We start from the raw sequence: 144,179 nt of genomic DNA, 5'->3' as shown, positions 1-144,179 counted from the left end.
GGTAGAACTCAGAGAGTCAGCCTCCCGCCGTTTCTGTCGAAAGCCACCAAGACCATCTGCGGAGTCCCCCAAGGATCCTCTCTCAGCCCAACCCTTTTTAACATCTACATGGCGCCGCTCGCCAACATCGTCCGGTCTCAAAGCGTCAACATCGTCTCCTACGTGGACGACACCCAACTGATCCTCTCACTCACCAAAGACCCCGCCACCGCTAAGATCAATCTCCACAATGGACTGCATGCCATCGCCAACTCAATGGAGATAAGCCGCATCAAAGTGAACTCGGATGAGACTGAGATCCTCATCCTCGGCTCCAACCGCTCTTCATGGACGACTCCTGGTGGCCAGCCACCCTAGGAACCGCACCAACTCCCATCACCCATGCTCGCTACCTTGGCTTCATCCTAGACTCATCGCTCACCATGACCCAGCAAGTCAACGCCGTCTCATCCTCATGTTTCAACACCTTCCGCATGTTTCGCAAGACCTTCAAATGGATCCCCTTCGAAACCAGAAGAGCAGTCACCCACGCCCTCGTCAGCAGTAGACTGGACTACAGCAACGCGATCTATGCGGGAACAACGGCCAAGCTCCAGAGGAAACTTCAACGTATTCAGAACGCCTCCGCATGCCTCATCCTCAACATTCCCATGCCACTAACACATCTCAGCCCACCTCAGTGACCTACACTGGCTCCCCGTCAACAAGAGGGTCATCTTCAAACTCCTCATCTATACTCACAAGGCTCTCCACGACGCAGGCCCTGCCTACCTCAATGAGCGTCTCAGCTTCCACGTACCCACCCGCCAGCTCCACTCTGCCAACCTCGCCCTCGCCACCGTCCCCCGCATCCATCGTACCACAGCCGCAGATCCTTCTCCCACCTCGCCGCCAAAACCTGGAACTCCCTCCCCGTCAACCTACATCTGACCCAGGACCTCCTGACCTTCAGGAAACGACTCGTGACCTGGCAATTCAGGTAGTGGCAACCCTCCCCCCACCAGCACCTTGAGACCCTAACGGTGAGTAGTGCACTTAACAAGTGAATGATTGATTGAGTGGGTACCCAAGGTACTTACACCTTATACCAGGCCCAGTTAAGCCAGGCTCTCTAGGGGTAGTGTGGATGAGCAGCCAAGGCCTAACTAGGAGACATGCAAAGCTCATGCAATACCACTGTAGTCACACAGTACTCACACACATGAAAGAAAATACTCAGTGTTACAAAAATAAATGTACTTTATTTTAGTGACACAAATTCGAAAAATACCATAGAGACTATACTCTCTTAGGAGGTAAGTAATTCACAAATTATATACACTAGTATGCAGAAATGTGCATAAAACCAGTTAGAAAACAGTGCAATTAGTGAAAATCACAATAGTTAGAAATGGGCCTAGGGGGAACACAAACCATATACTAAGAAAGTGGAACGCGAAAGTCAGTTTCCTGCCTAGGCAAGTGTAGTGTGTAGAGGGGTGCTGGGAGTATTAGAAAACACCAAAGGTAAGTAATAGAACCCACCCCAGAGCCCAGGAAAGCAGGAGTAAGTCACAGTAACTTTCTTAGAACACACAAGAACACTAGAAAGAAGATTATGCAAGAACCAGAAGACACTGCAATACACCTATGATGGATTTCTGGACCTGAAGACCTGTGGAAGAAGGGGACCAAGTCCAAAAAGCACTGAAGAGTCCAGGGAGAACAGGAGCCCCTGCTAACCCGGATGAAGGTGCAAAAGAAGAACCACCGGTGAAGAGCAACAGTCAGTACTGCATCCAAGAAGGCTGATGTGGATTCTTGGTTGGTACAGATGATGTCCCATACTGGATGGATGATTGCAGTCTGGTTTGCATTGCTGGATTCCACCAACAAGCCTTGGCAAATGCTAAGCTCGGAAAATGAAGCTGCCAGGACCAGGAGGGACCTTGTGGACTCTACCCAGAAGGAGGAGTCAGAGAGGGCTCTCAGAAACTCAGAGAGCCCTCAGAAGCCCAGACAGCATGCACAGGAGTCCCACAGCACGGGGACAAAGAAGGTGCAAAAGAAGGCCCACACAGCACTACAACAAGGGGTCCCACGCCGCTGGAGAAACACGCAGGAAGCTGTGCATCACAGGAAGGAGTGCTGGGGGCTGGAGCACCACGGTAGATGAAGAAGTTTGTGGAAGGATGCCAACAAGCCTTAGCAACTGCAAACCACACGGTGCATGGGGGAACTGTCTTGTGTGGGGAAGCAAGCTCTTACCTCCACCAAATTTGGACAGTAGGAAGTCAGGACCGTCAGGGCCACTTCAGTCCACCATCCATGATGCTAGATCCACGCATTTCATCAGGAGAGGGGACCCAAGCCACCAATCATCAATGCAGAGGGGTGCCTGCTGAAGCAGAGAAGTGACTCCTTCACTTCAAGGGAGATTTCTTCGTTCTTCTGGTGCAGGCTGAAGACTGGCTGTCCTCTGAGGATGCACGATCAGGAAACAGTTGCAGTTGCTGGCAGTAGCTAAAGATACAATGTTGCAGAAGTTGTCTTTGCTTCTTTGTTGCAGTTGTAGAATTCCTGCAGGGTCCAGATTCAGTTTCTTCTATAAGAAGGTGAAGTAAAGGATGCAGAGGATTCCTGCTGGAGTCTTGCAATCTGAATCTGAAGAACCACCCAAGAGAGAGTCCCTAAATAGCCCTGTGTTAGAAATGGGGTCTTTGGTTGGCAGTCAGGTTACCCCCTGTCCAAGCAAGGACCCTCACTTTCGTCAGGTAAAGGAGAATCACCCTCCGTTAACCCCTTTCACCCCCTTGGTAGCTTGCCACGAGCAGGGAGGCTTAACTTCAGAAGCAATGGGTAAAGTATTTGTACCAACACACACAGTAACTCTGTGAAAACACTACACAATGACACAACACAGGTTTAGAAAAATAGGAAATATTTATCTAAACAAAACAAGACCAAAATGACAATAATCCAAAATACACAAGTCAAGTAAGGAGTTTAAAAAGCAAAAGTGTATTAAATCATTTTAGACAACAGTGATAACATTGTCAGCGCGCAAAAGTACTTTGGTAGCGCCAAAATAAAGCCGCACGGGTTAACGTGCATCGGAAATTCCAGCGATGTGTTGATTTCTCACCCGCAAGCGAGAACGTGCGTTGTTCCTCCTCCGGTCGGGTTGGCGTGCATCATTTCTTCTCTTCCGCAAGAGAGCGATGCATCGATCTGGACAGGCGCCTCTGGTACTGGCAGACTTTGCTTTGATTTTCCGTGCACAGCGATGTTGCGTCGAAATCCGGTCGCATGGTGTCAAGAAACCCCGCTGCATGGGCGCTTGCGTCATTAACAGCAGCCGCTGCGGGTGTTGCGTGCCATTTCTCCAGCTGCGTTGCATCGATCTTCCAGCCACGATGCAGGTGGAGCGTCGGTGTTAGCTGCGTGGCCAGCAGCATGTCGTTTTTCAGCTGAGAGGCGGGTGGTGCGTCAAAGGTTTCTCGGCACAGTGGTCTTTGTGTGGATTTCGGTCCTTTTCAACCAGCTGCACCTTTCAAGGGACAGAGGCAGGTTAGGGCATCACTTGGCAGACAGGACTCAGTAGAAAGCCCAAGTGCTGGCAGAGAGAAGTCTTTATTGTCTCTGAGACTTCAACAACAGGGGGCAAGCTCAATTTCAAGCCCTTGAAGATTCTTCACCAGTGAGAAGTCACACAAAAGTCAGTCTTTGTCCTCTCTCAGGTAGAAGCAGCTACTGCAGGCCAACCCAGCAAATCACAGTCACAGGCTCCTCCTTCAGCTTCCAGCTCTTCTCCTCGGCAGAGGTTCCTCTTGGCTCCAGAAGTAATCTGATTTTCAGGGGGTTTGGGTGCCCTTGTTATACTCCTTTCTGCCCTTGAAGTAGTCCTACTTCAAAGAGAAGTCTCTGTTGTTTTCAAGATCCTGCCTTGCCCAGGCCAGGCCCTTACAGGTGTAAGTGACCACTTCTCCCCTCCCCGCAGCCCAGATGGCTCATCAGGATATGCAGGCTACACCCCAGCTCCCTTTCTGTCACTGTCTAGAGGAGAGGTGCAAACAGCCCATCTGTCAAACTGACCCAGACAGGGAATCTACAAACAAGGAGAGTCACAGAATGGTTTAAGCAAGAAAATGCCTACTTTCTAAAAGTGGCATGTAGGAGGCTGGCCTGGCTTATTGTGCCAGGTCCAGTTATTCCTTATTAGTAGTGTTCTAGCAGCTTAGGCTGATAGAGGTAGCTATAGCAGAGCAGCTTAGGCTGAACTAGATACATGCAAAGCTCCTACTATACCACTTACGTCATATAGCACTATATCATAAGAAACACAATACTCAGAGTTACTAAAAATAAAGGTACTTTATTTTAGTGACAATATGCCAAAAGTATCTCAGAGGATATACTCCCTTAGGAGGTAAGTAAAATACACACAATATACACACTAACTAAAATCAGGTAAGTAAAACACTTAGAAAAGTAGTGCAAACACTGTAAAACACAATAGGAAACAATAGGCCTAGGGGCAACACAAACCATATACTCCAAAAGTGGAATGCGAACCACGAATGGACCCCAGGCCTAGTGTAGTGTGTAGAGGGTCGCTGGGAGTGTAAGAAAACACTAAGGCCCATATTTATACCTTTTTAGCGCCGCATTTGCACCACTTTTTGACGCAAAAGGGGCGCAAATTTACAAAATCCAATTGTATTTTGTAAGTGTGCTTTTTGCGTCAAAAAGCGGCGCACATGCGGCGGTAAAAATGTATAAATATGGGCCCAAGAGTGTCCAAGATACCGAACCCCAAGACCCTGAAAGGTAGGAGTAAATTTACCCTACTACCCCAGAAAGACAGTAAAGTCGAGATAGGGGACTCTGCAAAGACAACAACTGACTGCAAAGCACTGAAGACGGATTCCTGGACCTGAGGACCTGCAAAGGAAGGGGACCAAGTCCAAGAGTCTCGCAAGTGTCCGGGGGAGGGCAGGAGCCCACTAAAGCCCGGATGAAGGTGCAAAAGGGTTGCATCCGGGAGGAAGAAGCCAAAGATTCTGCAACAACAGAAGGTGCCAGGAACTTCTCCTTTGGTCAGAGGAGGATTGGCCACTTAGCCAGGTAAGAACCTATCAGGAGGGGTCTCTGACGTCACCTGCTGGCACTGGCCACTCAGAGGCCTCCATTGTGCCCTCACACCTCTGCATTCAAGATGGCAGAGGTCTGGGACATACTGGAGGAGCTCTGGGCACCACCCCTGGGGTGGTGATGGACAGGGGAGTGGTCACTCCCCTTTCCTTTGTCCAGTTGCATGCCAGAGCAGGGACTGGGGGATCCCTGAACCGGTGTAGAGTGGCCTATGCAAGGAGGGCACCATCTGTGCCCTTCAAAACATTTCCAGAGGCTGGGGGAGGCTACTACTCCCCAGCCCTTAACACCTATTTCCAAAGGGAGAGGGTGTAACACCCTCTCCCAGAGGAAATCCTTTGTTCTGCCTTCCTGGGACTGGGCTGCCCAGACCCCAGGAGGGCAGAAACCTGTCTGAGGGTTGGCAGTAGTGGTAGCTGCAGAGAAAACCCTTGAGAGATAGTTTGGCAGTACCCGGGGTCCATGCTGGAGCGATGCATGGGATTGGCACCCCAATACCATATTTGGCTTGGGGGGTCAATTCCATGATCTTAGACATGTTACATGGCCATGTTCGGAGTTACCATTGTGAAGCTACATATAGGTACTGACCTATATGTGGTTCACACGTGTAATGGTGTCCCCGCACTCACAAAGTCCGGGGAAATTGCCCTGAACAATGTGGGGTCACCTTGGCTAGTGCCAGGGTGCCCTCACACTTAGTAACTTTGCACCTAACCTTCACTAAGTGAGTGTTAGACATATAGGTGACTGTTAGACTTTTCATCCTTGGCGTGGTCTCCCTTAACGTTTTGCCTCTGTTCCTCAGGTTGTTGATGTGTGCTGGACTCTGATTTTGCTGTTTTTATTACTCTGGGCACTTTACCACTGCTTACCAGTGCTAAAGTGGCAGTGCTCCTGTTTAAAATGTGTACGTAATTGGTTCTCCATGATTGGCATATTTGTTTTACTGTTAAGTCCCTAGTAAAGTGCACTAGAGGTGCCCAGGGCCTGTAAATCAAATGTTACTAGTGGGCCTGCAGCACTGATTGTGCAACCCACACAAGTAACCCTGTAATCATGTCTCAGACCTGCCACTGCAGTATCTGTGTGTGTATTTTTACACTGTAAATTCGACTTGGCAAGTGTACCCACTTGCCAGGCCTAAACCTTCCCTTTTCTTACATGTAAGGCACCCCTCAGGTAGGCCCTAGGTAGCCCCAAGGGCAGGGTGCAGTGTATGGAGAAGGTAGGATATATAGTAATGTGGTTTATATGTCCTGACAGTGAAATACTGCCAACTTAGTTTTCACTGTTGCATGGCCTGTCTCCCTCATAGGATAACATGGGGGCTACCTTTAAATATGATTAAAGTGTAGATTCCCCTAGAGAGTAGATGGACATGTGGAGTTTGGGGTCCCTGAACTCACAAATTAAAAATACATCTTTTAGTAAAGTTGATTTTAAGATTGTGCGTTTGAAAATGCCACTTTTAGAAAGTGAGCATTTTCTTGCTTAAACCATTCTGTGACTCTGCCTTGTTTGTGGATTCCCTGTCTGGGTCAGTTTGACAGTTGGGTTGTTTTTCACCTCGCACTAGACAGTGACACAAAGGGATCTGGGGTGTAACCTGCAATTCCTGATTAGCCATCTCTGCTAGGAGGGAGGGGTGGAGTGGTCACTCTCATCTGAAAGGACTGTGCCTGCCTCTGACAATGCAGGCTCCAACCCCCTGGTGTGTGTCTGAGGCCTTGCCTGGGCAAGGCAGGATTTCACAAGTAGGCGTGAGTCCCCTTTGAAGAAAGGTGACTTCAAAGACTAAAATGGGTATAAGAAGGGCACCCAAATCTACAGACTGAAGAAACACTTCTGGAACCAAGAGGAACCTCTGCCTGGAGAAGAGCTAGCTGATAGCTGAGGAAGAAGTGCTGCCCTGCCTGTGACTGTGCTTTGTGGAGCTTTCCTGCAGTGCTGCTTCTGCCAGAGTAAGAGGGCAAAGACTGGACTTTGTGTGCCTTCCATCTTGTGAAGAAATCTCCAAGGGCTTGAGTTAGAGCTTGCCTCCTGTTGTTTGAAGTCTCAGGGACAGCAAAGACTTCTCTCTGCCAGCACCTGGAGTCTCTGGAGAGACTCCTGCTCTGACAAGTGGTGCCCTATCCAGTCCCTGGGCCCTTGAAAAGAAAGCTGGTGGAAATTCAAGGAAATCGACTTCGGACGACTCCGGACCGACGCCGCTGCTGAATCCGGTGACGCCGCCTGCACCCGACACCGTAACCTTCGCTGGAACGCGATGCTCTTCGCAGGCCCGATGCCGCTGCAGCCCCGCTGAAGTCTGCGACTCCGTGGAAGTTGCCGCATCACGTCGTGACCGACGCCGCTCGAAGTGCACGGATTCAACGTTTCGCACAGACGCCGCAATCCCCGACTTCACGCATTGGCTTGTTTTCACTCTTCACCAAAGGTACTGTACTTGGGGGTCTACATGGCTCCGTGTCCGGCGCCGCTGGTGTCGGCTTGTTGGGAACGACTCCGTCACGACGCCGTGTTAACATCTCATCAAAGCATTTTTGTTTCTAAGCGCTATTTTTGAGTTTAATCTTTAAAAATTCATAACTTGACTTGTGTATGTTGGATTTTTGTCGTTTTGGTTTTGTTTTGTTTAGATAAATACCTCCTATTTTTCTAAACCGTGTTGTGTCATTTTGTAGTGTTTTCATTAAGTTACTGTGTGTGTTGGTACAAATACTTTACACCTAGCGCTCTGAAGTTAAGCCTGCTGCTCTGCCAAGCTACCAAGGGGGTAAGCAGGGGTTAGCTGAGGGTGATTCTCTTTTACCCTGACTAGAGTGAGGGTCCTTGCTTGAACAGGGGGTAACCTGGCTGTCAACCAAAGACCCCATTTCTAGCAGTGACTTATAAGTTACTTAAGTGCAGTGAAAAATGGCTGTGAAATAACGTGGACGTTATTTCACTCAGGCTGCAGTGGCAGTCCTGTGTAAGAATTGTCTGAGCTCCCTATGGGTTGCAAAAGAAATGCTGCAGCCCATAGGGACCTCCTGGAACCCCAATACCCTGGGTACCTAGGTACCAAATACTAGGGAATTATAAGGGTGTTCCAGTGTACCAATCAGAATTGGTGAAAATAGTCACTAGCCTGCAGTGACAATTTTAAAAGCAGAGAGAGCATAAACACTGAGATTCTGGTTAGCAGAGTCTCAGTGATACAGTTAGGCACCACACAGGGAACACATATAGGCCACAAACTATGAGCACTGGGGTCCTGGCTAGCAGGATCCTAGTGACACAGGCAAAAACAAACAGACACACAAGTAAAAATGGGAGTAACATGCCAGGCAAGATGGTACTCTCCTACACAACACCCCCCCCAAACGAGGGACAATAAGGCTAACCTTGCCCAGATGAGTCTTCATTGTCTAAGTGGACAAATCTGGAGAGCCCATCTGCATTGGAGTGGGTACTCCCAGGTCTATGTTCCACTGCATAGTCCATTCCCTGTAGGGAGATGGGCCACCTCAACAATTTAGGGTTTTCACCTTTCATTTGTTTTAGCCAAAGTAGAGGTTTGTGGTTTGTCTGAACAATAAAGTGAGTACCAAACAGGTATGGTCTTAACTTTTTCAGTGCCCAGACCACAGCAAAGACCTCCCTCTCTATGGCAGACCAACACTTTTCTCTAGGGGTCAACCTCCTGCTGATAAAAGCAACAGGTTGATCCTGGCCCTCAGTATTAAGCTGTGATAGCACTGCCTCAACCCCCAATTCAAAAGCATCAGTCTGGACTATGAACATTTTGGAGTAGTGAGGGATTTTTAGGACAGGTGCAGAGCACATGGCCTGTTTTAGCTCATCAAAAGCTTTTTGACAGCTAGCTGTCCACAATACCTTTTTAGGCATCTTCTTACTAGTGAGGTCATTAAGAGGACCTGCAATGGAGCCATAATTCTTAATGAACCTCCTATAGTACCATGTGAGGCCTAGAAAGGCTCTCACCTGGGTTTGAGTTGTAAGGGGAGCCCATTCCATAATGGTGTGGATCTTCCCCTGCAGTGGTGCAATCTGTTCCCCACCTACAAGGTGGCCCAGATAAACCACTTTCCCCTGCCCTATCTGGCACTTTTAGGCCTTGATAGTGAGGCCTGCCTTTTGTAGGGCCTCCTAAACTTTCCACAGGTGGACCAGGTGATCATCCCAGGTGGAGCTAAAGACAGCTATATCATCCAGATATGCTGCACTAAAAGCTTCCAACCCTTGCAGGACTGTGTTCACCAACCTTTGAAAAGTGCATTCTTCAGACCAAAGGGAATCACAGTGAATTGATAGTGCCCTCCAGTGGTTGAAAATCCAGTCTTGGGTTTTGCATCTTCTGATAACTTAATCTGCCAATGCCCTGCAGTTAAGTCGAAAGTGCTCAGATACTTGGCAGAAGCCAGTGTATCAATCAGCTCATCTGCCCTGGGTATAGGGTGAGCATCTGTCTTGGTTACTTGGTTGAGCCCTCTATAGTCAACACAAAACCTAATCTCTCTTTTTCTATCCTTACTGTGAGGTTTTGGAACCAGCACCATTGGGCTAGCCCATGGGCTTTCTGAAGGCTCAATCACTCCCAAGTCTAACATTTTCTGAACCTCTTGTTTTATGCAGTCCCTGACAAGGTCAGGCTGTCTATAAATCTTACTTTTGACAGGTAAACTGTCTCCAGTATTGATTATATGCTCACACCAAGTAGTGGTACCTGGTATCAGTGAGGAGAGTTCAGAAAACTGACTTAAGAGATTTACACAGTTGTCCTTCTGCTCAGCAGTAAGGCAATCTGCAAGTACTACTCGCTCCACTAAGCCATCAGCTTCAATGGTGGAGAAGAGATCAAGGAGAGGGTCACTCTCTTCTTCCTGTCCCTCATCAGTTGCCATGAGCAGGGTGAGATCATAGTAGGGTTTTAGGCAGTTGACATGGAGCACCCTAAGGGGACTCCTGGCAGTGCTCAGGTCTACCAAGTAGGTAACCTCACCCTTTTTCTCAACCATTAAATGGGGTCCACTCCATTTTTCCTGGAGTGCTCTTGGTGCCACAGACTCCAATACCCACACCTTCTGTCCTGGGTGGTACTGGGTCAGGACAGCTTTCTGGTCATGCCATTGCTTTTGCAGCTCCTGGCTGGCCTGAAGGTTTTTACTGGCCTTTTTCATGTACTCAGCCATTCTTGATTTTAGGCCAAGTACATAGTCCACAATGTCCTGTTTAGGAGCTTTTAAAGGTTGTTCCCAACCCTCCTTAACAAGTGCAAGGGGACCTCTCACAGGGTGCCCAAAGAGGAGTTCAAAGGGGCTAAAGCCCACTCCTTTTTGGGGTACCTCCCTGTAAGCAAAAAAGAGGCAAGGTAACAGGATATCCCATCTCCTTCTGAGTTTTTCAGGGAGTCCCATTATCATACCTTTGAGAGTTTTATTAAACCTCTCAACCAGACCATTTGTTTGTGGACGATAAGGAGTAGTGAACTTGTATGTTACTCCACACTCCTTCCACATTGCTGTCAGGCATGCAGACATAAAGTTACTACCTCTGTCTGACACCACTTCCTTAGGGAAGCCCACCCTGGAAAAGATTCCCAGGAGGGTCTTTGCCACTGCAGGAGCTGTAGTGGCCCTTAAGGGGATTGCTTCAGGGTACCTAGTGGCATGGTCCACTACCACAAGGATAAACCTATTGCCTGAAGCTGTTGGAGGATCAAGGGGGCCAACTATGTCAACCCCTACCCTTTCAAAGGGCACCCCAACCACAGGTAGTGGAATTAAGGGGGCCTTTGGAGTGCCACCGGTCTTGCCACTGGCTTGGCAGGTCACACAAGAGCAACAAAATTCTTTGGTGTCCTCTGACATATGAGGCCAGTGAAACAAGGGAACAAGCCTGTCCCAAGTTTTACCCTGGCCCAAATGCCCAGCCAAAGGAATGTCATGTGCCAAGATAAGGAGAAACTCTCTGTATTGCAAAAGGATGACCAATCTCCTGGCAGCTCCAGATTTAGGGTCCCTTGATTCAGTATACAGGAGGTTGTTTTCCCAATACACCTTATGGCTATCACTGACATCCCCATTCTGCTGTTTGACAGCTTGCTGTCTCAAACCCTCTAGTGTGAGACAGATCTGCTGTGCCAAACTCAGCTCTTCCCTAGCAGGCCCCGCTGCACCCAAAAGCTCAGCAGTGTCTGCTGCCAGCTCCTCTGGTGTAGGTTCTGCACAGGGAAAGGATTTCTCTTCCTCAAAAGGGGAATCTTCTGGTGAGGGAGGGATAGTGGGCAAGGATTTACCCTTTCTACCCCTAGCTTTTGGGAGCACTTGGTCCATTGTTCCAGGATCCAGGTTTCCCTGTCCCTTTTGCTTTTTGGCCTGAGCCCTTGTCAAAGGAAAAATATGCCCAGGAATGCCCAGCATTGCTGCATGAGCCTCCAACTCCACTTCAGCCCAAGCTGATGTCTCCAAATCATTGCCTAGTAATCAATCTACAGGTAATTCAGTGGCTACCACAACTTTCTTTGGACCAGTAACCCCCTCCCCCGTTGAGATATACAACAGCCATGGGGTGGCTAAGTGTGTTATTGTGAGCATCAGTCACTTGGTACTGCTGACCAAGTAGGTGTTGATCAGGGTGAACCAGTTTCTCTAAACCATAGTTACACTGGCTCCTGTGTCCCTGTAGTCCTCAACCTCAACACCGTTGATTAGGGGTAGTTGCTTGTACTTACCCATATTAAGGGGACAAGCAACCAAGGTGGTAAAGTCAATGCCACCATGAGAGACTAAAACAGCCTCTGTGGTCTCCCTAACAAGACCAATCCCAACTACACTGCCAATAGTGAGCCCAGCTACACCCTTGGATTGGCTATTTGTAGTATACTTCCCACTACCACTGCTATTACTAGGGGCACTAGAGGTTGCAGTTGGGGTTGTGGTAGTGGGAGCCTTGGTGTTTTTCTTTGGACAAGTGGCATCACTTGCCCACAGGCCTTTCACTTTACATAAATAACACCATGGCCTTTTCTGATTGTGAGAAGAGGATGTGGACCCACCACATCCAGAAGATTTTTGTGGGCCTGATGAAGACTCAGAATGTTTTTTATCTTTGTCCCCACCCTTGTCAGAAGACTTGCCATCCTTCTTCGTGCCATCCTTGTCACCCCCTGTATGAACTTTTCTGTTCACTCTTGTTCTGACCCATTTGTCCGCCTTCTTTCCCAATTCTTGGGGAGAGGTCAGATCTGAGTCTACCAAGTACTGGTGCAACAAATCAGACACACAATTGTTCAAAATATGCTCTCTCAGGATTAGATTATACAGGCTTTCATAGTCAGTCACCTTACTGCCATGTAACCAACCACCCAAGGCCTTCACTGAACAGTCTACAAAGTCTTTCCAGTCTTGAGAGGACTCTTTTCTGGTGTCCCTGAACTTAATCCTGTATTGTTCAGTGCTTAAGCCACATCCATCAAAGAGTGCATCCTTCAAAACTTTGTAAGTGTTAGCATCACTTTCTCTGACAGTAAGTAGCCTATCACCAACCCTTACCAGTGAAAGATAGTCACAAGATAGCAGCCCACTTCCTTTGAGGGACCGACTGTACCATACAGGCCCTCTCAAGTGTAGCAAACCACTTGTTAATGTCATCCCCCTCCTTGTAAAGGGGGACTATGTTATGCAGGTTTCTGGAATCTTGCTCTCTAACAGGATTGCTATCAAAAACACTGCTGCTGCCACCATGGGGAATTAACCCCAACCTCTGCCTTTCCCTTTCCACATCCAGAGATTCCCTGTCTAAGGACAGCTGTTGCTGTTTAAGCTTCAGCCTGGCCTCTTCCAAACTCAGCTTTCTGAGTTCCCTTTCCATTAAGTTATCCTCAGGGTGGGAGGCTTGGGAATTGTGAGACACAGAAGAAATGTAGGAATTGGCAGAGTTGGACCTGTCCGGAACTGACTGGACTCTACTGTAGTAACCTGGCCTTTAGGAGTGAAAGGTGCCCTATTAGTGTGTGACCCCCTCCCACTACCAGTGTCACTAGATGGCCTGTTAGCTGACAGGTCCTTGGAAGAACCCTCCTCAGCATCCCCAGGGGACTTCTCAGAGTCTTGCTGGGTACCCCCCTCCTGTACCTCCTGATCCTGCGATGGGCCAGACTGGTTCTGGTCACTTTCTAGGAGAAGGCTAAGGAGAAGGTCTTTTGTAGGATTCCTACCAATGGCTAAACCTCTTTCAATGCAGAGACCCCTCAAACTTTTAAACTCTAAATTCCCATATGTTGCCTGGACAACTGTGGGAGTAAGCTCTACTGCAGACATGACAGAAAGGGTTTAGGACAGAGAGAGAAAAACGTTTTTAGAACTTTTTAAAGAACAGAGAAAAACTTTTTCAAACTTTTGAAAGTTTTCAGAAACGTTTTAGAAAGTTTTAGAGAAGGAAAGTTCAACTGTTTAGATTACTGTGTATATTCTGAAGTATTTGGTATATGTTTTTCTTATGAACAGCACCAATGACCAAGTGGTAAAGCAGTTACAAGTACTTATCCCACCGCTGCACCACCAATGTAGGAGGCTGGCCTTGCTTATAGTGGGTACCTGATGGTACTTAAACCTTGTGCCAGGTCCAGGTAGCCCTTATTAGTAGATTAGTAATGTTCTAGCCGCTTAGGCTGATAGAGGTAGCTATAGCAGAGTAGCTTAGGCTGAACTAGGAGACATGCAAAGCTCCTACAATACCACTTATATCATATAGCACTATATCATAAGAAACACAATACTCAGAGTTAGTAAAAATAAAGGTACTTTATTTTAGTGACAATATGCCAAAAGTATCTCAGAGGATATACTCCCTTAGGAGGTAAGTAAAATACACAAAATATACACACAAACCAAAATCAGGTAAGTAAAACACTTAGAAAAGTAGTGCAAACACTGTAGAACACAATAGAAGGCAATAGGAGACAATAGGCCTAGGGGCAACACAAACCATGTACTCCAAAAGTGGAATGCGAACCACGAATGGACCCCAGGCCTAGTGTAGTGTGTAGAGGGTCGCTGGGAGTATAAGAAAACACCAGGGGTGTCCCAGATACCCCACCCCAAGACCCTGAAAAGTAGGAGTAAAATTACCCTACCACGACAGAAAGACAGTAAAGTCGAGATAGGGGATTCTGCAAAGACAACAACTGACTGCAAAGCACTGCAGACAGATTCCTGGACCTGAGGACCTCCAAAGGAAGGGTACCAAGTCCAAGAGTCACACAAGTGTCCGGGGGGGGGGGCAGGAGCCCACTAAACCCCGGATGAAGGTGCAAAAGGGCTGCCTCTGGGTGGAAGAAGCCAAACATTCTGCAACAACGGAAGGTGCCAGGAACTTCTCCTTTAACCAAAGGATGTCCCACGGCGTGCTGGAGGATGCAGAGTTGTTTCCATGCAGAAAGACTGTAAACAAGCCTTGCTAGCTGCAAGAGTCACAGTTGAAGATTATGGGTGCTGCCAGGGCCCAGGAAGGGCCAGGAGGTCGCCCCTTGGAGGAGGAGACAGAGGGGGTGCTCAGCAACAGAGAGAGCCCATGCAGAAGCAGGCAGCACCTTCAGAAGCACTTGAACAGGCATTAAAGAAATCTGAGCACAGCAGTCTTCTCAACACAACAACAGAGGGTCCCACGAAGCCGAAGGTCAACTCAGCGAGTTGGGCAATTCAGGACAGAGTGCTGGGGACCTGGGCTGTGCTGTGGACAAAGGAAGTCTTGCAACAATGCACAGAAGCCCTAGCAGCTGCAGATCATGCAGTACACAGGATTACTGTCTGGTGTGGGGAGGCAAGGACTTACCTCCACCAGATTTGGACAGAAGGACCACTGGACTGTCGGGGTCACTTGAAACCAGCTCTTGTGTTCAAGGGACCACGCTCGTCAAGATGAGAGGGGACCCAGAGGACCGGTGATGCAGAAGTTTGGTGCCTGCATTAGCAGGGAGAAGATTCCGTCGACCCACGGGAGATTTCTTCTTGGCTTCCAGTGCAGGGTGAAGGCAGACAGCCCTCAGAGCATGCACCACCAGGAAACAGTTGAGAAAGCCGGCAGGATTAGGCACTACTATGTTGCTGGTAGTCTTCTTGCTACTTTGTTGCAGTTTTGCAGGCGTCCTGGAGCAATCAGCGGTCGATCCTTGGCAGAAGTCAAAGAAAGAAGTGCTGAGGAACTCTGGTGAGCTCTTGCATTCGTTATCTGAAGAGAAGCCCACAGGAAAGACCCTAAATAGACCTCAGAGGAGGATTGGCTACCTAACCAGGTAAGAGCCTATCAGGCAGGGTCTCTGACTTCACCTGTTGGCACTGGCCACTCAGAGGCCTCCATTGTGCCCTCACACCTCTGCATTCAATATGGCAGAGGTCTGGGACACACTGGAGGAGCTCTGGGGACCACCCCTGGGGTGGTGATGGACAGGGGAGTGGGCACTCCCCTTTCCTTTGTCCAGTTTTACGCCAGAGCAGGGGCTGGGGGATCCCTGAACCGGTGTAGACTGGCTTATGCAAGGAGAGCACCATCTGTGCCATTCAAAGCATTTCCAGAGGCTGGGGGAGGCTACTTCTCCCCAGCCTGTAACACCTATTTCCAAAGGGAGAGGGTGTAACACCCTCTCTCAGAGGATATCCTTTGTTCTGCCTTCCTGGGACTGGGCTGCCCAGACCCCAGGAGGACAGAAACCTATCTGAGGGTTGGCAGCAGCGGTAGCTGCAGAGAATACCCTAGAGAGCTAGTTTGGCAGTACCCGGGGTCTATTCTGGAGCCCTGGGGATGCATGGGATTGGCACCCCAATACCATATTTGGCTTAGGGGGTCAATTCCATGATCTTAGACATGTTACATGGCCAGGTTCGGAGTTACCATTGTGAAGCTACATATAGGTATTGACCTATATGTAGTTCACGTGTGTAATAGTGTCCCACACTCACAGAGTCCGGGGAAATTGCCCTGAACAATGTGGGAGCACCTTGGCTAGAGCAGGGTGCCCTCACACTTAGTAACTTTAGACCTAACCTTCACTAAGTGAGGGTTAGACATATAGGTGACTTATAAGTTACTTAAGTGCAGTGTAAAATGCCTGTGAAATAACGTGGACATTATTTCACTCATGCTGCAGTGGCAGTCCTGTGTAAGGATTGTCCGAGCTCCCTATGGGTGGCAAAATAAATGCTGCAGCCCATAAGGATCTCCTGGACCCCAATACCCTGGGAACCTTGGTGCCATATACTAGGGAATTATAATGGTGTTCCAGTGTGCCAATCAGAAGTGGTGAAAATAGTCACTAGTCTGCAGTGACAATTTTAAAAGCAGAGAGAGCATAAACACTGAGATTCTGGTTAGCAGAGTCTCAGTGATACAGTTAGGCACCACACAGGGAATACATATAGGCCACAAACTATGAGCACTGGGGACCTGGCTAGCAGGATCCTAGTAGACACAGGCAAAAACAGACAGACACACAAGTAAAAATGGGGGTAACATGCCAGGCAAGATGGTACTTTCCTACATGGCATTTTCAAACACAATCGAAAAACCAACTTCACTACAAGATATATTTTTTAAATTGTGAGTTCAGAGACCCCAAATTCCTTATGTCTATCTGCTCCCAAAGGGAATCTATGCTTTAAGAATATTTAAAAGCAGCCCCTATGTTGACCTATGAGAGAGATAGGCCTTGCAACAATTTGGCGGTATTTCACTGTCAGGACATGTAAAACACATAAGTACATGTCCCACCTTTAACATACACTGCACCCTGCCCATGGGGCTACCTAGGACCTGCCTTAGGGGTGCCTTACATATACAAAAAGCGAAGGTTTAGGCCTGGCAAGTGGGTACACTTGCCAAGTCGAAATGGCAGCTTAAAACTGCACTCACAGACACTGCAGTGGCAGGTCTGAGCCATGTTTACAGGGCTACTAAGGTGGGTGGCACAACCAGTGCTGCAGGCCCACTAGTAGCATTTGAGTTACAGGTAAAGTGTCCAGAGCAAACAAAAACAGCAAAAAAGGAGTCCAGCATACAGAAGAAACCTGGGAAGTAGAGGCAAAAAGTTAGGGGAGACCATGCCCAGGATGCCAAGTCTAACACCCTGAAAGGGGGATTGGTCAGCTAATAGGTAAGCACCTATCAGGGGAGGAGTCTGATGTCACCTCTAGACACTGGCCACTCAGATGCCCCCAGAGTTCCCTGCCACCTTGGAATCCAAGATGGCAAAACTCAGGGACCCTCTGGAGGAGCTCTGAGCAGCACCCCTGGGGTGGTGATTGACAGGGGAGTGGTCACTCCCCTTTCCTTTGTCCAGTTTTGCGCCAGAGCAGGGACAGGGGGTCCCTTAACCAATTTAGACTGGATTATGCAAGGAAGGCACCATCTGTGCCCTTCAAAGCATTTCCAGAGGCTCTGGGAGGGTACCCCTCCAATGCCTGTAACACCTATTTCCACAGGGATAGGGTGTAGCACCCCTCTCCCAAAAGAAATGCTTTGTTCTGCCTTCCTGGGCTTGAGCTGCTTACGCAACAGGAGGACAGAAACCTGCCTGACAGGTAGCAGTAGCTGGGACTGCCTGGAAAACCTCAGAAGGCTGTAATGTCAGTATTGGGGGTCCTCTAAGGAGCCCCCAGAGTGCATGGAATCATACAAGCAATGCTCGCAAAAGCCTTGGGGTATGATTCCAACATGTTTGATACCAAACATGGCTATATTCAAAGTTACCATTGTGAAGCTGGACATCGGTGGTGACCTATGTCCAGTGCATGAGTAAAATAGCGTATCTGCACTGATGAATTACGGGAAAATGGACCTAGAGGTTGTGGGGGCACCTTTGCTAGTGCAGGGGTTCCCTCACACACAGGTACTCTTGACCCAGCCTTTAGGGTTGGAAGGCATGTAATAAGGGTGACTTATTAGTGACCTGGTGCAGTGTAAATGGCAGTGAAAGGGTGTAATGCTCCTTTTCACACAGGCTGTAACGGCAGTCCCTTATAAGCCTTTGCATCGTCTCCCTATGGGTGGCAAAAGAAATGCTGCAGCCCATAGGGATCCCCTGGAATCCCAATGCCCCTGGTACCTAGGTACCATATACTAGGGACTAATAAGGGTGCACCAGTATGCCATTAGGCGATGAAATACTGAGTTACCAGTATGCAGTAACAACATTTGGAGGAGAGAGAGCATAATCACTGGGTTCCTGGTTAGCTGGATCCCAGTGAACACAGTCAAACACACTGATATCAGGCAGAAAATGGGGGGATCACGCCAAAAAGAGAGTACTTTCCTACAGCTCTGTACACTACCCATGACCTAGGTACCACAGGTACCATTTACTAGGGACTTACAAAGGTGGCTGAGGTGCCAAACATAGTACAGTTTTGGGGATAGAGGTCTGGCCCTGGGAATCTGTTTAGCAGGGGCCAAGGCACTTATAGTTAAAAACTAAATCAGGTTCCAGGCAAAAAGTGTGGGGGGCAATGCAACTAAAATCCAGCTACCCACACAGGCCTCCCCAGCAAACAGGCCAGGAGACTCAGCCAAATCTGGGAGAGTCTTCCAAGTCTGTCAGGCGAGGAAGAGTAGGGGAGCAGGCTGCATGGTTGTAGGGCTTACTCTGCCTTGAATCCAATTGTCCAGGTCACGTTTTCTGAGAAGGTGACCCACCTCAACAGTTTTAGGATGCCAGTTGGTGGATTCAAGTTTTGTTTTCCCTCTTGCCTTGGGATGAGAGATGTCCACCTCTACTAACCCTATTTTAGCCAGGTTCAACCCTAGCTTAATCTAAGTGGTTGCACACAAGTGTAGTGGTGGCCCCATCATGTCTGAAAGGGTCAGGGGGCGTATATTGCTATTTACATGGGTTTGATCTAATATACCAAGAACAGTGCAGCCATAAAGGCTAACACCCAGCAGAGGCCACTGACAGCTGTCAGTGCCCAGAACCACACTTTAAGCTTTCACTGACAGGTGAAGGGGCTAAGTTGCAAGCTTCTTTGGGTTCAGGGTGCCTGTCTGGTGTTTTAGAGTGGGGGGTTTCTACATCTTACAGAAAACACCTTTCTTCCATTCTCTGGTATGTCAGCTGAGGAGCCACCAACACAGGATCAAAAGGCTCTGTATATCTTGCCTTGGGTTCAGGTCTTCTCAGTTTGTATATCAGAGGTCTGTATCCTTATCCCTGGGACCAGGCCTCCACAGTGTGTATACCATTTGTCTGTATCCCTCTTCTTGGGGCCAGGCCTCTTCGATGTGTTGCAAGAGCACTGGATCTCCCTCATTGGGGCCAGGCCTCCTCGGTGTGTACATCAGAGCTCCGCATCCATTGGGGCCAGGCTTCCTCAGTTTGTATACCAGACCTCTGTATTTCTCTCCTTTCTAGCCAGGTCTCCGGGGTGTGTATCCCAGAGCTCTGCATGTTTCTCCTTGGAGCCAGGCCTCCTTAGTGTATGTACTAGAGCTCTGTATCTTTCTGCTTGAGGCCAGGTTTCCTCTTGTGTATTCAACAGCTCTTTATCTCTCTCCGTGGTGCCAGTCCTCTATGGTGTGTATACCAGATCTCTGTATCTCTCTCCTTGGGGCCAGACCTCCTCTGTGTGTATCCCAGAGCTTTGCAACTCTCTCCTTGGGTCTAAGCGTCCTCAGCATGTATTCAAGAGCTCTGTATCTCTCTCCTTGGGGACAGGCCTCCTCGGTGTGCATACCATAGTTCAGTATCTCTCAGCTTGGGGCCAGGCCTTCTCAGTATGTATACCAGAGCTCTGTATCCCTCTCCTTGGGGCCAGGCCTCCTCAGTGTGTATTCCAGAGATCTGTATCTCTTCCCTTGGGGCCAGGCCCCCTCACTGTGTGTTCTAGAGCTCTGCATCTCTTCCCTTGGGGCCAGGCCTCCTCTGTGTGTATCCCAGAGCTTTGTAACTCTCTCCTTGGGGTTAAGCTCCCTCAGCATTTATCCAAGAGCTCTGTATCTCTCTCCTTGGGGACATGCCTTTTCGGTGTGCATACCACAGCTCAGAATTTCTCTGCTTGGGGCAAGGCCTCCTCTGTGTGTATATCAGAGCTCTGTCTCTCTTCCCTTGGGGCCAGGCTTCCTCATTGTGTATACCAGAGCCCTGTATCTCTTCCCTTGGGGCCAGGCCTACTTGGTGTATATACCAGAACTCTGTAACTCTCTCCTTAGGACCAGACCTCCTCAGTGTGTTTATCAGAGCTCTGTATCTCTGTCTTGGGGGCCAGGCCTCCTCTGTGTGTATTCCAGAGCTCTGTACCTCTGTCCTTGGGACCAGGCCTCCTCAGTGTGTATACCAGAGCTCTGTAACTCTCTTCTTGGGACCAGGCCTCCTCAGTGTGTATTCCAGAGCTCTATATTTCTTCTCTTGGGGCCAGGCCTCCTCAGTGTGTATACCAGAGCGCTGTGGGGCATATTTATACTCCGTTTGCGCCGAATTTGCGTCGTTTTTTCCGACGCAAATTCGACGCAAAACTAACTCCATATTTATACTTTGGCGTTAGACGCGTCTAGCGCCAAAGTTCATGGAGTTAGCGTCATTTTTTTGCATGAACACCTTCCTTGCGTTAATGATATGCAAGGTAGGCGTTCCCGTCTTAAAAAATGACTCCGATGCTATTGCGTCGGATTTATACTCCCGGGCAAAAATGACGCCCGGGAGTGGGCGGGACTAAAAAACCCGCATTTGCGCCGGATTTTAGCGCCTGGGTCAGGGCAGGCGTTAAGGGACCTGTGGGCTCAGAATGAGCCCAGAGGTGCCGTCCCAAGCCCCCAAGGACACCCCCTGCCACCCTTGTCCACCCCAGGAGGACACCCAAGGCTGGAGGGACCCATCCCAGGGAAGAAAAGGTAAGTTGTGGTAAGTTTAAAAAAAAAAAAATGTTGTGGCATAGGGGGGCCTGATTTGTGCCCCCCTACATGCCACTATGCCCAATGACCATGCCCAGGGGACAGAAGTCCCCTGGGCATGGCCATTGGGCAAGGGGGCATGACTCCTGTCTTTGCTAAGACAGGAGTCATGTTAATGGCGTCTGGGCGCCAAAAACAAATGGAGCAAATCGGGTTAAGACGATTTTTTTGCCTCAGCCTGACTTGCCCCATTTTTGGACGCCCAAACGCCATTTTTCCCTACGCCGGCGCTGCCTGGTGTACGTGGTTTTTTTTCACACACACCAGGCAGCGCCGGTCGACTAACGCCGGCTAACGCCATTCAATAAATACGGCACCCGCATGGCGCTTCAGAATGGCGTTAGCCGGCGCTAATTTTTTTGGCGCAAAACTGCGTTAGCGCAGTTTTGCGTCAAAAAGTATAAATATGGCCCTGTATCTCTCTCTTCTTTGGAGCTGTTTCCTCTGTTGGAGTCATGCCTCTTTTTGTTCTGGGTCTCCTTTCTTGCAGTTGGTGCTCTCCTGTGCATACTGCAGAGGTTTTGTTCTCCTATCTTGGGCCTATGCCTCCCTGAGCTCTGGATTGTTTGTCTCAGTACTGTGTCTCCTCCAAGCGCACCCAAAAACCCCAGATCTTTCCTCTTGTAGAGAACACATAACCTATGTCAGATGGAAGGCATCTGGAGTATTTCCCAAGAAGAACGTGCCCCTGCCTCTGGGTCACCCCTATGGGTTCTCCAGCAGTAAAATGTGGGAAATGAGATCGAAGACGGCCCTGCCTCTGGGTCTCCCACATGGGTCCTCCTCCAGCAGCGACAAGTGGGGGATGAGATAGAAGATGGCCCGTCCTCTGGGTCACCCCATGGGTCCTCCTCCAGCGGCAACATGTGGGGGATGAGATAGAAGGTGGCCCTGCCTCTGGGTCACCCCCATGGGTTCTCCTCCAGCACTGACATGTGGGTGATGAGATAGCACCTTCACACACATATGTGTATGGAAAGAAGAGCCAAGCTTTCATTCACATCTCAAGAATGAACTGATGTTTATAACTTTCTTTTAGCCTTTAGCTGTTCATTCCTGACCTTTGCAAACTTTAGAATATTACTGGTTCTCAATCTTCATTTAATGGCATGAACAAAATATTGACCTTCATTACCGGAAACTCGTACCACCATCTGACCACCAGTGAGGCCAGAACACTACTGGCCCTATTACGAGTTAACCAAAGGGCCGGTGGGCAGAAACACTGTTTCCACCCATCGGCCCTGCAGTGAACAGGGCCTTAACATTGACGCCGGATCATAATGGAGCCGGTGGCAATGTGGCGGTGTGGCGGGTGCAGCAGCACCTGCCGCGATTTCCACTGCCCGTAAAGTCAAGTGCATGGTCAGTGCAGGGCCCCCCATAGGGCACCCGGCACCCCCTTTCCACCAGCCTTTGCATGGTGGGGCTACCGCCATGAAAAGGCTGACGGAAAGGAGACTTGAAATCCCCAGGGATAGGGACCGCCGCGACCTCCATGCTGTTGGTGTTGGCGGTCTGACTGTGGCAGCTCCACCACAGTTGTAATGTGGTGGCCAGACCGTGGTACTCAAACCTATCTGGAAGTTCACCTCTATTGTATTTATTCGTTGCCAACAGTAGCGGTGTATGCCAGCAGCCCAGGGTGACCCCTTGATGAGTTCCACCTCACCTCATACATATCCCTGGTGTCAAGGTGGTCTCCTGAGACCCCAGCCCCTCTAACACATCTTTACATGGCAGAAGAGTTCCACCCATACCTAAGAGCAGTGGACGAAGTGGGTGGGAACTGAGAGGTAATAATGTGTCCAAACTTTTTTTAGTTTAAGAAAAACAGTTCCATTAGTAGTTGTGAAAAGATAACCCTCCCAGGGTGGTTAATTCCGAGAGTTTAAATGCTTCAGCTGCAGTGTAAGGCAGGGAGTCTCCTGTGGTGTCAAACCGAGGAAGGGGCAGAAAGCTAAACAAGCCTCCTTGCCAAGGTGCTGCTGCTTGAAAGAAATGCAAATGTGCACAACTTGTCAGTCTGCAAATGTACCAGGTGCTTGTAAGCAGGTATTGGCTTTAAGTGATGGAGGCACTTGAAGTTACTGATGACACTGCTTTATTCTTTTTGAGGGATAGTACAACAGAGTTGCCAGCTGAGCTGTGAAGTGCGTGCTTTTGAAGGACAGTTATTAAAAGAATTGCACTTTTTTATCTTAAACCTTTTTGTGCATTTTGTAACACACTATCTTATACTGTGTGTAATGGAAGTTTAAAATAATTACTTAAATATCCACTGTGTTTTCTGTCACAGACTCTGACCCCTAGCACTAAACATACACAAGTCACTATTCTCCACTGCACCAATCAGGATTCAGTTCTGTGGCTCTCTGGTTACACACAGACCTCTGCAGTGCATTAACTAATAGAGGATTAATAATCTAATAATGCATCTCCTGCTGATTATCTTAACTTGGATTTATTTTTCATTTAAATTCTCTGTTATTTTATATGTAGTTACCTGAAGGTTAAAAACTGGACAAAGTTACTGAATATTTGTTTTTTTTAAGTCACACGTTTCACTCTGCCCCCACGCTCACTGACCCCAGCCCCATTGCTTGTAGCATCACAGTTCCTATACTTTTTTAATGCACTTTGACTGCTGCCAAAGAGTCTCCTTAGACTCCAAAGGACGAGGTCTTTGAGGCGACCACTGTTCATTTGTACCATTTGGCGAGGCTCGGGATTGTCTTGTAATTCGGCTGTTGCCGTAGGGCTTGACAGGCATTACAGTAGTGTTTGGTCCAATATGTGTAAGCTATGGGCTGCAGCCTCTTGCGCCACTCAAAGTAGCGCCGGTAGTGCTCGTCATTGGCGTCCAGAAAGTGCAAGTAAGCGGCCAGCTCCTTAGCGCTTGGGAAGTCGTTGACGTGGATGAAGGCATCTGAGGGAAGGAAGAGCTCATAGTCCTCCCTGGGTGGACCGAGAACAACGGGCAACGTCCCGGAGAGCAGCGAGTTGTGCCAGAGCTTCTCAGAGATGTAGTCTTGGTTTAGAGAGTTCTCGAAGGCTAGGTAGAACTTGTACTGGGAAATAGTGGAGATGGTATTGCCTGGGGATAGTGGTCGGTTCCTACCTCCATACATATCAATGTTGAGGTGCTTCTTCAGCTGATTGTAATATGCCACCCTCACCAAGGAGGGGTCCCAGTTACTGACTGCCCAGGCCACCAGTTTGGTCTTGTTTGGGATTCTGAAGTCCTGAGGGCTGTTTGCTCTTTTTACAAAGCCATAGGGCGAGAAGATGTCTGCGTCTCTCCTATAATTCAGCGTCAGGTTGATAAGATTGTCCATGAAATGAAGGTTGGGACTGTGCCTCGGTGACTCCAGGTTGAACCAGACCCAGCGCTGGTTGTATGGCCTTGGCTCCTGGGGCAGCTGGGTTTTAGAGTGGCAGACATCACGGTGATGAAGGATCACGGCATCCGCACGGCTGTACCAGCTCCGATCCACAGTAAAGTTGCAACCAGAGATCCCATAGAGGCTTGCACACTGGTCCAGTGGGAATTTTTGTCCATAGGGCCAAGTCCAGACCAGAATGACCAGGTCCCCCTCTGTGGTACTCGTTGTGCCCCTGGTTGTTTTCTTGCTGTCACTCTCGCCTGTGTAGTACATGGTTGGCATCTCCACTTTTCTGCAGATCTTATCTACCTTTGCATTGGCGGCATATCGGAGCATGGCAAATACTGAGAAGCTGGTTAGGAATGAGATGAGGATGTAGAATATGAAGGTCTTCAAAGGTGGTGCCGTTGGTGCCTTGGACGCCATGTCAGCTGCTGGAAAGGAGAGAGAACAAATCATTGGCTGACCTTGTAGAGAGTGAACTTAGAAGAAGACATTTTATATAATATCATGTGGTAATATACTACAGCAAATTCCATCACAATGAAACATCTGAAATTAGGTCAATGGAAGAAAATATTATGAATTGCAAAATTAGTGCATTTTACAAGTGCTCCAATATATATGTAAAACAATGTTACTAAGATGTATGCCTTTACAGATGCATGACCCCTCAAACAGTGCACTCCTGCTTTTCTAAATACTCCATCATAGTGCCCTTTGAATCTGGCTGATATCAGTTCATTATACAGCACGGACTCTTTCTATGCCCATTGAAGAAGCCTCGCCTCTCTCTAACAGCACATATGACTCAGTCCAGAAAGGCAAGCATTGGACTTTCACTCAACCAGTCACCAGTCTTTGCAAACCTTGGCAAGTCTACCTGTGCCTCTGAGATTGTCTTCTTCATGTTCTGATCTGTCAGTGTTTAGATCCTTCAATCAACAAATACTTATCTACTGTTTGTACTGAAACACAACCAGACTCACAACATAACATAGAGACTGAGCAAACACCTGCATTCCCTTTAAATACTCTACTGGTGGTATGATGTGTCCCACCTCCTTGTAGATCAAACCAAGATAAAGCATAGTCATTGTGTTGCTGTAAGATATTATAAAGTAACTCCATTACCAAATTATCTGCCCAGGGCACATTTTACTATCACTCTTTCATTCTGGATTATTGCAGATTGGTGAGTAATCGTATTTCCTCAGCATTCTTCCACGCTGAAGATTCAAACTGTAGAAACTCTTTCTTGGTGACATTTTGCTAGGTAAATTCACCCTGGCAGATCCCACTAGTTTCCCTAAGAAAATAAACTCTAAAGTAACCATCACTAGAAAGTGTCTCTTTGCAGTAACTGAGCATCCTGACAGCTGGATGAAACATTCCCAATTTTTTCATGACACTTGGTAAGTCTTTTGACACTGATGTTTGAAGATGGTGAAGTGAGAACCGTGTTTTTACCCTTTCAAACTAAGGCGGTCATTATGAACATAGGCGGTCTGCACTGCCATGCCGGCAGTGGCGGAAATTACCACCACTAGTATGGCCACCAGTATGGTCTGGACTGCCATATAATGTTCATGGCATGACTGCCACAGGCGGAACTTCACCACCACCAGGCAGCCTGATGATGGCGGAGTTCCTTATCCGACAGGGCAGCGATGCAAGCAGCACTGCCCGCCAGATAAAGAACCTGTTTCCACCAGCCTTTCCCCGGCGGTGTCCCCCGCCAGGAAAAGTCTGGCGGAAGGGCGGCCCCTGCACTGCCCCGTCGCGCATGTCACTGCCCGATTTACTTTTGGAGACATTGGCAATGTCCAGGCCCATCATTCCGCTGGGCCAGCTGCCAGAAACAATGTTTCCGGCACAGCGGAGTGTTCTTTATTGGGCCGGCGGGGTCCTCAACGGGCTGGCGGTCTGTGTTTAGACCGCCAGCCTGAACACGGCGGAAATCCCACGGTGTTCATAATGAGGGCCTAAGTCTTAAAAGGTTTGTTTCAAAGTTGCTGAGTCCACAAGTTGTTAGACATATGTGATATTTTGGGGAGAAGTATTATTTTAAGAACCTGGCTCTCCCTGTGATGATCAGGAGAGGTATCACTAAGCGCCCTTTTAACGTTCATATACATCAAGTTGTTTTATGAGCCCCAAGTCTGGTCTTTTTAAATAAAATATTGCCCCCCCCTTAACTGACAAACTCATTTTCATTGCAGAGGGAGAGGCAGTGAATTTGTTGTTGCCTGGTTCCTTCTAGGACCCAGCAGACTGCAGAATGGGATGGCCAGTGCTGATTTCCAGCCTGCCTCACTGATATGCATGTGACATCACACATACATTGGAGGGGGTGGGAGGGGTTTACTCACCTCTCCCAAGTTCACCCAAGGATCACGCTTGAGTGTGGGGTCTCTGGAGGGACAGCTGCTGCCCCACAACCACCCTAGGCGAGGACTCAATCCACTTTTTGCTACTGGGGGTGGGTGGGATGTGGGAGGGAGGACAGGCTGAGTCCCCACCACAGCAGAGGCAGAAGAGATGAAGTGGGGCCTGTAAGGGGGAGCCTAGGGTTGTTCCTACGCCTTTGCCTACAGACCCCACTATCTGATTTGGGGACACACAGCTTCTTCGTCTCTCAGTGCTTATCTGTCCAAAACAAGCATTGTGAATCAAGTGAGGCATGAACACGCACTACAGAAAAAAGCCAGACACTTTTAAAAAGATTTCTTAAGGTAAGAAAAAATCCAAACAGCACAAGATTTCTTGTTAGAGCAAAGACGTGTGTGCTAGTGCCCCAGCAAGGAGTCGGATGCATTTTTGATTTTTTCTAAGTGGCACCTTGGCATGGCCTCTCATTCTCCTTTAAAAACAAATTTTTATGTACAACACATCAATCAATAAATCAATCACTAGATTTGTAGAGTGCTTCTTATCAGCCGTAAGGTATTGAGGCACTGGTTGGTCCAGTTAAATAGCTGACTAGCCAGGTCTTCAGGAACTTTCGGAGTGCTGGTAGAGATGGGGAGGTCCAGAGATACTGTTAGAAATGGGGTCTTTGGTTGACAGTCAGGTTACCCCCTGTTCAAGCAAGGACCCTCACTCTAGTTAGGATAAAAGAGAATCACCCTCAGCTAACCCCTGCTTACCCCCTTGGTAGCTTGGCAGAGCAGTAGGCTTAACCTCAGAGTGCTGGGCGTAAAGTATTTGTACCAACACACACAGTAACTTAATGAAAACACTACAAAATGACACAACACCAGTTTAGAAAAATAGGAAATATTTATCTAGACAAAACAAGACCAAAACGACAAAAATCCAACATACACAAGTCAAGTTATGATTTTTAAAAGGTTTAAAATAAAAAGAGTCTTTAGGTAGTTGTAACAACACACTAGCGCTGCTAGCGTGTAAATGTACCTGGTTTGCGTCAAAAATAACCCCGCACGGGCTGTGCGCGTCGAAAATAACCCTGCACGGTTATATGCGTCGAAAACAACTCGGCACGGCGATGCGTGTCGAAACAGCCAGCCACGCGACGGTCCGAAAGTCCCGCGGCGCAGGTTGCGATCTCTCAGCCTTCGTCAGCGATGCTGCGCGTCGTTTCTCCTGCTCCGGGCGTCGATTCTTCGGTCGCGTTTCCTGCGGCGTCGTTTCTCAGCTGCGGAACCGGCGTCGCGTCGTTTTCTCAGCCGCGATCGGATTCGCGTCGATCTTTTCTCCGCACGGCGCTCGGTGCGTGTATTTTTGTCCTTAGGCTGCCAGCCTCTCCTTTCAGGGTCCCAGGAACTGGAAGGGCACCACAGAGCAGAGTAGGGGTCTCTCCAGAGACTCCAGGTGCTGGCAGGAAGAAGTCTTTGCTATCCCTGAGACTTCAACAACAGGAGGCAAGCTCTACATCAAGCCCTTGGAGATTTCTTCTTCAAGATGGAAGGCACACAAAGTCCAGTCTTTGCCCTCTTACTCTGGCAGAAGCAGCACTGCAGGAAAGCTCCACAAAGCACAGTCACAGGCAGGGCAGCACTTGTTCCTCAGCGATCAGCTCTTCTCCAGGCAGAGGTTCCTCTTGATTCCAGAAGTGTTTCTAAAGTTTGTAAGTTTGGGTGCCCTTCTTATACCCATTTTAGTCTTTGAAGTCACCTTCCTTCAAAGGGGACTCACACCTGCTTGTGAAATCCTGCCTTGCCCAGGCAAGGCCTCAGACACACACCAGGGGGCTGGAGACAGCATTGTCAGAGGCAGGCACAGTCCTTTCAGATGAGAGTGACCACTCCACCCCTCCCTCCTAGCAGAGATGGCTAATCAGGAAATGCAGATCACACCCCAGCTCCCTTTGTGTCACTGTCTGGTGTGAGGTGAAAAACAACCCAACTGTCAAACTGACCCAGACAGGGAATCCACAAACAAGGCAGAGTCACAGAATGGTTTAAGCAAGAAAATGCTCACTTTCTAAAAGTGGCATTTCCAAACTCACAATCTCAAAATCAACTTTACTAAAAGATGCATTTTTAAATTGTGAGTTCAGGGATCCCAAACTCCACCTGTCCATCTCTTCTCTAGGGGAATCTACACTTTAATCATATTTAAAGGTAGCCCCCATATTATCCTATGAGAGAGAGACAGACCTTGCAACAGTGAAAACGAAATTGGCAGTATTTCACTGTCAGGACATATAAACCACATTACTATATGTCCCACCTTATCCATACACTGCACCCTGCCCTTGGGGCTACCTAGGGCATACCTTAGGGGTGCCTTACATGTAAGGAAAGGGAAGGTTTAGGCCTGGCAAGTGGGTACACTTGCCAAGTCGACTTTACAGTGTAAAAATACACACACAGACACTGCAGTGGCAGGTCTGAGACATGATTACAGAGCTACTTATGTGGGTGGCACAACCAGTGCTGCAGGCCCACTAGTAGCATTTGATTTACAGGCCCTGGCACCTCTAGTGCCCCTTACTAGGGACTTACTGGTAAATCAAATATGCCAATCATGGATAAACCACTTACATACAATTTAAACAGGAGAGCATATGCACTTTAGCACTGGTTAGCAGTGGTAAAGTGCTCAGAGTTGAAAAGCCAACAGCAACATGTCAGAAAAATATAGGAGGCAGGAGGCAAAAAAGTCTGGGGATGACCCTGCAAAAGCAAAAGTCCAACACGACCCCCTACCAGCCTAAAGCCAGGGGAGAACAATCAATACCTTGATGTACTTCCCTGATTGGGGCGATAGAACAGGGACCCAGGCCCACAACAGCAGGGGCATGCTCCAGTTCTACGCCTTCCTGACTCCAGTTGGATCCCTCTGTCCATACTCTCAGGGCCCACTAAGCTAACCCATGGGGAACCCTTCTCCACATCTACAGACACCATCTGTGCAACACCTAACTTTACTTTGCTCACAGATGTATTGCAATGGGCAGATAGTACCACCAGGGCCAACACAATGGTGTTGCCCACTCCACCCCTGGGGTGTGACTCTCGTCCTTCCCCCCCCAGGGGCAACTCTGTCCACCAGGACAGCAAGCCACAGTGGCCCCAGACAACTGTCAGGGATGAGAGCCCGACCTCAGGCCTCTCTAACCACTGTGACTGTGGAGAGTGGGGGGTGGTAGCCCCAGGTGCCTGGCACCCTTTGACCACTCTCTCTTCCACCAGGTCAGGGATGACAACCTGACCCTGGTCCTCCCCTCTGGGGCTCTGTACCCTCCCTGCAGAAGCGGCACCCCCAGAGTCAAAAACTGTCAGGGTGCTTGTAGAAGCAGTCCTGCACAATTCTTCCATCAGTGCAGGGATGTTAACCTGCAACTGATCCTCCAACCTGGGGTCTGTACCTTCAGGTTGGACCAGGGCCAGGGGTGAGGCTTCCCTCCCCCTGCCCTCTCTTCTGGGGTCCTGAACCACCCAACTAGGAGCGACCCCCCCAGAAGACAACATGGTAGGGGCACTGTTAGCAGTAGCCCCTTCCTCCAGGTCAGGGGGGACACCCTTAACCTGGCCTCCCAATCCAGGGTCTGTACCCACAGACTGGATCACTGCCTGGCAAACCAGGACTTCTTGGGGGGCATACCTACCCCCTACCAGGTCAGAGTTTACCCTCGGAACCTGGTCATCCAACCCAGGGTCACCACCCTGCGGTTGAACCACTGCCTGGCACACCAGGACTTCCTGGGGAGCCCACTTACCCCCCATCAGGTCAGAGTTTCCCCCCTGAACCTGATTATTCAACCCAGAGTCACCACCCTGCGGTTGAACCACTGCCTGGCACACCAGGACTTCCTTGGGAGCACACTTACCCCCCATCAGGTCAGAGTTTACCCCCTGAACCTGATCATTCAACCCAGAGTCACCACCCTGCGGTTGAACCATTGCCTGGCACACCAGGACTTCCAGGGGGGCACACTTACCCCCCTCAAGGGACACACTGTCCCGAAGGGCCACACAAGAGTCTGGCTGGCGCAGGTCTCCTGACCTCTGCCCATCTGACAGAGTCTGGATTCCCCCCAACCCAGAAATGGTCTCACCAAGGTCACTCATGGGGGGCTCTGCTCTCAGAGCTGACCCCTGACCCTCCAGGTTCTCCACTGGGGTCCGCAACCCCCTCTCAACCCTCTGTCTGGACTTCTGCACCCCCTCACTAGGAGTGGTACTGCCAGACACCAGGACTGGTGGGACGCTGGCTACAGCCGCCCCCCCAAGTTCTCCTGACACTGTGGGGTCTCCCTCAACAGATGGCCCTATGGTACAGGCTAGGCTCCCCTCCTGGTGTTCCCGCAGGGAACCCTCCAGGACCTGGGACCGGATCTCGGGCACCTTGGGCCTCAACCCATCCCCATTCCCTCTCCTCTGAGACTGGACATGGGGTCCCTCACCCATCCCACTACACTGGGACCTACCTGGGACACTACAATCCTTCCCTACCTCACCTGGTTGGGAACTACCTAGACCACTCCTCTCAGGAGCACCCCCAAATGCCTCTTCAGACTCTCTGGTACTCACCCAGAAGTCTGCCTCCATGGTAAGCTCCCTGGGGTCAGAGAACTCACACTCCACCTGGTGTTGGCATAGCTCTGGAAAATAAGGACTAGACATATGCTCTCCAGCAATTACATCACTCAGCCCCTCACATGAATTAACCAAAGTACCCTTCACCCAACCATCCAGTGACTCTGCTTTGAAAAAGCACCCCACATCACCCTCCTGAGACTGGTGAGACAGTACCTGACTGTCCCTGACACTCAACCCACACTCTTCTGGGATGTTTTCACACTCCATAACCAGGACTTCTACCTGGGGGGAACCCCTCTCCCTGTCACTCTCACCTAGAGTCAGTAGAGTGTCCCTCCCACCAGTAGGAATATGACTCCCCATGCCAGTTCCCCAATCCACCTCAGGGACCCTGTGCATCACTGGAGCTACCTCATACCCCTGAACCTCCTGGCGTGTGTTAACTCCCTCCTTCAAGTAGGGCACCACCTCTCTGGGCATGTGCACTTCTGCAGCATCACTGGATATACAATTGTTGCTGCCACCATTCCAGCTGGACTCAGCCCTCATGACTTCCAGCTCTTTCAATTTAAGCTCGTAAGCATAAATCATTTTTTTAATCTCTAAGTCCCTCCTCCTTTCTGCCAGGACTAAGGCTCTCTTCTCCTCGGCCCTCTTAAGCTCTTCCAGACTCCGGATTCGAGCTAGGAGCCTATCATCTCTTTCTGTTCCCTCCTCAGGGCCACTGCCCTCCTCTTTGGAGTAGTCCTCCTCCTCAGAGTAGTTATCCTCCTCAGACTCATTTGGTGGTGTTGCCTGACAACGTTTCAATTCATCCTGAAACAGGGCTGACTCAAGATCCTCCCTTCTGGATTCCTTGTTCACAGCCAGTCCCCTTTCCATGCAGAATGCTTTAAGCTGCCACTTTTTATACATAGATAGGTGCCAGAAATTGACTTCCATTTCTGCAAAGGCTTCACAACCAAAAACCAAAGTCCAAAAATATCATCAATACTTCCAGGAGGACATCAGAGAACAAAAAGCAGAATCACAAGACAAGTAGTATGTGGTCACGTAGTGGTCTGAGATCAAAACAGTAGTGTACACTTAATTACTGTATGTCAAGTACAAATACAAGTCCAATCCCGACCGCTGGTCACCAATGTTAGAAATGGGGTCTTTGGTTGACAGTCAGGTTACCCCCTGTTCAAGCAAGGACCCTCACTCTAGTTAGGATAAAAGAGAATCACCCTCAGCTAACCCCTGCTTACCCCCTTGGTAGCTTGGCAGAGCAGTAGGCTTAACCTCAGAGTGCTGGGCGTAAAGTATTTGTACCAACACACACAGTAACTTAATGAAAACACTACAAAATGACACAACACCAGTTTAGAAAAATAGGAAATATTTATCTAGACAAAACAAGACCAAAACGACAAAAATCCAACATACACAAGTCAAGTTATGATTTTTAAAAGGTTTAAAATAAAAAGAGTCTTTAGGTAGTTGTAACAACACACTAGCGCTGCTAGCGTGTAAATGTTCCTGGTTTGCGTCAAAAATAACCCCGCACGGGCTGTGCGCGTCGAAAATAACCCTGCACGGTTATATGCGTCGAAAACAACTCGGCACGGCGATGCGCGTCGAAACAGCCAGCCACGCGACGGTCCGAAAGTCCCGCGGCGCAGGTTGCGATCTCTCAGCCTTCGTCAGCGATGCTGCGCGTCGTTTCTCCTGCTCCGGGCGTCGATTCTTCGGTCGCGTTTCCTGCGGCGTCGTTTCTCAGCTGCGGAACCGGCGTCGCGTCGTTTTCTCAGCCGCGATCGGATTCGCGTCGATCTTTTCTCCGCACGGCGCTCGGTGCGTGTATTTTTGTCCTTAGGCTGCCAGCCTCTCCTTTCAGGGTCCCAGGAACTGGAAGGGCACCACAGAGCAGAGTAGGGGTCTCTCCAGAGACTCCAGGTGCTGGCAGGAAGAAGTCTTTGCTATCCCTGAGACTTCAACAACAGGAGGCAAGCTCTACATCAAGCCCTTGGAGATTTCTTCTTCAAGATGGAAGGCACACAAAGTCCAGTCTTTGCCCTCTTACTCTGGCAGAAGCAGCACTGCAGGAAAGCTCCACAAAGCACAGTCACAGGCAGGGCAGCACTTGTTCCTCAGCGATCAGCTCTTCTCCAGGCAGAGGTTCCTCTTGATTCCAGAAGTGCTTCTAAAGTTTGTAAGTTTGGGTGCCCTTCTTATACCCATTTTAGTCTTTGAAGTCACCTTCCTTCAAAGGGGACTCACACCTGCTTGTGAAATCCTGCCTTGCCCAGGCAAGGCCTCAGACACACACCAGGGGGCTGGAGACAGCATTGTCAGAGGCAGGCACAGTCCTTTCAGATGAGAGTGACCACTCCACCCCTCCCTCCTAGCAGAGATGGCTAATCAGGAAATGCAGATCACACCCCAGCTCCCTTTGTGTCACTGTCTGGTGTGAGGTGAAAAACAACCCAACTGTCAAACTGACCCAGACAGGGAATCCACAAACAAGGCAGAGTCACAGAATGGTTTAAGCAAGAAAATGCTCACTTTCTAAAAGTGGCATTTCCAAACTCACAATCTCAAAATCAACTTTACTAAAAGATGCATTTTTAAATTGTGAGTTCAGGGATCCCAAACTCCACCTGTCCATCTCTTCTCTAGGGGAATCTACACTTTAATCATATTTAAAGGTAGCCCCCATATTATCCTATGAGAGAGAGACAGACCTTGCAACAGTGAAAACGAAATTGGCAGTATTTCACTGTCAGGACATATAAACCACATTACTATATGTCCCACCTTATCCATACACTGCACCCTGCCCTTGGGGCTACCTAGGGCATACCTTAGGGGTGCCTTACATGTAAGGAAAGGGAAGGTTTAGGCCTGGCAAGTGGGTACACTTGCCAAGTCGACTTTACAGTGTAAAAATACACACACAGACACTGCAGTGGCAGGTCTGAGACATGATTACAGAGCTACTTATGTGGGTGGCACAACCAGTGCTGCAGGCCCACTAGTAGCATTTGATTTACAGGCCCTGGCACCTCTAGTGCCCCTTACTAGGGACTTACTGGTAAATCAAATATGCCAATCATGGATAAACCACTTACATACAATTTAAACAGGAGAGCATATGCACTTTAGCACTGGTTAGCAGTGGTAAAGTGCTCAGAGTTGAAAAGCCAACAGCAACATGTCAGAAAAATATAGGAGGCAGGAGGCAAAAAAGTCTGGGGATGACCCTGCAAAAGCAAAAGTCCAACAGATACCAATGCAGATAGCATGGTACCATCTTGTGCTCATAAACTGATTGAAACCCTACCAGCTGAACCCTCAGATCAGAACCACAGTCTGTGCCCCTGTACCTAGTATGTGCCAACACCCTCCTGCGTGGCCACCCAACACTACACAGCCTCTACAGAAAGGCATCCTACATGCACCAGCACGTATTATCCAAGACCTGCTCTGAGCCCACATTATCTTTAAGACACGCTGTATCACATGCAAGGCAGAAGACCTGCCACTGGTCTCTACCTGGCAGAGAAATCAACTGCCTCAGGTGAACAGTGCAAAACAAGAAGCCAGGACATTGTCAGGCATCAAACAAAATTCTTCAGATCCATCCATCTATGCTCATAGAATCTGGAACAGCAACCCCACCAACATAGCTGTCCCAACCTTGCTGCAGAACTGTCTCAAAGTGTTGAATTGGGATTTCGTTCCGGCACAAAACTTGTTTTGCAGGGAAAGGTAACCATAAAATATCCCAATGTAGAGGTATCTGCTTTATATTTCATTACGGAGACATCCCACAGGTGATGCATAGGTGTAATTCAACTATCTATGGTTTGTGACCCAAACCATATCTTTTAAAAAGTTAGTGTTGCACTAAAAATTTTAGCTACACTTTTTCAGCTTTGCATGTGTGCTGTACAGTACAGTGCACATACAAACTTAGAAAAATTGTAAACTATGTGTGAGAACAGTTGTTTTTATAGAACAGGTATCTTTCCATGTACAAACCAATGCTAGATAACATGCACACACGCTTGCACTAAAATGCAAGGGGGTGTGCATGATGCACAACACCACACTATCTTGGTAACCTAGGCACTGTTTTGCTCTTGCCCTTTCACACTATACAGCGCAGTGACCTTGGTCCTGCTCCGTGTGCAAAATGTGAAAATTTGTTAATTTAGCCCACTTTCTCCTACCTCACAGGTGTGTCACCAGCAGGGCTCCAGACTGCTCTACTACCTCACAGGTGTGTCACAAGCAGGGCTCCGGACTGAGCTCCTACCTCACAGGTGTGTCAAAAGCAGGGCTCCGGACTGAACTCCTACCTCAGAGGTGTGTCATAAGCAGGGCTCCGTAATAAGCTTCTACTTCACAGGTGTGTCACAAGCAGGGCTCTGGCATGCGCTACTACCCCACATGTGTCTCACAAGCAGCGCTCTAAACTGAGCTCCTACCTCATAGGTATGTCACCAGCAGGGCTCAAGACTGAGCTCCTACCTAACAGGTCTGTCACACGCAGGGCTCTTGACTGCGCTCCGACCTCACAGGTGTATCACCAGCAGGGCTCCAGACTGAGCTACCTCACAGGAGTGTCACAAGCAGTGCTCCGGAATGAGCTTCTACCTCAAAGGAGTCACACAAGCAGGGCTCTAGACTGAGCTACCTCACAGGTGTGTCACAAGCAGGGCTCTGGACTGTGCTCCTACCTCACAGGTGTGTCACAAGCAGGGATCTAGACTGCACTCTTACCTCACAGGTGTGTCAAAAGCAGGGCTTCGGACTGTTATCCTACCTCACAGGTGTTTCACCAGCAGGGCTTCGGACTACGTTCCTAATGCATAGGTATGTCACAAGCCAGGCTCTTGACTGAGCTCCTACAACACAGGTGTGTTACAAACCAGGCTCTGGACTGAGCTCCAACCTCACAGGTATGTCACAAGCAGGGCTCAAGACTGGGTTCCTCCCTCACAGGTGTGCCACCAGCAGGGCTCCAGACTGTGCTCCAACCTCACAGGTGTGTCACGAGCAGTGCTCAGGACTGAGCTTCTACCTCACAGGTGTGTCACAAGCAGAGCTCCAGACTGCGCTCCTACCTCACAGGTGTCATAAGCAGGGCTCCAGACTGCTCTCCTACATCACAGGTGTATCACAAGCAGGGCTCCAAATTGTGCATCTACTTCACAGATGGGTCACAAGGAGGGCTCCAGACTGAGCTCCTATATCACAGGTGTGTAGGAAGCAGGGCTCAAGACTGAGCTCCTACCTCACATGTGTGTCACAAGCAGGTCTTTGGACTGTCCTTCTACCTCACAGGTGTGTCACAAGCAGGGCTCCAGACTGAGCTTCTACCTTACCGGTGTGTCACATGCAAGACACCAGACTGTGTTCCTACCTCACAAGCAGGGCTCTGGACTGAACTCCTACCTCACATGTGTACCACAAGCAGGGCTCCGGACAGTGCTACTACCTCACAGGTGTACCACAAGCAGGGCTCTGGACTGCACTCTTACCTCACAGGTGTGTCAATAGCAGGGCTCCAGACTAATTCCTACCCAATAGATATGTCACAAGCCAGGCTCCCGACTGCGCTCCTATTTCACAGGTGTGTCACAAAAAGGGCTCAAGACAGAGCTCCTACCTCACAGGGGTGTCACCAGCAGGGCTCCAGACTATGTGCCTACCTCACAGGTGTTTCACAAGCAGTGCCCTAGACTCAGCTCCTTCCTCACAGGTGTATCACAAGCAGGGCTCCAGACTGAGCTCCTACCTCACAGGTGTGTCACCAGCAGGGCTCCCAACTGTGCTATTACCTCAAAGGTGTGTCACAAGCAGGGCTCCGGACTGCATTCCTACCTGACAGATGTGTCACATGCAAGACACCAGACTGTGTTCCTACCTCACAGATGTGTCACCATCAGGGCTCTGGACTGAGATCCTACCTCAGAGATGTGTCACAAGCAGGGCTTTGTACTGGTGCTCCTACCTCACAGGTGTGTCACAAGCAGAACACTGTCCTGAGCTTCTACCTCACAGGTGTGTCACAAGCAGGGCTCCAGACTGTGCTACTACCTCACAGGTGTGTCACAAGAAGGGCTCTGGACTGCATTACTACCTCATGGGTGAGTCAAAAGCAGGGCTCCAGACTGAGCTCCTACCTCACAGGTGTGTCACCAGCAGGGCTCCAGACTGAGCTCCTGTACGAGGCTGGCCTGGCTTGTAGTGGGTACCAAGGGGTACTTACACTCTGTACCAGGACCAGTTATCCCTTATTAGTGTAGAAGAGGTGTTTCTAGCAGCTTAGGCTGATAGAAGGTAGCTATGGAGAGCAGCTTAGGCTGAACTAGGAGACATGCAAAGCTCCTACTATACCACTGGTGTCATATGCACAATATCATAAGAAAACACAATACACAGATATACTAAAAATAAAGGTACTTAATTTTTACGACAATATGCCAAAAGTATCTCAGGGAGTACCCTCAGTATAGAGGATGCCAAATATAAACAAGTTATATGTACACAATACCAAAAATATGCAGTAATAGCAAAAGTAAGTAATGCAAGCAATGTAGTTACAGTAGATTGCAAGAGGAGCACATAGGTACAGGTGCAACACAAACCATATACTCTAGAAGTGGAATGCGAACCACAAATGGACCCCAAACCTATGTGAGCTTGTAGAGAGTCGCTGGGACTGTAAGAAAACAGCGAGGGTTAGAAAAATAGCCCACCCCAAGACCCTGAAAAGTAGGTGTAAAGTGCACCTATTTTCCCTAGAGAGCACAGAAGTCGTGATAGGGAAATTCTGCAAGGAAGACCAAAACCAGCAATGCAACCAAAGTGGATTTCCAGACGAGAGTACCTGTGGAACAAGGGGACCAAGTCCAAGAGTCGCGACAAAGTCGAGATTGGGCAGATGCCCAGGAAATGCCAGCTGAGGGTGCAAAGAAGCTGCCACCGGATGGTAAAAGCTGTGGTTTCTGCAAGAACGAAGAGGACTAGGAACTTCCCCTTTGGAGGATGGATGTCCCACGTCGTGAAGAAGCTTGCAGAGGTGTTCCCACGCAGAAAGACCGCAAACAAGCCTTGCTAGCTGCAAGGGTCGCCGTTAGGGTTTTTGGATGCTGCTGTGGCCCAGGAGGGACCAGGATGTCGGGACCAGGATGTCGCCACTTGCGTGAGGAGACAGAGGGGGCGCCCAGCAAGACAGGGAACCCTCACAGAAGCAGGCAGCACCCGCAGAAGTGCCGAACAGGCACTACAAAGAGGAGTGAACCGGAGCTCACCCGAAGTCACAAAAGGAGATCCCACGTCGCCGGAGGACAACTCAGGAGGTTGTGCACTGCAGGTTAGAGACCTGGCTTGGCTGTGCACAAAGGAAATCCTGGAAGAGTGCACAGGAGCTGGAGCAGCTGCAAATCACGCGATACCCAGCAATGCAGTCTTGCGTGGTGAGGCAAGGACTTACCTCCACCAAACCTGGACTGAAGAGTCACTGGACTATGAGAGTCACTTGGACAGAGTTGCTGAGTTCCAGGGACCACGCTCGTCGTGCTGGGAGGGGACCCAGAGGACCGGTGATGCAGTTCTTTTGGTGCCTGCGGTTGCAAGGGGAAGAATCCGTCGACCCACGGGAGATTTCTTCGAAGCTTTAGTGCAGAGAGGAGGCAGACTACCCCCACAGCATGCACCACCAGGAAAACAGTCGAGAAGGCGGCAGGATCAGCGTTACAGAGTTGCAGTAGTCGTCTTTGCTACTATGTTGCAGGTTTGCAGGCTTCCAGCACGGTCAGCAGTCGATTCCTTGGCAGAAGGTGAAGAGAGAGATGCAGAGGAACTCTGATGAGCTCTTGCATTCATTATCTAAAGAATTCCCCAAAGCAGAGACCCTAAATAGCCAGAAAAGAGGGTTTGGCTACCTAGGAGAGAGGATGGGCTACTAACACCTGAAGGAGCCTATCAGAAGGAGTCTCTGACGTCACCTGGTGGCACTGGCCACTCAGAGCACTCCAGTGTGCCAGCAGCACCTCTGTTTCCAAGATGGCAGAGGTCTGGAGCACACTGGAGGAGCTCTGGACACCTCCCAGGGGAGGTGCAGGTCAGGGGAGTGGTCACTCCCCTTTCCTTTGTCCAGTTTCGTGCCAGAGCAGGGCTAAGGGGTCCCCTGAACCGGTGTAGACTGGCTTATGCAGAATTGGGCACATCTGTGCCCAACACAGCATTTCCAGAGGCTGGGGGAGGCTACTCCTCCCCTGCCTTCACACCATTTTCCAAAGGGAGAGGGTGTAACACCCTCTCTCAGAGGAAGTTCTTTGTTCTGCCATCCTGGGCCAGGCCTGGCTGGACCCCAGGAGGGCAGATGCCTGTCTGAGGGGTTGGCAGCAGCAGCAGCTGCAGTGAAACCCCAGGAAGGGCAGTTTGGCAGAACCAGGGTCTGTGCTACAGACCACTGGGATCATGGGATTGTGCCAACTATGCCAGGATGGCCTAGAGGGGGCAATTCCATGATCATAGACATGTTACATGGCCATATTCGGAGTTACCATTGTGAAGCTACATATAGGTAGTGACCTATATGTAGTGCACGCGTGTAATGGTGTCCCCGCACTCACAAAGTTCAGGGAATTGGCTCTGAACAATGTGGGGGCACCTTGGCTAGTGCCAGGGTGCCCTCATACTAAGTAACTTTGCACCTAACCTTTACCAGGTAAAGGTTAGACATATAGGTGACTTATAAGTTACTTATGTGCAGTGTAAAATGGCTGTGAAATAACGTGGACGTTATTTCACTCAGGCTGCAGTGGCTGGCCTGTGTAAGAATTGTCAGAGCTCCCTATGGGTGGCAAAAGAAATGCTGCAGCCCATAGGGATCTCCTGGAACCCCAATACCCTGGGTACCTCAGTACCATATACTAGGGAATTATAAGGGGGTTCCAGTAAGCCAATGTAAATTGGTAAAAATGGTCACTAGCCTGTTAGTGACAATTTGGAAAGAAATGAGAGAGCATAACCACTGAGGTTCTGGTTAGCAGAGCCTCAGTGAGACAGTTAGTCACTACACAGGTAACACATTCAGGCACACTTATGAGCACTGGGGCCCTGGGTTACCAGGGTCCCAGTGACACATACAACTAAAACAACATATATACAGTGAAAAATGGGGGTAACATGCCAGGCAAGATGGTACTTTCCTACACAACCCCCCCCCAAACGAAGGACAATAAGACTAGCCATGACCTGATGAGGCTTCATTGTCTAAGTGGAAATATCTGGAGAGTCCATCTGCATTGGAGTGGCTACTCCCAGGTCTATGTTCCACTGTATAGTCCATTCCCTGTAGGGATATGGACCACCTCAACAATTTAGGATTTTCACCTTTCATTTGTTTTAGCCAAAGTAGAGGTTTGTGGTCTGTCTGAACAATGAAGTGAGTGCCAACCAGGTATGGCCTCAACTTCTTCAGAGCCCAGACCACAGCAAAGGCCTCCCTCTCAATTGCAGACCAACGCTTTTCTCTAGGGGTCAACCTCCTACTAATAAAAGCAACAGGTTGATCCTGGCCCTCAGAATTAAGTTGTGATAGGACTGCCCCTACTCCTAATTCAGATGCATCAGTTTGGACATAGAATTTTTTAGAGTAACAAGGGCTTTTCAGGACAGGTGCAGAGCACATGGCCTGTTTCAGCTCCTCAAAAGCTTTCTGACAGTTTGCTGTCCATAATACCTTTTTAGGCATTTTCTTGGATGTGAGGTCATTAAGAGGGGCTGCAATGGAGCCATAGTTCTTAATGAACCTCCTGTAATACCCAGTGAGGCCTAGGAAGGCTCTCACCTGAGTCTGTGTAGTAGGGGGAACCCAATCAATAATTGTTTGGATTTTCCCCTGTAGTGGTGCAATCTGTTCCTCACCAACAAGGTGTCCCAGATAAACCACCTTACCCTGCCCTATCTGGCACTTTGAAGCCTTGATAGTGAGGCCTGCCTTTTGCCGGGCCTCCAACATTTTCCATAGGTGGACCAGGTGATCATCCCAGCTGGAGCTAAAGACAGCTATATCGTCCAAATATGCTGCACTGAAAGCTTCTAGCCCTTGCAGGACTGTGTTCACCAACCTCTGAAAAGTGGCAGGTGCATTTTTTAAACCAAAAGGCATTACAGTAAACTGGTAATGTCCTCCAATGGTAGAAAATGCAGTCTTAGGTTTAGCATCTTCTGACAATTTGATCTGCCAATACCCTGCAGTCAAGTCAAAAGTGCTTAGATACTTGGCAGATGCCAGTGTATCTATGAGCTCATCTGCCCTGGGTATAGGGTGAGCATCAGTTTTGGTTACCAAGTTGAGACCTCTATAGTCTACACAAAACCGCATTTCCTTCTTTCCATCTTTGGAATGGGGTTTTGGTACCAGTACCACAGGAGAAGCCCATGGACTGTCAGAGTGCTCAACCACTCCTAGTTCTAACATTTTCTGGACCTCTTGCTTTATGCAGTCCCTGACATGGTCAGGCTGCCTATAGATCTTACTTTTGACAGGTAAACTGTCTCCAGTATCTATAGTGTGCTCACACCAAGATTGGTACCTGGCACAGTAGAGAAGAGTTCAGAGAATTGATCTAGGAGATTTATGCAATTGTCTTTCTGCTCAGCAGTAAGACAATCAGCCAAAACTACACCTTCCACAAGAGCATCTTGTTCTGTGGAAGAGAAGAGATCAGGTAGAGGATCACTGTCTTCTTCCTGTCCCTCATCAGTTGCCATGAGCAGGGTGAGATCAGCCCTGTCATAGTAGGGTTTCAGGCGGTTGACATGGAGCACCCTAAGGGGACTCCTGGCAGTGCCTAAGTCAACTAAATAGGTGACTTCTCCCTTCTTTTCAACAATTGTGTGAGGTCCACTCCATTTATCTTGGAGTGCTCTTGGGGCCACAGGCTCCAAGACCCACACTTTCTGCCCTGGTTGGTACTGAACCAAAACAGCCTTCTGATCATGCCATTGCTTCTGGAGCTCTTGGCTGGCCTGAAGGTTTTTACTGGCCTTTTTCATGTACTCAGCCATCCTTGATCTGAGGCCAAGTACATAGTCCACAATATCCTGTTTAGGAGCTTTTAAAGGTTGTTCCCAACCCTCCTTTACAAGTGTGAGTGGACCCCTAACAGGGTGTCCAAAAAGAAGTTCAAAGGGGCTGAAGCCCACTCCTTTCTGGGGTACCTCCCTGTAGGCAAAAAGGAGGCATGGTAGAAGGATATCCCATCTCCTGCGGAGTTTTTCAGGGAGACCCATAATCATGCCTTTGAGAGTTTTATTAAATCTCTCCACCAGTCCATTTGTTTGTGGATGATAGGGTGTTGTGAACTTGTACGTTACACCACACTTCTTCCACATGGCCTTTAAGTATGCAGACATGAAATTGCTTCCCCTGTCTGATACTACTTCCTTTGGGAAGCCCACCCTGGAAAATATTCCCAGGAGGGCCTTTGCCACTGCAGGTGCTGTAGTGGTCCTTAAAGGAATAGCTTCAGGATATCTTGTGGCATGGTCCACTACCACCAAGATAAATCTATTGCCTGAAGCAGTAGGAGGGTCAAGGGGGCCAACTATGTCAACCCCTACCCTTTCAAAGGGAACCCCAACCACAGGCAGTGGAATAAGGGGTGCCTTTGGGGTGCCACCTGTCTTGCCACTGGCTTGACAGGTTTCACAGGACTTACAAAATTCCTTTGTGTCCTCAGACATCCTAGGCCAATGAAACAATGGAACCAATCTGTCCCGAGTTTTCATTTGACCCAGGTGTCCAGCTAGGGGAATGTCATGTGCCAGGGTTAGGAGGAACTTTCTGTACTCCTGAGGAATCACTAATCTCCTGGCAGCTCCAGGTTTAGGATCCCTATGCTCAGTGTACAAGAGGTTGTCCTCCCAGTAAACTCTGTGAGAGTCACTGACATCCCCATTAGCCTGTTTGACAGCTTGCTGTCTGAGACCCTCTAATGTGGGACAGGTTTGCTGTGCCACACTCAGCTCCTCTCTGGCAGGCCCCCGTTCACCCAAAAGCTCAGCAGTGTCTGCTTCCAGCTCCTCTGGTGTAGGTTCTGCACAGGGAGGGAATTCTTCTTCCTCAGAAGTAGAATCCACTGTAGAGGGAGGGATAGTAGGAAGTGGTTTGCTTCTACTAGCCCTAGCTTTAGGGAGCACTTGGTCCATTGTTCCAGGATCCAAGCTTCCCTGTCCTTTTTTCTTTTTGGCCTGAGCCCTTGTCAAAGCAAAAATATGCCCTGGGATGCCCAGCATTGCTGCATGGGCCTCCAACTCCACATCTGACCAAGCTGATGTCTCCAAATCATTCCCTAATAGACAGTCTACAGGTAAATCTGAAGCTACCACAACTTTGTTTGGACCAGTAACCCCCCCCCCCCCCCAGTTGAGATTTACAACAGCCATGGGGTGGCTAAGTGTGTTGTTGTGAGCATCGGTTACTTGGTACTGGTGACCAAGTAGGTGTTGTTCAGGGTGGACCAGTTTCTCTATGACCATAGTCACACTGGCACCAGTGTCCCTGTAGGCCTGAACCTCAACACCATTTATTAGGGGTAGTTGTGTGTACTTATCCATATTAAGGGGACAAGCAACTAAGGTGGCTAAATCAATAGCCCCCTCAGAGACTAACACAGCCTCTGTGGCCTCCCTAACAAGGCCAACCCCAACTAAGTTACCAATAGTGAGCCCAGCTACTCCCTTGGATTGGCTATTAGTAGGTTTGCTCCCACCACCACTGCTATTAGTAGGGACACTAGGTGTAGCAGTAGGGGTTGTAGTGGTAGGAGGGTTGGTGCCTTTCTTTGGACAACTGGGATCTGTTGTCCAATGGCCTTTTATTTTACATAAATAGCACCATGGTTTATTTTCCTTGTTTTGATTAAAAGAGGATTTGGGCCCACCAGAGTGTTTTTGTGGACCTGATGAAGACTCATTTTTAGATTTGTCCCCACCCTTGTCAGAAGACTTACCATCCTTCTTTTTGTTGCCATCTTTGTCACCCCCTGTATGAACTTTTCTGTTCACCCTTGTTCTGACCCATTTGTCTGCCTTCTTTCCCAATTCTTGGGGAGAGGTCAGATCAGAGTCCACCAAGTACTGGTGCAACAAATCAGACACACAATTATTAAGAATATGCTCTCTCAGGATCAAGTTATACAGGCTGTCATAATCAGTAACTTTACTGCCATGTAACCACCCCTCCAAGGCCTTCACTGAATGGTCAATGAAATCAACCCAGTCTTGTGAAGACTCCTTTTTGGTCTCTCTGAACTTTATCCTGTATTGTTCAGTGGTTAAGCCATAACCATCCAGGAGTGCATTCTTAAGAACTTGGAAATTATTAGCATCATTTTCTTTCACAGTAAGGAGCCTATCCCTACCTTTTCCACTAAATGATAGCCATAGGATAGCAGCCCACTGCCTTTGAGGGACATCCTGTACAACACAGGCCCTCTCAAGTGCAGCAAACCACTTGTTAATGTCATCCCCCTCCTTATAAGGGGGAACTATCTTGTGTAGATTCCTGGAATCATGCTCTTTTGAAGGATGACTATCTGTAATACTGCTGCTGCCACCATGGTGTCCAAACCCCAACCTGTGTCTTTCTTCTTCTAAGTCTACAGATTCCCTGTCTAGAGCCAGCTGTTGCTGTTTAAGCTTCAGCCTGGACTCTTCCACTCTCAATCTATTGAGCTCCCTTTCTAACATTCTGTCATCAGGGTGGGTGGGTTGGGCATGCTTTGACACAGAAGAATGATGTGAATGCACAGAGGGTGAAATGTCCCTTACAGTTGGCACTCTAACAACCTGGCCTGCAGGAAGACCATCCCTACTGTGATGAGAACTCACATTAGTACCAGTTATGCTAGGTGGTCTGCTAAGGGGCAGATTGGAAAGAATACCATCTAACATTCTTACTGGGGCTACCCCAGAATCAGAGTGTGAACCATCTCCTAACTTCTCAACAGATGTGCCAGCTAAGGCCTTATCATTTTCAATGAGCATGTTAATTAACAATTCTCTAGAGGGATTCTTCCCTACCCCTAAACCTCTATCAATGCAGAGACTCCTCACACCTTTCCAGCTAAGGTTGTCATAAGCAGTGCTGGCCAGATCAAGAGTAGGACCTGTACCAGACATGATAGAAAAAGGTTTAAGGGACAGAAAAAGAAAGAAAAAGTTTCAGAACTTTTTAAGGAAACAGAAAAAAACTTTTTCAACTTTTTAGAAACTTTTTGAAAGTTTAGAGGAAGTTTTCAGCACTTAGCCAATAGAGTAAGAGAAGAAAAGCAAAACCTTTTGGTTAGGTGTACATACACTGAACTTGTTTTATATATTATTCTCTTATGAAAAGTACAAAATGACAAAGGGGTAAGTAGTTACAAGTACTTATCCCACCGCTGCACAACCAATGTAGGAAGCTGGCCTGGCTTGTAGTGGGTACCAAGGGGTACTTACACTCTGTACCAGGACCAGTTATCCCTTACTAGTGTAGAAGAGGTGTTTCTAGCAGCTTAGGCTGATAGAAGGTAGCTATGGAGAGCAGCTTAGGCTGAACTAGGAGACATGCAAAGCTCCTACTATACCACTGGTGTAATATGCACAATATCATAAGAAAACACAATACACAGATATACTAAAAATAAAGGTACTTTATTTTTATGACAATATGCCAAAGGTATCTCAGTGAGTATCCTCAGTATGAGGATGCCAAATATACACAAGATATATGTACACAATACCAAAAATATGCAGTAATAGCAAAAGGAAGTAATGCAAGCAATGTAAAGTTACAGTAGATTGCAAGAGGAGCACATAGGTACAGGGGTAACACAAACCATATACTCTAGAAGTGGAATGCAAACCACGAATGGACCCCAAACCTATGTGAGCTTGTAGAGGGTCGCTGGGACTGTAAGAAAACAGTGAGGGTTAGAAAAATATTCCACCCCTAAGACCGTGAAAAGTAGGTGTAAAGTGCACCTATATTCCCCAGAGAGCACAGAAGTCGTGATAGGGGAATTCTGCAAGGAAGACCAACACCAGCAATGCAACCAAAGTGGATTTCCGGACGAGAGTACCTGTGGAACAAGGGGACCAAGTCCAAGAGTCGCGACAAAGTTGAGATTGAGCAGATGCCCAGGAAATGCCAGCTGAGGGTGCAAAGAAGCTGCCACCGGATGGTAAAAGCTGTGGTTTCTGCAAGAACGAAGAGGACTAGGAACTTCCCCTTTGGAGGATGGATGTCCCACGTCGTGAAGAAGCTTGCAGAGGTGTTCCCACGCAGAAAGACCGCAAACAAGCCTTGCTAGCTGCAAGGGTCGCAGTTAGGGTTTTTGGATGCTGCTGTGGCCCAGGAGGGACCAGGATGTCGCCACTTGCGTGAGGAGACAGAAGGGGCGCCCAGCAAGACAGGGAGCCCTCACAGAAGCAGGCAGCACCCGCAGAAGTGCCGGAACAGGCACTACGAAGAGGAGTGAACCGGAGCTCACCCGAACTCAAAAAAGGAGATCCCACGACGCCGGAGGACAACTCAGGAGGTTGTGCACTGCAGGTTAGAGTGTCGGGGACCCAGGCTTGGCTGTGTACAAAGGAAATCCTGGAACAGTGCACAGGAGCCGGAGCAGCTGCAAATCAAGCGGTACCCAACAATGCAGTCTAGCGTGGTGAGGCAAGGACTTACCTCCACCAAACTTGGACTGAAGAGTCACTGGACTATGGGAGTCACTTGGACAGAGTTGCTGAGTTCCAGGGACCATGCTCGTCATGCTGAGAGGGGACCCAGAGGACCGGTGATGCAGTTCTTTTGGTGCCTGTGGTTGCAGGGGGAAGATTCCGTCGACCCACTGGAGATTTCTTCGGAGCTTCTAGTGCAGAGAGGAGGCAGACTACCCCCACAGCATGCACAACCAGGAAAACAGTAGAGAAGGCGGCAGGATCAGCGATACAAGGTTGCAGTAGTCGTCTTTGCTACTTTGTTGCGGTTTTGCAGGCGTCCTGAGCAGTCAGCGGTCGATTCCTTGGCAGAAGGTGAAGAGAGAGATGCAGAGGAACTCTGATGAGCTCTTGCATTCGTTATCTAAAGAATTCCCCAAAGCAGAGACCCTAAATAGCCAGAAAAGGAGGTTTGGCTACCTAGGAAGCAGGATAGGCTAGCAACACAGGTAAGAGCCTATTAGAAGGAGTCCCTGACGTCACCTGCTGGCCCTGGCCACTCAGAGCAGTCCAGTGTGCCAGCAGCACCTCTGTTTCCAAGATGGCAGAGGTCTGGAGCACACTGGAGGAGCTCTGGGCACCTCCCAGGGGAGGTGCCGGTCAGGGGAGTGGCCACTCCCCTTTCCTTTGTCCAGTTTCGCGCCAGAGCAGGGCTAAGGGGTCCCCTGAACCGGTGTTGACTGGCTTATGCAGAATTGGGCACCATCTGTGCCCATCAAAGCATTTCCAGAGGCTGGGGGAGGCTACTCCTCCCCAGCCCTGACACCTTTTTCCAAAGGGAGAGGGTGTAACACCCTCTCTCTGAGGAAGTCCTTTGTTCTGCCTTCCTGGGCCAAGCCTGGCTGGACCCCAGGAGGGCAGAAACCTGTCTGAGGGGTTGGCAGCAGCTGCAGTGAAACCCCGGGAAAGGTAGTTTGGCAGTACCCGGGTCTGTGCTAGAGACTTGAGGGGTCATGGAATTGTCTCCCCAATACCAGAATGGCATTGGGATGTCAATTCCATGATCTTAGACATGTTACATGGCCATGTTCGGAGTTACCATTGTGAGGCTATACATAGGTAGTGACCTATGTATAGTGCACGCATGTAATGGTGTCCCCGGACTCACAGAGTCCGGGGAATTTGCCCTGAACAATGTGGGGGCACCTTGGCTAGTGCCAGGGTGCCCACACACTAAGTAACTTAGCACCGAACCTTTACCAGGTAAAGGTTAGACATATAGGTGACTTATAAGTTACTTAAGTGCAGTGGTAAATGGCTGTGAAATAACGTGGACGTTATTTCACTCAGGCTGCAGTGGCAGGCCTGTGTAAGAATTATCAGACCTCCCTATGGATGGCAAAAGAAATGCTGCAGCCCATAGGGATCTCCTGGAACCCCAATACCCTGGGTACCTCAGTACCACATACTAGGGAATTATAAGGGTGTTCCAGTATGCCAATGTGGTTGGTGAAATTGGTCACTAGCCTGTTAGTGACAATTTAGAAATTAAAGAGAGAGCATAACCACTGAGGTTCTGGTTAGCAGAGCCTCAGTGAGACAGTTAGTCGTCACACAGGGAACACATACAGGGCACACTTATGAGCACTGGGGCCCTGGCTGGCAGGGTCCCAGTGACACATAAACTAAAACAACATATATACAGTGACATATGGGGGTAACATGCCAGGCAAGATGGTACTTTCCTACAGCTCCTACCTCATGGGTGTGTCACAAGCAGTGCTCCGTTCTGAACTCCTACCTCATAGGTGTACCACAAGCAGGGCTCCGGACTGCACTCCTACCTCACAGGTGTCTCACAAGCAGGGCTCCAGACTGCTTCCTACCTCACAGGTGTGTCACAAGCAGAACACTATCCTGAGCTTCTACCTCACAGGTGTGTCACCAGCAGTGCTCCGGACAATGTTCCTACTTCACAGGTGTGTCACAAGCAGGGCTTCAGACTGCACTCCCACCTCATGGGTGTGTCACAAGCAGGGCTCCAGACTGAGCTCCTACCTCACAGGTGTATCTCAAGCAGGTCTTTGTACTGAGCTCCTACCTCATAGGAGTGTCACCAGCAGGGCTCCAGGACTGAGCTCCTACCTCACAGGAGTGTCACCAGCAGGGCTCCAGGACTGAGCTCCTACCTCACAGGTGTGTCACAAGCAGGGTTCCGGACTGTGTTCCTACCTCAGAGGAATGTCACAAATGTGGCTCTGGACTGAGCTCCGACCTCACAGGTGTAACAAGCAGGGCTCAAGACTGAGCTCCTACCTCACAGGTGTGTCACCAGCAGGGCTCCAGACTGTGCTCCTATCTCAAAGGTGTGTCCAAAGCAGGACCCCGGACTGTGCTCCTGCCCCAAAGGTGTGTCATAAGCAGAGCTTTCGACTGTGCTCCTCTCTCACAGGTGTGTCAAACGCAGTGCTCAGGACTGAGCTTCTACCTCACATGTGTGTCACAAGCAGCTCTCGAGACTCAGCACCTACCTCAGAGATGTGTCAGAAGCAGGGCTCTAGACTGAGCTCCTACCTCACATGTGTGTCACAAGCAGGTCTTTGGACTGTGCTTCTACCTCACAGGTGTGTCACAAGCAGGGCTCCAGACTGAGCTTCTACCTTACAGGTGTGTCACAAGCAGGGCTCCAGATTGACCTCCTACCTCACATGTGTGTCACAAGCAGGTCTTTGGACTGTGCTTCTACCTCACAGGTGTGTCACAAGCAGGGCTCCAGACTGAGCTACTACCTTACAAGTGTGTCAAAAGCAGAGCTCCAGACTGAGCTCCTACCTCACATGTGTGTCACAAGCAGGTCTTTGGACTGTGCTTCTACCTCACAGGTGTGTCACAAGCAGGGCTCCAGACAGAGCTTCTACCTTGCAGGTGTGTCACAAGCAGGGCTCTAGACTGAGCTCCTACCTCACATGTGTGTCCCAAGCAGGTCTTTGGACTGTGCTTCTACCTCACAGGTCTGCCACAAGCAGGGCTCAAGACTGAGCTTCTACCTTACAGGTGTGTCACAAGCAGAGCTCCAGACTGAGCTCCTACCTCACATGTGTGTCACAAGCAGGTCTTTGGACTGTGCTTCTACCTCAGAGGTGGTTCACAAGCAGAGCTCCAGACTGAGCTCCTACCTTACAGGTGTGTCACATGCAAGACACCAGACTGTGTTCCTACCTCACAGATGTGTCACCATCAGGGCTCTGGACTGAGATCCTACCTCAGAGATGTGTCACAAGCAGGGCTCTGTACTGGTGCTCCTACCTCACAGGTGTGTCACAGGCAGGGCTCCAGACTGTGCTACTACCTCATGGGTGTGTTACAAGCAGTGCTCCGTATTGAACTCCTATCTCATAGGTGTACCACAAGCAGGGCTCTGGACTACGCTACTACCTCATGGGTGTGTCACAAGCAGGGCTCCGAACTGTGTCCTACCTCACAGGTGTGTCACAAGCAGGGCTCTGGACTGCACTCTTACCTCACAGGTGTGTCAAAAGCAGGGCTCCGGACTGTGATTCTACCTCACAGGTATTTCACCTGTAGGGCTCCGGACTACGTTCCTACCTCATAGGTATGTCATAAGCCAGGCTCTGGACAGCGCTACTACTTCACAGGTGTGTAACAAACCTGGCTCTGGACTGCGCTCCTACCTCACAGGTGTGTCACAAGCAGGGCTCAAGACTGAGCTCCTACCTCACAGGTGTGTCACCAGCAGGGCTCCAGACTACGCTCCTCCGTCACAGGTGTTTCACAAGCAAAGCTCCGGACTGCACTCCTACCTCACAGGTGTCTCACAAGCAGGGCTCCAGACTGCTTCCTACCTCACAGGTGTGTCACAAGCAGAACACTATCCTGAGCTTCTACCTCACAGGTGTGTCACCAGCAGTGCTCCGGACAATGTTCCTACTTCACAGGTGTGTCACAAGCAGGGCTTCAGACTGCACTCCCACCTCATGGGTGTGTCAAGAAGCAGGGCTCCAGACTGAGCTCCTACCTCACAGGTGTGTCACAAGCAGGTCTTTGGACTGAGCTCTTACCTCCCAGGTGTGTCACAAGCAGGTCTTTGGACTGTGCTTCTACCTCACAGGTGTGTCACAAGCAGGGCCCCAGACTGAGCTTCTACCTTACAGGTGTGTCACAAGCAGGGCTCCAGACTGAGCTCCTACTTCACATGTGTGTCACAAGCAGGTCTTTGGACTGTGCTTCTACCTCACAGGTGTGTCACAAGCAGGGCTCCAGACTGAGCTTCTACCTTACAGGTGTGTCACAAGCAGAGCTCCAGACTGAGCTCCTACCTCACATGTGTGTCACAAGCAGGTCTTTGGACTGTGATTCTACCTCACAGGTGTATCACAAGCAGGGCTCCAGACTGAGCTTCTACCTTACAGGTGTGTCACAAGCAGGGCTCTAGACTGAGCTCCTACCTCACATGTGTGTCCCAAGCAGGTCTTTGGACTGTGCTTCTACCTCTCAGGTGTGCCACAAGCAGGGCTCAAGACTGAGCTTCTACCTTACAGGTGTGTCACAAGCAGAGCTCCAGACTGAGATCCTACCTCACATGTGTGTCACAGGCAGGTGTTTGGACTGTGCTTCTACCTCAGAGGTGGTTCACAAGCAGAGCTCCAGACTGAGCTCCTACCTTACAGGTGTGTCACATGCAAGACACCAGACTGTGTTCCTACCACACATATGTGTCACCATCTGGGCTCTGGACTGAGATCCTACCTCAGAGATGTGTCACAAGCAGGGCTCGTACTGGTGCTTCTACCTCACAGGTGTGTCACAAGCAGGGCTCCGGACTGTGCTACTACCTCATGGGTGTGTCACAAGCAGTGCTCCGTACTGAACTCCTACCTCATAGGTGTACCACAAGCAGGGCTCCGGACTACGCTACTACCTCATGGGAGTGTCACAAGCAGGGCTCCGGACTGTGTCCTACCTCACAGGTGTGTCACAAGGAGGGCTCTGGACTGCACTCTTACCTCACAGGTGTGTCAAAAGCAGGGCTCCGGACTGTGATTCTACCTCACAGGTGTTTCACCTGTAGGGCTCCGGACTACGTTCCTACCTCATAGGTATGTCACAAGCCAGGCTCTGGACAGCGCTACTACTTCACAGGTGTGTAACAAACCTGGCTCTGGACTGCGCTCCTACCTCACAGGTGTGTCACAAGCAGGGCTCAAGACTGAGCTCCTACCTCACAGGTTTGTCACCAGCAGGGCTCCAGACTACGCTCCTACGTCACAGGTGTTTCACAAGCAAAGCTCCGGACTGCACTCCTACCTCACAGGTGTCTCACAAGCAGGGCTCCAGACTGCTTCCTACCTCACAGGTGTGTCACAAGCAGAACACTATCCTGAGCTTCTACCTCACAGGTGTGTCACCAGCAGTGCTCCGGACAATGTTCCTACTTCACAGGTGTGTCACAAGCAGGGCTTCAGACTGCACTCCCACCTCATGGGTGTGTCAAGAAGCAGGGCTCCAGACTGAGCTCCTACCTCACAGGTGTGTCACAAGCAGGTCTTTGGACTGAGCTCTTACCTCCCAGGTGTGTCACAAGCAGGTCTTTGGACTGTGCTTCTACCTCACAGGTGTGTCACAAGCAGGGCCCCAGACTGAGCTTCTACCTTACAGGTGTGTCACAAGCAGAGCTCCAGACTGAGCTCCTACTTCACATGTGTGTCACAAGCAGGTCTTTGGACTGTGCTTCTACCTCACAGGTGTGTCACAAGCAGGGCTCCAGACTGAGCTTCTACCTTACAGGTGTGTCACAAGCAGAGCTCCAGACTGAGCTCCTACCTCACATGTGTGTCACAAGCAGGTCTTTGGACTGTGATTCTACCTCACAGGTGTATCACAAGCAGGGCTCCAGACTGAGCTTCTACCTTACAGGTGTGTCACAAGCAGGGCTCTAGACTGAGCTCCTACCTCACATGTGTGTCCCAAGCAGGTCTTTGGACTGTGCTTCTACCTCACAGGTGTGCCACAAGCAGGGCTCAAGACTGAGCTTCTACCTTACAGGTGTGTCACAAGCAGAGCTCCAGACTGAGATCCTACCTCACATGTGTGTCACAGGCAGGTGTTTGGACTGTGCTTCTACCTCAGAGGTGGTTCACAAGCAGAGCTCCAGACTGAGCTCCTACCTTACAGGTGTGTCACATGCAAGACACCAGACTGTGTTCCTACCACACATATGTGTCACCATCTGGGCTCTGGACTGAGATCCTACCTCAGAGATGTGTCACAAGCAGGGCTCGTACTGGTGCTCCTACCTCACAGGTGTGTCACAAGCAGGGCTCCGGACTGTGCTACTACCTCATGGGTGTGTCACAAGCAGTGCTCCGTACTGAACTCCTACCTCATAGGTGTACCACAAGCAGGGCTCCGGACTACGCTACTACCTCATGGGAGTGTCACAAGCAGGGCTCCGGACTGTGTCTTACCTCACAGGTGTGTCACAAGGAGGGCTCTGGACTGCACTCTTACCTCACAGGTGTGTCAAAAGCAGGGCTCCGGACTGTGATTCTACCTCACAGGTGTTTCACCTGTAGGGCTCCGGACTACGTTCCTACCTCATAGGTATGTCACAAGCCAGGCTGTGGACAGCCCTACTACTTCACAGGTGTGTAACAAACCTGGCTCTGGACTGCGCTCCTACCTCACAGGTGTGTCACAAGCAGGGCTCAAGACTGAGCTCCTACCTCACAGGTGTGTCACCAGCAGGGCTCCAGACTACGCTCCTACGTCACAGGTGTTTCAAAAGCAAAGCTCCGGACTGCACTCCTACCTCACAGGTGTCTCACAAGCAGGGCTCCAGACTGCTTCCTACCTCACAGGTGTGTCACAAGCAGAACACTATCCTGAGCTTCTACCTCACAGGTGTGTCACTAGCAGTGCTCCGGACAATGTTCCTACTTCACAGGTGTGTCACAAGCAGGGCTTCAGACTGTACTCCCACCTCATGGGTGTGTCAAGAAGCAGGGCTCCAGACTGAGCTCCTACCTCCCAGGTGTGTCACAAGCAGGTCTTTGGACTGTGCTTCTACCTCACAGGTGTGTCACAAGCAGGGCTCCAGACTGAGCTTCTACCTTACAGGTGTGTCACAAGCAGGGTTCCAGACTGAGCTCCTACCTCACATGTGTGTCACAAGCAGGTCTTTGGACTGTGCTTCTACCTCACAGGTGTGTCACAAGCAGGGCTCCAGACTGAGCTTCTACCTTACAGGTGTGTCACAAGCAGAGCTCCAGACTGAGCTCCTACCTCACATGTGTGTCACAAGCAGGTCTTTGGACTGTGATTCTACCTCACAGGTGTATCACAAGCAGGGCTCCAGACTGAGCTTCTACCTTAGAGGTTTGTCACAAGCAGGGCTCTAGACTGAGCTCCTACCTCACATGTGTGTCCCAAGCAGGTCTTTGGACTGTGCTTCTACCTCACAGGTGTGCCACAAGCAGGGCTCAAGACTGAGCTTCTACCTTACAGGTGTGTCACAAGCAGAGCTCCAGACTGAGCTCCTACCTCACATGTGTGTCACAGGCAGGTGTTTGGACTGTGCTTCTACCTCAGAGGTGGTTCACAAGCAGAGCTCCAGACTGAGCTCCTACCTTACAGGTGTGTCACATGCAAGACACCAGACTGTGTTCCTACCTCATAGATGTGTCACCATCTGGGCTCTGGACTGAGATCCTACCTCAGAGATGTGTCACAAGCAGGGCTCCGTACTGATGCTCCTACCTCACAGGTGTGTCACAAGCAGGGCCCCGGACTGTGCTACTACCTCATGGGTGTGTCACAAGCAGTACCCCGTACTGAACTCCTACCTCATAGGTGTACCAAAAGCAGGGCTCTGGACTACGCTACTACCTCATGGGTATGTCACAAGCCAGGCTCTGGACAGCGCTACTACTTCACAGGTGTGTAACAAACCTGGCTGTGGACTGCGCTCCTACCTCACAGGTGTGTCACAAGCAGGGCTCAAGTCTGAGCTCCTACCTCACAGGTGTGTCACCAGCAGGGCTCCAGACTACGCTCCTACGTCACAGGTGTTTCACAAGCAAAGCTCCAGACTGCACTCCTACCTCACAGGTGTGTCACAAGCAGGGCTCCAGACTGCTTCCTACCTCACAGGTGTGTCACAAGCAGAACACTGTCCTGAGCTTCTACCTCACAGGTGTGTCACCAGCAGTGCTCCGGACAATGTTCCTACTTCACAGGTGTGTCACAAGCAGGGCTTCAGACTGCACTCCCACCTCATGGGTGTGTCACAAGCAGGGCTCCAGACTGAGCTCCTACCTCACAGGTGTGTCACAAGCAGGTCTTTGGACTGAGCTCCTACCTCCCAGCTGTGTCACTAGCAGGGCTCCGGACTGAGCTCCTATCTCACAGGTGTGTTACAAGCATGCCTCCAGATTGCGCTCCTACCTCATAGGTGTGTCACCATCAGGGCTCCGGACTGACCTTTTACCTCACAGGCGTGTCACAAGCAGGGCTCCATACTGCACTCCTACCTCAGCAGGGCTCCCAACTGCTTCCTCCCTCACAGATGTGTCACAAGCAGGACTCCAGACTGTGTTCCTGCCTCACAGCAGGGCTACAGAGATTGCATCTACCTCAGAGGTGTGTCACAATGAAGGCTCCGGACTGAGGTTTTAACTCACAGTGTGTCACAAGCAGGGCTCTGTACTGAGCTCCTACCTCACAGGAGTGTCACCAGCAGGGCTCTGGACTGCGTTCCTACCTCACAGGTGTGTCACAAGCAGGGCTCCAAACTGCACTCCTACCTCACAGGTGTGTCACAAGCAGGGCTCCAGGACTGAGCTCCTACCTCACTGGTGTGTCACAAGCAGGTCTTTGGACTGCGCTCCTACCTCACAGGTGTGTCACAAGCAGGGCTCCGGACTGTGTTCCTACCTCAGAGGAATGTCACAAATGTGGCACTGGACTGAGCTCTGACCTCACAGGTGTCACAACCAGGGCTCAAGACTGAGCTCCTACCTCACAGGTGTGTCACCAGCAGGGCTCCAGACTGTGCTCCTATCTCAAAGGTGTGTCCCAAGCAGGACCCCGGACTGCGCTCCTACCCCAAAGGTGTGTCATAAGCAGAGCTTTCGACTGTGCTCCTCTCTCACAGGTCTGTCAAAAGCAGTGCTCAGGACTGAGCTTCGTCCACACATGTGTGTCACAAGCAGCTCTCGAGACTGATCTCCTACCTCACAGGTGTACCACAAGCATGGCTCCAGACTGCACTCCTACCTCACAGTTGTGTCAAAAGCAGGGCTCCGAACCGTGATCCAACATCACAAGTGTATCACAAGCAGGGCTCCAAATTGTGCATCTACCTCACAGGTGGGTCACAAGGAGGGCTCCAGACTGAGCTCCTACCTCAGAGGTGTGTCACAAGCAGGGCTCTAGACTGAGCTCCTACCTCACGTGTGTGTCCCAAGCAGGTCTTTGGACTGTGCTTCTACCTCACAGGTGTGTCACAAGCAGGGCTCCAGACTGAGCTTCTACCTTACAGGTGTGTCACAAGCAGAGCTCCAGACTGAGCTCCTACCTCACATGTGTGTCACAAGCAGGGCTCCAGACTGAGCTTCTACCTCACAGGTGTGTCACAAGCAGAACTCCAGACTGAGCTCCTACCTTACGGGTGTGTCACATACAGGGCTCCGGACTGTGCAACTACCTCATGGGTGTGTCACAAGCAGTGCTCCGTACTGAACTCCTACCTCATATGTGTACCACAAGCAGGGCTCCGGACTATGCTATTACCTCATGGGTGTGTCACAAGCAGGGCTCCGCACTGTGTCCTACCTCACAGGTGTGTCACAAGCAGGGCTCTGGACTGCACTCTTACCTCACCGGTGTGTCAAAAGCAGGGCTCCGGACTGCGATTCTACCTCACAGGTGTTTCAACTGTAGGGCTCCGGACTACGTTCCTACCTCATAGGTATGTCACAAGCCAGGCTCTGGACAGCGCTTCTACTTCACAGGTGTGTAACAAACCTGGCTCTGGGCTGCGCTCCTACCTCACAGGTGTGTCACAAGCAGGGCTCAACACTGAGCTCCTACCTCACAGGTGTGTCACCAGCAGGGCTCCAGACTACTCTCGTACCTCCCAGGTGTGTCAAAAGCAGGGCTCCGGACGGCGATCCAACATCACAGGTGTATCACAAGCAGGGCTCCAAATTGTGCATCTACCTCACAGGTGTGTCACAAGCAGGACTCCAGGACTGAGCTCCTACCTCACTGGTGTGTCACAAGCAGGTCTTTGGACTGCGTTCCTACCTCACAGGTGTGTTACAAGCAGGGCTCCGGACTGTGTTCCTACCTCAAAGAAATGTCAAAAATGTGGTTCTGGACTGAGCTCTGATCTCACAGGTGTGTCACCAGCAGGGCTCCAGACTGTGCTCCTATCTCAAAGGTGTGTCCCAAGCAGGACCCCGGACTGCGCTCTTACCCCAAAGGTGTGTCATAAGCAGAGCTTTCGACTGCGCTCCCCTCTCACATGTGTGTCAAAAGCAGTGCTCAGGACTGAGCTTCTACCTCACATGTGTGTCACAAGCAGCTCTCGAGACTGAGCTCCTACCTCACAGGTGTACCACAAGCAGGGCTCCGGACTGCACTCCAACCTCACAGGTGTGTCAAAAGCAGGGCTCCGGACTGCAATCAAACATCACAGGTGTATCACAAGCAGGTCTTTGGACTGTGCTTCTACCTCACAGGTGTGTCACAAGCAGGGCTTCAGACTGAGCTTCTACCTCACAGGTGTGCCACAAGCAGAGCTCCAGACTGAGCTGCTGCCTCAGAGGTGTGTCACAAGCAGGGCTCTAGACTGAGCTCCTACCTCACATGTGTGTCACAAGCAGGTCTTTGGACTGTGCTTCTACCTCACAGGGGTGTCACAAGCGGGGCTCCGGACTGTGTTACTACCTCATGGGTGTGTCACAAGCAGTGCTCCGTACTGAACTCCTACCTCATAGGTGTACCACAAGCAGGGCTCCGGACTACGCTACTACCTCATGGGTGTGTCACAAGCAGGGCTCTCGACTGTGTCCTACCTCACAGGTGTGTCACAAGCAGTGCTGTGGACTGCACTCTTACCTCACAGGTGTGTCCCAAGCAGGACCCCGGACTGCGCTCCTACCCCAAAGGTGTGTCATAAGCAGAGCTTTTGACTGTGCTCCTCTCTCACAGGTGTATCAAACGCAGTGCTCAGGACTGAGCTTCTATCTCACATGTGTGTCACAAGCAGCTATCGAGACTGAGCTCCTACCTCACAGCTGTACCACAAGGAGGGCTCCGGACTGCACTCCTACCTCACAGGTGTGTCAAAAGCAGGGCTCCGGACTGCGATCCAACATCACAGGTGTATCACAAGCAGGGCTCCAAATTGTGCATCTACCATACAGGTGTGTCACAAGCAGGACTCCAGGACTGAGCTCCTACCTCACTGGCGTGTCACAAGCAGGTCTTGGACTGTGCTCCTACCTCACAGGTGTGTCACAAGCAGGGCTCCGGACTGTGTTCCTACCTCAGAGAAATGTCAGAAATGTGGTTCTGGACTGAGCTCTGATCTCACAGGTGTGTCACAAGCAGGGCTCAAGACTGAGCTTCTACCTCACAGGTGTGTCACCAGCAGGGCTCCAGACTGTGCTCCTATCTCAAAGGTGTGTCCCAAGTAGGACCCCGGACTCCGCTCCTACCCCAAAGGTGTGTCACAAGCGGGGCTCCGGAAGGTGTTACTACCTCATGGGTGTGTCACAAGCAGTGCTCCGTACTGAACTCCTACCTCATAGGTGTACCACAAGCAGGGATCCGGACTACGCTACTACCTCATGGGTGTGTCACAAGCAGGGCTCCGGACTGTGTCCTACCTCACAGGTGTGTCACAAGCAGGGCTCTGGACTGCACTCTTACCTCACAGGTGTGTCAAAAGCAGGGCTCCGGACTGCGATTCTACCTCACAGGTGTTTCACCTGTAGGGCTCCGGACTACGTTCTTACCTCATAGGTATATCACAAGCCAGGCTCTGGACAGCGCTTCTACTTCACAGGTGTGTAACAAACCTGGCTCTAGACTGCGCTCCTACCTCACAGGTGTGTCACAATAAGGGATCAAGACTGAGCTCCTACCTCACAGGTGTGTCACAAGCAGGTCTTTGGACTGAGCTCCTACCTCCCAGCTGTGTCACTAGCAGGGCTCCGGACTGAGCTCCTATCTCACAGGTGTGTTACAAGCATGTCTCCAGATTGCGCTCCTACCTCATAGGTGTGTCACCAGTAGGGCTCCGGACTGACCTTTTACCTCACAGGCGTGTCACAAGCAGGGCTCTATACTGCACTCCTACCTCAGCAGGGCTCCCAACTGCTTCCTCCCTCACAGATGTGTCACAAGCAGGACTCCAGACTGTGTTCCTGCCTCACAGCAGGGCTACAGAGATTGCATCTACCTCAGAGGTGTGTCACAATGAAGGCTCCGGACTGAGGTTTTAACTCACAGTGTGTCACAAGCAGGGCTCTGTACTGAGCTCCTACCTCACAGGAGTGTCACCAGCAGGGCTCTGGACTGCGTTCCTACCTCACAGGTGTGTCACAAGCAGGGCTCCAAACTGCACTCCTACCTCACAGTTGTGTCACAAGCAGGGCTCCAGGACTGAGCTCCTACCTCACTGGTGTGTCACAAGCAGGTCTTTGGACTGCGCTCCTACCTCACAGGTGTGTCACAAGCAGGGCTCCGGACTGTGTTCCTACCTCAGAGGAATGTCACAAATGTGGCTCTGGACTGAGCTCTGACCTCACAGGTGTCACAACCAGGGCTCAAGACTGAGCTCCTACCTCACAGGTGTGTCACCAGCAGGGCTCCAGACTGTGCTCCTATCTCAAAGGTGTGTCCCAAGCAGGACCCCGGACTGCACTCCTACCCCAAAGGTGTGTCATAAGCAGAGCTTTCGACTATGCTCCTCTCTCACAGGTCTGTCAAAAGCAGTGCTCAGGACTGAGCTTCGTCCACACATGTGTGTCACAAGCAGCTCTCGAGACTGATCTCCTACCTCACAGGTGTACCACAAGCATGGCTCCAGACTGCACTCCTACCTCACAGTTGTGTCAAAAGCAGGGCTCCGAACCGTGATCCAACATCACAAGTGTATCACAAGCAGGGCTCCAAATTGTGCATCTACCTCACAGGTGGGTCACAAGGAGGGCTCCAGACTGAGCTCCTACCTCAGAGGTGTGTCACAAGCAGGGCTCTAGACTGAGCTCCTACCTCACGTGTGTGTCCCAAGCAGGTCTTTGGACTGTGCTTCTACCTCACAGGTGTGTCACAAGCAGGGCTCCAGACTGAGCTCCTACCTCACATGTGTGTCACAAGCAGGGCTCCAGACTGAGCTTCTACCTCACAGGTGTGTCACAAGCAGAACTCCAGACTGAGCTCCTACCTTACGGGTGTGTCACATACAGGGCTCCGGACTGTGCAACTACCTCATGGGTGTGTCACAAGCAGTGCTCCGTACTGAACTCCTACCTCATATGTGTACCACAAGCAGGGCTCCGGACTATGCTATTACCTCATGGGTGTGTCACAAGCAGGGCTCCGCACTGTGTCCTACCTCACAGGTGTGTCACAAGCAGGGCTCTGGACTGCACTCTTACCTCACCGGTGTGTCAAAAGCAGGGCTCCGGACTGCGATTCTACCTCACAGGTGTTTCAACTGTAGGGCTCCGGACTACGTTCCTACCTCATAGGTATGTCACAAGCCAGGCTCTGGACAGCGCTACTACTTCACAGGTGTGTAACAAACCTGGCTCTGGACTGCGCTCCTACCTCACAGGTGTGTCACAAGCAGGGCTCAACACTGAGCTCCTACCTCACAGGTGTGTCACCAGCAGGGCTCCAGACTACTCTCGTACCTCCCAGGTGTGTCAAAAGCAGGGCTCCGGACTACGATCCAACATCACAGGTGTATCACAAGCAGGGCTCCAAATTGTGCATCTACCTCACAGGTGTGTCACAAGCAGGACTCCAGGACTGAGCTCCTACCTCACTGGTGTGTCACAAGTAGGTCTTTGGACTGCGTTCCTACCTCACAGGTGTGTTACAAGCAGGGCTCCGGACTGTGTTCCTACCTCAAAGAAATGTCAAAAATGTGGTTCTGGACTGAGCTCTGATCTCACAGGTGTGTCACCAGCAGGGCTCCAGACTGTGCTCCTATCTCAAAGGTGTGTCCCAAGCAGGACCCCGGACTGCGCTCTTACCCCAAAGGTGTGTCATAAGCAGAGCTTTCGACTTCGCTCCCCTCTCACATGTGTGTCAAAAGCAGTGCTCAGGACTGAGCTTCTACCTCACATGTGTGTCACAAGCAGCTCTCGAGACTGAGCTCCTACCTCACAGGTGTACCACAAGCAGGGCTCCGGACTGCACTCCAACCTCACAGGTGTGTCAAAAGCAGGGCTCCGGACTGCAATCAAACATCACAGGTGTATCACAAGCAGGTCTTTGGACTGTGCTTCTACCTCACAGGTGTGTCACAAGCAGGGCTTCAGACTGAGCTTCTACCTCACAGGTGTGCCACAAGCAGAGCTCCAGACTGAGCTGCTGCCTCAGAGGTGTGTCACAAGCAGGGCTCTAGACTGAGCTCCTACCTCACATGTGTGTCACAAGCAGGTCTTTGGACTGTGCTTCTACCTCACAGGGGTGTCACAAGCGGGGCTCCGGACTGTGTTACTACCTCATGGGTGTGTCACAAGCAGTGCTCCGTACTGAACTCCTACCTCATAGGTGTACCACAAGCAGGGCTCCGGACTACGCTACTACCTCATGGGTGTGTCACAAGCAGGGCTCTCGACTGTGTCCTACCTCACAGGTGTGTCACAAGCAGTGCTGTGGACTGCACTCTTACCTCACAGATGTGTCCCAAGCAGGACTCCGGACTGCGCTCCTACCCCAAAGGTGTGTCATAAGCAGAGCTTTTGACTGTGCTCCTCTCTCACAGGTGTATCAAACGCAGTGCTCAGAACTGAGCTTCTATCTCACATGTGTGTCACAAGCAGCTATCGAGACTGAGCTCCTACCTCACAGCTGTACCACAAGGAGGGCTCCGGACTGCACTCCTACCTCACAGGTGTGTCAAAAGCAGGGCTCCGGACTGCGATCCAACATCACAGGTGTATCACAAGCAGGGCTCCAAATTGTGCATCTACCATACAGGTGTGTCACAAGCAGGACTCCAGGACTGAGCTCCTACCTCACTGGCGTGTCACAAGCAGGTCTTGGACTGTGCTCCTACCTCACAGGTGTGTCACAAGCAGGGCTCCGGACTGTGTTCCTACCTCAGAGAAATGTCAGAAATGTGGTTCTGGACTGAACTCTGATCTCACAGGTGTGTCACAAGCAGGGCTCAAGACTGAGCTTCTACCTCACAGGTGTGTCACCAGCAGGGCTCCAGACTGTGCTCCTATCTCAAAGGTGTGTCCCAAGTAGGACCCCGGACTCCGCTCCTACCCCAAAGGTGTGTCACAAGCGGGGCTCCGGAAGGTGTTACTACCTCATGGGTGTGTCACAAGCAGTGCTCCGTACTGAACTCCTACCTCATAGGTGTACCACAAGCAGGGATCCGGACTACGCTACTACCTCATGGGTGTGTCACAAGCAGGGCTCCGGACTGTGTCCTACCTCACAGGTGTGTCACAAGCAGGGCTCTGGACTGCACTCTTACCTCACAGGTGTGTCAAAAGCAGGGCTCCGGACTGCGATTCTACCTCACAGGTGTTTCACCTGTAGGGCTCCGGACTACGTTCTTACCTCATAGGTATGTCACAAGCCAGGCTCTGGACAGCGCTTCTACTTCACAGGTGTGTAACAAACCTGGCTCTAGACTGCGCTCCTACCTCACAGGTGTGTCACAATAAGGGCTCAAGACTGAGCTCCTACCTCACAGGTGTGTCACAAGCAGGTCTTTGGACTGAGCTCCTACCTCCCAGCTGTGTCACTAGCAGGGCTCCGGACTGAGCTCCTATCTCACAGGTGTGTTACAAGCATGTCTCCAGATTGCGCTCCTACCTCATAGGTGTGTCACCAGCAGGGCTCCGGACTGACCTTTTACCTCACAGGCGTGTCACAAGCAGGGCTCTATACTGCACTCCTACCTCAGCAGGGCTCCCAACTGCTTCCTCCCTCACAGATGTGTCACAAGCAGGACTCCAGACTGTGTTCCTGCCTCACAGGTGTGTCACAAGCAGTGCTGTGGACTGCACTCTTACCTCACAGGTGTGTCCCAAGCAGGACCCCGGACTGCGCTCCTACCCCAAAGGTGTGTCATAAGCAGAGCTTTCGACTATGCTCCTCTCTCACAGGTCTGTCAAAAGCAGTGCTCAGGACTGAGCTTCGTCCACACATGTGTGTCACAAGCAGCTCTCGAGACTGATCTCCTACCTCACAGGTGTACCACAAGCATGGCTCCAGACTGCACTCCTACCTCACAGTTGTGTCAAAAGCAGGGCTCCGAACCGTGATCCAACATCACAAGTGTATCACAAGCAGGGCTCCAAATTGTGCATCTACCTCACAGGTGGGTCACAAGGAGGGCTCCAGACTGAGCTCCTACCTCAGAGGTGTGTCACAAGCAGGGCTCTAGACTGAGCTCCTACCTCACGTGTGTGTCCCAAGCAGGTCTTTGGACTGTGCTTCTACCTCACAGGTGTGTCACAAGCAGGGCTCCAGACTGAGCTCCTACCTCACATGTGTGTCACAAGCAGGGCTCCAGACTGAGCTTCTACCTCACAGGTGTGTCACAAGCAGAACTCCAGACTGAGCTCCTACCTTACGGGTGTGTCACATACAGGGCTCCGGACTGTGCAACTACCTCATGGGTGTGTCACAAGCAGTGCTCCGTACTGAACTCCTACCTCATATGTGTACCACAAGCAGGGCTCCGGACTATGCTATTACCTCATGGGTGTGTCACAAGCAGGGCTCCGCACTGTGTCCTACCTCACAGGTGTGTCACAAGCAGGGCTCTGGACTGCACTCTTACCTCACCGGTGTGTCAAAAGCAGGGCTCCGGACTGCGATTCTACCTCACAGGTGTTTCAACTGTAGGGCTCCGGACTACGTTCCTACCTCATAGGTATGTCACAAGCCAGGCTCTGGACAGCGCTACTACTTCACAGGTGTGTAACAAACCTGGCTCTGGACTGCGCTCCTACCTCACAGGTGTGTCACAAGCAGGGCTCAACACTGAGCTCCTACCTCACAGGTGTGTCACCAGCAGGGCTCCAGACTACTCTCGTACCTCCCAGGTGTGTCAAAAGCAGGGCTCCGGACTACGATCCAACATCACAGGTGTATCACAAGCAGGGCTCCAAATTGTGCATCTACCTCACAGGTGTGTCACAAGCAGGACTCCAGGACTGAGCTCCTACCTCACTGGTGTGTCACAAGTAGGTCTTTGGACTGCGTTCCTACCTCACAGGTGTGTTACAAGCAGGGCTCCGGACTGTGTTCCTACCTCAAAGAAATGTCAAAAATGTGGTTCTGGACTGAGCTCTGATCTCACAGGTGTGTCACCAGCAGGGCTCCAGACTGTGCTCCTATCTCAAAGGTGTGTCCCAAGCAGGACCCCGGACTGCGCTCTTACCCCAAAGGTGTGTCATAAGCAGAGCTTTCGACTTCGCTCCCCTCTCACATGTGTGTCAAAAGCAGTGCTCAGGACTGAGCTTCTACCTCACATGTGTGTCACAAGCAGCTCTCGAGACTGAGCTCCTACCTCACAGGTGTACCACAAGCAGGGCTCCGGACTGCACTCCAACCTCACAGGTGTGTCAAAAGCAGGGCTCCGGACTGCAATCAAACATCACAGGTGTATCACAAGCAGGTCTTTGGACTGTGCTTCTACCTCACAGGTGTGTCACAAGCAGGGCTTCAGACTGAGCTTCTACCTCACAGGTGTGCCACAAGCAGAGCTCCAGACTGAGCTGCTGCCTCAGAGGTGTGTCACAAGCAGGGCTCTAGACTGAGCTCCTACCTCACATGTGTGTCACAAGCAGGTCTTTGGACTGTGCTTCTACCTCACAGGGGTGTCACAAGCGGGGCTCCGGACTGTGTTACTACCTCATGGGTGTGTCACAAGCAGTGCTCCGTACTGAACTCCTACCTCATAGGTGTACCACAAGCAGGGCTCCGGACTACGCTACTACCTCATGGGTGTGTCACAAGCAGGGCTCTCGACTGTGTCCTACCTCACAGGTGTGTCACAAGCAGTGCTGTGGACTGCACTCTTACCTCACAGGTGTGTCCCAAGCAGGACTCCGGACTGCGCTCCTACCCCAAAGGTGTGTCATAAGCAGAGCTTTTGACTGTGCTCCTCTCTCACAGGTGTATCAAACGCAGTGCTCAGAACTGAGCTTCTATCTCACATGTGTGTCACAAGCAGCTATCGAGACTGAGCTCCTACCTCACAGCTGTACCACAAGGAGGGCTCCGGACTGCACTCCTACCTCACAGGTGTGTCAAAAGCAGGGCTCCGGACTGCGATCCAACATCACAGGTGTATCACAAGCAGGGCTCCAAATTGTGCATCTACCATACAGGTGTGTCACAAGCAGGACTCCAGGACTGAGCTCCTACCTCACTGGCGTGTCACAAGCAGGTCTTGGACTGTGCTCCTACCTCACAGGTGTGTCACAAGCAGGGCTCCGGACTGTGTTCCTACCTCAGAGAAATGTCAGAAATGTGGTTCTGGACTGAACTCTGATCTCACAGGTGTGTCACAAGCAGGGCTCAAGACTGAGCTTCTACCTCACAGGTGTGTCACCAGCAGGGCTCCAGACTGTGCTCCTATCTCAAAGGTGTGTCCCAAGTAGGACCCCGGACTCCGCTCCTACCCCAAAGGTGTGTCACAAGCGGGGCTCCGGAAGGTGTTACTACCTCATGGGTGTGTCACAAGCAGTGCTCCGTACTGAACTCCTACCTCATAGGTGTACCACAAGCAGGGATCCGGACTACGCTACTACCTCATGGGTGTGTCACAAGCAGGGCTCCGGACTGTGTCCTACCTCACAGGTGTGTCACAAGCAGGGCTCTGGACTGCACTCTTACCTCACAGGTGTGTCAAAAGCAGGGCTCCGGACTGCGATTCTACCTCACAGGTGTTTCACCTGTAGGGCTCCGGACTACGTTCTTACCTCATAGGTATGTCACAAGCCAGGCTCTGGACAGCGCTTCTACTTCACAGGTGTGTAACAAACCTGGCTCTAGACTGCGCTCCTACCTCACAGGTGTGTCACAATAAGGGCTCAAGACTGAGCTCCTACCTCACAGGTGTGTCACAAGCAGGTCTTTGGACTGAGCTCCTACCTCCCAGCTGTGTCACTAGCAGGGCTCCGGACTGAGCTCCTATCTCACAGGTGTGTTACAAGCATGTCTCCAGATTGCGCTCCTACCTCATAGGTGTGTCACCAGCAGGGCTCCGGACTGACCTTTTACCTCACAGGCGTGTCACAAGCAGGGCTCTATACTGCACTCCTACCTCAGCAGGGCTCCCAACTGCTTCCTCCCTCACAGATGTGTCACAAGCAGGACTCCAGACTGTGTTCCTGCCTCACAGCAGGGCTACAGAGATTGCATCTACCTCAGAGGTGTGTCACAATGAAGGCTCCGGACTGAGGTTTTAACTCACAGTGTCACAAGCAGGGCTCTGTACTGAGCTCCTACCTCACAGGAGTGTCACCAGCAGGGCTCTGGACTGCGTTCCTACCTCACAGGTGTGTCACAAGCAGGGCTCCAAACTGCACTCCTACCTCACAGGTGTGTCACAAGCAGGGCTCCAGGACTGAGCTCCTACCTCACTGGTGTGTCACAAGCAGGTCTTTGGACTGCGCTCCTACCTCACAGGTGTGTCACAAGCAGGGCTCCGGACTGTGTTCCTACCTCAGAGGAATGTCACAAATGTGGCTCTGGACTGAGCTCTGCCCTCACAGGTGTCACAACCAGGGCTCAAGACTGAGCTCCTACCTCACAGGTGTGTCACCAGCAGGGCTCCAGACTGTGCTCCTATCTCAAAGGTGTGTCCCAAGCAGGACCCCGGACTGCGCTCCTACCCCAAAGGTGTGTCATAAGCAGAGCTTTCGACTGTGCTCCTCTCTCACAGGTCTGTCAAAAGCAGTGCTCAGGACTGAGCTTCGTCCACACATGTGTGTCACCAGCAGCTCTCGAGACTGATCTCCTACCTCACAGGTGTACCACAAGCATGGCTCCAGACTGCACTCCTACCTCACAGTTGTGTCAAAAGCAGGGCTCCGGACCGTGATCCAACATCACAGGTGTATCACAAGCAGGGCTCCAAATTGTGCATCTACCTCACAGGTGGGTCACAAGGAGGGCTCCAGACTGAGCTCCTACCTCAGAGGTGTGTCACAAGCAGGGCTCTAGACTGAGCTCCTACCTCACGTGTGTGTCCCAAGCAGGCCTTTGGACTGTGCTTCTACCTCACAGGTGTGTCACAAGCAGGGCTCCAGACTGAGCTTCTACCTTACAGGTGTGTCACAAGCAGAGCTCCAGACTGAGCTCCTACCTCACATGTGTGTCACAAGCAGGGCTCCAGACTGAGCTTCTACCTCACAGGTGTGTCACAAGCAGAACTCCAGACTGAGCTCCTACCTTACGGGTGTGTCACATACAGGGCTCCGGACTGTGCAACTACCTCATGGGTGTGTCACAAGCAGTGCTCCGTACGGAACTCCTACCTCATATGTGTACCACAAGCAGGGCTCCGGACTATGCTATTACCTCATGGGTGTGTCACAAGCAGGGCTCCGCACTGTGTCCTACCTCACAGGTGTGTCACAAGCAGGGCTCTGGACTGCACTCTTACCTCACAGGTGTGTCAAAAGCAGGGCTCCGGACTGCGATTCTACCTCACAGGTGTTTCAACTGTAGGGCTCCGGACTACGTTCCTACCTCATAGGTATGTCACAAGCCAGGCTCTGGACAGCGCTACTACTTCACAGGTGTGCAACAAACCTGGCTCTGGATTGCGCTCCTACCTCACAGGTGTGTCACAAGCAGGGCTCAAGACTGAGCTCCTACCTCACAGGTGTGTCACCAGCAGGGCTCCAGACTACTCTCCTACCTCACAGGTGTGTCAAAAGCAGGGCTCCGGACTGCGATCCAACATCACAGGTGTATCACAAGCAGGGCTCCAAATTGTGCATCTACCTCACAGGTGTGTCACAAGCAGGACTCCAGGACTGAGCTCCTACCTCACTGGTGTGTCACAAGCAGGTCTTTGGACTGCGTTCCTACCTCACAGGTGTGTCACAAGCAGGGCTCCGAACTGTGTTCCTACCTCAGAGAAATGTCAAAAATGTGGTTCTGGACTGAGCTCTGATCTCACAGGTGTGTCACCAGCAGGGCTCCAGACTGTGCTCCTATCTCAAAGGTGTGTCCCAAGCAGGACCCCGGACTGCGCTCCTACCCCAAAGGTGTGTCATAAGCAGAGCTTTCGACTGCGCTCCTCTCCCACAGGTGTGTCAAAAGCAGTGCTCAGGACTGAGCTTCTACCTCACATGTGTGTCACAAGCAGCTCTCGATACTGAGCTCCTACCTCACAGGTGTACCACAAGCAGGGCTCCGGACTGCACTCCAACCTCACAGGTGTGTCAAAAGCAGGGCTCCGGACTGCAATCAAACATCACAGGTGTATCACAAGCAGGTCTTTGGACTGTGCTTCTACCTCACAGGTGTGTCACAAGCAGGGCTCCAGACTGAGCTTCTACCTCACAGGTGTGCCACAAGCAGAGCTCCAGACTGAGCTGCTGCCTCAGAGGTGTGTCACAAGCAGGGCTCTAGACTGAGCTCCTACCTCACATGTGTGTCATAAGCAGGTCTTTGGACTGTTCTTCTACCTCACAGGGGTGTCACAAGCGGGGCTCCGGACTGTGTTACTACCTCATGGGTGTGTCACAAGCAGTGCTCCGTACTGAACTCCTACCTCATAGGTGTACCACAAGCAGGGCTCCGGACTACGCTACTACCTCATGGGTGTGTCACAAGCAGGGCTCCCGACTGTGTCCTACCTCACAGGTGTGTCACAAGCAGTGCTCTGGACTGCACTCTTACCTCACAGGTGTGTCCCAAACAGGACCCCGGACTGCGCTCCTACCCCAAAGGTGTGTCATAAGCAGAGCTTTTGACTGTGCTCCTCTCTCACAGGTGTATCAAACGCAGTGCTCAGGACTGAGCTTCTACCTCACATGTGTGTCACAAGCAGCTATCGAGACTGAGCTCCTACCTCACAGCTGTACCACAAGGAGGGCTCCGGACTGCACTCCTACCTCACAGTTGTGTCAAAAGCAGGGCTCCGGACTGCGATCCAACATCACAGGTGTATCACAAGCAGGGCTCCAAATTGTGCATCTACCATACAGGTGTGTCACAAGCAGGACTCCAGGACTGAGCTCCTACCTCACTGGCGTGTCACAAGCAGGTCTTGGACTGTGCTCCTACCTCACAGGTGTGTCACAAGCAGGGCTCCGGACTGTGTTCCTACCTCAGAGAAATGTCAGAAATGTGGTTCTGGACTGAGCTCTGATCTCACAGGTGTTTCACAAGCAGGGCCTTAAGACTGAGCTTCTACCTCACAGGTGTGTCACCAGCAGGGCTCCAGACTGTGCTCCTATCTCAAAGGTGTGTCCCAAGTAGGACCCCGGACTGCGCTCCTACCCCAAAGGTGTGTCACAAGCGGGGCTCCGGAAGGTGTTACTACCTCATGGGTGTGTCACAAGCAGTGCTCCTTACTGAACTCCTACCTCATAGGTGTACCACAAGCAGGGATCCGGACTACGCTACTACCTCATGGGTGTGTCACAAGCAGGGCTCCGGACTGTGTCCTACCTCACAGGTGTGTCACAAGCAGGGCTCTGGACTGCACTCTTACCTCACAGGTGTGTCAAAAGCAGGGCTCCGGACTGCGATTCTACCTCACAGGTGTTTCACCTGTAGGGCTCCGGACTACGTTCTTACCTCATAGGTATGTCACAAGCCAGGCTCTGGACAGCGCTACTACTTCACAGGTGTTTAACAAACCTGGCTCTGGACTGCGCTCCTACCTCACAGGTGTGTCACAATCAGGGCTCAAGACTGAGCTCCTACCTCACAGGTATGTCACCAGCAGGGCTCCAGACTACGCTCCTTCCTCACAGGTGTTTCACAAGATCTTCCCCAGACTCAGCTCCTTCCTTACAAGTGTGTCACTAGCAGGGCTCCAGACTGAGGTTCTACCTCACATGTGTGTCACAAGCAGGCTTTAGACTGTGCTTCTACCTCACAGGTGTTTCACAAGTAGGGCTCTGGACTGAGCTTCTACCTTACAGGTGTGTCACATTCAAGACACCTGACTGTGTTCTTACCTGACAGCTGTGTCACCATCAGGGCTGTGGACTGAGATCCTACCTCAGAGATGTGTCACAAGCAGTGCTCCAGACTGAGCTTTTACCTCACAAGTGTGTCACAAGCAGGGCTCCAAACTGTGCTCGTTCCTCACAGGTGTGTCACAAACAGGGCTTCTACCTCACAGGTGTGTCACAAGCAGGGCTCCAGACTTGGCTCCTACCTCACAAATGTGTCACAAGCAGGTCTTTGGACTGTGCTTCTACGTCACAGGTGTGTCACAAGCAGGGCTCCATACTGCACTCCGACCTCAGCAGGGCTCCCAACTGCTTCCTCCCTCACAGGTGTGTCTCATGCAGGACTCCAGACTGTGTTCCTACCTCACAGTAGGTCTCCAGAGATTGCATCTACCTCAGAGGTGTGTCACAAGGAGGGCTCCGGACTGAGCTTTTACCTCACAGTGTGTCACAAGCAAGGCTCTGGACTGTGTTCCTACCTCACAGGTGTGTCACAAGCAGGGCTCCGAACTGCACTCCTACCTCACAGGTGTGTCGCAAGCAGGGCTCCAGGACTGAGCTCCCACCTCACAGGAGTGTCACCAGCAGGGCTCCAGGACTGAGCTCCTACCTCACAGGTGTGTCACAAGCAGGGTTCCCGAGTTTGTTCCTACCTCAGAGGAATGTCACAAATGTGGCTCTGGACTGAGCTCCGACCTCACAGGTGTCACAAGCAGGGCTCAAGACTGAGCTCCTACCTCACAGGTGTTTCACCAGCAGGGCTCCAGACTGTGCTCCTATCTCAAAGGTGTGTCCCAAGCAGGACCCCGGACTGTGCTCCTACCCCAAAGGTGTGTCATAAGCAGAGCTTTCGACTGTGCTCCTCTCTCACAGGTCTGTCAAACGCAGTGCTCAGGACTGAGCTTCTACCTCACATGTGTTTCACAAGCAGCTCTCGAGACTGAGCTCCTACCTCACAGGTGTACCACAAGCTGGGCTTCAGACAGCACTCCTACCTTACAGGTGTGTCAAAAGCAGGGCTCCGGACTGCGATCCAACATCACAGGTGTATCACAAGCAGGGCTCCAAATTGTGCATCTACCTCACTGGTGGGTCACAAGGAGGGCTCCAGACTGAGCTCCTACCTCAGAGGTGTGTCACACACAGGGCTCTAGACTGAGCTCCTACCTCACATATGTATACCAAGCAGGTCTTTGGACTGTGCTTCTACCTCACAGGTGTGTCACAAGCAGGGTTTCAGACTGAGCTTCTACCTTACAGGTGTGTCACAAGCAGAGCTCCAGACTGACCTCCTACCTCATAGGTGTGTCACCAGCATGGCTCCAGACTACACTCCTACCTCACAGGTTTTTCACAAGCAGTTCCCCAGACTCAGCTCCTTCCTTACGGGAGTGTCACAAGCAGGGCTCCAGACTGAGGTTCTACCTCACATGTGTGTCACAAGCAGGCTTTAGACTGTGCTTCTACCTTACAGGTGTGTCACAAGCAGGGCTCTGGACTGAGATTCTACCTTACAGGTGTGTCACATTCAAAACGCCAGACTGTGTTCTTACCTCACAGGTGTGTCACAAGCAGGGTTCCGGACTGTGTTCCTACCTCAGAGGAATGTCACAAATGTGGCTCTGGACTGAGCTCCGACCTCACAGGTGTCACAAGCAGGGCTCAAGACTGAGCTCCTACCTCACAGGTGTTTCACCAGCAGGGCTCCAGACTGTGCTCCTATCTCAAAGGTGTGTCCCAAGCAGGACCCCGGACTGCGCTCCTACCCCAAAGGTGTGTCATAAGCAGAGCTTTCGACTGTGCCCCTCTCTCACAGGTCTGTCAAACGCAGTGCTCAGGACTGAGCTTCTACCTCACATGTGTGTCACAAGCAGCTCTCGAGACTGAGCTCCTACCTCACAGGTGTACCACAAGCTGGGCTTCGGACTGCACTCCTACCTTACAGGTGTGTCAAAAGCAGGGCTCCGGACTGCGATCCAACATCACAGGTGTATCACAAGCAGGGCTCCAAATTGTGCATCTACCTCACAGGTGTGTCACAAGCAGGGTTCCAGACTGAGCTTCTACCTTACAGGTGTGTCACAAGCAGAGCTCCAGACTGAGCTCCTACCTCACATGTGTGTCACAAGCAGGTCTGTGCTTCTACCCCACAGGTGTGTTACAAGCAAAGCTCCAGACTGAGCACCTACCTTACAGGTGTGTCACATGCAAAACTCCGGACTGCACTCCTACCTCATTGATGTCTCACAAGCAGGGCTCCAGACTGCTTCCTACCTCACAGGTGTGTCACGAGCAGAACACTGTCCTGAGCTTCTACCTCACAGGTGTGTCACAAGCAGGGCTCCGGACTGTGTTCCTACCTCAGAGATGTGTCACCATCAGGGCTCTGGACTGAGATCCTACCTCAGAGATGTGTCACAAGCAGGGCTCCGTACTGGTGCTCCTACCTCACAGGTGTGTCACAAGCAGGGCTCCGGAGTGTGCTACTACCTCATAGGTGTACCACAAGCAGGGCTCTGGACTACGCTACCACCTCACAGGTGTGTCACAAGCAGTGCTCCGTACTGAACTCCTACCTCATAGGTGTACCACAAGCAGGGCTCCGGACTACGCTACTACCTCATGGGTGCGTCACAAGCAGGGCTCCCGACTGTGTTCTGCCTCACAGGTGTGTCACAAGCAGGGCTCTGGACTGCACACTTACCTTACAGGTGTGTCAAAAGCAGGGCTCCGGACTACGCTCCTAGCTCACAGGTGTTTCACAAGCAGTTCCCCAGACTCAGCTCCTTCCTTACGGGTGTGTCACAAGCAGGGCTCCAGACTGAGGCTCTAATTCACATGTGTGTCACAAGCAGGCTTTAGACTGTGCTTCTACCTTACAGGTGTGTCACAAGCAGGGCTCTGGACTGAGATTCTACCTTACAGGTGTGTCACATTCAAAACACCAGACTGTGTTCTTACCTCACAGCTGTGTCACAATCAGGGCTGTGGACTGAGATCCTACCTCAGAGATGTGTCACAAGCAGTGCTCCGGACTGAGCTTTTACCTCACAGGTGTGTCACAAGCAGGGCTCCAGACTGTGCTCCTTCCTCACAGGTGTGTCACAAACAGGGCTTCTACCTCACAGGTGTGTCGCAAGCAGGGCTCCAGACTGAGCTCCTACCTCACAAATGTGTCACAAGCAGGTCTCTGGACTGTGCTTCTACGTCACAGGTGTGTCACAAGCAGGGCTCCATACTGCAGTCCTACCCCAGCAGCGCTCCCAACTGCTTCCTCCCTCACAGGTGTGTCATAAGCAGGACTCCAGACTGTGTTCCTACCTCACAGCAGGGCTCCAGAGATTGCATCTACCTCAGAGGTGTGTCACAAGGAGGGCTCCGGACTGAGCTTTAACATCACAGTGTGTCAAAAGCAGGGCTCTGTATTGAGCTTCTACCTCACAGGAGTGTCACCAGCAGGGCTCCGAACTGCACTCCTACCTCACAGGTGTGTCGCAAGCAGGGCTCCAGGACTGAGCTCATACCTCACTGGTGTGTCACAAGCAGGTCTTTGGACTGCGCTCCTACCTCACAGGTGTGTCACAAGCAGGGTTCTGGACTGTGTTCCTACCTCAGAGGAATGTCACAAATGTGGCTCTGGACTGAGCTCCGACCTCACAGGTGTCACAAGCAGGGCTCAAGACTGAGCTCCTACCTCAGAGGTGTTTCACCAGCAGGGCTCCAGACAGTGCTCCTATCTCAAAGGTGTGTCCCAAGCAGGACCCCGGACTGCGCTCCTACCCCAAAGGTGTGTCATAAGCAGAGCTTTCGACTGTGCTCCTCTCTCACAGGTGTGTCAAAAGCAGTGCTCAGGACTGAGCTTCTACCTCACATGTGTGTCACAAGCAGCTCTCGAGACTGAGCTCCTACCTCACAGGTGTACCACAAGCAGGGCTCCGGACTGCACTCCTACCTCACAGGTGTGTCAAAAGCAGGGCTCCGGACTGCGATCCAACATCACAGGTGTATCACCAGCAGGGCTCCAAATTGTGCATCTACCTCACAGGTGGGTCACAAGGAGGGCTCCAGACTGAGCTCCTACCTCAGAGGTGTGTCACAAGCAGGGCTCTAGACTGAGCTCCTACCTCACATGTGTGTCCCAACCAGGTCTTTGGACTGTGCTTCTACCTCACAGGTGTGTCACAAGCAGCGCTCCAGACTGAGCTTCTACCTTACAGGTGTGTCACAAGCAGAGCTCCAGACTGAGCTCCTACCTCACATGTGTGTCACAAGCAGGTCTTTGGACTGTGCTTCTACCTCACAGGTGTGACGCAAGCAGAGCTCCAGACTGAGCACCTACCTTACAGGTGTGTCACATGCAAGACACCAGACTGTGTTCCTACCTCAGAGATGTGTCACCATCAGGGCTCTGGACTGAGATCCTACCTCAGAGATGTGTCACAAGCAGGGCTCAGTACTGGTGCTCCTACCTCACAGGTGTGTCACAAGCAGGGCTCCGGACTGTGCTACTACCTCATGGGTGTGTCACAAGCAGTGCTCCGTACTGATCTCCTACCTCATAGGTGTACCACAAGCAGGGCTCCGGACTACGCTACTACCTCATGGGTGTGTCACAAGCAGGGTTCCGGAATGTGTCCTACCTCACAGGTGTGTCACAAGCAGGGCTCTGGACTGCACTCTTACCTCACAGCTGTGTCAAAAGCAGGGCTCCGGACTGCGATTCTACCTCACAGGTGTTTCACCTGTAGGGCTTTGGACTACGTTCCTACCTCATAGGTATGTCTCAAGCCAGGCTCTGGACAGCGCTACTACTTCACAGGTGTGTAACAAACCTAGCCCTGGACTGCGCTCCTACCTCACAGGTGTGTCACAAGCAGGGCTCAAGACTGAGCTCCTACCTCATAGGTGTATCACCAGCAGGGCTCCAGACTACGCTCCTACCTCACAGGTGTTTCACAAGCAAAAGTCTGGACTGCACTCCTACCTCACTGGTGTCTCACAAGCAGGGCTCCAGACTGCTTCCTACCTCAGAGGTGTGTCACAAGCAGAACACTGTCCTGAGCTTCTACCTCACAGGCGTCTTAAGCAGGGCTCCGGACTGTGCTACTACCTCATGGGGGTGTCACAAACAGTGCTCCGTACTGAACTCCTACCTCATAGGTGTACCACAAGCAGGGCTCCGGACTACGCTACTACCTCATGGGTGTGTCACAAGCAGAGCTCTGGACTGTGATTCTACCTTACAGGTGTTTCACCTGTAGGGCTCCGGACTACATTCCTACCTCATAGGTATGTCACAAGCCAGGCTCTGGACAGCGCTACTACTTCACATGTGTGTAACAAACCTGGCTCTGGACTGCGGTCCTACCTCACAGGTGTGTCACAAGCAGGGCTCAAGACTGTGCTCCTACCTCACAGGTGTGTCACCAGCTGGGCTCCAGACTACGCTCCTACCTCACAGGTGTTTCACAGGCAGTTCCCCAGACTCAGCTCCTTCCTTACGGGTGTGTCACAAGCAGGGCTCCAGACTGAGGTTCTACTTCACATGTGTGTCACAAGCAGGCTTTAGACTGTGCTTCTACCTCACAGGTGTGTCACAAGCAGGGCTCTGGACTGAGCTTCTACTTTACAGGTGTGTCACATTCAAAACACCAGACTGTGTTCTTACCTCACAGCTGTGTCACCATCAGGGCTGTGGACTGAGATCCTACCTCAGAGATGTGTCAAAAGCAGTGCTCCGGACTGAGCTTTTACCTCACAGGTGTGCCACAAGCAGGGCTCCAGACTGTGCTCCTTCCTCACAGGTGTGTCACAAACAGGGCTTCTACCTCACAGGTGTGTCACAAGCAGGGCTCCAGACTGAGTTCCTACCTCACAAATGTGTCACAAGCAGATCTTTGGACTGTGCTTCTGTGTCACAGGTGTGTCACAAGCAGGACTCCAGACTGTGTTCCTACCTCACAGCAGGGCTCCAGAGATTGCATCTACCTCAGAGGTGTGTCACAAGGAGGGCTCCGGACTGAGCTTTTACCTCACAGTGTGTCACAAGCAGGGCTCTGTACTGAGCTCCTACCTCACAGGAGTGTCGCAAGCAGGGCTCCAGGACTGAGCTCCTACCTCACTGGTGTGTCACAAGCAGGTCTTTGGACTGCGCTCCTACCTCACAGGTGTGTCAGAAGCAGGGTTCCGGACTGTGTTCCTACCTCAGAGGAATGTCACAAATGTGGCTCTGGACTGAGCTCTGACCTCACAGGTGTCACAAGCAGGGCTCAAGACTGAGCTCCTACCTCACAGGTGTGTCACCAGCTGGGCTCCAGACTGTGCTCCTATCTCAAAGGTGTGTCCCAAGCAGGACCCCGGACTGCGCTCCTACCCCAAAGGTGTGTCATAAGCAGAGCTTTCGACTGTGCTCCTTTCTCACAGGTGTGTCAAAAGCAGTGCTCAGGACTGAGCTTCTACCTCACATGTGTGTCACAAGCAGCTCTCGAGACTGAGCTCCTACCTCACAGGTGTACCACAAGCAGGGCTCCGAACTGCACTCTTACCTCACAGGTGTGCCAAAAGCAGGGCTCCGGACTGCAATCCAACATCACAGGTGTATCACAAGCAGGGCTCCAAATTGTGCATCTACCTCACAGGTGGGTCACAAGCAGGTCTCCAGGACTGAGCTCCTACCTCACTGGTGTGTCACAAGCAGGTCTTTGGACTTTGCTTCTACCTCACAGGTGTCTCACAAGCAGGGCTCCGGACTGTGCTCCTACCTCAGAGAAATGTCACAAATGTGGCTCTGGACTGAGCTCTGATCTCACAGGTGTGTCACAATCAGGGCTCAAGACTGAGCTCCTACATCACAGGTGTATTACCAGCAGAGCTTTCGACTGTGCTCCTCTCTCACATGTGTGTCACAAGCAGCTCTCGAGACTGAGCTCCTACCTCACAGGTGCACCACAAGCATGGCTCCGGACTGCACTCCTACCTCACAGGTGTGTCAAAAGCAGGGCTCCGGACTGCGATCCAACATCACAGGTGTATCACAAGCAGGGCTCCAAATTGTGCATCTACCTCACAGGTGGGTCACAAGGAGGGCCCTAGACTGAGCTCCTACCTCAGAGGTGTGTCACAAGCAGGGCTCCGTACTGGTGCTCCTACCTCACAGTTGTGTCACAAGCAGGGCTCCGGACTGTGCTACTACCTCATGGGTTTGTCACAAGCAGTGCTCCGTACTGAACTCCTACCTCATGGGTGTACCACAAGCAGGGCTCCGGACTACGCTACTACCTTATGGGTGTGTCACAAGCAGGGCTCCGGACTGTGTCCTACCTCACAGGTGTGTCAAAAGCAGGGCTCTGGACTGCGATTCTACCTCACAGGTGTTTCACCTGTAGGGCTCTGGACTACGTTCCTACATCACAGGTATGTCACAAGCCAGGCTCTGGACAGCGCTACTACTTCACAGGTGTGTAACAAACCTGGCTCTGGACTGCGCTCCTACCTCACAGGTGTGTCACCAGCAGGGCTCCAGACTTCGCTCCTACCTCACAGGTGTTTCACAAGCAAAGCTCCGGACTGCACTCCTACCTCACTGGTGTCTCACAAGCAGGGCTCCAGACTGCTTCTTACCTCACAGGTGGGTCACAAGCAGAACACTGTCCTCAGCTTCTACCTCACAGGTGTGTCACAAGCAGGGCTCCAGACTGTGCTACTTCCTCATGGGTGTGTCACAAGCAGGTCTCTGTACTGAACTCCTATCTCATAGGTGTGCCACAAGCAGGGCTCCGGACTACGCTACTACCTCATGGGTGTGTCACAAGCAGGGCTCCGGACTGTGTCCTACCTCACAGGTCTCTCACAAGCAGGGCTCTGGACTGCACTCTTACCTCACAGGTGTGTCAAAAGCTGGGCTCCGGACTGCGATTCTACCTCACAGGTGTTTCACCTGTAGGGCTCCGGACTATGTTTCTACCTCATAGGTATGTCACAAGCCAGGCTCTGGACAGCGCTACTACTTCACAGGTGTGTAACAAACCTGGCTCTGGACTGCGCTCCTACCTCACAGGTGTGTCACAAGCAGGGCTCAAGACTGAGCTCCTACCTCACAGGTGTGTCACCAGCAGGGCTCCAGACTTCGCTCCTACCTCACAGGTGTTTCACAAGCAAAACTCCGGACTGCACTCCTACCTCACTGGTGTGTCACAAGCAGGGCTCCAGACTGTTTCCTACCTCACAGGTGGGTCACAAGCAGAACACTGTCCTCAGCTTCTACTTCACAGGTGTGTCACAAGCAGGGCTCCGGACTGTGCTACTTCCTCATGGGTGTGTCACAAGCAGTGCTCCGTACTGAACTCCTATCTCATAGGTGTACCACAAGCAGGGCTCCGGACTACGCTACTACCTCATGGGTGTGTCACAAGCAGGTCTCTGTACTGAACTCCTATCTCATAGGTGTGCCACAAGCAGGGCTCCGGACTACGCTACTACCTCATGGGTGTGTCACAAGCAGGGCTCCGGAATGTGTCCTACCTCACAGGTCTCTCACAAGCAGGGCTCTGGACTGCACTCTTACCTCACAGGTGTGTCAAAAGCAGGGCTCCGGACTGCGATTCTACCTCACAGGTGTTTCACCTGTAGGGCTCCGGACTATGGTCCTACCTCATAGGTATGTCACAAGCCAGGCTCTGGACAGTGCTACTACTTCACAGGTGTGTAACACACCTGGCTCTGGACTGCGCTCCTACCTCACTGGTGTGTCACAAGCAGGGCTCAAGACTGAGCTCCTACCTCACAGGTGTGTCACCAGCAGGGCTCCAGACTACGCTCCTACCTCACAGGTGTTTCACAAGCAGTTCCCCAGACTCAGCTCCTTCCTTACAGGTGTGTCACAAGCAGGGCTCCATACTGAGCTCCTACCTCACAGGTGTGTCACAAGCAGGCTTTAGACTCTGCTTCTACCTCACAGGTGTGTCACAAGCATGGCTCTGGACTGAGCTTCTACCTTACAGGTGTGTCACATTCAAGACACCAGACTGTGTTCTTACCTCACAGATGTGTCACCATCAGGGCTCTGGACTGAGATCCTACCTCAGAGATGTGGCACACACAGATACAATAACAATGCATTTGCATCCCAACAGGACCCCTACCCAACGTCACTGGACAGGAGGTGCCAGCTACATCCAGTCCCCCCCCAGAAGAGGCCCACAGTGATGACAGCAGCTCTACACGCCTGGATCACAATGACCAACCTGGCCCATCAGGGACCTCTGGACAGTCGGATACCCTGCCACAGTCCCAAACCACCACAGAACCTCCCCCCTCAGGAAACACCAGCACAGCACCCACCCAGCGGGCCCATGCCACTGTCCCGAAGACACGTCAATCAAGGACCCCAGGCAACCCCACTAACCCAGGACGATCAGGGCCCTGGGGTCAGTGGGCACACGGTTCAGGGGACAGAGGCACAGAACAACAGGGAAGCTGGGAGGACTGCTGTGCGACTGGGGGAGGACAGGCCCAGGGAACCAACCCTCCACGAGGCACTCTCCAACATAATGGGAGCATACCAGCATTCCCAGGAGACCATGTGTCACGACTCACGTGCTGCTTGCGCCTGGAATTTGCAGATCTGGTGGCGTGAATCTTCAATGTTCGGCTTTGGCCCAAAAAGGGGCGACTCTTTCTGGTAGCCACGGTGCTGTAGGCAATGGAGACACCAAGAACAGACCGTGCCCTTCAGAAAGTAGCGCCAGAGGGAAAAACCCCTTCCAAGGGGAAAAACCTCCAAACAGGAAAAGTCCTGGAGAAAAACAAGAACAACAAACAGGAATCCAAAAGGAGCAAAAATCAGAAAATACAGAATGCTGAGTCCAAAACCAAAAGGCAAGGAAATCAGGAGCGAAGACACCAACTGAGCAGAAAGTGTTGCAGCGCAAGGAAAGAGAAAAAACACAGCCCTTATATACCAACAAACAGGAAGTGACCCACAGGAAGTAAAAGGACACCATCTTAGATAGGGAAACAATATATAGAACAGAATAGTAGAGGAACCATAGAGAATAGGGAACAAGGAATGCTGGGAAAGCACAGGAATCTGGGAAGGAGGAAAAGACATAAAGAAAGGCACACAACAGACTGCAAACAGAAGAAAGGACAAAGAAACGAAGAAAAACAGGTAAGAGGGTTCAGAGACCCCTGGGACAGTGAAAGGCAGAAGGAAGAACGAGGCCCCAAGCAAATCTGGGGCCTCGAAACGCGCAGGAGAGGCTGGGGGCGCGCCGCGTCTTAATAACGCGGTGCGCGGCCCGAGCCGAACGCCCGGTCGAAGTCGAGCTCTCGGCTCGCGCCGCACCGCGCGGCGCGACAGTAGGTCCCCCTCCCGAAGGCCCAGGTTTAAGAGGGAATAAACAGTGAAAGCGTTGAGTCAGGAGAGGAGCGTGAACGGAAGAGGCATCTTCCCATGAACATTCACTGAGAGGATAACCCTTCCAATGAATCAGATACTGAAGTCGTTTATGAAAAAGACGAGAGTCACAGATTTCCTGCACTTCATATTCAGGAGCATCATTCACAAGGACAGGAGGTGGACAAGGAAACTGACGTGAGTAAGGATCAGGCACATAAGGTTTAAGCTGAGAAACATGAAAAACCGGATGGATCTTCCATGTATGGGGTAAGTGAAGACGGACAGTGACAGGATTGACCAACTGGAGAATACGGAAAGGCCCATAGTAACGAGGTGTGAACTTGTTTTGAGAGAGACGTGAGGGCAAGAATTTGGAGGAGAGCCAGACTTTATCTTGCAGATGATAATTTGGATTGGTTGTACGTCTCTTGTCTGCAGCCTTCTTCATATACCTCTTGGTATGTAACAAATTAGATCGAATTAGTTTATGGAGTTGGAGAAGGCGTTTGGAGAAATAGTTAATAGCAGGTAGAGGAGAGTTGGATTGTGGAGAAGTAGGGAAAGAGGTAGGATGAAAACCATAGGAACAGAAAAAGGGAGTGACCTTGGAGGCACTATGGACTGAGTTATTGTAGGAAAATTCAGCTAAAGAGAGGTAAGTGCTCCAGTTACTTTGGGTAGAATTGCAAAAGCATCGAAGATATTGCTCTAGTCCTTGGTTCAGACGCTCAGTCTGTCCGTTGGTCTGAGGATGGAACCCTGAAGACAGGGCTCTATTCATATTCAGTGTTTTACAAAAATGCTTCCAAAATCGGGAGATGTACTGAGGTTCTCTATCAGAGATTATGGTATGTGGAAGTCCATGGAGACGGAAGACATGATCTATGAATATTTGACCTAGTTCTTGGGAAGTAGGCAGCTTTTTTAGGCCAGTGAAATGAGCCATCTTTGTGAAAGAATCCACTGTGACCATGATAACCCGGTTTCCTGCTGATGGTGGGAGCGAACACATAAAATCAGTAGAGATAGTATGCCATGGGGCCGATGGAACAGGCAAAGGTTGTAGTAATCCTGCCGGTCTGGTGTGAGGTATTTTGACTTGGGCACATATGGGACAGGCCTGAACGTATCTTTCCACATTCAGTTTCCAGGTAGGCCACCAAAAAAATCGTGAAAGTAATTCTTGTGTGGCTTTGATGCCTCTGTGACCAGCTACAGGGGAATCATGGCACATTTGTAATGCTTTCTTTTGCACCTTGTTTGTAGGGAGGAATATCAGGTCTTGGTAATAAAAATATCCTTGTTTCTTGTACAATAATGGTCTTAGTTCTTCTATGTCATGGTCCGATTGGTTGGCGTATTCTTGTTGTACTTCTTCCAAGAAAGACTGAGCCACTCCAATGATCTTACTGGGTTCTAGAAGATACTGGGATGAGGAAGGAGAACACTCTGGATATCGGCGAGACAGAGCATCAGCCAGAATGTTTTGGGATCCTGGAATATATGTAATATAAAAATCGTACTGACTGAAGAAAAAGGCCCAGCGGGCCTGACGACTATTCTGGCATACAAAATTTCTTAAACATTGTAAATTACGGTGGTCTGTCCTCACCTCAAATGGTTCCTTGGAACCCATCAGAAACTGCCTCCACTCAAGGCAGGCTGTTTTCAGAGCCAATAATTCCCTTTCAAGTACGGAATAATGTTGTTCAGCTGTGGAAAGGATATGAGACAAATAGAAAACAGGATGTTCAAGGCCATCATCCTCTTGTCGTTGGAGTAAGACAGCTCCGATGGCTCTCTCAGAAGCATCAGTTACTACTATAAATTGCTTGGTGGTATCTGGATGTCTTAAGATGGGGGCTTGGGTGAAGGCTCTCTTTAAGCTTTGAAAGGCTGCTTCAGCAGCCTCAGTCCAGACAAATCCCTTCTTTAAATTGTCCTTCTTTAAGGTGTGAGTTATGTGGCTAGTCTGACTGGCAAAGTCTAGAATGAATTGTCGATAGAAGTTTGCTAAACCTAGGAAACATTGTGTTTCTTTTATGGTAGAAGGAGAAGGCCACTCTAGGATAGCTTGTACCTTTTCTTGGTCCATAGCTATGCCGGTGGGACTTAAATGATAGCCCAGATATTTGACTTCCGTTATGTCGAACTCACATTTCTCTGGTTTGCAAAATAGTTGATGATCACGAAGTCTTTGAAGAACTTGTTTCACATGGGAAGTATGGAGTTCAGGATTTCTAGAATAAATAAGAATGTCATCTAGGTAGATCACGACTGTCTGATTAAGTAGGTCTGAAAACACTGAGTCCATAAATCTCTGGAAGATTGCCGGGGCGTTAGTAAGACCAAACGGCATAACCCTATATTCAAAATGGCCAAATGGGGTCCTGAATGCTGTCTTCCATTCGTCGCCTTCTCTTATGCGTAAAAGGTGGTAGGCTCCTCGTAAATCCAATTTAGTAAAACGTTGGGCCCCTCTGATTGCTTCCAGTATGTCCCTGATGAGAGGCAAAGGATAACGATCTTTAATGGTGATTTTATTCAGACCTCGAAAATCCAGGCACGGACGAAGATCCTTAGTCTTCTTGGGCACAAAAAAGAGAGGGGCCCCAGCCGGAGACGACGATGGAACAATAAGACCACTCTGTATATTTTCGTCCAGATACTCCTTTAGAACTTCCCTTTCGGGTTCCGTGAGGGAGTACATCCTCCCAAAAGGAACAATTGTGCCGGGTTCTAATGGAATTGCACAATCATATTCTCGATGTGGAGGTAGCACAGGTTTTGACGGTTTTTGGAAAATATCCTGAAACTCCAAATAGTGGTCTGGGACCCCTTGGACCGTATTAATGGACATACCAGTGGCACCTTCAGTAGCTAAGGATCTTTTCGGAGACCAATACTTGTCGGAAGTAAAACAGTTCTCGTGACAAAATTGCGAAGACAAAGAGACTGTCCGGGTAACCCAATTTATATATGGGTTATGTCTAATGAGCCACGGAATTCCAAGAATGATGGTATGGTTAGGGGACATAATAAGATCGAAGGAGATGTGTTCTTGATGGTTTCCCACCTGTAGACTTAACATCAGGGTAGTGGTGTCTACAGGACCAGAGGATATCAAAGATCCATCCACAGTGTGTACCTGTTCGGGTACTTCTTTTGCTTGAGTAGGAACTAGGTTAGCAGCAGCCCATGTCTTGTCCATGTATATACCACTAGCACCACAGTCTAGTAATGCCATAGTCTTTTCTTGACGACCGTCAGGAAGTTGTAACAGGACAGGAAAAATGAACAAGGCAGTTGTATTGTCATTAAAGGAGCTGATGGAAGGTATAGCTGTAGATCCCGTCCCCTCCCTTCTTACAGAGGACGGGAGGTGGCGTTTCCCGAAGGTCTGGACGGACGTACTGGACAGGTACGGAGTATGTGACCAGCAGAACCACAATACAGGCACAACCCTCTCTTGCGTCTGTCTTCTCGTTCACTAGCAGAGAGCGGACCTCGGGTAGTATCCACCTGCATGGGTTCCCCTTTGATGTCTCTAGCAGGAGTGCGAGGTTCCTCGGAACGCTGTAGGTATGCACGGGAGCTACTTGGTTGGGTAAACCCTCTACTCCTTTTCTTTTCCGATCTCCGTTCCTGAAGACGATATTCGATGGACAGTGCTTGATCCATCAGGCCACGAAGATCTTCCGCTCTGGTAGAATGCACTAGTTCATCCTTTATTTCTTCTTTGAGTCCTCTACGAAATAATGTTACCAGAGTACGTTCCACCCAAGTGGTCTCTGCCGCCAGCTGACGAAAACGGGTTATATATTGCAGGACGTCTTGGGAGCCTTGTTGGATGTCGCACAAGGCTTCTTCAGCGGAGGCTTCCAATCCAGGACGGCTAAACATTTGTTTGAAGCGACTCACAAAGGCGGAATAGTCTGACAATACAGGGTCGTCGGAGGACACCATCGGGGTTGCCCAGGCCAAGGCTGGGCCGGATAAGGCACTGATAAGATAACCCACCTTGGTCCTGTCGTGGGAGAATTGAGTAGGTCGGAAGGCGAAATACACCGTTAAAGCATCCAAGAACTCGCGAAGCTTGGTTGGTTCACCAGAGAAACAAGGGGTAGAAGCGGAGATTGTCGGAACATCACTGATGCGGAGGGCCAAAGCCTGTCGTAACGCAGCATTTTCATTACGTAGTTGTTGCAACTCCTGGGCTTGTTGCTGAATCGTGGTTAACAGAGATTGCTCCGGATCTGCAGCAGCCGCCACTGTATTATCCATGGTGTTTGAGGACGTCGGAATGGTTAGTGCGCTGCAATCTGTCACGACTCACGTGCTGCTTGCGCCTGGAATTTGCAGATCTGGTGGCGTGAATCTTCAATGTTCGGCTTTGGCCCAAAAAGGGGCGACTCTTTCTGGTAGCCACGGTGCTGTAGGCAATGGAGACACCAAGAACAGACCGTGCCCTTCAGAAAGTAGCGCCAGAGGGAAAAACCCCTTCCAAGGGGAAAAACCTCCAAACAGGAAAAGTCCTGGAGAAAAACAAGAACAACAAACAGGAATCCAAAAGGAGCAAAAATCAGAAAATACAGAATGCTGAGTCCAAAACCAAAAGGCAAGGAAATCAGGAGCGAAGACACCAACTGAGCAGAAAGTGTTGCAGCGCAAGGAAAGAGAAAAAACACAGCCCTTATATACCAACAAACAGGAAGTGACCCACAGGAAGTAAAAGGACACCATCTTAGATAGGGAAACAATATATAGAACAGAATAGTAGAGGAACCATAGAGAATAGGGAACAAGGAATGCTGGGAAAGCACAGGAATCTGGGAAGGAGGAAAAGACATAAAGAAAGGCACACAACAGACTGCAAACAGAAGAAAGGACAAAGAAACGAAGAAAAACAGGTAAGAGGGTTCAGAGACCCCTGGGACAGTGAAAGGCAGAAGGAAGAATGAGGCCCCAAGCAAATCTGGGGCCTCGAAACGCGCAGGAGAGGCTGGGGGCGCGCCGCGTCTTAATAACGCGGTGCGCGGCCCGAGCCGAACGCCCGGTCGAAGTCGAGCTCTCGGCTCGCGCCGCACCGCGCGGCGCGACACCATGGGCACGGTACTGGCCAAGTTTCAGGAGACCCAGCAGCTGCAGGAGGGACAGTACATGGGGATCAGGGATGACCTGACCAAAATCTACACCATCCTGGTCACCATAGCAGGGGTGCTGGCTGAAATGGGCAAGACCATGGGGGAGGCAGTGGCTCAACAAAGGGCCCCTGACACTAGCCAAACCGAGGAACAGCATTCCACCTCCGCCGGTGCTAGTGGACAGGAGGCCCCGCCACACGAACATCAGGCCACCAGCACTCCACCCCCTGCAGAAGGGGAACCTCCCCTCAAACGGTCCCTGTGATCCAGGCAGAAGACAGAGAACATTACCAAGACCCCCGCCAGGAAATAGGAACCTCTTGATTATCACCCTTCTGTCCCACTCTGTTACCCTGGCCACCTTGAACTGCCATTGCTCCACTTCCTATGCCCCCTTGGACAATGCACCTGTGATGCCATGAGACTGGACTCTACCATGGACCTTCCTCCACCATCACCCCAGCCCCTTGCACATACTCCTATACTTATTAGCACCTAAATAAACACCCTTGGATCAATTACCAATCTGGAGTCAGTCTGATGATTCACAAATGTATTAGTACAACATTATTAAAGCATTGCAAGGTATATGTTCATTTACTCATGCCAATGCATGACAGTTGTTGGGCAGCAGTACACATAGCAGAAGCCAGAATGGGGTACACAGATCTGAAAAAAGGAAACCCAAAGGGAACAGTCAGTGTCCATAGACAGGGGGTAAGAGGCTGCCATGTACAATGTCCTAAAGTATACTGAAATATTAAGAGGAGTTACAGTCTCTTACTTGTGTGTCACTGGAAGTACTGCAGGATAATGTTTGTTCTGTTGTCAACATCTTCTTCCTCTGCTTCCTCTTCCTCACTGTCCACAGGCTCCACCACTGCCACAAGACCATCACCAGGCTCATCCTCCAGCAGAAAAGGCACCTGGCGTCTCAATGCCAGGTTGTGCAACATACAGCATGCCACGATGATCTGGCACACCTTCTTGGGTGAGTAGTACAGAGAGCCACCTGTCATATGGAGGCACCGGAATCTGGCTTTCAGGAGGCCGAATGTCCTCTCAATAATCCTCCTAGTTCGCCCAAGTGCCTCATTGTCACGTTCCTATGCCCTTGTCCTGACATTCCTCACTGGGATCAGTAGTCATGAGAGGTTGGGGTAACCAGAGTCACCTGCAAATATCGAGGGACAATTGTGAGGCACACACTAACCCTTAGGGACAACCCCATACCCAGACACCTACTCATACTGTGTGGGGACCTTGGGCTCACCTATTAGCCACACCCAGTGCCTCTGGATTTGGCCCATCACATAAGGGATACTGCTATTGCGCAAGATATAGGCGTCATGCACAGAGCCAGTATACTTGGCATTCACATGGGAGATGTACTGGTTCGCCAAACATACCATTTGCACATTCATGGAATGGTAGCTTTTTCTATTTCTGTAGACCTGTTCAATTCGGTGGGGGGGGATACAAATGCCACATGTGTCCCATCAATGGCACCAATGATGCTGGGGATATGTCCCAGGGCATAGAAGTCAGCTTTCACTGTGGCCAAATCCTCCACCTGGGGGAACACGATTAGCTGCACATATATTTCAGCAGGACAGACAACACCCTGCTCAACATGTTTGAGAACATTGGCTGAGACATCCCTGATGCCATGGCCACTATAGTTTGGAAGGAGCCACTTGCCAGGAAATGGAGCACTGACAGGACCTGCACAAGATGGTAGATACCTGTGGGCTGGCGGATAGCTGACATCAGGTCTGGCTACAATTAGGCACACAGTTCTTGGATTGTGGCACGATCAAGTCTGTATGTGATTATAATGTGTCTGACCTCCATTGTCGACAGGTCCACCCGGGGACTGTACACCGGAGGATGACGCCATCTCATATGCTGCCTCAGTGGTTGTAGCCGATGGAGAACGGTGAGTAGAGGGTCATTTACCACATAGATAGCACAACTGTGTCTGAATTAATGCTACAGAAGCCATGTGTTAAATAGTGAGTCAGTATGTGTACCTATATATGCTGTGACGCAGTTAGGTGCCATGCCATGTGCCACCCTGAAATGGCGGCTGCCTGACTTGTGAGGAGGGACAAGGGGTAATGAGGTAACTGCGCTGGCGTTGTGCAGCGTCGCGGTAGGCGTCGAAGACCGCCACGCAACTCTGCATTGGTTATCATTGGGTCCTATGGGTCCCAGGAGCCAATGGCGATGTACACCGGCGGTGATGGTACGCACCGCCACGGACATCACCGCCAATTTCTACCCATTCACTCACTTGATACCTGACCATCAACAGGAGAGGACCTACACTGCAAGTGCTGCTGTGACCTCAGTCTGGAAGCGACAATGGCTAGAGTGTCTGGGGAAAGGGCCCCGGTCTTCACTGCGGAGGAGTTGGAGAAACTGGTGGATGGGGTCCTCCCCCAGTGCACGCTATTCTACGGTCCTCCAGACAAACAGGTGAGTACACTGTGAGCATGATGCGTGTGCAATGCCTGTTTGGAGTGGTGTAGATGTAAGGCACATGTTGGGGGTGCTAAGGCGTCCTGCCCTGAGTGCCGCATGTGAGGTCGTCAGTGTATGTGCGTCAGGGCATGGGTGGGAACTGGTGGGCAAATAGTATGATGGTCCGGACGGGTGAGTAATTACATTTTTCCACTGTCTTTACCCTCTAAGTCAGTACCCACCAGAAGAAGGGTATTTGGCGTGCCATTGCCAAGGAGGTGCGGACCCTTGGGGTCTATCACAGACGGAGCACCCACTGGCGAAAGAGATGAGAGGACCTGCGGTGCTGGACCAAGAAGACGGCGGAGACCCAGGTGGAGCTGGCCTCCCAACGTGGAAGGGGTGCCCGTCGCACCACAACACCCCTGATGTCCGGCATCCTGACGGTGGCCCATCTGGAGTTGGATGGGCGCTTGAGGGCATCACAGCAGCCACAAGGGGGTGAGTACAGTTTCAGAAAGCTGACTTTGCGCGCTTTAGGAACTACATGGCTGGGGGATGTGGGCTGTGGGTGCCCCTAGGCCAGGGCGATCATGCCAGGGTAGGCCCCTGGCATGGCCTAGTGCATAGGGCAGCTCAGTGTGTGTTGTGCCCTCCAAAGGTAGTGGTGTTGCTGGCATTGACCATGTGTGTCCTCTGTCTTTCCCCCCCTTCTTGTTTTGTCACCCTGTCCTTGTGTGCATTAGCATCATCTGGCAAAGGAGCAGAGGCACCAGCGACGGAGGGAGCTGCATCCCACATGGCCCATGAGGGTGAATTCACGGAGGGTGAAGCCACCAGTGGGACGGAGGGTGAGGGGAGCTCCACGAAGGGGACAGGAGGGGATACCAGTGACAGCGACTCCTCCTCTGATGGAAGATCGCTGGCGGTGCGGACACCTCTGTGCCCACACCAACAACAGGTACAGCCGCCACCCCCCCACCAACACTGCCCTCCCAGCAGCCCCTCAGCGTGTTTCCCGTGCCCGCTCACCCAAGAGGGTGGGCATCTTCTTCGCCCCAGGCACCTCCGGCCCTGCAACAGTCAGCCCTGCTACCCTCAGTAAGGAGGCTATTGACCTCCTGAGATCCCTCACTGTTGGGCAGTCAACCATTCTGAATGCCATCCAGGGTGTCGAGAGGCATTTCCAACAAACAAATGCATACCTAGAGGGCATTCATTCTGGTGCGGCGGCCCAACTGAGAGCATTTCAGGCTCTGGCCTCAGCACTGATGGCAGCCATTGTCCCTGTGTCAAGCCCCCCCTCCAACTTCCACTACCCGACCCAATCCCCTGTACCTCAGCCTATCCCAAGCACACCTTTAGACCAGCATGCACACACATCACCACACAAAAGTGGCTCAGGAAAACATAAGCAGCACACATCATCACACATGCACTCACACAAGCACCATCCCCATGCACACATACCAACATCCACTGCCTCCACTGTGTCCCCCTCCTCCACGTCCTCCACCTCCCTCCCAGTATTGTCTACACTCACACCTGCATGCACCACATCAACAGCCACTGCCTCCATCACCAGCAGGCCCATCACAACACACTGCTCACGAGTAATCACCACCCTCACAACCATTCACACATCTCCTGTGTCCTCTCCGTGTGTCTATGAGCCCTCCTCCCAAAGTATACAAACGCAGGCACACACGCACTCAACAGCCCCAGGCACCTCAGGCCCTGCCACAGTCACAACAGCCTCCCACCCATGCACCTTTACCCAAACTCAGCAGACGTACACCTCCTACAACCACTACCTCTTCCTCCACTCCCACACCCCATCCATCTTCCCATCCCAGTGTTTCAAAAAAACATTTCCTAGCTAACACTGACCTCTTCCCTACACCTCCCCCCCGTCCTTCCCCTAAGGCCAGGATGTCTAGATCCCAGGCCAGCACCTCAGCCACCAAATCGGTGTCCGCTGTGGTCCCCGCAAGTCCGGGAGGATCGAAGGTTGCACCCGTCAGAGCTGGCAGTGTGCCACATACAGATAGGAAGGACCACTCGATTCCACCACCTGCCAAGGTTAAGATGGAGCCGGCATGCAGCAAGTGAAAGTCACACCACCCACCCAGCAAGGCCTTATCCATACACAAAGAGGACAGTGCCAAGGTCCCAGCAACGACTACCACGGTGGGGAAGGGACACAAGAACAAGGCCAAGTCACCTCAGGGCACGAAGCCTCCTGGTGAGGGGCTGGTGACCACCATTTCCCCAGACAGGCCAGCGACCTGTACCATGGTCACCTCCGCCGCAACAACCGCCATCTGCACCGCCACCTGCACCTCCACCTGCACCGCCGCTGCCACAACGTCAGTCACCAGCATCCTCCCCAGTGATCAGCCATCCGAAGCTGCCATAGATGGTCTGGTGTCTCCCTCCACCACTACAGACACCTGCACCACGGGCAGCCACCTGCACCGACAACTGCACCGCCACATGCCCAGCCGGTGGCCCTACATTGGACATCAGCAGCATCCTCAGTGGACAGCCGTCTGAGGCTGCAGGTGACGTCCTGGACAATGCACACACCACATGAGGCACCACCACCAGCACTAGCACTACCAGCAGTTTACAGCCTAAGTCGCCGCAGAATGGAGTGTGGCTCTGCCTCCATGGAGTATCATGCTACCTATTCCCTGTACATCTCGTGGCTCAGACACCCAGGTGAGAGAATGGGAACGGCCACACCCCAGGTGCAGCATCACTGGGCACAATGCCCCCTCCAGAACCAGTGGAGAGATGCATCCACTCCCTCAATCCTTGGCAGGATGAAGCAGACTGGGCACAATGCCCTCACCAGAACCAGTGGAGAGATGCATCCACTCCCCCAATCCTTGGCAGGATGAAGCACACTGGGCACAATGCCCCCTCCAGAAATAGTAGAAGAAGCCATCCACTAGAGAGACTGTGGCCTAGCACTCCCCAGGACCAAGCAGTGGACAAACCACCTACTTGAGAGACTGTGGCCTTGACCTCCCCAGGACCAAGCAGTGGGCAAACCACCCACTTGAGAGAATGTGGCTTTGCACACCCCAGGACTAAGCAGTGGGCAAACCACCCACTTGAGAGACTGTGGCTTTTCACTCCCCAGGACCAAGCAGTGGGCAAACCACCCACTTGAGAGACTGTGGCTTTGAACTCCCCAGGACCAAGCAGCAGTCATCAAGCCCCCTCGAGGAGCAGTGGCATAGTACCATCTTCACGCTGAGGGTCCCCCCCCTCCCCCTAAGGTACCTGTGTTTTTTCGACCTGTAGCCCCTGCAGTGTTCTCTCTGTTTTGAGGCCGGTGTCATGTGTGGGCATCGCCCATGATTTTTGGGCCCACTGGTCCACGGACATTTACAAGGGACAGTGTACGGCCTTCTGTACATAATGTGAATATTTGTATATAATGAATTATTTGTATTCGATTGCTATATCTGATTGTTCAAAATATCACTGGTTAAACTCAATTCCTTTTGTCCTTGCATTCTTCCAGGGGGTAATGGGGTATATCTGTAATGTTGATGGATGTTTTAATGTGCATGGTGGTGTGGGTGGGGGGTTGGGGGGGTTGCGTGCCGCATGTGTGTGTAACTGTTTTTTACCTCCCCACATCCCCTGTGTGCGGGAGGTAATGGGGTGTATCTGTAATGTTGTTGGATGTGTTAGTGTGTATGGTGGTGTGGGTGAAGGTGGGGGTGTTGCGTGCCGCATGCGTGTGTAACTGTTTTTTACCTCCCCACATCCCCTGTGTGCTAGGCGCAGTACTCACGGTCGTCGTCGCAGCTGCCTTCTTTCTACTTCCTGGTGTATGAGTAGATACACCAACATGGGGAGGATCTGCAATTCGGGCTCCATGGCATCCTGGTTCCTTGTGGAGTGTCGGAAGGTGAGTGGTTCCCCTTCGGTGTACTGTTTCCGCCATGCTTTTGATGTCGTTGGTACCGCCCTGGAAAAAACTGGCAGATTGGCCTCTCAGGATAGGGTGGGCGGTACATTGTCTTCCGCCTGTCTGTTGGCGGTGACCGCGAGGTGTTTGTTGCTAGCGCCGTGGCGGTCGGAGTGTTAAAGTGGCTGGCTATGTTGGCGGTTTCCGCCGTGGTTGTAATCCCATTTTTTTTACCGTCGGCCTGTTGGCGGTGTTACCGCTGCTTTAACACCGACCGCCAGGGTTGTAATGAGGGCCTCAGTCTTCAACACTCAGTGGTACTGCTGCCCTAAAACACACATCGAACAACAAAATAATATACGTCTTTGTGTTGATCTTAGAAGTTTGAATTCTAGCATATGGGTGGATAGACATTCTCTCTCTATAATAAATGAAATGTTGAATGTCATACATTATGGCAAATTCTTCACTGTTTTGGATTTGTCCTCAGTGTACCACCAGTACTGCCTTCACTACACTACACCCTTCTAGAGAACCATGCAACACATTTTGAATGGGATGAAACAATGTTGTGCTGTCAAGATGATATTTTATTATATGGCTCCAATGAAGAAGAAAATGTCTACTATCAAGAAGAGTAAGTATAAAATAGGGTTGGCGTCAGTCGAGTAGCTTGGGCACAACATTTCCAGCGAAGGTAATAAAACTCAAATAGATCTAGTTGAAAATGTCAAAAGAGCCCCCATGACATCCAGTAAATATGAAATAAAATCATTCTTAGGGTTGGTTGAATACATATCAAAATTTATTACAAACTTTGCCAATTTAGTAACCCGTCAGGGCATTTCTCAAGGAACATCTTTTAAATGGGAAGCTGAACACACAAACACATTCTATGGAATAAACAATGCCATTGCTAATGCCCCTAATATAGGAAATTCCGAGGTTAGGCTCAAACCTATTCTTACTACTGACATTGTCAATAAAGGCTCCAAAACTACACTGGATGGTAGAGAAAGGATAGTTTCCTTTGCGTCTAAAACTCTCAGTGGTTCTGAAACTATTCCCCTAGAGAAAAAGAGGCCCTAACATGTTTTTGGGTAACCAGTCATTTCAAATATTACTTGCAGGGTTTATCTTTTGTCCTGAGAATGGACCATAAACTACATCTGACAACACTGTCCAAGGACTGCCCATATTTATTTACAGTATCCATCACAGCCATGTTAGAATCAGAATGGGATAAATGCCTAAGGATGTCTAATGATAAAACATCAAAGTCAGTTAGAGAGATGATCATTGAGAGGAAGCCAAAAAAAGCAATGTACTTCCAGCAGAACTGAAATGTAATGAAAGAGTTATCCTTAGCCGGGGAACTCATCTTGTATCTTCCACTGATATCAGAGAACACATTGGTAATATAGCACAAGAAGGTTCCTTAGGGAGAAGTCTCACAAAGTACAAAGTAAGGGCAGATTGTTGTTTCCCAAATATGAACTCATTCTTGGAAAATAGTGTCAAAGACTGTCATGCATGCACTTTAAAAAGTGAAGAACACTAGAAAACCCAATTAAGACCAGTGAAATGCTTTCTTCCCCATGGGATAAAATAGGATTTGACATGGTGGGACATATATTTGGTCCAGGCCTTCATGAGAATTATTTCTTGTATTGATTGATTATTACGCCTGTGGGTTTAAACAAAGTTTGTGAGCACTATCAATACTAAATATCTGACAAATTTCTCATCAGATATGTTCGCTACAGAATGTATCCCAGTACTTTAATCACTGACAAGGGGGTCCACTTTGCATCAGAGGAAATGGAGTTCATTGCAGGGCTGCCATAAAGCACATCAAAACTGTACTTTACTGCCCTAGACCTAATGGGTTTGTAGAACATACTGATAGAATGCTCAAGGATTCCTTACAGCTAGCTATTGCATCAGCCAAATCCACCATTTAATCCATAAAAGAAATGGTTTGCTCGTACTACTTCACACATAAGAGTGTCAATCGATTATCACCATTTGTTATTCTCAGAGGCCTGAAGCCATGTTCTAAATTGACACCTAATTGGCTGTTTGAAAGCAAATCTGTAAATTCCCCAGGAAGAGACGTGGAATACAGTCCTCAGAAATCAGATTAAATACAAAAATTGGTATGGCAAGAAATAGGGACTTAAACAACAAGAGTGGAAAATGGGACAATAGGTTCTGGTAAAGAAATCCATAGACAGTCAAAACAGATGTGATAAGTTCTACAAACTGGAATCAAAGGGGGTCACTGAAATGTTATAACCTTGGACAATAGACACATGTGGAGCATGGATAGTTTAGCGCCAGGCCAAAGTATCTCCTATCCAAAAAACAGTCGTCATCACAAGAAAATCTCACTAGAGAAATCTCAATTATTGATGATAGAAAAAGGGTAGTATCCTCTCTTGTATGGCATCAAGACTATTTAATGTGTTGACTTAAATGTTTGGTTTGCAATATCACAATTATTCCACTATAATTGATGTACAATGCTTGTCTTTAAGAACATTTCTATTAATATTACATATAGCATTGTATTATTTTTCAATGTTTTTATTTACATTTGTCCAATTAGTCTTCCTATTTGATGACACTTGTTAACCTTTTACAATCAATCAATCAGATTCTTGTAGAGTGCAGCTAATCACCCATAAGGGTCTCCCGGTGCTATGGTAGGGAGGTAGTAGGAGGGGAGGTAGTAGGAGTTCAGTCGAAGATCCACGTCTTGAGGTCCTTCTCGAATTGGGGTAGTGAGGGTGATTGCCTGAGGTGTAGCAGGAGAGCGTTCCAGGCCTTTCTGGCGAGGTAAGTGAAGCATCTTCCTCCACCTGAGTTCTTGTGTATCCTTGGGATTGTGGTGAGGGCAAGTTGGGCATAGGGGAGGTGTCGGAAGGGCGTGTGGAAGGTCAGGCGGTGGTTGAGGTATGCTGGTCTGATGTTTGCATGCATTAGGAGCTTAAATTCTTCTGTTGAACAGAAGGCGGTGAAGTTCTCTCAGGTGACTGGAGATGTGGCTGCAGCAGGGGATGTCCAGGATGAGTCTGGCCGAGGCGTTCTGGATTCTCTGTAGTTTCTTTTAGAGTGTTTGGGTGGTGCCGGTGTTGCGGTAGTCTAACTTGCTGCTGACGAGCGCCTGTGTGACTGTTCTCCTGTACTCCATTGGGATGCATTTGAAAATCCTTCAGAGCAGTTGGAGTGTGTGGAAGCATTAGGATTAGACGGTGTTGAGGTCGAGGATGATGCTGAGATTGCGTGCGTGGTCAGTGTGTGTGTGGGGAGTTCCGAGTGTGGAGGACCATCACGAATCATCCCAGGTGGAGGGGTTGGAACCCAGGGTGAGGACCTCGGTTTTGTCCGAGTTGAGTTTCGGATAGCTCTGCTTCATCCAGGCAGCAACTGCCTTCATTCTGTTGTGGAAGTTAGTTTTTGCAGTTGTAGGCTCGTTGGTGAGGGAGAAGATCAGCTGGGTGTCATCGGCATAGGAGACAATGTTGAGTCTCTGGTTTCTGATGATGCTATTGAGCGGGGCCACATAGATTTTGAAGAGGGTGGGGCTCAGAGAGGAGCCCTGAGGAATTCCAAAGCTGATCTATGTTGGTTTTGAGGAGAATAGTGGGAGCCTGACTCTTAGATTTTTTTTCCTCCGTCTGATACTAGTTTTTGTTTTTGTTTATTGCAGTGGGGAGATGTGTTAGAATTACTCTTTTTTGGTATGTCCCTCCTGAGTTTGTGCTCCTATTCTCTTTGCACTCATGGTCTTGCCTTTGGAATCTTCAGGGGCAGTTCATGGATATTGTTGAGGTTCCTGTCAGCGGTAGCGGTGTGGAAAGACAGGAGAAGCTCCTGTTGTGTTAACAAACTTCATCTCCTACTCAGGGATTTAGAGTTGTATTTATTTCTTTCATCTCATCACATCCCTCAATCAATTGAAACTTTTTTATTTCAAAGGTACCTTAAAGACCCATTCAACTCAAGGGAACCTTAAAGGTGACATATTATAGTGCAGAGAAAACAACCATGGAGCCCATGGAACCTGACTGTTCCTAGGTCCTAAATTCAGATGATCACACATTTTGTAAACTATTTCTTGCAAAAAGCAACTTCAGAACTGATCAAACCCTCCTTTATAAATTGCAGGCAGGCTCACCATCTCTAGTGGTTCTTGTCACACCCCCACCCAGGACAACATCAGACTAAGACTTTGTTACCACCTTTGTTACCTCCTTGTCACCTGCTGCACTCCCACCTTTGTTACCTCCCTTCACCTGTTGAACTCACACCTTTGTTACCTCCTTCTATCCTGCTGTATTATCACCTTTCTTACCTCCATCTCCACTTGCTGCACTCACACCTTTGTTACCTCCTCAGCTACTACACTCCCACCTTTGTTACCTCCTCAGCTCCTGCACTCCCATCTTTTTTACCTCCTTTTCTCCTGCTGCACTCACACCTTTGTTACCTTCCCTCTTCTGCTGCACTCACACCTTTGTTACCTCCAATCTTCTGCTGCACTCACACCTTTGTTACCTCATTCTCTCGTGCTGAACTCCCACTTTTGTTACCTCTTCTCTCCTGCTGCACTCCATCTTTATTACCTACTCTCCTGCTGCACTCACACCTTTGTCACCTCCCCTCTCCTGCTGCACTAACACCTTTGTTACCTACCCTCTCCTGTTGCACTCACACCTTTGTTACCTCCCTTCTCCTGCTGCACTCACACCTTTGTTACCTCCTCAGCTGCTGCACTTCCACCTTTGTTGCCTCCTCTCCTGCTGCATGTCCACCTTTATTACCTCCCCTCTCCTGCTGCACTCACACCTTTGTTACCTCCTTCTATCCTGCTGCACTCACACCTGTGTTACCTCCTCCCCTGCTGCGCTCGCACCTGTTTTACCTCCTCTCCTGCTGCACTCACACCTTTGTTACCTCCTCTCCTGCTGCACTCACACCTTTGTTACCTCCTTCTATCGTGCTGCACTCACACCTTTGTTACCTCCTTCTATCCTGCTGCACTCATACCTTTGTTACCTCCTTCTATCCTGCTGCACTCACACCTGTGTTATCCCCTCTCCTGCTGCGCTCGCACCTGTGTTACCTCCTCTCCTGCTGCACACCCAACTGTGTTACCTTCTCTCCTGCTGCGCTCGCACCTGTGTTACCTCCTCTCCTGCTGCACTCACACCTGTGTTACCTCTTCTCCTGCTGCGCTCGCACCTGTGTTACCTCCTCTCGTGCTGCGCTTGCACCTGTGTTACCTCCTCTCCTGCTACACTCACACCTTTGTTACCTCCTCTCCTGCTGCACTCACACCTTTGTTACCTCCTTCTATCGTGCTGCACTCACACCTTTGTTACCTCCTTCTATCCTGCTGCACTCACACCTTTGTTACCTCCTTCTATCCTGCTGCACTCACGCCTGTGTTACCTCCTCTCCTGCTGCACTCGCACCTGTGTTACCTCCTCTCCTGCTGCACTCACACCTTTGTTACCTTCTTCCATCGTGCTGCACTCACACCTTTGTTACCTCCTTCTATCCTGCTGCACTCACACCTTTGTTACCTCCTTCTATCCTGCTGCACTCACGCCTGTGTTACCTCCTCTCCTGCTGCGCTCGCACCTGTGTTACCTCCTCTCCTGCTGCACTCACACCTTTGTTACCTCCTCTCCTGCTGCACTCACACATTTGTTATCTCCTTCTATCCTACTGCACTCACACCTTTGTTACCTCCTTCTATCCTGCTGCACTCACACCTTTGTTACCTCCTTCTATCCTGCTGCGCTCCCACCTGTGTTACCTCCTCTCCTGCTGCACTCACACCTGTGTTACCTCCTCTCCTGCTGCGCTCGCACCTGTGTTACCTCCTCTCCTGCTGCACTCACACCTTTGTTACCTCCTCTCCTGCTGCACTCACTCCTTTGTTACCTCCTTCTATCCTGCTGCACTCACACCTTTGTTACCTCCTCTCCTGCTGCACTCACACCTTTGTTACCTCCTCTCCTGCTGCACTCACACATTTGTTACCTCCTTCTATCCTACTGCACTCACACCTTTGTTACCTCCTTCTATCCTGCTGCACTCACACCTTTGTTACCTCCTTCTATCCTGCTGCGCTCCCACCTGTGTTACCTCCTCTCCTGCTGCACTCACACCTGTGTTACCTCCTCTCCTGCTGCGCTCGCACCTGTGTTACCTCCTCTCCTGCTGCACTCACACCTTTGTTACCTCCTCTCCTGCTGCACTCACACCGTTGTTACCTCCTTCTATCCTGCTGAACTCACACCGTTGTTACCTCCTCTCCAGCTACACTCACTGTTGGAGGCTGGCCCTCTATGTAGTTTACTAAAAACCAAGTACACTACGCAGAGGTTCCAAACAACCACATTTTTAGTTCGTCGAGCAGTTAGGCTAATTCAGGAGGTGTGCTAAGTATTTGCTGTACTCACAAATCCAATCATGCACTACACACACTCAATGAATAACTCGAGACCAGAATTTATAAAAATACTTCCGACTTTTATATCATTTTTAAGACCAAGGGCCAGATGTATCAAGCCTATTGCATTCGCAAACGGTTCAAATGCACGTTTGCTAATGCAAAAATGCCTTTCAGTATTTATGAAAGGCATTCGCAACGCAAATTTAAGGAATCTCTAAAATAGCGATTCTTTAAATTTGCGAGCCTGTTTAGAGAATCGCAAATTGCGATTCTCTAAATAAGAAAACCTTATTTGCGATTTCTAAACCACATGTAACAAGCAATTCCTTAATGCGAATTGGGCATTAAGGAATCGTTATTACCACCAAGTTGAACTTGTTGGTAACCATGTGCAAAGTTTAACAATGCATTTTTAAAATTGACATGTAACGCACACATGCCCATTTGGCATGTGTGCGCCTTACATGTCCTTAAAAAACTTCTTGGGGTGCAGCAGGGGGGGGCCTTGGGCCCCCAGCACCCTGGGGTTTGCATTTACCAAATTTGCAAATTCCAGTTAGGAATTCGCAATTTGGGAAATGCAAAATATTTGCAAATATAGGCCTACAGGCCCATAGGTGCGAATGGGGTCTGTATCACAATTTGCGATTCGGTAATAGCATTTGCGATTAAGAAATTGCTATTACCGAATTGCAAATATGATACATTGCATTTTGCAAATCAGAAATAGCGATTTCTTAAAAATTGCTATTTCCGAATCGCAAATGCCTTTTTTGTTACATCTGGGCCCAAAATCTTTAGATTAGGTTAACTACTTTTCTTGTTATGACTTTTTAAAGTTTTAGCAAAGTTAATCTTTCTGTGCATAATTATGAATCCATTGGAAACAATAGGCAGTCACTTTTAAAAATGCATTAAAAATCGTACGGTTGAGTTACCAGTCTCTTCTTTTGCACGATGGTTGCAGAGGACGGTTGGCACCTTGTGCCAGCTGGAGAGCTTGAGGCAGCTCCCGGTTGCCGTGGGAGCAGCATTGGCACAGTTCCTGGCACAGGGCCACCTGGATGGGCCACTCGGAAAAGGAGCTGGTTTGCAAATTCAAAGCGGTGTCTGGGGGTACCATTTGGCTGTTGAGGTCACAAGGGGTTGAGGACCCGGGGCACACAGCAGAACCCGCAATGCAAGGCCCAGGGTGGCCAGGTGCAGGGCATTTTGGAGGTCTTGGATCCTATGCGCAACGGGGTCCTCTGGAGCTGGAGGTAAGTCTCTTTGGGGGTCGCTTGCAGGAAAACGGGGGCACTCATCGGAGGACCTGGGTGTTCCTGAAGTCCCTCGACTCGGGCTTCCTCCTGATCCTTTGTTAGCTCTGGGGGAGCTAGTTTTCGCCTGTTCCGATGTCAGCTGACCAGGACCCATGGAACTGATTGCTCTGTCTCGGCCACCAGGGGTCGCAGCGGCACTAAACTCAGTACAGCTGGGGAGCACTTCCGGACTGTTGTCTGTGTGTTGTTGGGTCCAGCTGTAACTTCCGGTTGCGGAGATATCAGCGATTCAGTGAAGCATCCTTCAATGGTTTCTTGTCCTTTGCAATTGACTTGCTTTTCTTGAGTGATGCCTTAACTCAGATGGGAGATCTGGGGTGATCCTTAAAGCCTGGAGGACCCCTGGGTTTCGTGGGGTCTGCCCAGTGTTCAGCTTCTCCGCTGTCGCAATTGTCCAGACTCTGGTGCAGCAAGCAGGGGTCTTGGTGCCTCTTCTGGTGCAGCAGGTCCTCAGTTCTCGTCCTGGTGGTTTATCTCGTGCTGATTTTCTTGTCTTCTTTAAATCTTCTTCGAGTCCTTTTCAAATCTAAAATCTTGGTCTAGGGGAGCCCACTAAATACTGAATTTAGTGGGCATTTTAGGGGGAACCTGGTAGTGTCCAATGGGGCAATTACCCTTGGGTGGCTACACCCACTACAGTGACCACGTCCTGTGGGAAGGGTCACTTCCCTAGACCTCATTGGCTGTTTCTCTCCATTCCAAGAAGGAGAAATCTGAATCAGATGGTCCACTTCGCATGCAAGCCCTTAGGGGTGGTGCATGCTCAGTGAGGCCACTCCTCCTACCCTTGGTCTGGTTTCCCACCTTTGCTCCTGCCAAAAGTGGGGGTTGGCAAAATGGGGAAGCCCTATGCTGCTAGCAGCAGGCCTGGAGGCTCGAGTTTCAGGGGCTGTAGCCCTTTGAAGCTCACTGCCAGGGGATTGCACATTCCTGAGGGAGGGGGAGTTAACTCCTTCACCCAGGAAGGGCATTGTCTTACAAACCAGAGAGCCAGGGCTCTCCCCCAGGTTTGTATATTGGCTGTCTGGAGTGGCAGCTGGATGGAACCAGCCAGCAACTCTGCCAGTTAGGGTTAGCTTTGGCAGGGGGCACCTCTAAGGTGGCCCCTGGGTACATTTAAGGTTAAATCCAACACTGGCACCAGTTTGGATTTAATATTCTGAGTCGTTTGATACCAAACAACCCAGGGTACGGAGTGCCATCATGTAGCAGGGGAACTCGTGTTTGACTAGTGCCCAGTACATACATTAAAATAGCTGTCCTGTTCACTCACGATGTCCTACATTTGGCAAGGACACAGTGGGGGCATACTTCTCAGGCAGCTATGCCCTCACAGACAATATAGTGCACCCTGCCTTAGAGCTGGAATGCCTGCTAGAGGGGTGACTTACCCATTACATATGCAGTGTATGGTGGACAGGCCACACATAGAGTGTGCCATGTCAAGTTTATCCTTTTAGGGTTGCCCGAGAACACTCAGCCTGCAATGGCAATGTTTGGTGTATCTGGGTGCAGGGCCGTTGGGGGTGGCACAATTAGTGCTGCTGCCCCCAGGGGCCTACCCTTAATATCTGTTGTCCTGGGGACTGGGGTACCCATTTACTAGGGACATAAAGGGGTATTTAAGAGCATAACCAATTGTGCCAAGCATCACAACAGTTTTAGGGAAACAGCTCTGGCCCAGGTAATCTGTTTAGCAGGGGCCCTGGGCACTACCAACTTCTAGAACACATCAACATCAGGCAAAAAGTGGGGGCTTACCACGCAAAAAGAGGTCTCCTCTCATATTCACACCTTTGTTACCTCCCCTCTCCTGCTGCACTCACACTCGAAGCTCGAAAACCCCAGATCAGACCTGGGTAGACTTTGTGGACTATTCAGTAAAAATGCTTGGTGGTTGGTTAGCTGGAAACAAGGTACAAGATTATGATGGGCTGTATAACCTGTTCATGAAAAAGCATTTGCTTAGTAATTGTTTCAATGATAGGCTACATCAACATCTGGTAGACCTGGGTCCACTTTCCCCTCAAGAATTGTGGAGGAAGGCAGACCACTGGGTCAAGACAAGGGTGAAAAAAACAAGCACTGTTGGGGAGACTAAAAGAAAGAGGCCAATAAGCCTCCCCAAGGGAAAAATCGGAGCCAGGGTAAAAATCACAAAGAGTCTTCTTAAGGCCCGCAAACACATCCAGAGGAGGGTGGGTCTTGAGACTCCTCACAGTCCCTGGGTAGGTACAAAGGGAGACACTTTGACCCCCGCAAGGCTTGGTGCAAGATTGCAAAACCAAAGGACACCAAACTGGAGACTCTGGCTGTAAAAACAAGAAAAATGCCTCCAGTCAACCCGCAGGAAATGCAGTTGCCAATGTCCAGATTTTATCAGAGGTGTTGCATGACCATGTCAGTGGCCCCTCAGAGGCAACATTAGCCACTGAGTGTAGGGTAGATTTATCCTGTGCTGCCTGGCCAAGTAATATGCAAAACTTCAGGCAGCACCCTTTGATTAACTGGGAGAAAATAGAAGCATTACTAGACTAGTATCACCATTTTAACTCAGCACCTGGTCCACTCAAATCATTTCCTGGTAGGGAAGTCTTATCCTGTCACCAATTATGACAATGAGACAAAGTTCAATTCCATGGCTATTATAACCTTTCAATGGGGGCGAATAGTAGTGGGGTAGAAAGAAGTGGTTGTGTCCTCATCAATTCCTGTAGATAGCTGGCTTGGTAATGACCTGGAGCATTCCCCCTGGGCTGAAGTAGAACTGAAGACCCATGCAGCAATGCTAGGGATTCCTGAGTGGGCATGTGTCAAGACAAGGGCACAGAGCAAACTTCAGATAGAAAAAGGAGAGCTTGATCCTAAAGTAGTGGACCAGCCTATCAAGAAAAAAGGCAAGAATACTGGGGGACCAGCTTAAAACAGATTACAAGACAGGACCTCTCTTCTCGGGAGGAGGAGTCACCCACCTTAGAGGGAACTGAGCCTTAAGAGCTTGGGCCTTACCATCCAGAGCTCTTTGCCCCAGGGGGACCCTCCAGGGAAGATCTGTGCCAGGGGAAGGAGCCCGTCCCACTCTTGAAGGCCTGAGGCAGCAAACTGCCCAGGAGAAGCAGGGAAATGTCTTGTGTACTCATAGCGTCTGTTGAGAGGAGGGGCTCCTGTACACTGAGGCCAGAGTCCTCAAGCCTGGTGCAACAAGGAGGGTGATAGTGCCTCAGAAGTTCAGAGAATTTCTTCTCACTCTAGCCCATGCCATTCCCCTAGCAGGGCATTTGGGCCAAAACAAGAGATGGATTAGGTTAGTAAACCACTTTTTATTGGCCAGGAATGTTTCAAAATGCGAGGGACTTTTGTCAGTCCTGCCCTACCTGCCAGGTCAGTGGCAAAGCAGGTTGGTACTTAAAGGCCCCCTTAATGCCACTTCCAGTGGTTGGGGTACCCTTTGAAAGGCTAGGGGTCGACATTGTTGGCCCCCTTGGTCCTTAAACAGCATCAGGTCACAGATATATACTAGGGGTAGTGGACATGGTACTAAGTAACTAGGTATCCTGAGACTGTACTCCATATGACAATTACTGCACCTGCAGTTGCAAAAGTACTCCTGGGTATCTTCATCAGAGTATGGTTCCCTATGGAGGGAGTATCAGACAGAGGGTCAAACTGTATTTCTGCATACTTAAAACAAACGAGGCAGGAATGTGGGGTGACATACAAGTACACCACTCATACCATCCATAAACCAATGAGTTGATTGAAAGGTTAAACCAGCCCTAAACCAGACCCTAAAAGGCATGATTGGAGGACTCCCTGAAAAACTCAAAAGGAGATGGGATGTCCTACTTACTTTCATGCTGTTTGCCTTAAGGAAAGTGCCACAAAAAGGAGTACGTTTTTCTCCATTTGAGCTTTTGTTTGGGCACCCTGTTAAGGGACCACTAAGTCTTGTTAGAGAAGGCTGGGAGAAGTCCCTCAAAGAGCCCAGACAGGATATTGTGGACTATGTGCTTGGCCTACGTTCCAGAACGTCTAGGTACATAGTACATAAAAAAATGCCAGCAAAAATCTTAGGGCCAACCGGGTGCGCCAAATGTTCTGGTATGACCAGAAAAATGCTATAGTAGAGGTCCAACCATGGCAGAAAGTTTGGTTAATGGAGCCTGTGTTGCTCCAAGGGCCCTCCAGGACAAATGGTCTGGTCCCTATCCTATACTAGAAAGAAAAAAGGAGGTCACCTATTTAGGTGACCTAGGGCGTTGCTAGAACCCAAAAAGAATAATCCATGTCCACTGCCTAAAGGTTTTTTATGATAGAGCTGATGTGACCATGCTTATGGTTACAGATGAGGGACAGGAAAATGAGAGTGAGCCTTTCCCTTATCTCCTCTCCAGCAACCCACACAATTGGTCTGTGGATGGTGTGGTCATATCATACACCCTCACAGGACAACAATAATCTGATTGTAGGCAAGTCCTCAACCAGTATGCTGAACTGTCCTCTCTGAGCCCTGGAAAGACAAACTGGTATACCCATCAGGTGGACACTGGTGACAGCTTGCCTGTCAAAAACAAGATCTACAGACAGCCAAACCCTTTCAGAGAAAATATAGAAGCAGAAGGCAAAAAGATGCTGGATTTGGGTGTCATAGAACAGTCTGAGAGTCTCTGGCTAGCCCAGTAGTTTTTGTCCCCAAGCCTCACTCCAAAGGAGAGAAAAAGGAAATTAAGTTTTGTGTAGGCTACAGGGACCTCAACTCTGTAAAAAAAAAACAGATTCGCACCCAATTCCAAGAGCTGATGAGCTCTTAGACAGATTAGGGCAGCCAATAATCTGAGTACCTTTGATTTAACATCTGGGTACTAGCAGATTGGTCTGACCCCAGGAACAAAAGAGAGTTCAGCATTTTCTACTCCTAGTGGGCATTATCAGTTCACTGTTATGCCCTTTGGATTAAAGCATGCACCTGCAACCTTCCAGAGGTTGGTGAACCAAGTCCTTGCTGCACTGGAAACTTTTAGTGCAGCTTACTTAGATGATATAGCTGTCTATAGGTCCACCTTGCAGGATCACCTGATCCACCTTTGAAAGGTCATGGAGGCTCTGCAGAAAGGCAGCCTCACTAGTAGGGCAATTAAGTGCCAGATAGGTCAGAGAAAAGTTGTTTACTGGGGCCACCTGGTTGGTGGAGGCCAAGTGCGACCCCTTCAACCCAAGATTCAGACTTTTCTGGCTTGCGAAGCTCCCACAACCCAGACACAAGTCAAGGCATTCCTTGGCTTGACTGGACACAATAGGAGGTTTGTGAAGGATTATGGCACTATAGTTGCCCCTCTCACAGAGCTTACCTCAAAGACAATGACCAAAAAGTACAACTGGACAGTGAGTTGTCAAAAGGCTTTTGACACTCTGAAGAAAGCAATGTTCTCTGCTTCAGTTTTACAAGCACAAGACTACTCCAGAGAATTCATAGTCCAAACAGATTATTCTGAAATGGGGATAGGAGTGATCCTTTCCCAGAAAAATGATGATGGACATGACCAGCCAGTTGCTTTTATAAGCAAGAAACTACTCCCTAGGGAACAGAAACGGAGTGCTATAGAGAAGGAAGCCTTTGCTGTGGTTTGGGCCCTGAAGAAGTTGAGGCCACACCTCTCTGCCTCTCACTTCATAGTTCAAACTGACCACAGGCCTCTCAGATGGCTACAACATTTGAAAGGTGAAAACCCCAAATTGCTTAGGTGGTCCATTTCCCTACACGGGATGGACTTTCAAGTGGAAAAAAGACCTTGGACTGCCCATGCCAACGCAGATGGCCTCTCCAGGTTCTTCCACTTAGATGATGAGGACTCAATAGGGAAAGGGTAGTCTCATCCTCTTCTGTTTTGGGCGGGAGGGTAGTATGAGAAAGTGCCTCTTTTCGACATGGTTATCCCCCTACTTTTTGCCTGATGTTGATGTGTCCTAGAAATTGTAGTGCCCAGGGGCCCTGCTAACCAGGTTCCCTGGGCCGGAGCTCTTTCCCTAAATCGGTTGTGATGCAGTGGCACAATTGGAAACACCCTTAGCTACCACTTTATGTCCCTAGTAAGTGGGCACCCAGGTACCTAGGGCATAGGGTACTATGGGTTGCCCCCTGAGAGCAGCAGCATGATTGTGCCACCCTCTAGGGCCATGAATCCTGATGCACCCAGCACTGCCTTTGCAGGGTGAGTGTCCTGGTGGAAACCTAAAATACAAACTCGACATGGCACACTGCCTGTGTGCCTGTCCACCATGCACTGCATTTACTATGGGTAAGACACCCCTCTGGCAAGCCTTCCAGCCCTAAGGCAGGGTGCTCTATATTATATGTGAGAGCATAGCTGCATGAACAATATGCCCCCACTGTTTCCTTGCCAAACCTGGGACATAGTGAGTGAACAGAGCTGCCATTTTAATGCATGTGCTGGACACTGGTCATCATGAGTTTCCCAGCTACATGATGGCCACTCTGAACCCTGGGTTGTTTGGTATCAAACAACTGAGAATGGTAAGTTCAAACTAGTGCCAGTATTGGATTTATCCCTAAAGGTACACAGGGGCCACCTTAGAGGTGCCCCCTGCAAAAGCTAACTAACCTGGCATGGTTTCCTACTGGTCTTATCCAGCTGCCACCTTCAGACCACCAATATACAAACCTTGGGGGAGAGCTCTGCCTCTCCACTTTGTAAGACAATGCCCTTCCTGGATGGAGGAGCTAACATCCACTCCCTCGGGAATGTGCACTGTCCTTGCGGTGATCTTCAAAGGGTTTACTGCCCTTGAAACTCGAACCCCAGGCCTGCTGCTAGCAGCAGCTGGCATCCCCCTATGCAAATCCCCACTATTGGTGGAAGCAAAGGCGTGAAACATAACAAAGGGGAGGAGGAGTGGCCTCACCTGGCATGTACCACCCCTAAGGTGTTGCCTGCGAGGTGAACCCTCTTTTTTATTTACCACCATCTTGCATGGAGAGAATATAGCCAATGAGGTTTAGGGAAGTGAACCTTCCCACAGGAAGTGGTCACTATAGTGAGTGTAGACACCCAAAGGCAAGTGTCCCATTGGGTACTACCAGGTTCCGTCTAAAACGTCCACTAACTTCAGTATTTAGTGGGCACCCCTAGAACAAGATTCACATTTGAAAAGACAAAGAAGACCAGCACCAAAGAAGATCCAAAGCATGAGAACTGTGAACCTGCTGCATCAAAAAAGGCACCAAATCATACCTGCTGCTGACTTGCGGAGGAGCTGAACACTGGACTGACCTGAAGAAAAACAGAGGACCTCAAGGCTTTGACAATTGCTCAGGATCTCTCTTTTGAGTGGAGCTACCACTCTGCAAACCAACAAAGTCCAACAAGCCAGCAAGGGTCACTTCACTGACTGGCTGATAGCTCACGATCTAGAATTAGCAGCCAGACTGGACAACACACCAACTACCATAAGTGTGCCAAGTTTGGTGGCACTGCTCTCTCCAGTGGCCGAGTCGGGCCAATAAACCAGATAATGGTCTGTGGACATCGGACACCAAGAAAACCAACTCCCTCAGAGCTGAAAAGGGACCAGGAGGAAGCTCCAGTCAAGGGACTTCAAGAACACCCCAGAGCTCCTGCCAGAGTGCCACTGTTGCCCTGTAAGCTGCCCTCCAAGAGAGTCACCTACGGCTCCAAGGGACTCCATTGCACACAGCTCCTGGATCAACAACTTGCTATGCACCTGGCTGCCCAGCACTACAACGAGGAACCAGCTGTGCCCACAGGTTCCCACACCCCTTGCGATCTTGACTCCCCAAGGCACCACTTTTAAATCTGCAAGAACCACCCTTTTCCAAGTGGTCCCCTTAAGTGGCCCTGTACCTGTTGCAAGAGACTTTCCAAGGCTACTCCCGCCGGCACTGGGAGCTGTCCGAGCCTCTCCAGCTGGCACAGTGTGCCCAGCGACGGCCTTGACCAACCTGCAAAATTGGAACCTGGTAACATAACTGTGAAATTTGATATGCATTTTTCAAAGTGACTGTCTGTTGTTCTTATGAGGTCACAATACCTTCATTCATCGTGCTCTTATCAGGTCACCATACCGTTGTTCATTGTGCTCTTGTCAGGTCACTAAACCTTCATTCATTGGGCTCTTGTTGGGTCACCATACCTTCATTCATTGTGCTCTAATCAGGTCACCATGACTTCGTTCATCATCCTCTTTTCACTTCTCCATTCCTTCATTGATCATGCTCTTGTTACCTCCAGTCTTTGTGCTCTTCTCAGGTCACCATATGATTGTTCATTGTGCTCTTATCGGGTCACCGTAACTTCATTCATTGTGCTCTTGTTAGGTCACCATATCTTCATTCATCAAGCTCTTGTTAGGTCACCATACCTTCATTTATCATGTTCTTGTTAGGTCACCATACCTTCATTCATCATGTTCTTGTTAGGTCATCATACCTTCATTCATCTTGTTCTTCTCAGTGCACCATACCATAGTTCATCGTGTTCTTGTTAGGTCACCATTCCTTTATTCATTGTGCTCTTCTCAGGTCACCATACCGTCATTCATCGTGCTCATACCAGGTCACAACACCTTTGTTCATCGTGTTCTTGTTAGGTCACCATTCCTTCATTCATTGGGCTCTTGTTGGGTCACCATACCTTCATTCATTGTGCTCTAATCAGGTCACCATACCTTCATTCATTGTGCTTTTGTCAGGTCACCATACCTTCATTCATTGGGCTCTTGTTCTGTCACCATACCTCCATTCATTGTGCTCTAGTCAGGTCACCATACCTTCGTTCATTGTGTTCTTAACTGGTCACAATACCTTCATTCATCCTGCTCTTATCAGTTCACCATTCCTTCATTCATTGTGCTGTTATCAGGTCAACATACCTTTATTCATTGGGCTCTTGTTGGGTCACCGTGCCTTCATTTATTGTGTTCTTATTAGGTCACAATAGCTTCATTCATTGTGCCTGTGTCACGTCACCATTCCTTCATCCATCATGTTCTTATCAGGTCACCATACTGTCATTTATCATCACTTATCAGGTCACCATCCCTTCGTTAACAGTGTTTTTAGCAGGCCACTGTACCTTCATTCATCGTGCTCTTCTTAGGTCACCATACCTTCCTTCATCGTGCTCCTGTCCTGTCACTGTATCTTCATTGATTGTGCTTTTATCATTTCATAATACCTTCATTAAAAGTGCTCTTATCAGGTCACCATCCTTTCATTCATCAAGCTCTTGTTAGGTCACCATACCTTCATTCATCATGTTCTTGTTAGTTCGCTATACCTTCATTCATCATATACTTGTTAGATCACCATACCTTAGTTCATTGTGCTCTTATCAGGTCACCATACCTTCATTCAACATGCTCTTATCAGGTCACCACACCTTCATTCATCGTGTTTTTCTTAGGTCAACATTCCTTCAATCATCGTGCTTTTATCAGGTAACCATACATTCATTCATAGTGCTCTTGTCAGGTCACCATACCTTAGTTCATCGTGTTCTTGTTAGGTCACTTTACCTTTGATCATCGTGCACTTCCTCAGTCACCGCACTTTCATTCATCGTGCTCTTATCAAGTCTCTATGCCTTCACATATTGTGTTCTTATAAGGTCACCATAGTTTTATTCATCGTGCTCTTGCCAGGTCACCATACTGTCATTCATCATGCTCTTGTTAGGTCACCAAACCTTCAATCATTGTGATCTTGTCAGGGCACCATACCGTCATTCATTGTGCTCTTATCAGCGCACCATACCGTCATTCATAGTGCTCTTGTCAGGTCACCATATCTTTATTCGTTGTGCTCTTATTAGGTCACCATACCTTCATTCATCGTGCACTTGTCAGCTCACCACACCTTCATTCATCACTCTCTTATCAGATCAACATACCATCATTCATCGTGCTATTGTTAGGTCACCATACCTTCTTTATTCATGCTCTTGTCAGGTCACGATACCTTGGATCATTTTACTAATTTCAGGTCAACGTAGCTTCATTCGTCATGCTCTTGTCAGATCACCATACCTTCATTCATAGAGCTCTTATCAGGTCACCATACCTTCAGTCATTGTGCTCTTGTTAGGTCACCATACCTTCATTGATAGTGCTCTTATTAGGTCACAATACCTTCAATCATTGTGCTCTTGTCAGTTCACCATACCTTCATTCATCGTGCTCTTATCAGGTCACCATACCATCATTCATCGTCCTCTTATTAGGCCACCATACTTTCATCATTCATGCTCTTGTCAAGTCATGATACCTTTGTTCACTGTGCTCTCATCAGGTCACCATATGTTTATTCGTCATGCTCTTATCAGGTCATCATTCCTTCATTCATCGTGCTCTAATCAGGTCAACATACATTCATTCAATATGCTCTTCTCTGATCACCATACGATCGTTCATTGTGCTCTTGTTAGGTCACCATATCTTTATTCATCGTTCTCTTATCAGGTCACTATACCTTCATTCATCATTCTCTTCTCAGGTCACCATTCCTTCATTCATCGTGCTCTTGTCAGGTCACCTTATCTTCATTCATCGTGCTTTTATCATGTCATAATACCTTTATTAAAAGTACTCTTATCATTCACCATACCTTTATTCATTGTGCTCTTATCAGGTCACCAAACCTTCATTCATCAAGCTCTTGTTAGGTCACCATACCTTCATTCATCATGTTCTTGTAAAGCTGGGGTTGACATAGGCATGTATTTAACTGTGTGGTTTTTATTCTGGACCATCTGAATATTTTTTCTCCTCTCTCATGTTTGTCCTGCCTGAGGTTTGGTCCTGTCTTCTTGGTGGCAAAAAGGCTCTCTGTTTTCATGGTGATATTTTGCTTCTACTTGATTTGACTGTTCAATGAAGAAGATTGATGAAAAACCTGCAGAGCACAGGCAGTATGGGGAGGAACTCCTCATGTTACCCACTGCACTCACCCAACATTATACATAGAGCACCCGAAAAGTGATGAGAGGACTGTCTGCAAATATTGTAGTACTGACAATGGCTCAAAGTAGCATTGTAACTCATTTTGACCATGCAGCACCTCACTAAGAGCCCAAAAAAGAGAAAAATTGTCAGATATTGGGTAGTTGGTTGACTGGGGTGTGAGCCTTGGTAAAGCAACAGCCACAATTCCATTGCTGGGTGAACCACAAAAAGTCACTAAATTAACCCATGCTTAATCCTCTGTAGCTTGGCACAAAAAGCAGTCAGGCTTAACTTACAGGTAATGTGTAAAATATTTATACCGCACGCAAACAGTAATAAAGTGAAAACAGAACACAAGAAAAATTCCAAACCAATTTAGGAAACCAGAGTACATTTTAATGAATTATTTGACACAAAAATGACAAAAATACAATCACTAGAACCAGAGTTGTGAATTTTTAAGCATTTTAGTGAAAATAGCACCAAAAAGCACAAAGCGCTAATTAGGGGTATCTGGTGGTGCTGGACTGCATCAAAGTCACGCTTTCAGGCCATCCACTATGGAGCGTACTTCAAATACATTCACCTGGTTAGGCCTGCTGAAGTTTACCTTCTTACAGTCTGTGCAGAGAATACCCTTAATGTTGAAGGGGCAGCGGGGAGCATGGAGAGCATTGCAAAATGCTGCCGGTGTAGCCTGCAAAGCATCCCAGGCGTCAGGGGTGAATGTTACTGGAGCTTCGCGTTGGCAGCCCCCATGTGCAGTCGATGCAGCAGTGCGAAGAGTTTAGCTGATGGAGCTTCATGCTGATTCGCAGTGCAAGCAGCTGGGTCTTGGTGAAGAGCCCCAAAGCTTGATTTCAGCTCTCTGGGCCACACCAGGAACTTATGGGTCCAGGAACTGAGGGGTATGACTTGGGTTCAGGAACTCACTTCAGCTAGGTCCAGGTGCTGGTGCAGGATGTTGGGGAGCCTTTTATGTCCCTGAGACTCAGCTCAGGAGGCCAACAGGCGAGCCCTTGAAATTGCTCTGTTAACCCTAGGTTCAAGATGAAGTTGCAGGTACAGTTCTTCCTTCCCAAGTAAGAAGGCATCAGGGCAGTACAGCAAGGCAGTAGTAATTTCAGTGTAGCAGTCCAGCAAAATGGCAGTCCTTTCAATAGCACAGCAGTCCTTCTTCCTGGCAGAGTATCCACAGGTCCAGAAGAGAACTGAAGAACTGGTGTCTAAGGTCTTACATTCATACACTAGTGCCATGGTTCAAGAAGGCAGGAAAAGCTCCATTTAACATGTTGCCCTGAGGGGTAGTCTTTAGGGCAGCGGGGGCCACAGCCCCCCACATTCATTATGAGATCACCTTGAGGAGGTGATGTCCCCGGGGCAGCAGGAGTGGTCCAGGAGGCCCTTTCTTGCATACTACAAGAGCCCTGGGGAGGTGGTGGTGTCCAGGGCAGTGGGGGTCTGCAGGGCTCCCCGATCCAAAAAACATAAGGCAGCAGTCCCGGGGGCAGCGGGAGGGGCAAGGAGGCCCTCCCTGAAATTTTTTTTTTAAAGGCCCCTGGGACTTGTCCCACCCAGGGGCATCAGGCTAACGAAGTGTGAGAGACCGCACTTTGTTTTTTATTTACATCTTATGAGCAGATTCGTGGATTCACTGCATCTCCGTCCGTAATTTGTTTTTTAAAATGCTATTTTGCCCCAAGGGGGTACCTTTACGACCCCGTCACCAGAGCTAAAGTGTCAGGGTGTTTTGTACTTCTTATTTGGTACCAGGACCTACCTTCCTGCCAAATTTGGTGTACTTCCATCCAGTAGTTTTTGCGCTATCGCTGTTCAAATCCCTATTGAAGAATGAATGGGGAAAATGTGTTTTGGGACCCCCCTTTTTTCTCACCCCCCCCAAGACGGATCACCCTGAAACTTTCCAGGCAGCAGCTGACGGGACTGACAAATTCTTTTGGAAAGTTTTGTGAAGATTCATCAAGCTGTGCCAAAGATATAGGCACGTAAAAAAATGCTTTTCATATAGAAATTAGGTCCTAACAATAACTACCTACTGGTGACCGCCAATATAGTTAGAAATGGGGTCGCTGTTTGGCAGTCAGTTTGCACTCTGTCCAAGCAGGGACCCTCACTCTAGTCAGGGCAATAAAGATACACACATATACAACCCCTGCTCACCCTCTTGGTAGCATGGCACAAGCAGTCAGGCTTATCTCAGAAGCAATGTGTAAAGTATTTGTACTAACACACACAGTAATACAGTGAAAACACTACAAAATGGACACCATACCACTTTAGAAAAATAGGCAATATTTCTCTAAATCAAACAAGACCAAAACATCACAAATTCAACATACACAAGGAAAGATATGAATTTTTAAAATAATAAGAGTCTTACTCCTTAGAAAACAATGGAAACGTTGTTGTTGCACAAAGTACCTGGTTTGTGTAAAAAATAAAGCTGCACGGGAGAGAGTGCGTCAGAAAAGTCAGCGCTGCTTACATTCCTTACTCGCAAGTGAGGCTGTGCGTGGTTTCTTCTCCTGTCGGGTAGACGATGCGTTGTTTTTCTCTCTCCCGCAAGAGAGCAATGCGGTGATTTCTAGACGGGGCACGTCAGATCCGCACAGGTTCACTATGACCTTGACGCCCAGCGACGATGTGTGAGAAATCCGGTCACACAGTGTTGGAAAACAGTGCTGCATGGGGTTTGAGTCCTTTTCAGCAGCTGCAAGCAGGTGTTGCGATGTTTCTCCAGCCGGGATGCAGGTGACGTGTCAATTTCCAAGCTGGGAAGCAGGTGCTGAGTTGATTAAAGTCGGGAGGCGGTAGGCGTATCATTTTTAAAGCTGCGTTGCAGGTGGTGTGTAAAACGTTTCCCTGTGAGTGTATTTCAGTCCATGTTCTACAAACGTCCCCTTTCAATGGCCCAGGGACTCGATAGCGCACCACTTGGCAGGGCAAGAGTCTCAGCAAAGAGTCCAGGTGCTGGCAGAGGAAGTCTTTGATGGACTTCAAAACAGAAGGCAAGCTCAGTCCAAGCCCTTGGAGATTCTTCACAAGCAGGAATATACCACAAAGTCCAGTCTTTTACCTCTTTCAGGCAGGAGAAGCAACTGCAGGCCAACCCAGCAAAGCACTGTCATAGGAACAGGGGCAGTACTCCTCCTCCAGCTCTTCAGTCCTTCTCCTTGGCAGAGGTTCCTTTTGTTCCAAAGGTAATCTGAAAATTGGGAGTTTTGGGTCTACTACTTATACCCTTTTCTGCCTTTGAAGTAGGTAAGCTTCAAAGGAAAGTCTCTGTTGTTCAAAAGATCCTGCCTTGCCCAGACCTGGACCCAGACACACACTAGAGGGTTGGAGACTGCATTGTGTGAGGGCAGGCACAGCCCATTCACGTATCACTTCTCCCTCCACTCTAGCCCAGATGGCCCATCAGGATATGCAGGATACACCCCAGCTCCATTTGAGTCACTGTCTGGATGGGATTCCCAAACAGCTCAACTGTCAGCCTGACTCAGACAGGGATTGCACAAGCAGGAAGAGTCACAGAATGGTATAAGCAAGTAAATGCCCAATTTCTAAAAGCGGCATTTTCGAACTAACAATCTAAAAAACAACTTTACCAAAAGATGTATTTTTAAATTGTGAGTTAAGAGACACCAAACTCCTGATCTCTATCTGCTTTCAAAGGGATGCTGCACTTAAAGGCAGCCCCCATGTTAACCTATGAGAGAGATAGGCCTTGCAACAATGAAAACTGAATTTGGCATTATTTCACACAACACATCAGTAGATATCCCACTTTTAACATACACAGCACCCTGCCAATGGGGCTACCTAGGGCCTATTTTAGGGGTGCCTAATATGTATAAAAAGGGAAGATTGGGGCCTGGAAAATGGGTACACTTGCCAGGTCGAATTGGCAGTGCAAGACTTTACACACAGATACTGCAGTGGCAGGTCTGAGACAGGGTTTCAGGACCACTCATGTAGATGGCACAATCAGAGCTGCAGGCCCACTAGTAGCATTTGATTTACAGGCCCTGGGCACCTCTGGTGCACTTTACTAGGGACCTACTAGTAAATCATATATGCCAATCAGGGATAAACCAATCACCAATACAATTTATACAGATGACATAAGCACTGCAGCACTGGTTAGTAGTGGTACAGTGCTCAGAGTCCTACAGCCAACAAAAGCAGGTGAGAAAAAGGAGGAAGGAGGCAAAATGTTTGGGGATGACCCTGCAAAAAGGGCCAGGTTCAGGTGCTGTCTTGAGAGTTTCATGGTGATCCATCAAGCTGGGGCTGATATAAAGGGGGGTCCCAAAACGTGTTTTCCCCATGCAATTTCCCATAGGAATTTTGAGCATGACTACAGCCCAAACTGCTGGACGAAATTATACCTAATTTGGAAGAAACCTAGCTCTTGATCCAGAAAGCTCACTTTTTGTGCCTTACTGCAAATCCGTTCAGAAGTTTCGAAGAAGTTAAAAGAGAAATAAATATTGGTATCAAAGGACGTGGATCCAACAGTCCCTGTGCTGATATATGATTGGCTGTCAACACTTCAACAGTAAGTGTTGGCAGCCATCTTGGGACTCAGACTCGACTCAGCGAGCTAAAAAGGACTGCAAGATAGAGGCTCAATTATGTGGCAAATGGCACCACAGAAGTGCAATGCAATCTCCTTTTCAATTGACATAATTGGATGAAATAGAAATAATGCACTGCACTTTGTGCAATCAATCAATCATATTTATACAGCGCGCTACTCACCCGTGAGGGTCTCAAGGCGCTAGGGGGTGGGGGTCACTGCTGCTCGAAGAGCCAGGTCTTGAGCTGCCTCCAGAAGGCGAGGTGGTCCTGGGTGGTCCTGAGGTGGGCGGGAGGGAATTCCACGTCTTGGCTGCCAGGTAGGAGAAGGATTACACACCTGCAGTGGTTCGGCGGATGCGAGAGACGGCGGCGAGGGCGAGGCTGGTGGAACGAAGTTGACGGGTGGGCGTGTAGAAGGTGAGGCGACGGTTGAGGTATTCGGGGCCCTTGTTGTGGAGGGCTTTGTGTGCGTGGGTGAGGAGCCTGAAGGTGATTCTTTTGTTGACGGGTAGCCAGTGCAGGTGGCTCAGGTGGGCGGAGATGTGGCTGTGGCGGGGTATGTCGAGGATGAGGCGTGTAGAGGCGTTTTGTATTCGCTGAAGACGTTTCTGAAGTTTTGCGGTGATTCCTGCGTATAGGGTGTTTCCGTAGTCTAGTCGGCTCGTGACGAGGGCGTGGGTCACAGTTTTTCTGGTGTCGGCGGGGATCCAGCGTAAGATCTTTCGGAGCATGCGGAGTGTGAGGAAGCAAGAAGACGAGACGGCGTTGACTTGCTTGGTCATGGTGAGAAGGGGATCCAGGATGAATCCGAGGTTGCGTGCGTGGTCTGAGGGGGTCGGTTCGGTGCCCAGGGCCGTGGGCCACCAGGAATCGTCCCAGGTGGACGGGGAGCTTCCGAGGATGAGGACTTCCGTTTTGTCTGAGTTCAGCTTCAGGCGGCTGAGTCTCAACCATTCTGCGATGTCTTTCATTCCATCCTGCAGGTTGGTTTTGGCGGTGGCTGGGTCTTTGGTGAGGGAAAGTATTAGCTGGGTGTCGTCGGCGTAGGAGATGATGTTGATGTTGTGTTTGAGTGCGATGTCGGCGAGGGGGCTCATGTAGACATTGGAGAGAGTAGGGCTGAGCGAGGAGCCCTGTGGGACGCTGCAGATGATCTCGGTGGGATCCGAGCGGAACGGAGGGAGGTAGACTCTTTGGGAGCGGTCAGAGAGAAAAGAGGTGATACAGTCCAGGGCCTGTCCTTGGATACCGGTGGAGCGGAGGTGGGTTATTAGGGTGCGGTGGCAGACGATGTCGAAGGCAGCCGAGAGGTTGAGGAGGATGAGGGCGGCTGTTTCTCCGTTGTCCAGCAGAGTTCGGATGTCGTCGGTGACTGCGATGAGGGCGGTTTCCGTGCTGTGGTTGGCCCGGAATCCGGATTGGGAGGGGTCGAGCATGTTGTTGTCTTCGAGGAAGCTTGTCAGTTGTTTGTTGACGGCCTTCTCGATGACTTTGGCCAGGAAGGGGAGGAACGAGATGGGGTGGAAGTTCTTCAGGTTGCTGGGGTCCGCCATGGGTTTCTTCAGGAGAGCGTTGACTTCTGCGTGTTTCCAGCTCTCGGGGAAGGTGACAGATGCAAACGAGCTGTTGATGATGGTCTGGAGATAGGGGGCGATGACGTCGTCGGCTTTGTTGAAGATGTAATGTGGGCAAGGGTCCGAGGGGGCACCGGAGTGGATGGTGTTCATGGTAGTTTTGGTCTCTTCAGCGCTGATGGGTGTCCAGGCGTTGAGGGTGACAGCTGGGGCTGTGGGTTCCGTGGTGGTCGGCGGGGTCTGTGGACCGAAGCTGTCGTGTAGGTTGGTGATCTTTCGATGGAAGAAGGTAGCGAGGGAGTTGCAGAGTTCTTGTGAGGGTGTGATGGAGTTGGAGCTGGCGTTGGGATTGGAGAGCTCTTTGACGATGTTGAAGAGTTCTTTGCTGTTGTGGGTGTTCTTGTCCAGTCTATCTTTGAAGGATGCTTTTTTGGTGGCGCTGATCAGCTGGTGGCGATTTTGAGGGCCGACATGTTTTCTGCGGGTCTACGCGGCACCATGGTGCACGTTAGGACAACAATAGTCATAATAGTCATAATTTATGATGCTTTTGTGGTACTTTGCAGGATTAGCACCATAAATTGTAGGTCTAATCCTGCAAAGTAAAGGGAGGCTCATTGAAAGTAGTGATTGAGTCATTTTAACATCTGCTTTAGGAAGGCGTTAATAATTAGGCTAAAAATGTCACAGTGAAATGTCGTAAATTCCACTGTGTCATTTTTACGGGCCTCCCTGAACGAGAATGCCCCCCTTGCACACAATATCCCTGGTGCAGACGTAATGTGGAGCAAGGGGTTACAAAGTAGTGCAATGCATTCATTGCGCCACTTTAGAAATATGGCAAAAGTGAATGGCCTCCTTAACTGCACATTAGCGTAAAAAAAATGATGCTAGCGTGGCGCTACATTTGTTACAGGGTAGCTACAATTTTAAATAGGCTACGAATTGATCACATTGAAACTGTGTCTGAAGGTGTTCATCCTGGATATTGTATAAGAAAGTTTTACTTTAATGGTGAACAAAAGGTGCTTACTTATGTCAATGTATATATATGTCAATGTAAAAGTAGCTGAAAAATGTGCAAACATTAAAAAGAGAAGTATCCATCAATACGTGCTGACCAACATTTCACTTCATGCTTCATTACTCCACAAACCTCATTGAACATAAGGTAAGGGCTCTATCGTTAAAAAAAAATAGCAACGCGAGACAATGAGGCTAGATAAATTAAAGTGACCTCAATTCCCCTGCGAGGTACTTAATTTGGCTTGGTTTGGGACCTTTAGGAAGGTTCTGGCTTACAGAGAACCATATTTTGATTTGGGGTCAATGTGTTGCATCTGGTGGCAGGTGAAACAAAAATAGTGCAAGGGCGCCCACCTAATGTTCACCTGAGAGTGTGTGTTGTGTTCACTCTAGTGGATGTAGACATTCGAAGATGTGGAGCTTTCAGGGACAGGGGAACCTGAGGCAACACTTCCAGGTTTCCAGCTTCCAAAGGGCATGCAAATAAACATAAAAACAAGCACTGCCAAAGGATAGTACTGTTTTGTTATTATTATTGAGGAGGTCGCCACTAGTATGGATTGACAAAAGACCCAATAGAAAATAAGCATTGGCAAAGACAATAGCTCTCGGCAATGGGTGACCTATTGCCTTTGGCAATTGGTTGGGGGTGGTGAACGGGAGGGGGTAGGGGTGTCTGCTGCAGTCCTGAGGGTAGATCACAGATGGGACAGAGGGGCAATGAGAACACGCTTGTATTTGGGCCCCAAAGATAGCCGCACTGTGGGAGTAAGTGGTCTTGGGTCACCTGGGCCACTGAGAAGCTACGGGAAGAGTTGTAAAATCCAGACATGAAGGAGAAGAGGTGGGGATGAGATGAGAAAGAGAGTGGGGGTAAAGAAGAAAGGACAGGTACAGGGAAAAGAAGTGACAAGGGACGGGGATTGGCAGACAGAATAGTAATAACAAGAAACAAGCAGAAAGACACAAATGGCAAGCAAAGAACAGAAAACGGACAGAAAGACACACACAGGGCAAGAAATGAGCAGAGAGGCAGAAACACAGAAACTAATACCCAACATAGGGGCATATTTAAAAGCCCCTAGCGCCATCAAAGCGTCACTTTTTGTGACACCCTGTGGTGCTGTGCACTCCACCGTATTTACAGTTCCCATTGCCTTTTGACACTGCCCCAGATTTATGAGATAACATAATTTTGAAACAGAGCCAAAATTTAACGTCACTCGAGGGGTGGTGTTGCATGGCGCAACAAGGAGAAATGCTTTCTATGTGTGTTGCATTCTGCAGCACATAAACAATCCACCCACAATGCAGCCATCCTTGCACCACGGTGCACGGGTGGCTGCCTTAGCACTCAGCAGCAAATTTAGAGATGGCGCAGGGGCAAACACAGGGTGCACCGTATTCTTCTTAATACAGTACGTCCCTTCATTTCTAAAGTGACGCAGCATGGAGCCAACAATTTTGCACTGCACCACTTTATTGTAAATATCCCCCAAATGCTTTGTACATTGTATTCCATCTCCACCTGTAGATTTTCAGATCAGCAGCCTATAGTTTGAATAGAGGGACAGCGTGCAGACATATGTACTATATCTGCATCCAGGACATAAATAGAGCCTCATGATTCCCTTTAGTCGGCTTAGTCATCGACTCAGGCGTCGAATACAACATGCAGACTGTTTTGGTAAAATAGGAGGATTTAATCGGGTTGATATCACATACATAAATGAGCAATAAAAGCATAATTAATTACATGTATATAAACCAAATGTCCCAGTTTAAGGGACCATTTATTGGCCAGAATATTCAGATTGTTGTGCATAGTATGGGAAATAGGTATGGTGTTCACAAGTGATAATTCTACGCCTTATCTTAAACAGGTATGGTGTACACCAGTGGTAATCCTACACTGGATCTTAAACATGCATGGTGTTCACCAGTAGTAATCCTACACCTTGTCATTAAAAGGGATAGTGTTCACCAATGGTAATCCTGTGACTTGTCTTAAACTGGTATGGTGTTAGACAGTAGTAATCCTACGCCTTGTTTTAAGCAGGTATGGTGTTCACCAGTGGTAATCCTGTGCCTTATCTTAAACAGGTATGGTGTTCAACAGTAATAATCCTACGCCTTGTCTTAAATAGGTATGGTGTTCACCAGTAGTAATCCTACGCCTTATCTTAAACAGGTATGGTATTCACAGTGGTAATACTACACCTTGTCTTAAACAGGTATAGTGTTCACCAGTGGTAATCCTACGCCTTGTCTTAAACAGGTATGGTGTTCACCAGTGGTAATCCTACACCTTATCTTAAGCAGGTATGGTATTCACCAGTGGTAATCCTACACCTTGTCTTAAACAGGTATGGTGTACACCAGTGGTAAGCCTACGCCTTGTCTTAAACATGGATGCTGTTCACCAGTGGTAATACTGCACCTTGTCTTACATACGTATGGTCTACACCAGTGGTAATCCTACGCCTTGTCTTAAAAAGTAATGGTGTTCGCCAATGGTACTCCTGTGCCTTGTTTTCAACAGGTATGGTGTACACCAGTGGTAATTCTATGGCTTATTTTAAATAGGTATGGTGCTCACCAGTGGTAATCCTATGCCTTACCTTACACAGGGATAGTGTTCACCAGTGGTAATCCTACACCTTATCTTAAACAGGTATAGTGTTCACCAGTGGTAGTCCTACACCTTATTTTAAACAAGTATAGTGTTCACCAGTGGTAATCCTGCACCTTATCTTAAACGGGTATGGTGTTCACCAGTTGTAATCCTGCGCCTTATTTTCAACAGGTATGGTGTTCACCACTGGTAATCCTGCGCCTTGTCTTAAACAGGTATGGTCTTCACAAGTGGTAATCCTGCGCCTTGTCTTAAACAAGTATGGTGTTCACCAGTGGTAATTCTACACCTTATCTTCAATAGGTATAATGTTCACCAGTGGTAATCCTGCGCCTTGTCTTCAAAAGGTGTTGTGTTCACCAGTGGGAATCCTGCACCTTATCTTAAACAGGTGTCGTGTTCACCAGTGGTAATGCTACGCCTTATCTTAAAAAGGTAGGGTGTTCACCAGTGGTAATCCTACGCCTTATTTTAAACAGGTATGGTGTTCACCACTGGTGATCCTGTGCCTTGTCTTAAACAGGTATGGTCTTTACAAGTGGTAATCCTGAGCCTTGTCTTAAACAGATATGGTGTTCACCAGTGGTAATTCTACACCTTATCTTCAATAGGTATAATGTTCACCAGTGGTAATCCTGCGCCTTGTCTTCAACAGGTCTTGTGTTCACCAGTGGGAATCCTGTACCTTATTTTAAACAGGTGTGGTGTTCACCAGTGGTAATCCTACACCTTATCTTAAAAAGGTAGGGTGTTCACCAGCGGTAATCCTACGCCTTATCTTAAACAGGTATGGTGTGACCAGAGGTAATTCTACAACTTGTCTTAAACATGTATGGTGTTCACCACTGGTAATACTACACCTTGTCGTACTACTACACCTTGTCTTAAACAGGTAATGTGTTCACCAGTGGTAATCCTATGCCTTATTTTAAACAGGTGTGGTGTTCACCAGTGGTAATCCTGCGCCTTGTCTTGAACAGGTTTGGTGTTCAGCAGTGTAATCCTACGCCTTGTCTTAAACAGGTATGGTGTTCACGAGTGGTAATCCTACACTTTGTCTTAAACAGGTTTAGTGTTCACCAGTGTGTAGGAAAGTACCATCTTGCTTGGCATGTTACCCCCATTTTCCACTGTATATATGTTGTTTTAGTTGTATGTGTCACTGGGACCCTACCAGCCAGGGCCCCAGTGCTCATAAGTGTGCCTGAATGTGTTACCTGTGTTATGACTAACTGTCTCACTGAGGCTCTGCTATCCAGAACCTCAGTGGTTATGCTCTCTCATTTCTTTCCAAATTGTCACTAACAGGCTAGTGACCAATTTCACCAATTCACATTGGCATACTGGAACACCCTTATAATTCCCTAGTATATGGTACTGAGGTACCCAGGGTATTGGGGTTCCAGGAGATCCCTATGGGCTGCAGCATTTCTTTTGCCACCCATAGGGAGCTCTGACAAATACTACACAGGCCTGCCACTGCAGCCTGAGTGAAATAATGCACACATTATTTCACAGCTATTTTCACTGCACTTAAGTAACTTATAAGTCACCTATATGTCTAACCTTTACCTGGTAAAGGTTAGGTGCAAAGTTACTTAGTGTGTGGGCACCCTGGCACTAGCCAAGGTGCTCCCACATAGTTCAGGGCAAATTCCCCGGACTTTGTGAGTGCGGGGACACCATTACACGCGTGCACTACACATAGGTCAATACCTATGTGTAGCTTCACAATGGTAACTCCGAATATGGCCATGTAACATGTCTAAGATCATGGAATTGCCCCCTCTATGCCATCCTGGCATTGTTGGCACAATCCCATGATCCCACGGGTCTGTAGCTCAGACCCGGGTACTGCCAAACTGCCTTTTCAGGGGTTCCACTGCAGCTGCTGCTGCTGCCAACCCCTCAGACAGGTTTCTGCCCTCCTGGGGTCCAGCCAGGCTTGGCCCAGGATGGCAGAACAAAGGACTTCCTCAGAGAGAGGGTGTTACACCCTCTCCCTTTGGAAAAAGGTGTTAAGGCAGGGGAGGAGTAGCCTCCCCCAGCCTCTGGAAATGCTTTCATGGGCACAGATGGTGCCCATTTCTGCATAAGCCAGTCTACACCGGTTCAGGGACCCCTCAGCCCTGCTCTGGCGCGAAACTGGACAAAGGAAAGGGGAGTGACCCCTCCCCTGACCTGCACCTCCCCTGGGAGGTGCCCAGAGCTCCTCCAGTGTGCTCTAGAGCTCTGCCATCTTGGAAACAGAGGTGCTGCTGGCACACTGGACTGCTCTGAGTGGCCAGGGCCAGCAGGTGACGTCAGAGACTCCTTCTGATAGGCTCCTTCAGGTGTTGCTAGCCTATATTCTCTCCTAAGTAGCCAAACCCTCTTTTCTGGCTATTTAGGGTCTCTGCTTTGGGGAATTCCTTAGATAACGAATGCAAGAGCTCATCAGAGTTCCTCTGCATCTCTCTCTTCACCTTCTGCCAAGGAATCGACTGCTGACCGCGCTGGAAGCCTGCAAAACTGCAACAAAGTAGCAAAGACGACTACTGCAACTCTGTAACGCTGATCCTGCCGCCTTCTCGACTGTTTTCCTGGTGGTGCATGCTGTGGGGGTAGTCTGCCTCCTCTCTGCACTAGAAGCTACGAAGAAATCTCCCGTGGGTCGACGGAATCTTCCCCCTGCAACCGCAGGCACTAAAGAACTGCATTACCGGTACTCTGGGTCTCCTCTCAGCACGATGAGCGAGGTCCCTTGATTCCAGCAACTCTGTCCAAGTGACTCCCACAGTCCAGTGACTCTTCAGTCCAAGTTTGGTGGAGGTAAGTCCTTGCCTCCCCACACCAGACTGCATTGCTGGGAACCACGACTTTTGCAGCTACTCCGGCCTCTGTGCACTTCCGGCGGAAATCCTTTGTGCACAGCCAAGCCTGGGTCCACAGCACTCTAACCTGCATTGCACGACTTTCTAAATTGTCCTCCGGCGGCGTGGGACTCCTTTGTGCAACTTTGGGTGAGCACTGTTTCACTCTTCTTCATAGTGCCTGTTCCGGCACTTCTGCGGGTGCTGCCTGCTTCTGAGAGGGCTCCTTGTCTTGCTCGACGCCCCCTTTGTTCCCACACGCAGTTGGCGACATCCTGGTCCCTCCTGGGCCACAGCAGCATCCAAAAACCCTAACTGCATGATTTGCAGCTAGCAAGGCTTGTTGGCGGTCTTTCGGCGGTAAAACACTTCTGCACGACTCTCCACGGCGTGGGGAATCCATCCTCCAAAGGGGAAGTCTTTAGCCCTTGTCGTTCCTGCAGAATCCTCAGCTTCTTCTGTCCAGTAGCAGCTTCTTTGCACCCACAGCTGGCATTTCCTGGGCATCTGCCCATCTCCGACTTGCTTGTGACTTTTGGACTTGATCCCCTTGTTCCACAGGTACCCTCGACTGGAAATCCATCGTTGTTGCATTGCTGGTTTGTGTCTTTCCTGCAGAATTCCCCTATCACGACTTCTGTGCTCTTTGGGGAACTTTAGTGCACTTTGCACTCACTTTTCAGGGTCTTGGGGTGGGCTATTTTTCTAACCCTAACTATTTTCTAATAGTCCCAGCGACCCTCTACAAGGTCACATAGGTTTGGGGTCCATTCGTGGTTCGCATTCCACTTTTGGAGTATATGGTTTGTGTTGCCCTTATCCCTATGTGTCCCCATTGCATCCTATTGTAACTATACATTGTTTGCACTGTTTTCTAAGACTATACTGCATATTTTTGGTATTGTGTACATATATCTTGTGTATATTTGCTATCCTCATACTGAGGGTATACTCTGAGATACTTTGGCATATTGTCATAAAAATAAAGTACCTTTATTTTTAGTATATCTGTGTATTGTGTTTTCTTATGATATTGTGCAAGTGACACCAGTGGTACTGTAGGAGCTTCACTCGTCTCCTAGTTCAGCCTAAGCTGCTCTGCTAAGCTACCATTATCTATCAGCATAAGCTGCTAGACACCCTATACACTAATAAGGGATACCTGGGCCTGGTGCAAGGTGTAAGAACCCCTTGGTACTCACTACAAGCCAGTCCAGCCTCCTACACAGTGGTAATCCTACGTCTTGTCCTGAACAGGTATGGTGTTCATCAGTGGTAATCCTACTCTTTTTCTTAAACAGGTATGGTGTTCACCAGTGGCAATCCTACGCCTTGTCTTAAACGGGTAAGGTGTTCACCAGTGATAATCCTAAACCTTGTCTTAAACAGGTATGGTGTTCACCAGTGGTAATCCTACGCCTTATTTCAAACAGGTATGGTATTCACCAGTGGTAATCCTACGCCTTGTTTTAAACAGGTATGGTCTTCACAAGTGGTAATCCTACGGCTTGTCTTAAACATGGATAGTGTTCAGTAGTGGTAATCCTACGCCATGTATTAAACAGGTATGGCCCACACCAGTGGTAATCTTACACCTTGTCTTAAACAGGTATGGTGCACACCAGTGGTAATCATGTGCCTTCTTTTGAACAGGTATGGTGTTCGCCAGTGGTAATCCTGCCTCTTGTCTTAAACAGGTATGGTGTTCACCAGTGGTAATCCTGCCTCTTGTTTTAAACAGGTATGGTGTTCATCAGTGGTAATCCTACTCCTTGTCTTAAACGGGTATGGTGTTCCCCAGTGTTAATCCTGTGCCTTGTTTTAAACAGGTATGGTGTTTCCCAGTGTTAATCCTATGCCTTATCTTAAACAGGTATGGTGTTCACCAGTGGTAATCCTACGCCTTGTCTTAAACAGGTATGGTGTTCCCCAGTGGTAATCCTACACCTTATCTTAAGCAGGTATGGTATTCACCAGTGGTAATCCTACACCTTGTCTTAAACAGGTATGGTGTACACCAGTGGTAATCCTACGCCTTGTCTTAAACAGGTATGGTGTTCACCAGTGGTAATCCTACACCTTATCTTCAACAGGTTTTGTGTTCACCAGTGGGAATCCTGTACCTTATTTTAAACAGGTGTGGTGTTCACCAGTGGTAATCCTGTGCCTTGTTTTAAACAGGTATGGTGTTTCCCAGTGTTAATCCTATGCCTTATCTTAAACAGGTATGGTGTTCATCAGTGGTAATCCTACTCCTTGTCTTAAACGGGTATGGTGTTCCCCAGTGTTAATCCTGTGCCTTGTTTTAAACAGGTATGGTGTTTCCCAGTGTTAATCCTATGCCTTATTTTAAACAGGTATGGTGTTCACCAGTGGTAATCCTACGCCTTGTCTTAAACAGGTATGGTGTTCACCAGTGGTAATCATGTGCCTTCTTTTGAACAGGTATGGTGTTCGCCAGTGGTAATCCTGCCTCTTGTCTTAAACAGGTATGGTGTTCACCAGTGGTAATCCTGCCTCTTGTTTTAAACAGGTATGGTGTTCATCAGTGGTAATCCTACTCCTTGTCTTAAACGGGTATGGTGTTCCCCAGTGTTAATCCTGTGCCTTGTTTTAAACAGGTATGGTGTTTCCCAGTGTTAATCCTATGCCTTATCTTAAACAGGTATGGTGTTCATCAGTGGTAATCCTACTCCTTGTCTTAAACGGGTATGGTGTTCCCCAGTGTTAATCCTGTGCCTTGTTTTAAACAGGTATGGTGTTTCCCAGTGTTAATCCTATGCCTTATCTTAAACAGGTATGGTGTTCACCAGTGGTAATCCTACGCCTTGTCTTAAACAGGTATGGTGTTCACCAGTGGTAATCCTACACCTTATCTTCAACAGGTTTTGTGTTCACCAGTGGGAATCCTGTACCTTATTTTAAACAGGTGTGGTGTTCACCAGTGGTAATCCTACACCTTATCTTAAAAAGGTAGGGTGTTCACCAGCGGTAATCCTACGCCTTATCTTAAACAGGTATGGTGTCACCAGAGGTAATTCTACAACTTGTCTTAAACATGTATGGTATTCACCATTGGTAATACTACACCTTGTCGTAATACTACACCTTGTCTTAAACAGGTAATGTGTTCACCAGTGGTAATCCTATGCCTTATTTTAAACAGGTGTGGTGTTCACCAGTGGTAATCCTGCGCCTTGTCTTGAACAGGTTTGGTGTTCAGCAGTGTAATCCTACGCCTTGTCTTAAACAGGTTTAGTGTTTCCAGTGGTAATCCTACGTCTTGTCCTAAACAGGTATGGTGTTCATCAGTGGTAATCCTACTCCTTTTCTTAAACAGGTATGGTGTTCACCAGTGGCAATCCTACGCCTTGTCTTAAACGGGTAAGGTGTTCACCAGTGGTAATCCTACGCCTTATATTAAACAGGTATGGTGTTCACCAGTGTTAATCCTAAACCTTGTCTTAAACAGGTATGGTGTTCACCAGTGGTAATACTGTGCCTTATCTTAAACAGGTATGATGTGCACCAGTGATAATCCTAAACCTTGTTTTAAACAGGTATGGTATTCACCAGTGGTAATCCTACGCCTTGTTTTAAACAGGTATGGTCTTCACAAGTGGTAATCCTACGGCTTGTCTTAAACATGGATGGTGTTCAGTAGTGGTAATACTACACCATGTATTAAACAGGTATGGCCCACACCAGTGGTAATCTTACACCTTGTCTTAAACAGGTATGGTGCACACCAGTGGTAATCATGTGCCTTCTTTTAAACAGGTATGGTGTTCGCCAGTGGTAATCCTACTCCTTGTCTTAAACGGGTATGGTGTTCCCCAGTGTTAATCCTGTGCCTTGTTTTAAACAGGTATGGTGTTTCCCAGTGTTAATCCTATGCCTTATCTTAAACAGGTATGGTGTTCACCAGTGGTAATCCTACGCCTTGTCTTAAACAGGTATGGTGTTCACCAGTGGTAATCCTACACCTTATCTTCAACAGGTTTTGTGTTCACCAGTGGGAATCCTGTACCTTATTTTAAACAGGTGTGGTGTTCACCAGTGGTAATCCTACACCTTATCTTAAAAAGGTAGGGTGTTCACCAGCGGTAATCCTACGCCTTATCTTAAACAGGTATGGTGTCACCAGAGGTAATTCTACAACTTGTCTTAAACATGTATGGTGTTCACCATTGGTAATACTACACCTTGTCGTAATACTACACCTTGTCTTAAACAGGTAATGTGTTCACCAGTGGTAATCCTATGCCTTATTTTAAACAGGTGTGGTGTTCACCAGTGGTAATCCTGCGCCTTGTCTTGAACAGGTTTGGTGTTCAGCAGTGTAATCCTACGCCTTGTCTTAAACAGGTTTAGTGTTTCCAGTGGTAATCCTACGTCTTGTCCTAAACAGGTATGGTGTTCATCAGTGGTAATCCTACTCCTTTTCTTAAACAGGTATGGTGTTCACCAGTGGCAATCCTACGCCTTGTCTTAAACGGGTAAGGTGTTCACTAGTGGTAATCCTACGCCTTATATTAAACAGGTATGGTGTTCACCAGTGTTAATCCTAAACCTTGTCTTAAACAGGTATGGTGTTCACCAGTGGTAATACTGTGCCTTATCTTAAACAGGTATGATGTGCACCAGTGATAATCCTAAACCTTGTTTTAAACAGGTATGGTATTCACCAGTGGTAATCCTACGCCTTGTTTTAAACAGGTATGGTCTTCACAAGTGGTAATCCTACGGCTTGTCTTAAACATGGATGGTGTTCAGTAGTGGTAATACTACACCATGTATTAAACAGGTATGGCCCACACCAGTGGTAATCTTACCTTATCCTATGCCTTATCTTAAACAGGTATGGTGTTCACCAGTGTTAATCCTATGACTAGTCTTAAACAGGTATAGTGTTCACCAGTGCTAATCCTAAACCTTGTTTTAAACAGGTATAGTGTTCACCAGTGATAATCCAACACCTTATTTTTCATAGGTTCAGTGTTCACCAGTGGCAATCCTATGCCTTGTCTTAAACTTGTATAGTGTTCATCAGTGGTAATCCTACACCTTATCTTAAACATGTATGGTGTTCACCAGTGGTAATCCTGCACCTTATTTTAAACATGTATGGTGTTCACCAGTGGTAATCCTACACCTTGTTTTAGGACTTGTCTCAAACAGGCATGTTGTTCACCAGTGCTAATCCTGTGACTTGTTTTTAAAATGTATGGTGTTCACGAGTGCTAATCCTACACCTTGTCCTAATCAGGTATGGTGGTCACCAGTGGTAATCCTACACCTTGTTTTAAACAGGTATAGTGTTCACCTGTGGTAATGCTGCGCCGTGTCTTAAACAGGTATGTTGCTCACCAGTGGTAATCCTGCGCCTTGACTGAAACAGGTATGGTGTTTACTAGTGGTAATCCAGTGACTTCTTTTAAACAGGGATTGTCTTCACCAGTGGTAATCCGCACCTTGTTTTAAACAGGTCTGTTCTTAACCAGTGGTAATCCTATGCCTTGTCTTAAACAGGTATGGTGTTCACCAGTGGTAATCCTGTGCCTTGTTTTAAACAGTATGTTGTTCACCAGTGGTAATCCTGCACCATGTCGTAAACAGGTATAGTGTTCACCAGTGGTATTCCTGCGCCTTCACTTAAACTGGTATGGTGTTCCTGTAGGAGGCTGGACTGGCTTGTAGTGAGTACCAAGGGGTACTTGCACCTTGCACCAGGCCCAGTTATCCCTTATTAGTGTATAGGGTGTCTAGCATCTTAGGCTGATAGATAATGGTAGCTTAGCAGAGCAGCTTAGGCTGAACTAGGAGACGTGTGAAGCTACTACAGTACCACCTAGTGTCATATGCACAATATCATAAGAAAACACAATACACAGTTATACTAAAAATAAAGGTACTTTATTTTTATGACAATATGCCAAAGTATCTTAGAGTGTACCCTCAGTGAGAGGATAGGAAATATACACAAGATATATATACACAATAGCAAAAATATGCAGTATAGTCTTAGAAAACAGTGCAAACAATGTATAGTTACAATAGGATGCAATGGGGAAACATAGGGATAGGGGCAACACAAACCATATACTCCAAAAGTGGAATGCGAACCACGAATGGACCCCAAACCTATGTGACCTTGTAGAGGGTCGCTGGGACTATTAGAAAATAGTGAGAGTTAGAAAAATAACCCTCCCCAAGACCCTGAAAAGTGAGTGCAAAGTGCACTAAAGTTCCCCTAAGGACAAATAAGTTGTGTTAGAGGAATAATGCAGGAAAGACACAAACCAGCAATGCAACAACTGTGGATTTCCAATCTCGGGTACCTGTGGAACAAGGGGACCAAGTCCAAAAGTCACAAGCAAGTCGGAGATGGGCAGATGCCCAGGAAATGCCAGCTGTGGGTGCAAAGAAGCTTCTACTGGACAGAAGAAGCTGAGGTTTCTGCAGGAACGAAAAAGGCTAGAGACTTCCCCTTTGGTGGACAGATCCATCTTGCCTTGGAGAGTCGTGCAGAAGTGTTTTTCCGCCAGAAGGACGCCAACAAGCCTTGCTAGTCGCAAATCGTGCTTTTGGCGTTTTTGGACGCTGCTGGGGCCCAGGAGGGACCAGGAGGTCGCAAATTGGACCTGAAGAGAGAGGGGACGTCGAACAAGACAAAAAGCCCTCACTGAAGCAGGTAGCACCCGGAGAAGTGCCAGAAACAGGCACTACGAGGATGCATGAAACGGTGCTCGCCGAAGTTGCACAAAGGAGTCCCACGTCGCCGGAGACCAACTTAGAAAGTCGTGCAATGCAGGTTAGAGTGCCGTGGACCCAGGCTTGGCTATGCACAAAGGATTTCCGCCGGAAGTGCACAGGGGCCGGAGTAGCTGCAAAGTCGCGGTTCCCAGCAATGCAGCCCAGCGAGGTGAGGCAAGGACTAACCTCCACCAAACTTGGACTGAAGAGTCACTGGACTGTGGGGGTCACTTGGACAGAGTCGCTGGATTCGAGGGACCTCGCTCGTCGTGCTGAGAGGAGACCAAAGGGACCGGTAAGGCAGCTTTTTGGTGCCTGCGGTTGCAGGGGGAAGATTCCGTCGACCCACGGGAGATTTCTTCGGAGCTTCTGGTGCAGAGAGGAGGCAGACTACCCCCACAGCATGCACAAGCAGGAAAACAGTCGAGAAGGCGGCAGGATCAGCGTTACAGAGTTGCAGTAGTCGTCTTTGCTACTATGTTGCAGGTTTGCAGGTTTGCAGGCTTCCAGCGCGGTCAGCAGTCGATTCCTTATCAGAAGGTGAAGAGAGAGATGCAGAGGAACTCGGATGAGCTCTTGCATTCGTTATCTAAAGTTTCCCCAGAGATAGAGACCCTAAATAGCCAGAAAAGAGGGTTTGGCTACCTAGGAGAGAGGATAGGCTACTAACACCTGAAGGAGCCTATCAGCAGGAGTCTCTGACGTCACCTGGTGGCACTGGCCACTCAGAGCAGTCCAGTGTGCCAGCAGCACCTCTGTTTCCAAGATGGCAGAGGTCTGGAGCACACTGGAGGAGCTCTGAACACCTCCCAGGGGAGGTGCAGGTCAGGGGAGTGGTCACTCCCCTTTCCTTTGTCCAGTTTCGCACCAGAGCAGGGCTAAGGGGTCCCCTGAACCGGTGTAGACTGGCTTATGCAGAATTGGGCACATCTGTGCCCAACAAAGCATTTCCAGAGGCTGGGGGAGGCTACTCCTCCCCTGCCTTCACACCATTTTCCAAAGGGAGAGGGTGTCACACCCTCTCTCAGAGGAAGTTCTTTGTTCTGCCATCCTGGGCCAGGCCTGGCTGGACCCCAGGAGGGCAGATGCCTGTCTGAGGGGTTGGCAGCAGCAGCAGCTGCAGTGAAACCCCAGGAAGGGCAGTTTGGCAGTACCAGGGTCTGTGCTACAGACCACTGGGATCATGGGATTGTGCCAACTATGCCAGGATGGCATAGAGGGGGCAATTCCATGATCATAGACATGTTACATGGCCATATTCGGAGTTACCATTGTGAAGCTACATATAGGTAGTGACCTATATGTAGTGCACGCGTGTAATGGAGTCCCGCACTCACAAAGTTCAGGGAATTGGCTCTGAACAATGTGGGGGCACCTTGGCTAGTGCCAGGGTGCCCTCACACTAAGTAACTTTGCACCTAACCTTTACCAGGTAAAGGTTAGACATATAGGTGACATATAAGTTACTTAAGTGCAGTGTAAAATGGCTGTGAAATAACGTGGACGTTATTTCACTCAGGCTGCAGTGGCAGGCCTGTGTAAGAATTGTCAGAGCTCCCTATGGGTGGCAAAATAAATGCTGCAGCCCATAGGGATCTCCTGGAACCCCAAAACCCTGGGTACCTCAGTACCATATACTAGGGAATTATAAGGGTGTTCCAGTAAGCCAATGTGAATTGGTAAAAATGGTCACTAGCCTGTCAGTGACAATTTGGAAAGAAATGAGAGAGCATAACCACTGAGGTTCTGGTTAGCAGAGCCTCAGTGAGACAGTTAGTCACTACACAGGTAACACATTCAGGCACACTTATGAGCACTGGGGCTCTGGGTTACCAGGGTCCCAGTGACACATACAACTAAAACAACATATATACAGTGAAAAATGGGGGTAACATGCCAGGCAAGATGGTACTTTCCTACAGTTCCCCAGTGGTAATCCTACAAATTATCTTAAACAGGTATAGTATTCACCAGTGGTAATCCTGCGCCTTGTTTTAAACAGGTATGTTGTTCAACAGTGGTAATCCAGTAGTAATCCTACACATTATCTGAAACAGGTATAGTGTTCATCAGTGGTAAACCTGAACCTTGTTTTAAACAGGAATGTTGTTCACCAGTGATAATCCTGCGCCTTGTCTTAAACATGTATGATGTTCACCAGTGGTAATCCTACACCTTACCTTAACATGTATGATGTTCACTAGTGGTAATCCTACGCCTTGTTTTAAACAGGTATGGTCTTCACAAGTGGTAATCCTACGGCTTGTCTTAAACATGGATGGCGTTCAGTAGTGGTAATACTACACCATGTATTAAACAGGTATGTCCCACACCAGTGGTAATCTTACACCTTGTCTTAAACAGGTATGGTGCACACAAGTGGTAATCATGTGCCTTCTTTTAAACAGGTATGGTGTTCGCCAGTGGTAATCCTGCCTCTTGTCTTAAACAGGTATGGTGTTCACCAGTGGTAATCCTGCCTCTTGTTTTAAACAGGTATGGTGTTCATCAGTGGTAATCCTACTCCTTGTCTTAAACGGGTATGGTGTTCCCCAGTGTTAATCCTATGCCTTGTTTTAAACAGGTATGGTGTTTCCCAGTGTTAATCCTATGCCTTATTTTAAACAGGTATGGTGTTCACCAGTGTTAATCCTATGACTAGTGTTAAACAGGTATAGTGTTCACCAGTGCTAATCCTAAAACTTGTTTTAAACAGGTATAGTGTTCATCAGTGATAAACCAACACCTTATTTTTCATAGGTTCAGTGTTCACCAGTGGCAATCCTATGCCTTGTCTTAAACTTGTATAGTGTTCATCAGTGGTAATCCTACACCTTATCTTAAACATGTATGGTGTTCACCAGTGGTAATCCTGCACCTTATTTTAAACATGTATGGTGTTCACCAGTGGTAATCCTACACCTTGTTTTAGGACTTGTCTCAAACAGGCATGTTGTTCACCAGTGCTAATCCTGTGACTTGTCTTAAAAATGTATGGTGTTCACGAGTGCTAATCCTACACCTTGTCCTAATCAGGTATGGTGGTCACCAGTGGTAATCCAACACCTTGTCTTAAACAGGTATAGTGTTCGCCTGTGGTAATGCTGCGCCGTGTCTTAAACAGGTATGTTGCTCACCAGTGGTAATCCTGCGCCTTGACTCAAACAGGTATGGTGTTCACTAGTGGTAATCCAGTGACTTGTTTTAAACGGGGATTGTCTTCACCAGTGGTAATCCGCACCTTGTCTTAAACAGGTATGTTCTTAACCAGTGGTAATCCTATGCCTTGTCTTAAACAGGTAAGGTGTTCACCAGTGGTAATCCTGTGCCTTGTTTTAAACAGTATGTTGTTCACCAGTGGTAATCCTGCACCATGTCGTAAACAGGTAAAGTGTTCACCAGTGGTATTCCTGCGCCTTCACTTAAACTGGTATGGTGTTCCCCAGTGGTAATCCTACAAATTATCTTAAACAGGTATAGTGTTCACCAGTGGTAATCCTGCGCCTTGTTTTAAACAGGTATGTTGTTCAACAGTGGTAATCCAGTAGTAATCCTACACATTATCTGAAACAGGTATAGTGTTCATCAGTGGTAAACCTGAACCTTGTTTTAAACAGGAATGTTGTTCACCAGTGATAATCCTGCGCCTTGTCTTAAACATGTATGATGTTCACCAGTGGTAATCCTACACTTTACCTTAACATGTATGATGTTCACTAGTGGTAATCCTACACCTTACCTTAACATGTATGATGTTCACTAGTGGTAATCCTACACCTTACCTTAAACAGGTATGGTGTTCACCAGTGGTTCCTACACCTTGTCTTAAACAGGTATGGTGTTCACCAGTGGTAATCCTGCGCCTTGTTTTAAACAGGTATGGTGTTCACCATTGGTAATCCTGCGCCTTGTTATAAACATGTATGGTGCTCACTAGTGGTAATCCTGTGATATATTTTAAAAAGGTATGGGGTTCACCAGTGGTAATCATACATCTTGTCTTAAACAGGTATGGTGTTCACCAGTGGTAATCCTACACCTCACCTTAAACGGGTATGGTGTTCACCAGTGGTAATCCTGCACCTCACCTTAAACGGGTATGATGTTCACCAGTGGTATTCCTAGAAATTGTCTTAAACATGTATGGTGTTCACCAGTGGTAATCCTATGCCTTATCTTAAACAGGTATAGTGTTCACCAGTGGTAATACTACACCTTACCTTAAAGAGGTAGGGTGTTCACCTGTGATAATCCTGCACATTATCTGAAACAGGTATGGTGTTCACCAGTGGTAATCCTACACCTAACCTTAAACAGGTAGAGTTTTCACCAGTGGTAATCCTATGCCTTGTCTTAAACAGGTATGGTGTTCTCCAGTGGTAATCCTGTGTTTTTTCTTAAACAGGTATGGTGTCACCAGTGTTAATCCTATGCCTTGTTTTAAACAGGTATGGTGTTCACCAGTGTTAATCCTGCGCCTTGTTTTAAACAGGATGTTGTTCACCAGTGGTAATCCTGTGCCTTGTCTTACACAAGTATGTTGTTCACCAGTGGTGATCATGCACCTTGTCCTAAACAGGTATAGTGTTCACCAGTGGTAACCCTAACCTTCTCTTAAACAGGTATAGTGTTCACCAGTGGTAATCCTATTCCTTGTTTTAAACAGGTATGGTGTTCACCAGTGGTAATCCTGTGCCTTGTTTTAAACAGTATGTTGTTCACCAGTGGTAATCCTGCACCATGTCTTAAACAGGTATAGTGTTCACCAGTGGTATTCCTGCGCCTTCACTTAAACAGGTATGGTGTTCCCCAGTGGTAATCCTACAAATTATCTTAAACAGGTATGGTGCTCACCAGTGGAAATCCTGCGCCTTGTTTTAAACAGGTATGTTGTTCCCCAGTGGTTATCCCGCGCTTCATTTTAAACAGGTGTAGTGTTCACTAGTGGTAATCCTGCGCCTTGTGTTAAACAGGTATGGTGTTCAACAGTGGTAATCCAGTAGTAATCCTACACATTATCTGAAACAGGTATAGTGTTCATCAGTGGTAAACCTGAACCTTGTTTTAAACAGAAATGTTGTTCACCAGTGATAATCCTGCGCCTTGTCTTAAACATGTATGATGTTCACCAGTGGTAATCCTACACCTTACCTTAACATGTATGATGTTCACCAGTGGTAATCCTACACCTTACCTTAAACAGGTATGGTGTTCACCAGTGGTTCCTACACCTTGTCTTAAACAGGTATGGTGCTCACCAGTGGTAATCCTGCGCCTTGTTTTAAACAGGTATGGTGTTCACCATTGGTAATCCTGTGCCTTGTTATAAACATGTATGGTTTTCACTAGTGGTAATCGTGTGATTTATCTTAAAAAGGTATGGTGTTCACCAGTGGTAATCATACGGCTTGTCCTAAACAGGTATGGTGTTCACCAGTGGTAATCCTACACCTCACCTTAAACGGGTATGGTGGTCACCAGTGGTAATCCTGCACCTCACCTTAAACGGGTATGGTGTTCACCAGTGGTATTCCTAGACATTGGGGGTTATTCCAACTTTGGAGGAAGTGGTAATCCGTCCCAAAAGTGACGGTAAAGTGACGGATATACCACCAGCCGTATTACGAGTCCATTATATCCTATGGAACTCGTAATACGGCTGGTGGTAAATCCGTCACATTTGGGACGGATTACCACCTCCTCCAAAGTTGGAATAACCCCCAATGTCTTAAACATGTATGGTGTTCACCAGTGGTAATCCTACGCCTTATCTTAAACAGGTATAGTGTTCACCAGTGGTAATACTACACCTTACCTTAAAGAGGTAGGGTGTTCACCTGTGATAATCCTGCACATTATCTGAAACAGGTATGGTGTTCACCAGTGGTAATCCTATGCCTTATTTTAAACAGGTATGGTGTTTACCAGTGGTAATCCTACACCTAACCTTAAACAGGTATAGTTTTCACCAGTGGTAATCCTATACCTTGTCTTAAACAGGTATGGTGTTCTCCAGTGGTAATCCTGTGTTTTTTCTTAAACAGGTATGGTGTCACCAGTGTTAATCCTATGCCTTGTTTTAAACAGGTATGGTGTTCACCAGTGTCAATCCAGTGCCTTGTTTTAAACAGGCATGTTGTTCACCAGTGGTAATCCTGTGCCTTGTCTTACACAAGTATGTTGTTCACCAGTGGTGATCATGCACCTTGTCCTAAACAGGTATAGTGTTCACCAGTGGTAACCCTCGCCTTCTCTTAAACAGGTATAGTGTTCACCAGTGGTAATCCTACACATTATCTTAAACAGGTATAGTGTTCACCAGTGGTAATCCTACACCTTGTTTTAAATAGGTATGTTGTTCCCCAGTGGTAATCCTGTGCTTTATTTTAAACAGGTATAGTGTTCACTAGTAGTAACCCTGCGCCTTGTTTTAAACAGGTATGGTGTTCACCAGTGGTAATCCAGTAGTAATCCTACACATTATCTTAAACAGGTGTAGTGTTCACCAGTGGTAATCCTGAACCTTGTTCTAAACCGAAATGTTGTTCACCAGTGATAATCCTGCGCCTTGTTTTAAACAGGTATGATATTCACCAGTGGTAATCCTACACCTTACCTTAAACAGGTATGATGCTCACCAGTGTTAGTCCTACACCTTACCTTAACATGTATGATGTTCACCAGTGGTAATCCTACACCTTACCTTAAACAGGTATGGTGTTCACCAGTGGTTCCTACACTTTGTCTTAAACAGGTATGGTGTTCACCAGTGGTAATCCTGCGCCTTGTCTTAAACAGGTATGGTGTTCACCATTGGTAATCCTGCGCCTTGTTATAAACATGTATGTTGTTTACTAGTGGTAATCCTGTGATTTATCTTAAAAAGGTATGGTGTTCACCAGTGGTAATCATACGGCTTGTCTTAAACAGGTATGGTGTTCACCAGTGGTAATCCTACACCTCACCTTAAACGGGTATGGTGTTCACCAGTGGTAATCCTGCACCTCACCTTAAACGGGTATGGTGTTCACCAGTGGTATTCCTAGACATTGTCTTAAACATGTATGGTGTTCACCAGTGGTAATCCTAAGACTTATCTTAAACAGGTATAGTGTTCACCAGTGGTAATACTACACCTTACCTTAAAGAGGTAGGGTGTTCACCTGTGATAATCCTGCGCATTATCTGAAACAGGTATGGTGTTCACCAGTGTTAATCCTATGCCTTATTTTAAACAGGTATGGTGTTCACCAGTGGTAATCCTACACCTTACCTTAAACAGGTAGAGTGTTCACCTGTGGTAATCCTGCACATTATTTTAAACAGGTATGGTGTTCACCAATGGTAATCCTATGCCTTATCTTAAACAGGTATGGTGTTCTCCAGTGGTAATCCTGTGTTTTGTTTTAAACAGGTATGGTGTCACCAGTGGTAATCCTGCGCACTGTCTTAAACAGGTATGGTGTTCAGCAGTGGTAATCCTATGCCTTACCTTAAACAGGTATAGTGTTCACCAGTGGTAATCCTACACCTTACCTTAAACAGGTACGGCTTTCACCAGTAGTAATTCTGCGCATTATAATAAACAGGTATGGTGTTCATCAGTGGTAATCCTATGCCTTATCTTAAACAGGGATGGTGTTCACCAGTGGTAATCCTGTGCCTTGTCTTAAACAGGTACAGTGTTCCCCAGTGGTAGTTCTATACCTTGTGTTAAAATGGTGTTCACCAGTGGTAATCCTACGGCTTGTTTTAAATAGGTATGGTGTTCACCAGTGGTAATCCTGCCCCTTGTGTTAAACATGTATGGTGTTCAACCGTGTTAATCCTACACCTTGTCTGAAACAATGCATGACGTTCACCTGTGGTAATCCTGCACCTTGTGTTAAACATGTATGGTGTTCACCAGTGGTAATCCTGCCCCTTGTGTTAAACATGTATGGTGTTCAACAGTGGTAATCCTGCACCTTGTCTTAAACAGTAAGTCAAAAAGGCAATAAGGTTTCGATGCAAAAGGCTGATCCTTCATAGAATATCCCACACCTGTAGGTATTTATAAATGCTTTTGGAAGAGAGAGTAGACTCCCCTTCTAAATTCACTTGTCCAAAAATGATTTGCCAACCATTTTCAAACCATATTCATGCCAGTTATAGTATAAAGATTCATGAAATATAGAAGGGAATAGTATATTATTCCGCGGCTGTAAATATGAATGTATATTTGAGATACTGTATTTCCTGACCCATGTATTCCGTGCATTCAACATCTGCCAATCATGCTATGGTACCTTAAATTTAAGATGCTTGAAATAATTCAGGTCATGGTGAGTAGAAAAGCTACTGGCCTCCATGCTCAGGGCTACTTCATGCACAAATAACCCGCTTCTCGCTGCATTTTCTGTCAACAGGTATCAATATGTTTGTTAGACAATGTCTAAATATACTGTTTGAAATCAGAGGTTACAGGGACCTTATAGTTAGGAAATAGAATTTAAAAAACCTGAAATTCACTTTAAAAAAACAAAGGTTATAGGTGCGTAATAGTTAGATTCTGAGTTTACTCATGAAAAACTATTGAAATTCATCTGTTATGGTTAGAATTATGTTAGTATAACTCATGCTCTAAGGTAACTATAACTCGCTCCCTTGCCATGCACTGCTAATTACCCCAGATGTTACAGAATCCATGACAACTTCTATAACGTCATTAAAAATATAGATGAAACATTAGAACTCAAATTATTGAAGGAAAAAACTGTGCATGGCGAGGGCGTGACTTATAGTCACCTTAGGGCGCAAGTTCTATTGTGCACATAACTATTTTTTCTACATAATAAACAAATACAAATCGTATTTGAGCCTCAAGGAAAAGAATGAATTAAATGCAATATAAAAAAATAAATATTTATATACAAACTAAGTCAAAGCTGTAGCATTTTATATGTTTTCCCACATTTAAATAAATATTTGAAATTCATTTACATTAATATTTAGCACAAAAGTATTTTTATTCTTTTTAATTTAATTAACTTTTAATCATCTCCCTATAATTACCATAGGCAGATCTCCACCCTCTAGAGGAGACTCTGCCAACATGCAAATACGTGACTTTAAATAAGGCTCCACTCCCTGAATTTGAAGGGGTGTGAGAATACGTTCAGCGCACAGTTTGTAGCAAATTTACACTGATGAATGGTGAACAGCCATTTACTACAAGGTGTAAGAATAGACCTGCACGTGTAGGTTTCCTCAGGTGGAAGTTTGCTGTTGTGAAGAGCTCGACCGCTCTGCCCCCAGCGAGACAAGCTCCCGGTGTGGCTGTGACGCCTGACACACCACTCCTATAAACTCAAAGTTCGAAAACAGAAAGCTGTGACGAGGAAATGAATGCAAGTGTGCACCCTGAACTGTCCCTACCAGCAGGAATACATCGGACGGTGCACGCACCCACACAAAATATATCTCAAAACATGGAAACTGCAAATAAAAGTTTATCAGAGAACAGGAAACTCAGAATTCATCTCACAGACAGCTACCGCGTCAGAGCAGGAAATACCGGTGTCATGGACACAGAGACATGAGAAAAAGCACTTCAAGCGCTTGGAAAATCTTTAAGAAGCATGCAGGTCTTTTTCTTCTATGGGAACAGACTCGGGCCCCTACAGTCTGCACTTAAATAACCCCTGCACTCTCTTCCAGCACACCCGAGCAGGCACTGAGTACAGCTTCTTACTCACTTTAAGAACTGTTAGGTCTCACCCTTGGGGCTGTGATGTGTTTGCCATGAGGTATTTTTGTTTCTCTCTCGTGTGTTCACCGTTACCCTTGTGTTTTCACGCACTGCCAGAGTCCACAGCACTGCTTGAAGCGAAGGCTGGTGCTGGGCACAGGCCTGGCAGGATCCTGAACTGCACCACAAGCACCCACCTGTGGATGCAGGAACACACCACCGAGGAGGGCTCAGCACAGGTGTATCTGGCTGCACCGAGGTAGGAACAGTCACATCCAGGAGCCAGCACCAGGCTGACTGCACCACACCACACACCTCCACAGTCACAAGCATCCACCAGTGGATGCAGGAACACAACACCGAGGAGGACTCAGCACAGGTGTATCTGGCTGAACAGAGGTAGGAACAGTCACATCTAGGACCCAGCACCAGGCTGACTGCACCACACCACACACCTCCACAGTCACAAGCACCCACCAGTGAATGCAGGAACACAACACCGAGGAGGACTCAGCACATGTGTATCTGGCTGCACAGAGAGGTGGGAAGAGTCACATCTATGACCCAGCACCAGGATGAATGCACCACACCACACCACACCAAACCACACCACACACCTCCAAAGTCATTAGCAGCGACCTGTGGATGCAGGAACACACCACCGAGAAGGGCTCAGCACAGGTGTATCTGGATGCACAGAGAGATGGGAAGAGTCACATGCAGGACCCAGTGGGAGGCTAACTACACCTCCACTGTCACAAGCACTGACCTGTGGATGAAGGAAAACTCCACCGAGGCAAACTTGACAGAGGAGTGTCTGGCTGCACAGAGAGGTGTGAACAGTCATATCTAGGATCCAAAGGGAGCCTCATCACACCAAACACCACCACAGTCACAAGCACACACCTGTGGATGCAGGAACACATCTCTGAGGCAGGGAAGTGTCCAGCTTCACAGAGAGGTGGGTGCAGTCACATCCAGACCCCAGCAGCAAGCTGAACACATCAAACCACACCACAGTCACAAGCACCCACCTGTGGACGCAGGAACACACCGCCGAATAGGGCTCAGCACTGGCTTATCCAGCTGCACAGTGAGGTGGGAACAATCACATCCAGGACCCAGCAGCAGGCTCACTGCACCACACCAAACCACATCACACAACTCCATAGTCACAAGCACCCACCTGTGGATGTAGGAACACCCCACCGAGTAGGGCTCAGCACAAGTGTATCCGACTGCACAGAGAGGTGGGAGCAGTCAAATCCAGGACCCAGCAGCAGGCTGACTACTCTGCACCACACCACATCACACACAACCATACACCTCCACAGTAATAAATACCCACCTGTGGATGCAGGTACACACCACAGAGGGGGGCTCAGCAGACGAGTATTTGGCTGCAGAGAGAGGCGCGAACACTCACAACCAGGACCCAGCATCAGGCTTACCACATCACGCACCACCACACCACAGTCAAAAGCACACACCTATGAATGCAGGAAGACTCCGTGGAGAAGGGCTCAGCAGAGGAGTGTCTGGCTGTACAGAGAGGTGAGAAAAGTTACAGCCAGAACCTAGCTTCAGGCTGACTACACCAGACCCCACCCCACCACAGTCACAAACACCCACCTGTGGATGCAGGAAGACTCCACTGAGGAAGGCTAGGCAGAGGAGGAATGTCCGGCTGCACAGAGAGCTGGGAGCAGTCACACTAAAGATCTAGCAGCAAGGAGAACCCATTACATACTACAACACCCACAGCGACCCACCTGTAGACTTAGGAAGCCAATAATGGGGAGGACTCAGCAGGGGAGTGTCCGAGGTTCTCAAGGGTGTTGGAGCAGTTACACTCAGGACCCAGGGACTTGGACAGGGAGGGAGAGGAGACAGCAAAGAGCCTGGAGAGGAGGAAACACTGAAAAGAGGAAGGAGGGGAGGCACCACCGAGACAGGGGAGGAGTGAGCCTCGTACTGGGGAGTACTGGACACAGTATTGTTTGTTTTCAGACGCAATGATGTACTTGTCTAAGAAGCCTGCAATCACAGTCAGTGATGCATATTTTGTGGCGCAAGTGTCAAGTCATGTGACCAGCATTGTGGTGAGTGTTTGGGAAGTGAGGCTCAGAGACAAGAGACAGCGGAGCTCTGTGTGCAGTCCACGATCCAGCTCATGATGTAGGAAACCAAATCACAGCCCCAGAGGCTGTGGTACTGCAGGACCCGGTGTGTAGAAACAGGCTGGCGCAGTGAATGTAACACCTCAGGCCGCAGAGTGCACAGTTCATAAGATGCAGTGAGATGCTCCTTAGCACTAGGGATGTGCAAAATTCACTTTTGAGAAATTAAATGAAATTTTAGAAAAATTAAGCAAAATTGCACATGAATATGCAAAATGTAAAATTGTCAATTGGTGCTATATTTCATCTCAGAATAAACCTTCACACCTAATTTGGATGCAAGGACGGATTTCACGCTAAAAAATAGTGCAATGATCACAAACACCCTCAAACAGCATCTGCTCACGTTCTGGTCATTTACGTTGTCACTGTATACTTGTACTAAGATTTGACCTGAACGGCATGTAATTATGCAATATAGCAAAATAATTTAATTTCGGGAAATTCACTTAACAACCGTAATGCAAAATTACTGGAAATACGTGAGATTGTGCCAGCGAGGTAAACACTACACCTGAGCCTATTGACCCCACAAAACCTAGTCACTCTGGAAGACGTTTCTTCCTTGAACACAGATCTGTCAATTTCCACCTTCTCCTGTTACCTATTAACCTTTGTTGAGCAGGAAATGCTCTCCTCCTTTATTCAATGGGGGTTACCGCCCTTGAAACTCAACCCCCAGGCCTCCTGCTAGCACCCCTAAGGTGTTGCCTGCGAGGTGGACACTCTATTTCATTTTCCTCCATCTTAGATGGAAGTAAAATAGCCAATAAGGGATAGGGAAGTGACCCTTCCCACAGGAAGTTGCCACTATAGTGGGTGTAGTCACCCGAAGGTGTGTCCCATTGTACACAACCAGGTTCCCCCTAAATCGCCCAATAAATTCAATATTTAGGGCCAGATATAGGAAAATCCGGCACTGCGACTCGCAAATTGCGAGTCGCAATGCCAGATGCAGGATGGTGTCCCTGACACCATCTGCCAGTCACATGGGGGTCGCAAAGGCCCACCTCATTAATATTAATGAGGTGGGTCCCAATTTGCGACCCCCTTGCGAGTCGCAGCACTCACAGGGATGGTGGCCTGCTGGAGACAGCAGACCGCCATGTCTGTGACTGCTTTTAAATAAAGCAGGTTTTTTTTTGTAATGCAGCCCGTTTTCCTTAAAGGAAAACGAGATGCATTACAAACTGAAAAAATGAAACGTTGGGGACCCCTTCCCTTTTGCGAATGGGTTACCACCAGTGTGACACTCGTGATAACTGCGAATTGTTTTGCGACCACGTTCGCGGTCACAAAGCAATCCTGCATCACGCTGACTCGGAAATAGGAAGGGGAACACCCCTTCCTATTTGCGACTCGCAGTCCCATTTAGCGAGTCGGTAACCAGGTTACCGACTCGCAAAATGGGAATGGGCATCACGGTGTGGGTTTTGCGCCTCGCAAACAGCCATTTTCGCTGTTTGTGAGGCACAAAAGCCTTTCTA

At 49.2% G+C, this 144,179-nt stretch overlaps 1 protein-coding gene across 3 annotated transcripts; it reads right to left on the bottom strand.

Moving 5' to 3' along the window:
• Positions 1–23,162: 23,162 nt before the first annotated feature.
• LOC138282896 (4-galactosyl-N-acetylglucosaminide 3-alpha-L-fucosyltransferase 9-like) lies at positions 23,163–142,393 on the bottom strand. 3 transcript variants are annotated; one of them, XM_069220905.1, is made up of 2 exons: positions 142,285–142,393; positions 23,163–24,895 (listed from the first exon to the last, which is right to left on the bottom strand). In XM_069220905.1, the coding sequence occupies exon 2, from the start codon at positions 24,885–24,887 to the stop codon at positions 23,778–23,780; it is 1,110 nt and encodes a 369-aa protein (XP_069077006.1). In that variant the 5' UTR covers positions 24,888–24,895; positions 142,285–142,393; the 3' UTR covers positions 23,163–23,777. The 3 variants fall into 3 exon arrangements, with proteins under 3 accessions (XP_069077006.1, XP_069077005.1, XP_069077007.1); XM_069220904.1 differs by lacking the exon at positions 142,285–142,393 and adding an exon at positions 142,145–142,276; XM_069220906.1 differs by lacking the exon at positions 142,285–142,393 and adding an exon at positions 142,145–142,276 and having other exon boundaries at positions 23,163–24,892.
• Between the last annotated feature and the right edge of the window lie 1,786 nt (positions 142,394–144,179).

This window comes from Pleurodeles waltl, chromosome 2_2 (genome assembly GCF_031143425.1).
Source record: "Pleurodeles waltl isolate 20211129_DDA chromosome 2_2, aPleWal1.hap1.20221129, whole genome shotgun sequence".
Taxonomy (NCBI): Eukaryota; Metazoa; Chordata; class Amphibia; order Caudata; family Salamandridae; genus Pleurodeles; species Pleurodeles waltl.
This window is presented reverse-complemented; position numbering and strand designations above follow the sequence as displayed.

Excerpts from the sequence above, each read along its gene's own strand:
- LOC138282896 (XM_069220905.1), bottom strand. The coding sequence starts at position 24,887 with ATGGCGTCCAAGGCACCAACGGCACCACCTTTGAAGACCTTCATATTC.